This window comes from Lepidochelys kempii, chromosome 8 (assembly GCF_965140265.1).
Source record: "Lepidochelys kempii isolate rLepKem1 chromosome 8, rLepKem1.hap2, whole genome shotgun sequence".
Taxonomy (NCBI): domain Eukaryota; kingdom Metazoa; phylum Chordata; order Testudines; family Cheloniidae; genus Lepidochelys; species Lepidochelys kempii.
The window spans coordinates 84,570,259-84,673,290 of NC_133263.1; the positions used below are offsets into that span (position 1 = coordinate 84,570,259).

The 103,032-nt window shown below is 42.8% G+C and overlaps 2 protein-coding genes and 3 non-coding genes across 9 annotated transcripts; all 5 read right to left on the reverse strand.

Moving 5' to 3' along the window:
• Window positions 1-2,556: 2,556 nt before the first annotated feature.
• On the reverse strand, window positions 2,557-21,188 carry RABGGTB (Rab geranylgeranyltransferase subunit beta). 4 transcript variants are annotated; one of them, XM_073357310.1, is made up of 9 exons: window positions 21,033-21,184; window positions 19,698-19,805; window positions 14,616-14,813; window positions 12,719-12,824; window positions 10,114-10,166; window positions 9,863-9,973; window positions 8,374-8,499; window positions 7,456-7,605; window positions 2,557-4,474 (listed from the first exon to the last, which is right to left on the reverse strand). In XM_073357310.1, the coding sequence occupies exons 1-9, from the start codon at window positions 21,033-21,035 to the stop codon at window positions 4,334-4,336; spliced, it is 996 nt and encodes a 331-aa protein (XP_073213411.1). In that variant the 5' UTR covers window positions 21,036-21,184; the 3' UTR covers window positions 2,557-4,333. The 4 variants fall into 4 exon arrangements, with proteins under 4 accessions (XP_073213411.1, XP_073213413.1, XP_073213414.1 ...); XM_073357312.1 differs by lacking the exon at window positions 21,033-21,184 and adding an exon at window positions 20,718-20,883; XM_073357311.1 differs by lacking the exon at window positions 2,557-4,474 and adding an exon at window positions 4,481-7,046 and having other exon boundaries at window positions 21,033-21,186.
• LOC140916690 (small nucleolar RNA SNORD45) lies at window positions 14,205-14,289 on the reverse strand. Its single transcript, XR_012160604.1, has one exon. It is a non-coding gene; the product is annotated as a small nucleolar RNA SNORD45 (small nucleolar RNA).
• On the reverse strand, window positions 19,423-19,505 carry LOC140916691 (small nucleolar RNA SNORD45). Its single transcript, XR_012160605.1, has one exon. It is a non-coding gene; the product is annotated as a small nucleolar RNA SNORD45 (small nucleolar RNA).
• Window positions 21,189-32,823: 11,635 nt separating the features above from the next.
• On the reverse strand, window positions 32,824-71,159 carry ACADM (acyl-CoA dehydrogenase medium chain). Of its 2 annotated transcripts, none has more exons than XM_073357314.1 (12): window positions 71,045-71,159; window positions 65,247-65,343; window positions 61,272-61,369; window positions 61,096-61,165; window positions 56,445-56,545; window positions 56,275-56,355; window positions 49,891-50,021; window positions 48,537-48,645; window positions 46,594-46,752; window positions 46,412-46,507; window positions 44,806-45,054; window positions 32,824-34,114 (listed from the first exon to the last, which is right to left on the reverse strand). In XM_073357314.1, the coding sequence occupies exons 1-12, from the start codon at window positions 71,066-71,068 to the stop codon at window positions 34,043-34,045; spliced, it is 1,287 nt and encodes a 428-aa protein (XP_073213415.1). In that variant the 5' UTR covers window positions 71,069-71,159; the 3' UTR covers window positions 32,824-34,042. The 2 variants fall into 2 exon arrangements, with proteins under 2 accessions (XP_073213415.1, XP_073213416.1); XM_073357315.1 differs by having other exon boundaries at window positions 46,612-46,752; window positions 71,045-71,158.
• Window positions 44,225-44,317, reverse strand: LOC140916693 (small nucleolar RNA SNORD45). The gene has a single exon (XR_012160606.1). It is a non-coding gene; the product is annotated as a small nucleolar RNA SNORD45 (small nucleolar RNA).
• Window positions 71,160-103,032: the final 31,873 nt, after the last annotated feature.

The following is a 103,032-nucleotide window of genomic DNA, read 5'->3' on the forward strand; positions in this document are numbered from 1 at the left end:
GCCTCTTCTCAGCCATCAATACAGCAGTGTCTCTGCACTCGGGTAAGACACTGTTGATGTCTTTGAAATAAGATGCACTGCCTCCAGACCTGATCGCGACCATGCACGATTATGGTGCTTCTACACCGCCTCCAAAAGTAGGTATGTTTTGCTAGTACCTGAATTTCAAACACAAGGAATTACAGCCTGCCTATATTTCTACTGCAATTCTATATGAGTGGAATATCTGTATTAACATAAGAATGGACATACTGGGTCAGAGCAATGGTCTATCTGACCCAGTATTCTTCTTCTGACAGTGGCCAGTGCCAGGTGCTTCAGAGGGAATGAACAGAACAGGGAGTCATCCATCCCATCATCCACTCCCAGCTTTTGGCAGTCAGAGACTATGGACACCCAGAACATAGGGTTGCATCCCCATCCATCAATAGACCTATCCAACATGAACTTATCTATCCATTTTTTGATCCCCATTATGGTTTCAGCCTTCAGAACATCCCCTGGTAGGGATGTCCAGATAGCACGTATGAAAAATTGGTCCAGAGGGTAATAGGTTACCTATATAAGGCAAAGCCCCTAATATCGGGGCATCTGATCATACTTTCCCTGGATGATGAGTTCCACAGGTTGATTGTGTGAAGTTCTTTCTTCCTTTTGTTTTTAAACCTGCTGCCTATTAATTTCATTTGTGACTCTTAGTTCTTGCGTCATAAGCACTTCCTTATTTACTTTCTCCACACCAGTCATGATTTTATAGACCTCTATCTTATCCCCCCTCAGTAATATTTTCCAAGATGAATAGCCCATCTTTTTAATGCTGTTCCATACCCTTAATCATTTTTGTTGCCCTTCTCTGTACCTTTTCCAATTCTAATGCATCTTTTTTGAGATGAGGCAACCAATACTGCACCATATTCAAGGTGTGGGCATACCATGGATTTATATAGAGCAGAGGTGGGCAAACTACAGCCCGCAGGCCACATCCGGCCCGCAAGACCATCCTGCCTGGCCCGAGCTCCCAACCAGGGAGACTAGCCCTCAACACCCACACCCTCATCATGCCATGCCACCAGTGCTCTGACCTGCCACTCCTGCCAGGCAGCATGGTGGCATGACTGGCTCTGGTGGCTGGTAAGGGGGCAGGGAGGGGTTGGATAAGGGGCAGAGGGTCTGGAGGGGCAGTCAGGGGACAAGTAGCATGGGGTGGTTGGATGGGGTGGAGGTGGTCAGGGGGTTGGACAGGAGTGGGAGTCCCAGGGGAACTGTCAGATGGCAAGGGTGTGGTTAGAGGGTCAGGGCAGTCAGGGGTCAAGGAGCAGGGAGGGTTGGATGGGTCAGCTGTTCTGAAGCGGGCAGTCAGGGGGTAGGAAGTGGGAGGGGGTGGATAGGGGGCAGGGGCCATGCACCATGCACCATGCTGGTTGGGGAGGCACAAACCTTCCCTACCCAGCCCTCTATACAGTTGCACAACCCAGATGTGGCCCTTGGGCCAAAAAGTTTGCCCACCCCCATACAGTGTCATATTTCCCTCTTATTTATCCATTTCCTAAGGGTGCCTAACATTTTTGACTGCTGCTGCAGATGTTTTCAGAGAACTATTCACAATGACTCCAAGATCTCGAGTAGGAACAAGAACAGGAGTACTTGTGGCACCTTAGAGACTCACGAAAGCTTATGCTTAAATAAATTTGTTAGTCTCTAAGGTGCCACAAGTACTCCTTTTCTTTTTGCAAATACAGACTAACATGGCTGCTACTCTGAAATTTATTAGAGCATAAGCTTTCGTGAACTACAGCTCACTACATCAGATGCATAGAAGGGAACACACACACACACACACACACCCAGAGATAACTGGGAAGTTACTAAAAAACTGTAAGAGGCTAATTAGTTAAGATGAACTATTTTCAGTAGGAGAAATAAAACTTTTGCAGTGATAATCAAGATGGCCTATTTAGACAGTTGACAAGAAGGTGTGAGACTACTTAATTTAGGGAAATAGATTCACTATTCTCACACCTTGTCTTACAGTTTGTATAGTTCCCACTTATCTCTGTGTCTGCATGTGTGTTCCCTTCTATGCATCCGATGAAGTGAGCTGTAGCTCACGAAAGCTTATGCTCTAATAAATGTGTTAGTCTCTAAGGTGCCACAAGTACTCCTGTTCTTTTTGCGGATACAGACTAACACAGCTGCTACCCTGAAACCTGAGTAGGAACAAATAATTTAGACACCGTCATTTTGTATGTATAGCACCTATCAACACTGAATTCCATCTGCTTTTTTTTGCTCCATCACCTAGGTTTGTGAGATCTCCTTTTAACTCTTCATTGTCAGCTTTGGACTTCACTATCTTGAGCAATTTTGTATTGTCTGCAAATTTTGCCACCTCACAGTTTACCCTTTCCTATATCATTAATCGAGATGTTGATCACCACTGGTCCCAGTATAGATCCCTGGAGGATACCACTATTTGCCTTTCTAGATTTTGAAAATGACCATTTAGTCCTACCCTTGGTTTCCCATGTTGACTAGTTATTGATCCATGAGAGGATCTTCCTTCTTACCACAATATTGTTACTGCAGTTCCAGGACATTAGTAGCTATGCTGCAATGAATGATTGTTTTTTCAATATATACATTGAAGGATACTTCAGTATGAAGTTGTGTAAAAATATCAATAATTATAGAAACAAGTGTGTGAAAACATTTAATAAAGGATCTCTACATGCAAAGTCAAGCTGTCAAAGACAGTACTAATATCTTACTGTAATTCCACACAGGGAGCTGAAAATCTTAACATTTAAACATGATAAAATGAGGTAGTTAGTAATACCAATGCTGAGACTAAATGCTTTAACTTCCACATGTTATAAAGGACAACTAATTTTCTTCATTGGATGCTTTATTGATGGAAGATTGAACAAGATATAATTTATAGATAAATTCGTATGTGTAGTGACAGCTATTGCTAGATTGACTACAATATACAGTACCAGAATCTTTCAAAAAAAAAAATCTATATAATATAGTAATTAAAGCGGAAGACTAGAATATATTTAAGCAGTGACTAATTAGAACACTAGTTTGCTTTGTACACCTTTTCTTATCAGTGGTCTTCTTTAACAGAACCACCAGTTAATTTAGAAAAACAGTTTGACTGGCAAAAAGGCTTTTAAAGAAAAATAACCTTAAAACAGGCCAATTGAAATAAGGACTAGTGCTCTGCATTGACCATTCTATTAAAAAAATGGAGAACTATTTTGAAAAATCTTTTAGGACATCTGTAACTATAAATAAGCTGGGGACTGTTAAAGGCTATTTTTTCCTTCACAATTACCTTTAATATGGTCCAACTGGAATTTTACTTAGTCTTTCTCAGTCAGAACATGGTGACCAGATGCAAACACACAATGCTATGGGATGTAAAATGGAGGCACTTTAAGCGCTCCAATGAAGACAAAAACGATTTCATCCTTCAGAAAATATTTTTCATAGCTACTTTTATTCTTGATATTTCTTTCGCAACTATTTTCTCAAGTGCTAATGAAGTAGTAGTTCAAACCAATGACAAATTTTCAATTAGCAGCACATTTGGCAAATCATAAGACTGTAGAGTGGCAATCTGTAGAATGCTTATTACCAGCAAGTCTCAATCTACACTCAAACACAAATTATATTGGATTTCCAGTAGTAAAAATATTTTCTTTAATAAAGGACTTTACTGGTAGGTGGTAACTGTATTTGCTGAGAACAAAAACCTTTACTCTTAATTGCTAGGAGAAGAAAACTTGTGTTTCAGTGGATAAAAATGGTAGTATATCCTAAACAGGATGTTTTAAATGCACAAGTGTCCACTAACATCAAAGTGTTCTAACTGTAAGTATCTTTTCTCTGCTTCTCTTAAATACAGTGCTCAGGGCAATTCACTGTCAATACATGCTTATATTATCAAGAAAAATGTTTTATGATTGATGTTGTAGGAAATACAAAAAAATTAAGTCATTCAAGTACTCTACTAGTGGTACTAATACACTGTTGTTCTAAGTTAGTGTACAGAGCTCACAGGTCCACATATATAGATGCAGATAAAAATGTTTCTTTTCATCTGTTACAGACCTGCAATACATGTAACATCCACATAATTTATTTAAACAAGCCATTTTGACACAATCCACAGACAAAGTGACAAGGTTTACTGTATAGTGATAATTTCTTACTGTACTGATGTAAACACATTAAAATGAAAAAATATATGCAAGTATGTTTGAGATGAGTTTCAACCAACAAAATCAAAGCAGCTGAGCATTGCAACCTTTTGCTTCTGTAAGGTCTAGCTCACAAGTTCAGGCTGTACATTTATTCTTTGAAGGATGTCTTCAGGCATACAAAAAACAGGACTGACAGGCTTAATTTGTTCGTCTCCTAACAATGATAGTCCAGCAATTCCAAATAAGGTGTGAAAAGGATCCACCTGGAAAAAAATTAACTAATTTATAACACACTGACAACTAAAACCCTTTGGATGAGTTTACAGTGAGAGAATAAGACAACTGAGTTGCTAGAAAAGACTGAGAAAGCTCAATGGTGGTTGAAGATTTAATTTCAGAGAACAATGCAAATGCACAACTTCCTGGTTTTTAGTATGCAATTACTTTAAAAATAACAGAAATATTCACACACATTAAAAGAAATCAATAGCCAGCTTCAAACTGTATACATTTAGGATACAACTTTGAGATGTTTGAATTGATGATGTTTGTTGCCACCAGAAAATTTTTTAAACCTGAACTCAACAGTATGCATAAAGATAATGGAAAAAGTCTGACAGCTCTTTCCACCAATTCCTCTATTGTATTGTTACAACATGGTAAATCCAGCACCTCATGATTCTACTATATATAATGTAAAAGTTATAGGCTAACCTGGTGATCTAAAACCCAATCTGCCATAAACTCCACATTTTTCACTGAACATTTTATTGGTGTTTGGCAGTCTCTCTGAACATAGAGTTGTGCTGACAGGTCTTATAGTAGGGGTTCTCAAACTGGGGGTTGGGACCCTTCAGGGGGTCATGAGATTATTACATTGGGGGGGGTGTCACGAGTGGTCAACCTCCACCCCAAACCCTGCTTTGCCTTCAGCATTTATAATGGTGTTAAATACATCAAAAGTGATTTTAATTTATATGGCAGGGGGGAGGCGCACTCAGAGGCTTGCTATGTGAAAGGGGTCACCAGTAAAAAAGAGTTTGAGTGTCTCTGTCTTAGAGGGAGCCAGAGGGACCTGCATACACAACTGGAGGGAAAACAGGAAAAGAAAAATGGGGCATAGAAGAAAACAAACAAAAAAAAAAAAGGTAGGAGGTAATTCTCCGAGATTTAGCGATTCCTTCATGAGATTAGAAACAGATTTTCCAGAAGGCTGCTATGCAGTTTGCATATCCCTACACAGACAACATAGAAGGCTACTTACTTAAACCCTTAGGCTGAGGGTATGCCTTCAGTGATTTAGCCTGCATCTTCATTGCAAAGTGGGCATTGCCAGCACTAGTGAAAATAGAAACCAGGGCTATAACCCATACCCCACAACTGTGCTGGCTAGCACCAAACTGAGAGCACCACTTAGCTCAGATGACAGGACTGTGTGTGTGGACAATACCCAAGTAAGAGCCTGAGCTAACTGCACTAAAGAAACCCTTAGGACTTAGTTCACAGCTTACTAAAGTTCCTTACATTGCTCTGCTGTGTAAATAAGCAATAAACTAGGTGGAAACAGCCCCCTGAATATACCATCTGTACAGAAGGCCTCACTGGCCAGTTTACAGCTGGCTTAAGGGCTCTACACTGACCCAGCTACCAGCCTCCCACATCTTAGTATTCTGATATCACCTAAGAGCCTCAGCCTCGTACCAGGGCCCTAACATACTAAGCACTGAACAAAACACAATTAAAAGACTGTCCCTTCCTCAAAGAGTTGGCATAGCAGGCAGATCATGGGCATGTCCAGAATGCATAGCACTGGCTATTCTCTGCTTCCTAAGGCCCATAGATAGGCCATTAAAAGCCAAATGTAAGCTAAAGGAGCTCTGAGGCTGCTCTAAATTTACACAGGAGACTGGGCCCCTGTATGGCCCTAAAGTTAATGTTACTTTCTAATTCTCCTTAGAGACATTAAAAAAAGCTTCCTGCTACAAGTGTTGGGCTAACTTAGCAGACATGGGCAGGCCCAAGTTACGACAAGCCAAGCCTGAACAAGTAACTATTGTGAATATATTTATAGTAAATAAGGGAGGGAGAAACTAACTAAACTCACGATTGTGGGTATTAGAGAGACAAAGTGCATGAGGTAATATCTTTTATTGGACAAACTTCTGGTGAGAGAGAGACACGCTTTCTAACTACAGAGCTCTTCCTCGAGTCTGGGAAAGGTATTCAGTCTCTCAGGTAAATACAAGTTGAACAGAAAATTTAGCTTTAGTAGCAGCAAATATTTCAATTCTCACAATAACTGCCACAACACTGTGTTTTACTGATGACCAGATTGTAATTTGACCTTAAATATACTGCCACAATTTTTAATGGGAAATCTTAAATATTATTTTCACCTTCCATTTTCATGTAGCTCACTTTCATCTTTAGTTTACCCAATGTTTTTTGTTTAAATTAACACATTTGTCTTTGCTAAATTCTAAGCCAGCAGTGGGTCGGGACCCCAAAGTGGGTCAAGACCCCATTTTAATGGGTTTGCCAGGACTGGTGTTAGACTTGCTGGGGCCTGAAGCCCAAGCCCCACCGCCTGGGGCCAAAGCCCAAAGGCTTCAGCCATGGTGACTCAGGCTTCAACTTCATCCCTCATTGGTCGGGCTCAGGTTACAGGCCCCCTACTGGGGTGGCAGGTCTTGGCGGGCTCAGGCTTCAGTTCCCCCTCCTGGGGTCATGTAGTAATCTGTTGTCAGTAGGGGGCTGTGGTGAAGTTTGAGAACCCCTGTTCTAAGCTATAAATATCCAGAGCATATATTCTTAATGTTTTCCAACACCACTTAACTGAAAAGAAAAAAAAATAATAATAATCAAATGTAACTGGACAAGTCTATTTAAACAACTTTAGTTTTTACTTCTCTTTTTACTGTAGCATTTTAAAATGTACACAGTCACAACTGCAACAGAGTCTACAATCTTATTAGCCTGTTGCTTTTTAAAAAAAATGTTTTTTCAGCCGTCTGCTGGGGCTTTAAACAGGAAAAGGCTCCTGAATTCTCAGCATGGGATAATCTGCAGATATCAAAGACTGTCACATGCTCCCTCAAGGAAACAGATATGCTAAGTAGCATTACCCTGTTCATACTCATGTACTACCTGCATTGGTTTAATTTTTATTATATAGAACATAAAGCCTTTTGCAAACCTGTAAACCTTGAATTTCAACCTAAAATGTACATTTAAATGAACTTGCCATATCTCCTGGTCTGTCTGCAAATCCTCCAGTCTCCTCATCCTGGCAAGCCAAGATAAAGCAGCGCAATTTCTCTCTGTCAATCCAATGTAGTCTACCAATTATCTTCAGGGATGCTAACACCCACCATGAATAACATACATCTGGTAACTGGCAAATAAATATACGAGTATTACTTTTTTTAAATACATGCGTTGCAGTAGTAACACTAGGTTTCGTGAAACCACTGGCCACATCATCAAAACGTCACTGAGTGGAGTACAACTCTGGAGCATTGTTTCTTGGGCAGAGAACAGAGTTCCAACACCCAGCTTATTCACAGATGGCCCTTCCTCCTCCCCCTGTCCCCGAGCAGCAGAATCACAAGTGTTCTGCTGCTTTTGAAACCTTGAGAGTCTCTTTGGCAGGATTTTGGCTCTGAAGAAGACAGCCATGAAAATACCATGTAAACGAGGAAGAGGGACAAGAGACTTTGAGGACAGTATCAACTAATAATTTAAACAACAACAAAAAAAAATCTTAAGTTTGAAAGCATTTGTCTGCTGCATCCATTAAGAAAACTAGTGCTAAGAAGTCTCCACTTGCAAGTCAGTCATTCCGGATTACATTATTCAATTGTTGGACACATACAATAGAGTCCCACAAAAATTATAAATCCAACAAAGTATTTTTCTCGTTACTTTACGAATGAACATTTATAAATCCCGTAGTACACAGCATTCCTAAAACATCACAATATATCCAGGCCCTGATTCAGCAAGATATTTTGAGGCTTAATCAAGATTAAGAGTAAAAACATTTGAAAAGTTTTGCAACAGCATTTGAGAGGAAGTCCATGATATTTTCCAGGAATTAGAAAAATATTTCTGCTTCTACACTAAGAGTTTTTTTTTTTTTTAAAAAAAGCAAACCAAATACCTTCTCTGGCCTTCCATTGAGACCTCCAGAGGGTAACTGACGTTCACAAAGCCACCAGCCCAGCAAGTCAGCATTTATTTGGTGCAACTGGCCTGTTATAGCCAGAAATCCTGTGCAACAATAGATCTAAAATTACAGACATAAAGTTCATGTGTATTTAAGAACTAAAAGTAGCATGTAATAAGACTAAATGTAGGAAGATCACAAAGCAGGATTCCATTATTTCACATCATGCTAATAGTTAAAATAAGCAAGTTAGAAAATTAAGTGTTCAGTTTACAAAGTGAACATACTACTCCACTGTTATGATTTTTTACATCTTATCAGAAGATAACATTTTTACTAATGTACTCTAGTTGTCATTAAAAGCAAAATGTAATTTGTAGAGTCCTGAAAGATCAGACTGAACGTTAAGGTATTTTCTTAATGTATGCAGGACCTTACAGGAGACTCAGAATAAAAAAACCTATTTTGAGGCGGACTGTATAACGTTCAGTTGCATGTTTCATAAATAAGTTTCTCTATATTGAGTAGTTTTTATATTTTCATTTAAACAAATAAATCCTTCCAGATTCTGATGCTCAGAACAATTATGGAAAATGAACAGCTGATTATTGTGATTAAATCTATACTGAAATAGTACTAAAATGTGTTAAAGTTAACTTCTATCAACTGGAGGTTCGGAGTAAGTGTTGGTATCAACTTAATCCAAAGTTAAGTTACATGTAAAGTTTCTAGAGGAAGTCATACAGGTCATCTTCCTTGGCATTTATCCATTCTTAATGATATCATAATTCTTAATGAGCTCTAGTTGTACCCCTTCACCTTACCTCCAGCTAGCCTGTCACCTTAAAAGAAATTCCACCAGCACCATCAAGAAGTTAACCAAGTTACCTCTGCAACATATCAGACTTTACCGTAGATTCCACTCTTACCTTTTATTCTAAATTCCACCTGAACTATAATTAGGCCAAACAAGTATTTTTGCTACCAGAAGGTAAGACATTTGAACAATATGCAAGCCAGTAAATTACAAAAGTTCTGATATGCTTATTCTAACAGAGAAAAAGTAGATGATTTTAAAATTGTGCTCTAATCATATTAGAACATTTGAGATATTTCCTCCCTAACAAATCTGAATGTTAACTCCTTTTTGAACCGCTGCATACTGGTCTTTCTTTTGGAACTTTTTTAATTACATTAACAACTCATCCCTGTGAAGTTTGAAACAAAAATTCACACCACTATACAAAATTGTGGTTCTGATATGGATTTTTACAGACAAAATTCAGCTTCTAGGCCTCTTAACAGATGAATTCTGTACTTGTGTCATTTAATGGAATAGTTCTTTACATACATTTAGGAACTGAAAAATGCTTCAGTCTGCATTGCTGACAGGTTTTAAAAACAATGATAAAAAGTAAATATTTGATACTTAAGAATTTCTTGCTAATTTAAAATATTTCAGTGTGAAAGCACCACCACTTACCTGCCCTGCATGTGATTCAGAACCTGGTCTGCAACCAAATCCTCCATCAAAGTTCATACAGGACAAAACAAATTCGACTGCTTTTTCCACATCAACAACATCTAGCTTCCCCTGCAAGTCAGAAAAGTCCTTTTAACATTTTATACTACCACCAAGTAAATTAAGTACACCTACTGTAGCATCATTTGTCTGCCATCCACAGAAAACTGTTACATATTTGTATCTAATAGCCACCCTATTGCAGAACTTACCAAAAGAGCTAGTGTTGCTGCAGCACAGAAAGAGAACCTTGTATCTATTTCTCCTACAAAGGGGGAGAAAAAAATAGTATAACTACAGAGAACTATATATATATATATATTTTTTTACAGGCACACAGAGAATGCATGCTATTAAAAAGGGTACAGTAAGTCACGAAACATGGGTGTTTCCCTGATTAAATAGAAAACACTCCAATACTTTACACCAATATTTTCCTCCACCAGTCAATACATTCACATTATTTCCCAATAGGATAACACTAAACAAATATAAAGTGATCGGTATGTAACCATGAATTAATAATCCTTTGATCACTTTGTGGTTGCCAGATAAATATCCAGGTTTACCCCAGTTAAAAGTAATTTGTAAATATGCTATTTATTTTTCAGTTTCTAAAAAATACCCACTGCACAGTCTGTGCACTGAATGGAAAGAGAACTGGTTAAACCATGTCAACACAGAGACTCATTCACCAGTAAATTACCCACATTACCCACTCTCAGCTCTTCAACATCATAATCTGAACGCCACAAAGACTCAGAACTTTGGACAAAGCAAGTTAAAGAGCAGTGTACCCTCAAGAATACACCAACACCAGGCTCCACAATGCTTAAGGTCCTCAGCTGGTGTGAAGACACAGATCAAGAAAGGTCTCTTAGGCAAGGTCTACACTAGAAGCTTGCAAGTACAGTTTCATCAGTTAGAGGAATGATTTTTATGACATTTCTATAGTGGCAAAAAAGCCCTAGTATAAATAGTTATATCAGCAATGGGCAAACTTTTCGGCCCAAGAGCCACATCTGGGTATGGAAATTGTATGGCAGGCCATGAATACTCATGAAATTGGGGGTTGGGGTCCAGGAGTGGGTGAGGGCTCTGGGGTGGGGCCAGAAATGAGTAGTTCAGAGTGTGGGGGGGTCTTCCGACTGGAGCAGAAGGTTGGGGTGGGGGGGTGAGGGCTTCAGCTGGGGATGCGGGCAATGGGCTGGGGATGAGGGGTTTGGAGTGCAGAAGGGTGCTCTGGGCTGGGACCGAGGGGCTCAGAGGGCAGAAGGGGAATCAGGACTAGGGCAGAGGGTTAGGGTGCAGGCGAGGGTCAAGGTGCAGACTCCGGTTGGCACTTACCTCAAGCAGCTCCCGGAAGCAGCGGCACGTCCCCCCTTCCAGCTCCTACGCAGTGGTGCGGCCAGACAGCGCTGCACTCTGCCCCATCTGCAGGCACCGCCCCTGCAGCACCCACTGGCCACTGTTCCTGGCCAATGGAAGCTGCAGGGGTGGCGCTTGGGGCAGGGGGCAGCATGTAGGGGCAGGCAGAGAGCTCCACAAGAGCTGGAGGGGGGACATGCTGCTGTTTCCAGGAGCCGTGCAGAGTGGGGTAAGCCCCAGACCCCGCTCCCCAGCAGGAGTTCAAGGGCTGGATTAAAACGTCTGAAGGGCCGGATGTGGCCCCCCGGGCCATAGTTTGCTCGCTCCCGAGTTATATTGTTTAAAAAAAAAAAAAGGTGTGTGTTATTTTGCTAAGGGAACCAACCATTATACCAGCAAAAGCTGTGCATACATTAGGAGGGGTTGCTGTATCAGTAATCCTTTTCCCAGCGTAGATTAGACCTCAGTAATTAGAACTCAAATCAACACTTTAAACTGTACCCCAGATACAAATAGAGAATGAGTGCAGTTTTTCAGAAAGGGTATAATATCCTCGTTGTAGCTCCTATCACCAATCAAGCAGGTAACCACATTCTGTATTAGCATTAGCTCCTGAATTTTCCTCAACGGTAACCTCATTTAGAATGCATTTCAGTAATCCAATCTGATAAATACTAACAAGAATGTAAATTGTCATATCCTTGCCTGTGTATTTTATTACTATATTATGACAAACTGGTTCAATGTAAAAGTTGGTCATCCATATTCAGCACCATTTTAATACCAACACATAGCTTGTCAACCACAAACTGATGCTTATGGATTTACATATGTTGAAATACCTTGATCGTTTCATTTTATTAACTGAAAAATGAAACAATGGTTTTGTTGTAACTGATATTCAACAGGATACAACATTGAAATATTAAAATATATTTTATATAAAATAAAGAATATTTTAAAATGTCAACAGAAGAAAAAGTGAAGAAACATACCGTCTAAAAAATCAAAATTAGAGCAGATCAATATTTTTAGAAGCTGTGACTGCAGACGCAGATGTGTGTCATTGCTATGCAGAGATAGTTCCTTTTACAAGCAACAGACATACCACAACTTAGAATCACTAGATAGTAAACTCAAAGATTAATATCTGATACAAATTACACTGAAATGAGAAGGCACCCTCCATCACAAGCTCTAACAAGTTTTGAGCTTTCAGAAACTTCTATGAAGGCTATTCAGTTTTTGTTATTTAATTCCATTTTTCTATAAGTTTAGAGTCATCTAGAAAAGCAATGACATGTGACTGGCTCCTTTTTACACACGGAGGGAAATAAATGCAGTTCATGCACAATACACAGTGAAAAAACATGCAGGGCAACTTAATCTTAACTGCTTCATTATATGAAATATGTAACTCATCAATGAGATTTTGAAGACGTAAGTTACCCCATTTGTCTCCAGCAAACGATCCATCTTCTTTTTGCAGGCTCTTTACGTAGTCAACAATTTTATTTACATCAACAACATGGAGACTATCATATAAGGTAAGAATCTGCAAAACAAAAATAACTCTAATCAATTACTAGAAGGATAAAGTTTCCTAGAATTTACCAGAGAACCAGAGCCCTAGTTTTCTTAAAACAAAACACAGAATTTAATTTTATCGATGAACATAAAATCACTAAAACTTTTCACTACCATGAAAGCTTCAGCTAACTACAACCTACCCAACATTACAAGCTTGATTCCATAAAATTTTAAAATTCCCAAATAAAGATGAAGATTTCCATGCATGGTCTCAACACAATCTCTTTCTCCACTTTAAAGTTTTAAAACAGTCATTTAAGTTAGGCTAGCATCATGGAACATGGTATTGATTTATTACAGTCTGATTATGGTTGAATTTTGTTAGGAGATAAGGATGTTTTGGGCTTGTAGTAGTATGTATACCTAAGTAATGGAAAGGTGCAGAAAGCTTTTGGATAGGTGCATATTTACAAATATAGATTAAAAAAATCACAACTTGAGTTTAAAAGTATAGACTAGTCCTCAATAAGCAGCACATGCCTGGTAATAGTGAGAAGAATTTTAAGTTATGAACAATTTAGTTAAATCATATTATAGGAAGTAATTCAGCTGATGCTGCTCAAAAAAGCTCTTGGAAAAACCTCTATGGAGTGAATTATAAGGGGATGGTGGAGAGGAGAATTTCAACAAAATTTTGAAAAATTTCACCCAGGTCTAAGTTCTCTTTATCTGCTGATTGCAATTTAAGTCCTATGGAGTTGCAGAAAACAAATTGAGCAATTCCCTAATTTCAGCCACAGTGTTTGGAGTAATCTATATTTTGCAGTTTACAGAATACTCCAGTGTTGCAATATGCTTTTTTAAATAGAAAAACATTAACATTGCCATATTGTGTTCTAATAAAGTTGCAGGACAGGAAAAGCAGAAATTAAGATTCTTGTGGCAACTTGCACTTATTATTTTGGATTAGCAGTTTAGAATTCTTAATGTATAATATAAATGAATACAGTATGTGCAAGGTGGGTTAGTTTAGCATTGCTAAAAGAACCTTAGATTCGCATTTCCTGACTTTATTTTAAATTTGTAACTTAAATTTTCAGTTTAGATTTTTATATTTAGGCTGCAATCTATTGTGGTTTTATTACCTTATAGTAACATCAATATTAAGCATAAGGAGTTTAAGAAAATCAGAAGGACCTCAAGACTTATTCCCTCTCTATACTGGGCTGGGAACCCTATGTACATATCTTTTGGCTGGCGAGCATGGATAGACCCAAACTTGGTCCAGAATGTGTGGTAACCAATTAAGACACTGAGAATAATTTATGACGAGCAGAAGTGTGGCTCTATACCCACAATAGCTGGGACTCACTCAACCTAAAAAGAGTGGGCACAGCAATTTCCTCAGGTCTCAGAGTAATTCTAGAGCTAAAGTGTGATAATCATCAACTTTAGATTCAGGTAATACATGCCAAGACTCATCACTGACCTGCGATACTCCTGGGCCCCATCTCTCAGTACCAGACACATCAATTCTATTTCATCCTATTCAAGGATTACAACCCACAACACTTCTTCCCTAGAAAATGATTTATGATACAAGATTTTTTAAAATGCCATTTAGATACATGTGGTCCCAGCTTGTCTATAAATCTATAAGTTGAACAATTTTTCTAATGAACAAATCCGGCTCAGATAAAGCATTTCAATGTGACAGCAGAAAAATGAAATACCTTGGTGGTATCTGAACAGTCAAATTAATTTATTAAATCAAGCAGCTGTTTTCACTTACTTCCAATATTTTCTATATATTTACCTGGACAGCACTTAGGGTATATAAAAGGTGAGGATCGTGACCTATACTGGCACTTATTCCACCGCACTCATGTTGACATGATTTGATGAAGGCTAGAATTTCTTCTTTGGTCATTCGTTGCAGCTGTCCCATGAGATCCATTACTGTCAGTCCCCAGTAGACACCGCTCATCCTCAAATATTCCGACATACAGTACTCCTAAGTAGTACAGAATTTTAGTTCTTAAGCAGACAAAGACATATAAACAATCAGAGCCCTCCTCGGATACAAAAATTTGGATCTGCATCCGATCTGCAAAGATGGTAAACAATACAACTGCATCTGCAGATACATATACCCGCAGATAGAAAGCGGGTATCTGTGGTTTTGCAGGGCACTGTAAACAAGTGGCGATTGTATTTTTTTGTATAATGCTGCAATTTTGTAAGTTAGACTAAGTTCTCTGAACTACAGATCTAGCATTACCAAATCCTCCCCATCCAACCAACAAGCCAAGTTGTACTTTATTCTAAGTTGTTTACTTATGAAAGACAAGCTTTCTAAGCTGGCTAAGATGCTGCAACTGATTCAGTGAATTTCTGCCTTTTACTTAATTTTTCCATCTTAGATGGCTGAGGCATAAGGTCAAGTTACTTGCTCATATTTATGCAGCAGGACAGTAGCTCAGACCAGATCGTAAGTTACAATCTTCTTGGCTCTGGTCCTTTGCTCAAGTCCTTTGCTTAAATGGTCCCCTCAAAATAACAGCCTAACATTCAGTTAATTACCTAATTGCTATTTTCCAAAATTGAAGCAAAGCAATTTAGAGCAGTAACAGGAAGAAAAAAAACCTAATTTATTGTAGCTTAATATACTGTTATAAATCTTTCTTGATCAGCATTACCTATGATTTTTCATACTGTATTGTAATATTCCATAGTAATTTATGTATTTTCTTGCTACAGGTGAGCAGGAGAGCGAGACCATACACATGGCATAAGAGAAGGAAGGTTTCAGTCAGAGGCACCACACTTTAAAACGTAATTGAGGCCATCTTGTTGGCAGACCTGTCGTATTTAAACATCTAATTTTATTTTTCTGTATGTTTTCTCTGTGTAGCCTTATGAATATCAAATATATACAGATATTCATAATTGGTTTAAAAACCCCCAAGCACGACTGCTACAGACTACTCTGGAAAAAGGTACTAAATGACTAGAATGTCCAATTCGCTTAGTTTGTAATTCTATTAAAACGTAGCTGAACAGTACTACTATGAGCAGAATATAAGAGATTAATTTAATAAAGAATTATACATTCTATGTCCAGCTGAAGTCATAAACCAGCCCAATATTGTAATACACATCACATGGCTAAACTAACTATGTGTCATTTTTTATTAAAACGCTGCTCCCAGAACTGACCCTATAACATGTCAAGTTATGCCTCCAGCATATTGAGGATTGTTAAAGGCTATCGGTATTTGAAAGGATTTGTAAGTACTCATTCCCAAGACAGGTTTCAAAGTAGCAGCCGGGTTAGTCTGTATTCCCAAAAAGAAAAGGAGTACTTGTGGCACTTTAGAGACTAACAAAAGCTTATGCTCAAATAAATTTGTTAGTCTCTAAGGTGCCACAAGTACTCCTTTTCTCATTCCCAAGAGAAATTCCTCATGTTTTGGTATTTCTGGCACAAAGGCTAAGGCCAGACCATTGGTGGACTTGAAAGGGGAACACTAAAAATCAAGCCAGACTGAAATGGGGAAACATGAGGTTCAATAATTAGAGCTGATCAGGAATTTTCTACCAAAACAGTTCTGTCAAAGAAGCTGATTAATTGAACCAGATGTGTTTCAAAGCAACAGTCTCCTTTGACAAACTTATATCAGACTTCCAGGTGGACTGCTGTGGAGCCTAGGCTTCCAGGGTCTAAGGATCTGGGATAGGTAAGACATGTGGACTACTTGAGCGTTGGGAAGTAGCGCTGGTTCACAGCTCAAGGGCAGTCTTATTATGCAAGGCTTCCAAGCTCCTTGCCATGGAGTCAGGACCCAGAAAGCTCCGTCTGTCACAAGGGCTCAACTCCTGTATCTGCAGCAGGGAACCAGGGTTCTCAGGCTCCCTGCTGTGGAAACATGGAAAACCCACTGTAGCCTGGCCTCTCAGAGTATATCTACCCTTCAAACAAACAAACAGAAACCAATCTATAGCTATAAGTAAGGCCCTACCAAATTCACAGTCCATTCTCGTCAATTTCCTGGCCAGAGGGTTTTAGAATTGGTCAATTTAATGATTTTAGATGATTATATCTGAAATTTCAGGGTGTTGTAACTGTGGGGGTCCTGACCCAAAATGGGATGGGGGGGGTTGCAAAGTTGTTGTAGTGGGGTCCCAAGATTGCCACCCTCACTTCTGAGCTCTGAAGGCAGCACCCTTCCAACTTCCTGCAGTTAGAGGAAGTTCCCAGAGGTGGAGGTGGGTAGGATCTCCCCCCCAATGTTGCTGGGAGCGCCCCAGCCGGGGGTTCCTAGCTGCTAGTCCACACCATGGACAGATTAAGACAGGGGCCTGGCCAATTTGGGGACCCACCCAGGAAAAACACATGTCCCAGCCCCAGGTCAGAAGCCCCTACAAGGTCACCCTGAGCCCTGGCAGGAGCTGCAGGGGAAGAAGCCCTGATCCTGGGATGCCCCCAGGCCCACTGGAGCAGCAGTAGTGGGGAAGCCCCAAGCCTGAGCTGCCCACAGGCCAAGGTGGCAGGAATGTAAGCCCGTAGCCCCGGGAGAGGAAGTCCCGAGCTCATTGCAGAAGCCACGAGGGGTGTGTGCACGTATGTGTCACGGGATCCCCGACCCCCGGCTGGAGTGGCATGGGGCAGAAGCCCCGAGTCCAGGCAGTCTGTCCCACCCTCCTGCATCCGCCCTGGCTGCAGCCGTCAAGAGCAGAAGCCCCCAGAGGAGGAAGCCCTGGGCTCAGCGCTGGAGCAGGAGCCATGCGCTGGGGCAAGCCCAGAAGCCGAGGCTGCCCTAGCTGCAGCCACCAGGAGCAAAAGCCCCCAGCCCGGCAGGAGACACTGCGGGAGGAAGCCCCGAGCTCAGTGCCTGGACCCAGAGCTGTGGCTGGGGGGGAAGAGAGTCCAGAGCCCAGTTCCTGGACTTCTGCAGCAAAGAAGTGAGGGTATACCACCCTCATTTCTGCACTGCCCCTGGAGGTGGATCTGATCTCCCCACCAAGAGTGGCCCCGCAGCAAAAGGAAAACTCCTGTCCCTCCCCAGCCCGGACGGACTAGCAGCCCCAGGCTCTCAGCAGCAGGGGAGATCAGATTTTACCATGACCCATTTTTCACAGCCGTGAAATTGGTAGAGCACTAGCTATATGTCTCACAGCCCAGACTCAAGCTTGCGTTATGGTGCTAAAAACTTCTGTGTAGACATGCCCACTCAGGCTGTGAAACCCGGAGATGGGGGTGGGTCTCAAAGCCCAAGAGGGAACATGCACTATTTTAGCACTGTAGGCAAGCCTGAGCTTGTAGACCCAAGCTCTGAGATTCGCTGCCACAGATTTGTTCTTCTACAGTGTAGACATATCCTCCGGGTCTAGGCTCCCCAGGTCTACAAAAGGAGGCTTAGAAGCCCCAAGAGCCCTAGCTTGAGCCCAGACTCCTAGGGTTTCCAGACCACCCTGCCATGGAGTCAACTGTCTCAGGAGTCTAGGAAACTGGGGTCCCCAATCCCTGTGAAACTGACAAGAATCACATTAATTTAAGTCAGCAGCTGCTGGGGTCCAGGGAGCATATTTCATTTTGGAAATGAAAGATTTTCCGGCTCACCTGAAATTTCAAAACATTAAAACTTCCAGTCACTGGAAATCCTCAGGTTTGGCCAACTCTATTGGTACTCATGTGGAAGATACTCAAATGGCAGAGTTAGAGATATTATCTGTCCCCATGTGGAAGAATTCTATTTCATTATTGTGTTAATTCAGCACCAGGCTAGTGATGCTTTCCACAATATTTGATAGCTATATTTTTTAACCTGTCTCTTTCTTTGTTTTTTTAAGATAGTTACATGGAATTATATTTGGAAATGTAGAGTGAAAGCTTGGCCCTAATGCTAAAGCTCCCAGTGATTTCACTGGGACCAGAACGTAACTTCTTAACTGGGGATCATGCTGGATGATCCACTCAAATAGAAACAAGTAGTTTGCTGTTTTCTCACTGTCTCATGAGAGGCCAATCTAGGTTCCATGTCAGCGACAGATGTGGTCATCTTCTCCGACAAAATACTATAGGAGGGATGAATGACCAACCAACAATATAAATGTCTCTCTTTCATAAAACCAGATAGGGTTGGTTGGCTAAGGTTCACTGTTAACAAGACAGAGGTATACGTCTGGTTGGCTAGGAAAAATATATGGAAGAGAGAGGTGCACCTGCCTTGTGCTACCTGAATTCCAACATAAGGGTCCTGTGGGAATTTCAGATGCTTTTGAATATACAAACAGCAGCAGCAGACAAGAGTGCTTCCTTTTGTCCATGTTTGGCAAGGCTAGCTGCAGCTTTGCCTCTCAGATGAACACCTCTGCAATTATCTGTATCCCTTTCACCCTCAGACTAGATTACTGTAATACAATGAATTTAGGGCTACACCTAAAATAATATAGAAGTCTCAAAACAACACATTTTCTAGTAGAATCCAGATTAAATCCAGTGATGCTGAGGCTCATATCAGGTAGAAATGCAACTATGGGACATACATGATATTTGTGAAGATGTTGTATCACAATAGCACAAATTCATCCTAATAAGCAAAAAAAAAAATCACATTTCCTAGGTCTCAGAGTAATTCTAGAGCTAAAGCAGTGATCTTCAACTTTAGAGTCAGATAATACATGCCAAGTCTCATCATTGACCAAGGAAAACCACCATCTCCACCTGTCAGAAGAACAGTCTTTTCTTTTAACCCTTCCCTTTGCATTCAGAGACAAAAAAGATATGCAACTTTCTAACTCATCACCTGCCAACCTACTCCTACCAGTGCAGGAAATGGCAAAATATATAACTGTTGTCAGAGTATTATCAATAGTGAAATAAGCAAATACCTACATAATCGTCTTTCTTTGCACCATAAGAAGCTATGTAATCTGCATGTTTCTCCAAAAACAATGTGCTTGGTGCATCAGGTTTTATAACAACATCCTTTTGTGGCGTTCCCTTTAAAAAAAAAAGTTAAGTTGTATTATCAATCTAAAGAGGCCTCAGTATCTGATTTTTAAGAAATGTATTATTGTTATAAATAACACATAAATTGATAGTAACATATCAGACTGAGAAATTAATTCATTTTATGTGTACCAGTCAAAGCTGAATATTTGTCAGCACTTCATTTCTTTTAAACAGACGTCTAAGTCTGCTTTATTCTTTCCCGGTTAAAATTTCCAACTTATTTTACAGAGCAAAGTCTATAAATAAAAACTTCGATAAGTTTACATTTTCACTAACCCAGATACATATTAACCCAACTAGGTTTCAGAGTAGAAGCCGTGTTAGTCTGTATTCGCAAAAGGAAAAGGAGTACTAGTGGCACCTTAGAGACTAACTAATTTATTTGAGCATAAGCTTTCGTCAGCTATAGCTTACACTCAAATAAATTGGATGAAGTGAGCTGTAGCTCATGAAAGCTTATGCTCAAATAAATTAGTTAGTCTCTAAGATGCTACTAGTACTCCTTTTCTTTTTATTAACCAAACTAGACATTTTAACACCCTCCGCCCCCCACCCATTACACTCAAGGTGACGCTCTGCAGCGAATCCGTGCAGGCGGGTAAATAGCGACCCGCCAACGCTTCACGTGGCGGGGACGGGGCCTCGTGCTCATCGCGGCCCCGATTTCAGGTCAAGATTGCTCAGCTCACAGAGTTCAGTTTCCACCTCCCAGCCCTGCCCCCAAATCCCTGCCAGCTCCGCAGCGTCAGCCTGGGATCGCCCGGCCCCTCCTCGTTACACATCCCGAGGCCCTCACAGGCCGGGGCCCCGCCCGCCCCGCTGCCTGAGGACAATTCCCCGCACCCCCGGCTCCATCTCCGGCCCAGGCCCCATCGCACCCCTCCCCCTTAGCCACGTTACCCCAACGGCCGCGGCCCCGCTATCCGGGCGCTTGGGCCCCGCTAGGCTGGCAGCGGGCGCCGGGCTCTACAGCCGTCAGCGCGGGGCGACGCCTCCCGCGCTCTGCAGCGAGCCGACGGGCCCAGCAGCGCCTGGATCGATCCGAGCTCGCCAGGCGCAGGGCGGTGCCCCCCGCCGGACGATGAGACGCGACCTAGCGGGAGCCGGCAGTAAAAGGGCGGGGCAGGGCGGGCCAGCAGCGCGGGGAAGGAGAAGGAGACGGAGACCGCCCGGAGAAGTCCGCGCCACGCGGCAGGAGCGAGCGACGCTACCCACCATGTTAGCAGCCTCCGCCGCACGCGCCACCAACCGTCAGTCCTACGGGCGACTGGTTGAAGGGGAGGAGGCGGTGCCCCCGCCGGCCTTTCAAGACCCCGCCATAGCTGTCCTTGGCGCTGCCTGCTGACTCTGCAACAGAGCCCTACCTAGCTCTCGCTGCTCTAGGGCGGAGCCCGCGCACCAGGCGCGCGCCCTGACTGGCGGTGACCCGCTTCCGCTTAGGTGCACTGCGCGCGGCCTGCCCCAGGAGGATCCCGGCTGACAGGCGCCGCCTGCACAATAGAGAGCGACCGCGTGGGGCTCATAGGGGCTAACGGGGTGGGGGGCAGCGCACGGAGAGGCCCCGAGTAGTCGCGCGTGTGCCGAGGGCGGGACCAGCCAGACCGGGAGGGGGAGGCTGCGCCCAAGTCAGGCGAGGGCCTGAGCCGCGCGCCCGACTTGGGCCGTGGTCACGCGACGCGACGCGGGCTCCATGCGCGGCCGCTTCCGCGCGGGGCCCAACGCAGAGAGGTCAGCGGGCCCGTGGCGGCATCAGCGCACCGCCCCTAGCCGGGCCGCTGCCCCAACGTGCCGCCAGCCCCTTCTGCCCAGGGAGGGACACTGCTTTTCACTCCCGCAGCGTTGTTGTGGTCTCCTAAGGAATACGAACACTTGCTTTAAACTCCCCCCCCCTTTTTTTAAACGTTGGGTCCCTCCTGTGGGGTAACCTACCTGGGCCTCCCCCCAGCCCAAACAGCAGATTGAGATGTAGCTTCACAGGCTGGAGCAGCATAATGCCATGCAGGGGAAAAAACCCCCAAGAGATTAACTGCAAGGGTGAGTTTAAAGCAGATTCAGGCTTGAAAGTTAATTCAGGTTAAGAGGGGGAACGGATGTAAAGCGTAATAGCTCTGCTTGATAATTCTGCAGGTGGACGTGTTCTGGAAGAGTGCTTTGGTCATGGGCAGCTTAATCCACTTTAAGACGGAGCAAAACACTCTTAGGCCTGGTCTACACAAGAAAACTTCTTAACTATTAGCTACTGGAGGAGTGTAAAAAATCCATACCCTTGCACAGAACAGTTAAACCAACATACATAACCCCTGGTGTAGCACTAAGTTAATGGAAGAATTCTTCATGAGGTAGCTAGCTTTGACCCCTACGGGAGGCAGATTACTTACAGTAATGGGAGAATCCCTTGTGTTAGCATAGGTAGTGTCTACACTGAAGCATTACAGTGGAGCAGCTGTGCTGCTGTAGCATTTTAAGTGTAGACATCCTTAGGCCTTGTCATAAATATAAAGGGAAGGGTAAACCCCTTTAAAATCCCTCCTGGCCAGAGGAAAAATCCTATCACCTGTAAAGGGTTAAGAAGCTAAAGGTAACCTCACTGGCACCTGACCAAAATGACCAATGAGGAGACAAGATACTTTCAAAAGCTGGGAGGAGGGAGAGAAACAAAGGGTCTGTGTCTATTGGTATGCTGCTTTTGCCAGGGATAGACCAGGAATGGAGTCTTAGAACTTTTAGTAAGTAATCTAGCTAGGTATGTGATAGATTATGATTTCTTTAAATGGCTGAGAAAAGAATTGTGCTGAATAGAATAACTATTCCTGTCTGTGTGTCTTTTTTGTAACTTAAGGTTTTGCCTAGAGGGATTCTCTATATTTTGAATCTAATTACCCTGTAAGGTATCTACCATCCTGATTTTACAGGGGTGATTCCTTTACTTCTATTTGCTTCTATTTCTATTAAAAGTCTTCTTGTAAGAAAACTGAATGCTTTTTCATTGTTCTCAGATCCAAGGGTTTGGGTCGGTGGTCACCTATGCAAATTGGTGAGGATTTTTACCAAACCTTTCCGAGGAAGTGGGGTGCAAGGATTGGGAGGATTTTGGGGGGAAAGACATGTCCAAACTACGTTTCCCAGTAAACCCAGTTAGAGTTTGGTGATGGCAGTGGATATTCCAAGGACAAAGGATAAAAGTAATTTGTACCTTGGGGAAGTTTTAACCTAAGCTGCTAAAAGTAAGCTTAGGAGGTTTTCATGCAGAGCACCACATCTGTACCCTAGAGTTCAGAGTGGGGGAGGAACCTTGACAGGCCTGGTCTACACTTAAAAATTAGATAAACCTCAGTACATCACTCAGACCTATGAAAAATTTTGCATCCTGAGGACTGTAGTTAGTTCAACCTCACCAGCGGTGTAGAGGCAGCTTGGTCAACAGGCAGTTGCTTCCATCAACCTTAGCGACTTTACTATATGACTTGTAAATTGGATAATATGCATATACTTCATCCTTCCTCAGGATGGGGCTCCTTTTCCAGCCCTATATGTCTATCAATAGGTTATGCAAACTATCTGCATTTTCCAAGACAGCCTTTGTTTGTTAAAGTCAGAATTCTAGGAGTGCAGTTATTGTTCTTTCCAAGGTTGTTGGAGTTGCAGTTTTCTAAAACGTGGCTTGCTTCAAAGACATACTTTAAATGAAAAAATAAAGGGTAGCAACAGAAAATCTAAAATGCATAAAGTACATAAAAGAAAAAAAATCAATTAAACTGTTTCCCAATCTATACTCCTTTCCAATATTACTACTTATAAAAAGATCTGGAGATAACTAAGTGTTCTGCTTTTGCAAGCTTTGATTAAAAATGTGTTCTGGAGCCACACTATTACAGATAATTAAAACAGAACCCAAAGTACTATTCGAAATACTACATCATATCATACCCAACTAGTGGTCTACAACTATGCCAAACTATACTCTAGTCACTGAAGGACTTTGGTATTCAGAGAATAGATTAAAGGATTTCCAAAGGCCCACTGGGTCTTCTGCAACCAAGCCCTAAGAGTAAAGTATCCTTCAAAATGCAAGTTTCAGAGAAGCAGCCATGTTAGTCTGTATCCGCAAAAAGAAAAGGAGTACTTGTGGCACCTTAGAGACAAGTACTCCTTCAAAATACAAACATTCCAGGAATTGGATTCATTGTTTTCTGAGGGAACACCTTTACTAGACTTTTAGAAACTTAGGTACCAACTAAAAGCCAAATACAACCCTGTAATTAGATCAAATAGATCACTTCCAGTCTTTGAAATATCTCTTTTCCATTATTTGTAACATCTATTACCACATGCAATAGATTTCCATTAGGGCCTCCGCAAAGGCAACAGTTTCTTGACAATACAGTTCATTTGGGCTGCTGCACAACAATCAACCACCTGTGCAGAAATATAAGATTACAAATTTAATTTTGGATGCTTGGGGGAAGGGGAGCATAAAACAGCATGCCAGCTCAGATGACCCATGGGAATCACTTTTTATGTGTGTAGGAGGGAGCACCGCAAGTCATTCCATTCCTCAGACAGAAATTCCATATAAGGTGATATGTAGTGTTGGAGCCGTGTTGGTCCCAGGATATTAGGGAGACAAAATGAGTGAACTCATATCTTTTACTGGACCAACTTCTGTTAGTGAGAGAGTCAAGCTTTTGAGCTTACACAGAGCTCCTCTGCAGGTCTGGGAAATGTACTCAGAGCATCACAGCTAAATTACTCCTTGGGGAATTCTGCGCCCCTCTGCGTGCCAGAATTCAGGGCCCCTGCAGAATTTGTTTTCTCCACAGAAAATACATTCTGCTGGACAAGTGCTGCAGTTGTGCATTTTGTCCACCAGGGGCTGCTGTCGCACCAGAACAGAGCAGCCACTCCCAGGTGGGAGCAACCCCAGCGGAGATAGGAAAGAGAAGAAGCTGTGTTCCTCACAGTGCCCTGGCCATGGATCCAGGTCAGGAGGCACAGGAATTGGAGCATAGGGCACAAGCTGGGGAGTCATACATTTGGGTTCAGAAGGGATACTGGGGCAGGGGGAAGAGAGTGGGGCAGGGGCTGAGTGGGAGTGGGGGTGCAGAGACACATGGGGACGGGGGGAGAGTTGGTGGCTGATAAGGGCAGATGTGCCTCACTGAATGTGAAAGGCTTGGGGTCAGTGAGGCTTGACATGGGAGAGACCCCCTAACAATCCTTCCTCACCCCCCCAAAAAACCTGTTCCATACTTCTCCCACCCACACTCAACAACTCACCAAATTCACACCCAGGCTCCTTCCCAGCAATTAATTCCCTCTCCCTCAGCTCCTCAATTCCTCTGACTCCCCCAAGCCTTTGCACTGCTTCTGAGGGGTGTGGGAAATATGTTTCTGTATTGTAGTTTAAATTAATTATTACTCAAAGTTCTATGTTTCAGAGTAACAGCCGTGTTAGTCTGTATTCGCAAAAAGAAAAGGAGTACTTGTGGCACCTTAGAGACTAACCAATTTATTAGAGCATGAGCTTTCGTGAGCTACAGCTCACTTCCTCAGATGCATATCGTGGAAACTGCAGCAGGCTTTATATATACACAGAGAATATGAAACAATACCTCCTCCCACCCCACTGTCCTGCTGGTAATACCATATCGTGGAAACTGCAGCAGGCTTTATATATACACAGAGAATATGAAACAATACCTACTCCCACCCCACTGTCCTGCTGGTAATACCAAGCTATTACCAGCAGGACAGTGGGGTGGGAGTAGGTATTGTTTCATATTCTCTGTGTATATATAAAGCCTGCTGCAGTTTCCACGATATGCATCTGAGGAAGTGAGCTGTAGCTCACGAAAGCTTATGCTCTAATAAATTGGTTAGTCTCTAAGGTGCCACAAGTACTCCTTTTCTTTTTTCAAAGTTCTATATTAACATGCCTACTAAGGAATGTATTTGTCCTGAATCTTTTTTTGTTGTCTGTATTGTTACAGACATACATTCTGACAGGTATTTTGAAATAAATTACCAAAATAATTGAAACTAGTGTGATTATATTGTGTTATTTGTAAAAATAACACATGCAGAATTTTAACATATTGTGCCCATAATTTTTTGACACAGAATTCCTCAAGAAGTACTAAATACAAAGTGGAACAGATTGTTTAGCATAAGTAGTTAACGCATATCTCAAGGGACCAATCAAGGGGAAGTGGCCTGTTAACACCCCTGCAGTCATGGGGAGGGGGAGCAGGAGGGAGGAAGGGAACGCAGCTGGGGGGTGTCTCTATTCAGTCCAGGATTTTTACTGTCTAGCTCAAAATCACCTTCCCCGAACACAGACCCCCCACCAGAGAAGTAGATCACACCATGGAACAGGCCACCCAAATACTCCAAGAGAACCCGCTTCAATAAATAAATAAAACCATCTCTGATTGCATACCCCTAGTTGTCACCTACGACTCCACCCTGGAACCCATATGTGGGACCATCAAACAACTACAACCCATACTTAATGGGAACCCCATTCTGAAAGAAATCTTTCCTGAACCTACTCTTCTGGCCTTTAAATAACCCTCTACCTCTCTCGGCTCATCATCAGAAACAGCTTCCCACTGGCTCATCAACTCAAAATGGCGTAAGACCTTGCCAGAATAGATGCAAAACCTGCAGACGTATCTCCATCCCTACAATAATTTACTCCCCCGCCCACACACACACACTTTTCAATACCCACAGGTCTACACATGCCTATCACAATATCTGGTGTACCTCATCCACTGCACTAAATGTCCCAATAATACCTATGTGAGTGAAACCAGACAAGCACCATACTCTCGAATGAACTCACCCAGGAAAATGATAAAAGACAAAAACACCACATCACCTGCAGGTGAACACTTTTCACAAAGTGATCACTCTACTTTGGACCTATCAGTCCTCATCCGCAAAGGGAACCTGAACAACAGTTTCAAAAGACAATCCTGGAAGCTTAAATTTATAACTTTACTAAGACACTAAAAAACATGGACTGAATGGAGACACTAGATTTATGGCTTATTACAACAATGTATAACCCACTAACAACCTCCCACATCTTTCCTCCCCTATGACTGGGGGGATGTTAATGGGCCACTTCACCTTAAATCATCCCTTGAAATGTGTGTTAACTACTTATGCTAAACCATCTGTTTCACATTGTATTTAGCTATGACTCTAGGTACATTTCCCAGACTAGAGAGCTCTGTGTAAGCTCAAAAGCTTGTTTCTCTGACCAAAAGAAGTTGGTCCAATAAACGATATTACCTCACCCACCTTGTCTCCCTAATATAGGATAATGGCAGATTTTCTTGGGTTCCTGTTCATTAAGGAGCTACAGCCAATGCTGTTTAGCAGGATGTATAACAGCACATTTAGATTGTTTGCAAAACTAATACTTGGATTAATAGCAAGCTCTTAAATTATAGGCATCAAAAGGAGTAAGTCTTTCTCTTGGCTGTAGCTTCTTAAAAGGAACAGGAACTTAAGAAAATCTGCTGTCATATTATGTGGAATTTCTAGCTGAATCAAATGAGAGGTGAACATTTCTATGCAAAGTACTGAAAGCTTGAAGAGGATCTGCAGCTACAGTTTTTTCAAACTTGGTGTAGTCTGCTTGGAGCTGGTTCTTCCCTAACAGAAAACACTCCACAGCAAACTCTACAACTTGACATAATTGTATTAGAATCTAGAACTCTAGATCAGAAAATGCGCATACAGTAGGGACTTGGCTCAAAACAAAACAATATTAACTATGTTCTCCTTGAAGTCTCAAATGGGAATGCTGTTCTGCCCTTCCTAACAGAAACTGTTGTGTAGTCTTTGTGCTACTCAACAGTCATTTTCTATATCTGAGGCAATTGTACTTCAGAACTGGGAGAAGTCAGTGATTCTGTGCATGTGATATTCCCCAGGATGCAACCTGAACTGGTGTGTCTCCTTAGGGATGGCTTTTACACTGCTTTGCTAGTGAACAGCAAGCCCCTGCAGGCTCTGCTCACTCACAGCTACCAGCATGCAAAATCATTTCCAGCTGAGTACACGAATGCTATGCCCAGCCATCCATGAATTCCATACAGAATGACACCCATATATCCCTCAGTCTCAGCCTGAAATGTGCATCTTGTACTGTTCAGTAGCCCCTGGATTGTACAGGCTCATATTTAGTCTGTCATAGAATCATAGAATATCAGGGTTGGAAGGGACCCCAGAAGGTCATCTAGTCCAACCCCCTGCTCAAAGCAGGACCAATTCCCAGTTAAATCATCCCAGCCAGGGCTTTGTCAAGCCTGACCTTAAAAACCTCTAAGGAAGGAGATTCTACCACCTCCCTAGGTAACGCATTCCAGTGTTTCACCACCCTCTTAGTGAAAAAGTTTTTCCTAATATCCAATCTAAACCTCCCCCACTGCAACTTGAGACCATTACTCCTCGTTCTGTCATCTGTTCTTGTCATTCCAACAATGGGTAATTAATATACACTAGTTCTGTTAACCTGAGTAAAGATTTTCCAAACACTTCAATCAAACACACTGGTTTAGATAAAAAGTTTATTAAATAGAAAAAGATAGATTTTAAGTGATTATAAGTGGTAAGGCATGAAGTCAGAATTGGTTACAAAAGAAAAAAAAAGATAAAACTGCAAGCTAATTTCTAAACTTTACCAAGCTAAGTAAGATTTGAAGCAAACATAATTCTCACCACACTAGATACTGCAGGCAATTCTCACTTCACAGTTCTCAGGCTGGATTTCCTTTCAGCCTGGGACCATTCCCCTTAGTTTAGAGTTCTTCAGGTATTCATTGGTGTTATGAGCAGAGCAATAAAAGGTGGAGAGGAGAGATGAGGGTCCTGTGGAAATTCATGTCCTTTATTTTTATACCCACCTCCTCTTTTTTAGGATTATCCCTCACCTCCACTGGGGGGTTGTCATAAATATAAAGGGAAGGGTAAACACCTTTAAATCCCTCCTGGCCAGAAGAAAAACCCTTTCACCTGTAAAGGGTTAAGAAGCTAAGATTTTGGTTGCTGGCACCTGACCAAAATGACCGATGAGACAAGATACTTTCAAAGCTGGAGGGGGGAAACAAAGAGTTCTCTCCATCTGTGTGATGCTTTTGCCAGGACCATAGCAGGAATGCTGGTCAGAATGCCTGTAAAGAGTTAGTAAGCAATCTAGTTAGCTATGCATTAGATTCTGTTTTGTTTAAATGGCTGATAAAATAAGTTGTGCTGAATGGAATGTATATTCCTGTTTTTGTCTTTTTGTAACTTAAAGTTTTGCCTAGACGGATTCTCTATGTTTTGAATCTGATTACCCTTTAAGATATTTACCATCCTGATTTTACAGAGGGGATTCTTTTACTTTTTCTTTAATTAAAATTCTCTTTTAAGAACCTGATTGCTTTTTCATTGTTCTTAAGATCCAAAGGTTTGGGTCTGTGTTCACCTATGCAAATTGGTGAGGATTTTTATCAAGGCTTCCCCAGGAAAGGGGGTGTAGTGCTTGGGGGGGATAATTTGGGGGGGAGATGTTTCCACGTGGGCACTTCCCATTCTTTGTGTAACACTTTGGCGGTGGCAGTGTTTAACCTAAGCTGGTAAGAATAAACTTAGGGGGTCTTTCATGCAGGTCCCCACATCTGTACCCTAGAGTTCAGAGTGGGGAAGGAACTTTGACAGGGGTAGATAAACAGTCCCCTCTATGCGTGAGATTTGCACCATATCTAGGAGGAAATGCAAATTTCTTGTTTACACTTCCCTATTGCTGAAGAATGGCTGTTTAAATGATAGCCCACTTGACTTTATTGATCATGTCTGGGGTTGCTATGTGCCTTTGTCTCTGAACAACTAGTTTGTGGGTGTTACTCAGAACTACAACATATTTCAGTAACAGTCATATAGCAAAATCTCATCATTTTACATCCAGTGATGTTACACACATCTTAATAGGACAGTGATGTTCAGCAGATTACGAGTTTCCAAATGATACCTCACAAGTCATCTTTGCACAAAACATATAATAATCATATACAAGTGGTGAATATGGGTTACAGAGTGTCACAGTGTATAATTTATATTTGTTGTTTTGATTTGTAAAATGTTTTGGGATACTTAAGGATGAAATGCAGTGTATAACAATGTGATGTAATATGTAGAATCCCCCACCCCCACAAAAGAGGATATTTGAATGTGAATTTTTAGTCTTATAGTTCTTTGTATGCATCACCTGAATATGTTGCAGGATGGACTGTCTCAGAGTTAGTAAACGGGCAATTTATGATAACTAAAGATTAAAAAATGACATCAATCAATAAATGGCCTGCATGCCCGACTTTGCCTTCCATCAAATGCTCAGGTCAATAATAGTAGTAGTAAAAAAAATAACCCAAGTCTTCTATAAGCACTAATCATGAGTTTGCATGTTAAATTTCAGATGGTGGCTTGCTACTGTAAGAGACTATAGTTAAACAAAACACCCAAAGAGGAATATGTCCAAGGAACGGTGCATGGATATTGAGTTCTATGAAATCTTTCTTGGTGACAAAATCTCACACAAAATTGCCCTTTTCAGCAGTTCCCGGAGCAAAGTTTTTTCTAAGTATAAAATAGAAATGACAGAATTCACATGCTGAACACACAAGAATAAATGAGATCACATAAGTCACTCCAACAAGACAAGTAAGCACTCCATAATCTCACAGATTTTCCACTACATTGCATGCTGTAAGAATGTATGGTGTAGCCTTGTGGGATGAAGCAATCCTAAAGCTTTTCTTTATTTTTAACATAAATGGATTTCAGACACGTTACAGCTAAATACAGCTATTAACACCATTTTGACTGATGGGGTGGTTTGTCTCGACTTCTGAGAGGTAAATATAGTATGGTTAGGAAAGCTGGGATTGACAAGGAGAGCAAGACCTAAAAGTGTTAAAGTCGGAAGAATGGTCCTCTACAACCACCATCTAATTTTCCTGTTCTTTTGCCTGTTTTGCTATCTAAGTTGAATCAAGTCTCCATAGAAGAGAGTCTCCTAGAAATGACAATGGACATTTTTGTTTTTTGTTGTTTGGTGGGTGGTGGTGTTTTAGCTTGTTTCAGGAACCAAAACTTCCCATTTGCAAAAATTAATGTTATGATTTGATGAAAGCTAGGGGTGGGAAATGAAGAAAAGCACAAACGAATTAAGAAATTGTCTGCTTAATATATTAGTGGAAATCCTCTTTTGAGGCATCTTAAAGACTAACTAAAATGGAGATGATTATTTAAGAGAATACATTTTGACACATTTAGTGCCAGATTCTTGCCTTCCTTTCACCCTACATAAGCCAAACAAACTCAGAGATAGCACAGGATGCAAGTAAGGATAGAGTTTGGCTCTTTGGATTCATTATACCTCCAACGTGACTCAGCCATGGTAGTGGGAGTAACCACAATCTTAGTGAAGTTATCAGGAAGCATTATCCCTTCGAAAGGTCTAATGTCTCCTGCGTGCTGGTGTGGTACTGGGAGTATGGCAAACTGGGTTTTACTACCCCTTCACTGCAGCACAGCCATAGCACCACTCACAAATGCTGGACAGCAGGTGAAATCATTGCTGCAAGCAGTTGGAGCTGGCCCCCTACCTTTGAGCTCCCCAGTGCTGGGAGAAGGATTATGCTTCCTTCTTTTTAAGGGTTCTCTGTGTTCTTTTCCTATCCTACTGGACACACACTGGAGGGAAACTTTTGCTTCTATACATTTAAGTGCACTCCATCCAAATCATAGCTTTTTAAAATGTAAGAGCAAAGCACATAAGTTAGATACTGTCACTGCAATGACTGTAGGCAAAAAGTCAATGCCATAACCATTCAACAATAGCTCAAACAGCACTCTAGAGATGAGAATTTGTTTTTAAATTGAGAGGGGAAAGTGTTGACCCTTATTCTTTTCAAGTAGATCTATGGGATCTTTATCTTCAATTTGGACTAACAGTGATAGATAAAATAAGCATGTGTGAGATTTGTTCACAAGTGACGCCTGAGCAGCTGAGAACCCAGCATACATGTAAAAAGTGAGATTGTGCAAGTGACACTTTAGACCAACACGTTACAAGACAAGCAGCCTAATTCCTGGGGTTTTATCATTTACTTCAATAGGAGCAGAATCACAATATGAAAAATAAAGTTCTTTCAAGGGCATGTTTTTTTTTCCAAGAATAGATGCCAGGTGCAGGCTTCCTTCATGTAGGCTCCATAGTGGTTATGGTTCTGCTTTCATGTGCACAAGCACTTCTGTTTTCCTTCAGCAAGACTTCTACGAGGATTAGCATTTTGCTAGTATTACTCCAAAATAAAATTTATGTCTCGTGGCACCTTAAATACTTATTTCAATAAGTTTAGACAAAAGCCTCCCACTACAAAGTGATTCACCCTCAATTAGGAAACAGAAGAGAGAATAAAACTTGAAATGTGAATTTAGTTCTCATGAAAGATTGACAGTCCTGGAAACTGACATGATACTTGTTCACTTCCAGTGGCTGGATACTGACTGCTGTTTCAAGTAATACTGAGGTTAGTTAGATTCCCCCAAACAGATACATAGCATGCACAGTATCAGTGTAAACTTCCCCTCCTCAACCCCCATTAAGTATCAGTGATAATCTGGAAGAGGTGAGTTATGAGCAAGATTTCCATGGCTAAGCTATTCAACCCCCGGCCTCGACTGAGATGGTCCATTGCAGGAGTGCATGGATAATGGATAATGACCAGATAGGAACTGAAGTATAATTATGAACTCATTCACAAAGATTGACTAAAAATGAATGGTCTAATTCTGAGCTGGACCTGATTTGAACACGTAACTTAAAATGTCACAAGCTCAGTATCCTATTACCAATCATACGCCCCTGTGTTATACAATTTCTACTGTAGTCTGTTAGAAGGAGTTTGGTCCCCATTTGAAAATAAAAATGAGTAGCGCACATCTGTTTCCTGAGAATAAGTAGTTTTTTATTATTGCAATTCAGAACTATGAACAAGAGAAACAACTTTTCAATCATTTACTACTAAACTTGACAAGAAAAACTTTGCATTGTGTGATTTACTACTTCTATCAATCATCATACTTGAGTCTGAGGTAATAGTTACGTTTAATAGGGATACTATAACCAAAAATGTGGCACAGTAACCCTGGTGATTTTGAATGCGTGCAGTTCAAAGAAATTAAAATAAATCCGAATCTGAATGGTCATTGTTCAGTTTTTCTGCTATAAAAATATGTAGTTAATGAAACTACTATTGCGCATAGCATTAGTTACCAAAAGTTGTTCATAATATTTGTCCATAAAAAGAAGTCTTATTTTAGGAAGGAGAGAGAGAAGAGAATGAGGGTTTTTTTTGTTTTGGTTTTTTTAATGTACACTGTAGGATAGCTTTTTTTTAAGGCACAGCAGGAAAAATCCATGCATCCGCATAGGCAAAATAAAAGAAAAATGTCATCAGCACTGGTTTCAGATGAAGAAGATGAAAGGTGGTGCACAATTAAACCAAATTTCATATTATGCTATGCCTTTGTAAACAAAAACAGATTTTGCTCATACATGTGTAGACAATTTACAAGTAAAATAAAATGATAATTCAGCTGCTGTGATATTATTTTCCTAAAACAATAATCCCTGTTTTGATGTCAGAACATAGTATTATAAATTTAGCAGGGTCTAAACATTCACCTATACTTAATTTTAAATATTCTGAAAGTGCAAGTTTCTAGAACTCAAAGCTGTAAGTACACAGAAGAAATTGAAACCTACTGATTTGGAGACCATATGAAGCAGAACATGATCTCTGAGGAAACAGAGTAATAGCTTTTTTATTAAAGATTTAGATATTTTTTCTTTGCTTAGGTCCAAGTCTGCTCCTACTGAATTCAATGATGAAATGACAATGTACTCCAATGTGTGCAAGTTTGGACCCTTATAAGGAGAAAAAAATGTGTAATTGAAAAAAAAACGCAATACCATATTGGAAGCCAAAGATATGCTTTAGAAAATACCAAATTTGTATTGGGACAGAAGGGGAAAAAAGTACATAATACAAAAGTGTGAAGGAAAGGTTCTTATTTTTTTCTTTTTAAACTGCATTCAAGAAAAAGATTAAAGCCCTCGTTTCCTTTATGAAGGCATCGACAGCCAACATCAATGCTTTTCCTTAACTTTTAAACTTGCCAACATGTTCACGTGCTATGATCAGCCTTTGGATCTGAGCTGTTCCTTCGTAGATCTGAAAAGAATTATGATACCATTACATTATTGTGTTACATTGCCTGTTTTAAAAAGCTTTTTAAAAATATAGCAAGATCAGTTTCAATGCAACATACAAAATATTAGAAGCCTCACAAGTATGTAAAGCAGTGTTGTTCTCTTTACCTAAACCTTTCATGGTCAATTCCCCCCTTACTTTCTGAACTTCTTTTGTTGTTTCTCTCTCCATTTTCTCATGTTTGCAATGCCCCACCCCACCCAGTAATCCTGTGTGCTTTCATCTCTGAGCCCACATCTTTGTATCTTCTCTGGCACTGTGTTCTCTCTCTCTCCTTTTCTCCTGTTGCTCAAATCACGCCTCTGTTCTAGTCCATGTACTGACAACAGAACAAAACATTTACTATGAAGTTCTTTGTGCTAGGATAAAATCAGGATTTTGGTCTGTATGCTTTTTGGCAGTACACAAAAACAGAGAGGCATGATGGGAGACAGGAAGTATGATTCAGTGGTTAAAGTACAGGATGAGTTAAGATTTCCGTTCCTAACTTTTCTAAAGACTTGTATAGATTTGGTCAAGGTCTCACAGCCTCAGTTTCTCCAACTGCATAATAGGGATAATTATGTTCACCACCAGGTGTTTCAAGATTCCCAGAAGGAAGGCAGTATATAACTGCAAAGCATTATCTGAGCAACAAAAGACCTACAAGTCTCGTTAAGGACTATCACAAAAAAGAGTTCTGTTAGCACCCCATGTTTGAAAGCTAGAACAAGAAGCTTCAGATTCTTAAGAATTTTGGGCACTTTAAGCTCAAAGGTTATTTTTGAAGTTGTACAGAGGGAGCTTCTAAATAAGATTATGGTCACTGTTACTTAGATTTGTAATTGGGACTAAATTGAGAACAAGAAAGGGGGAAATAACTTTATCAGAACAGTCTATGGAAGAATGTGTGAAATATTGAATGAAATCAAGTACAGAAATGGAACAAAAAAAGAACCAATGGGAAACAAAAAGTTTTTGCAGATGATGCATATGGCCAAGAGCACATGCTGTCTGTCATCAGGCAGTGATACAGTAGGGCAGACAAAGTGCAAAAAGTAATCAAGGGCAAGAGACATGTGAGGTATCATGCATCAGAAATGGGAGGATGGTATAAATCTGGAATAAAACAAACTCTTTCAGAGGTTGGGATACTTATTTAAAGTGACAGTGGGTGAAACACAGTAAGGCATTTAAAGACTCTTTACAGACAGATGAGGCAACACTGTGGATTATCCTTTTCCATAAGCTTCCCAAAAGATGAGTAATAGAAACCAGAACTAGAGAAGTATGGTTAGATGGAATATTGAAGGAAATTAGAATCACCCCAAAACATGCGACCAATGAGCAATGTCTGAAGAATGAAAATTCTTCAGTCCAGACTTCAGAAGAATGTTGCAATCAATTCAGCAAATATATATTTTCTATTTATTATTCTTAAAGGAAGTTTAATAATGAAACACTGCTACAAATGTCAATAACAGGAGACCAATCAAAACCGCAAAAGAAAATATTTTGCGGCTCTCTTCTCTTTAATTCCTTAGATAATTAGCTGATGTATCACAAATATAACTCCTGCAGAGAGATTAATGGGGATAATCGTAACTAGGCTTGGAAGGATTAGATTTTTATCCGTAAATGTCAGTAAACATCGCTTTCACCATGCACAAACTGACAAAAATATATTTCTAACAAAAATAACTGAAATGTACAGACAGACAAGTAGGAAAAACACTGCTTGAGAATTTATCAGTCAAAATCCAGCGATTTAAAATTAGTGTTTTACAAATGGACAAGCAAATAAACAGTAAAACAGATACAATTTCTTGACTTACGGATATTTACTTTTGTTTATTTTGACATGTGATATTAACAATTTATGTATTAACGGTTTATAAAGCTTTAACCTTTTGAATCTCAACGTCTACTGTCATTAAATAATTGTCTGACCTCCCCATAATTTCCCGCAATGGTGAAAATTTAAAATCAATAAGAATTTTAAAAATTCTTAAATATAAACACAGACATTATCCATCATAATTATAAAAAAGATTAATCAAAATCAATAAGGTTCAGAGAAGATGAATGTAGAAAATTTGGAGACCTACTCAGATTTTTTCTTCTAAATAAAAATCATTTACCATTCGTTGAGTCCCAAAGAAAATTGATAACAAAATCAACAATAATAAATCCAAGTTTCTGGGAGAAAGATTTAAATAATAAAAATACTTACAAGGCAATTATAGAACGAAAAGGCTCTGGACACTTAAGACATGAAACTGTTACTTGCGGCAACTGTGGTTCTTTGAGACGTAATGCAGATATGTATTCCACTTAGGTGTGTGCGCACACCCAGTGCAGTGCACCAGAACTGGAAAATTTTGTCTAGCAGTACCTCTAGAGGGGTGGCATTCGCACTTTGTGGCCATAGTCCCATCGCTGGCTATTGAGGTATTGCCACCCTGACTCCCCCCTTAGTTTCTTTGCACCAAATGCCCAGAAACTAGATGCCTATGCAGAGGGGACAGAAGGTGGGTTGTGGAATACACATCTGCATCACGTCTCAAAAGAACTACAGTTACAGTAAGTAACCGTTTATCCTTTGAGTAAATGCAGCTGGTTATTCCACTTAGGTGACTCACAAGCAGTACCTGTAGGGCTGGGGCTCCAAGTTTATTTAAACAAGGACTGCAGTACCACCTTCCCAAAGTTTGCATCTGCTCTGGATGCCAGGGTAATGGCACAATGGTTTTTAATGTATGTATCAACAACCATATGGCAGCCCCGCAAATATCCAATACTGAGATGTCACTTAAGGATGCTATTGATGTAGATTGCGAGCTGAGGATGAGATCACACCCCATAGAGCAGGGGTTCTCAAACTGGGAGTCGGGACCCCTCGGGGTCGCAAGGTTATTACATGCGGGGTCGCAAGCTGTCAGCCTCCACCCCAAACCCCACTTTGCATCCAGCATTTATAATGGAGTTAAATATATAAAAACATTTTTTTTAATTTATAAAGGGGGCAGTTGCACTCAGAGGCTTCTTGTGTGAAAGGGGTCACCAGTACAAAAGTTTGAGAACCACTGCCATAGAGGAAGCATAGCCAAAGCAATTTCATATGTAGTCATGATGCTGGAACTTATCCACTTAGAGATCATCTGTGAGGAAACTGCCTGCCCCTTCATACTGCCTGCAGACCACACAAACAGAGGAGGCAAAGCCTGAAAGGGTGTAGTCCTGTCTAGATAAAAGGTCAGACATAGTCAGTGTGTGAAGATGCTGCTCCTCTGGAGATGAATGCTGTTTAGGAAAAAACACAAGCAAATATACTGCCTAGTTTAAATGAAACAGAGACCACTTGAGACACAAACTTTGGGTGCAGCCGAAATGTCACTTTGTCTTTGGAGAATTGCATGTAAGGAGGCTCTGCCATCACAGGCAGGTTCCGCCTGCAATTCACACATTTTCCTCGAAGATGGTATTGCCACGAGGAAGGCAGTTTTTTGTTTTTTTTTAAATGAGAGGACAGGGGCAGGATGCCAGAGGCTTGAACTGAGGTTCCATAAGAGTCACTAAAACTGTGGTAACATCCCACAAGGGAAACAGTTCCTGCATCAGCAGGTGAAGATGAAGGATTCCCTTGAAGAATCTTTTCACCATGCCTTTGGAAAAACACCAATCTTCCATGAATGAGTGTCTGAAAGGCTGAGATTGCTGCCAGATACACCCTCAACTAGCTAAGTGTAAGCCTGATAACTGAAGACGTAGCGAATAGTCCAAGATGTCTTGGATACTAGCTAGTGTCAGCTGAACTCCACAAGCCAATGACCACATTGAAAAACGCTTCCACTTTGCCGATAGGCCATCCTGGTAGAGGGTTTTATACTACTGAGTAGGTCCTATTGAACAGCTACAGAACATCACTCTTCCTCCTCATTCAACCACAGAGCAGCCACATCATAAGATGCAGGGAGGGAGTGGAGTGCCAGATGCAAAGTGCGACCGTGATTCTGCATGAGCAGGTCAGGATAGAGAGGAAGGAAAACAGGAGACTGAAGTGACAGTGCAAGAAGGTCGGAAAACCAGCACTGCCTCGGCCGTTCCAGGGCAATGAGGATGAGCGTGGCCTGATCTGCTTTCAGCTTGAGGATGACCTGTGGAATGATCAGGATCAGAGGAAAAGCATGCAGGAGAACCAATTGCTGAATGAGATGGAAGGTGTCCTTGAGGCCACCCTGAAAGCAGAGGAGACGGCATTTCCAGTTGTCCCTTGTAGCGAACAGGTCAATCATTGGGATGCCCCACACTGCAAAGATGACTTGCAGAACATAGGACTTTAGAGACCACTTGTGGTTCAGGGGAAAATTCCTGCTGAGATGGTCCACAAGATGATTCTGGACCCAGGGCAAGTGATCGGCTAGCAGAGTCAAAATGGGCGCTTGGGGGACACCAGCAAGAGGTGTGTCAATGGGTCAAACCCTGGACTCGACTGCCTCCTTCTCCGGGATCTATAATCCTTTCTGGGGTAATCCCACTGTCTCAAGGGAGCAAAAGGTTGCCCAAAGGTGCACTGCAGATGATGTTGTTGCTGTGGTTAATCACTGAAGTGGTGCCTCTGCACTGTTGGTGTATACACCCCTCAGGAACGTAGGTAGCCTTAGAATCCTTGAAGGATGGCAAGGTCTCATCCAGCTTGTATGAAAACAACACCCAGCCATCAAAGGGCAAATCTTCTATGGCCTTCTACATGTTGGGAGCAATGCCTGAATTCAGCAGCCAGGACGTTCTTCTCATAGTCACCACAGAGGCCATAAACTCTGGCCGAAGCGTCCATGGCATCCAGCATGGACTGCAATGTCTTGGCCACTAAACAGCCTTCGCTGATAAATGCCCAAAATTCTTCTCTGAAGGTTTCAGGCAGCTGGTCCTCAAACTAAGACATAGCTGTTCAATTTACAAAGTTGTACGTGAACAATGCCTGCTGGGTCGCAATCCGCATTTGCAGGGAGGAGGTGGTTTAAATCCATCCTTTTGGAGTGCCTATCCTTAGGAGTAGACTTCTACCTGCGCTTTTAGGGTCTATTGTTCACAGCTGTTACAACTAGGGAATTTGGGGCTGGATGGGAGTAAAAGCCCTCAAATCACTGCAACTGGGATGAAATACTGTTCCTCCATGTGCTTTGCAGTAGGCAGTACCAAAGCCAGGATGCTCCAGGGAACCTTTACAGGCTCTAGGAGTGCATCATTAGAGGGATGAGTGTTCTCTCAGGAGCAGATGGCAGCAGGAGATCCACTAACTTATGGTTGTTCTCCTACAGGTTCTCCACCTGAATGACCAGGAAAGCAGCCACACACCACAAAAGGTCACAATAAGCCTTGAAATCCTCTGGTATTGGAGATGAAGAACCAGGCACTGCTGAATCATCCAGGGACACAGAGGAGGCAGTTAACTGCACCAAGGCTGGCTCCCGTTTCTACACTGATGGAGCTGGATGAGCAGCTCCATGGGCTCCAGAAGGGGAAGGATCACTGGTGCCTGAACCTGCAAGTGGGTCAACAGTTCATGCCACTGATCTGCCCAGCAACCTCACCTTAGAGCGAGCTGAGGAGTGTGCCCTCGGCAACCGAGGAGTGTCCCACAGATTCCATGGAGGCCCTATCCTTATTCGTGGCATTAATGGCCAGAAGGCACCAGGCCAGGGGCCCCTCTGCCAACTGAAAGACAAGTGCCACTCCTGGTGCCCATAGTACTCCATAAATGGTCCCCAATGTGGGTCAGGTGATGGAGGGCAGGAGGAGGAAGATCCCGACCTCAGTGCCGAGAAGCCTTGGGTTTCAGGTATAAAGGTGGAGCCAATCCTGAGGGAGCAAGTAGCCAGTCTGACTCATTCGTTGCCCAGAATGAGGCAGGGACTGGCACCAATGAATGAAGCAATATCACCAGCACAGAGTTCGCTGGTGCTGGAAGGAGTGTTGACCCTGAAGTCAGTGGCATTACTGAAGCAGGTGACTGTGCTGAAGTGGAGGGTGGTGAGAACTGCCACAGTAATGTTGGCAGTGCCAAATGCAATGGTGCTGAGGAGTTTTCCAGTGCCAAGGAGGTCCCTTGCACTGAACCTGGTGCTGGCCCTGCTTCTATAGATTGTGGAAGAGGAACATCGGGGTGTGATGCCAACAGACCCAAGGGTTCAGCGGCCCATGCAGCCAATGCGGCTATAAATGATGCAGCCCTGGCAATGTCCTAGACCAAGGGAGAGGTCGGGATGGAAAGGCTGAGGTGATCTGTAGCTGTCAACATGGAAACAGTCAATCAGTGTTGGCATCGCCCTTGTCCATACTGGACTCAATGGATGCTCTGGAGCCAGAACCAGAGTTGATGGTACAGGATTTCTACCTCCCTACTCGGCACCAGGGAGAGGTTAGATCAGGGGTTCTCACAACTAACTTTTTGGTGGCCTCAGAGTGCAGCCACCAACTCTTGCTGGTGGCCATGTTGACAATTTTTCCTAAAATAATTAACTTTAGGAAAAACAAATAAATATTCATGAAACAGGTCCAAATCATTGTAATGCATTTATGTAGGTTTTTTTCCCCCCAGACTCAGTAATTAAAAAAAAAAAAAATGTACAGTGGTCTCTGTTCTTCACTGGACCTAAACAGAATAGAAACAAATAAGGTGCTTTGCATGTTCTTGTCTTTTTGTTGTTGTTGTTTCTTTTGCTTTTTTGGTTGCCTTTTAAAAAAATAACTTACTAGATAGTAAGTCTGCTGCTGGGAAAAGTGATATCTGTATGTTTGTTAATATCACTCTTCACAGCAGACTTACTCAGCCCCAGCAAGTCCTGGGACAAATTAAGCCCTGGATGGGGAAGTGGGCAGGGAGGCTGTGGGGCCTAGGGATGATGGTGTGGGTGGTGAGCCTGCCACCACGTGGATGAAGGCTGAAGCCTGTCACCCCACCCTTGGGAAAGTGGGGAATTCACCAGCTGCCTGCACCTCCAACATTTGTGTCTCTGGAGGGGGGCATGGCCCAACCCCCGCTGGTGGCCCTGAGAGAGGGGTCACTGCTTCCCCCCTGAATCACAGCCCAGGAGGCTGTGGCTGAAAGAAAAGCCCCTGGTGGCCGCATTTGAGAAATGCTGGGTTAGAGGCACCTGCGCCATTCTGCGTGCCAGCACTAACCCTGTGCTCTTCCTCGGGGAGGCAGAAGAATCCCCAGGAGACCTGGAATGGTCTTATGCAATCTTTTCCTTGGTGCACCCAACGGGGAACAGCTCCCCCATCTCTTCGGAGAGGCGCCTGCTCTAGAGCCTGGAACACCAGCATTCTCAGAACTAGAGGGTGACTTCCAATCCTACGAGAGCCTCAGTGTCGAAGGATGGCCTGTTCAAGTAGGTGCTTCTTTAGGCGAAGATCCCTAGACATCGGAGTCCACTTTGTGAACGATCTACAGACTGAATACTGCTCCTTGATGTGGGCTTCACCCAAGCACCACATGTGGAGACTGTTGTTGGGAATCGCTCCCCCACATGACTGACAATGTTTAAACCCTGGTGAGGGCATCTCAGGGGAATACTTAACTAAATACAACTAACGTGAATCTAACTAACACTAAGGATACTCCTAACAACTAGGAAAAAAAAATACTCTACAATAGTGAGAGCTTGTGAAGTTAAGACCACACAGAGCTCCAACTCCAGTCAGAGGTGGTAAAAAGGAACTTAGGGGGCCAGGGCAATGCTGCCTCAAATTAGCCAGAGGAGGGGCTATGACCACAAGGTGCAAGCGCTGTCCCTCTATCCACTAACGCTAGGCAAAATGCTCTGGCTCTGATGCATTGGGCACAAGCACACACCTAAGTGGAATACACAGTTGCATCTACTCGAAGAAGAACAGCACCTTAATTCCCTCTGAACCTTTCTATGAAATGAGCGTCTAGAATCGGATCTCTTTAGGAAGCATCAAATCAAACATCTGGATAGATTTCTCATATAAATATTATGATTGATATAAAAAGATATTACTTTGAAACGTAATAGGCCATTTATAAAGATGACAACCTAAAACAGTTTTACAAACCCAAGGCATCCTAGTAACACAGTAAAAATATTTGAAGAGCTTGCGATGGACATGGATCTATTCTATTAATACTGTATGTTTCCCTAGTTATTGGCAATGTTTACTGTATGAATATGTTGGGTAGGAAGGAAAACAATGACTCAAAATAAGTCACTGTTTGGTAGGCACTTTGTGATTGTTAAGAGACAATGCTAGACAGAAAAAGACTTGGGAACACAAGAAGATCAAAAGGTCAATATCAGTTTATAAAAGGACTGGGGAGCTGTTTGGGAAAACCACAACGACATAGGCACCTGCTGGGGTGCTGTTGGCCTGCTTAGGTTATAAACAGAGGATGGTAAGATGTTCTCTCAGGTAAGACAGATATATGGGTAGATTATAATTTGTTTTAAAATCCTTGTTCTTTTATGCTTTGTTCCTACTGTGAGAAATAAACAATACTTGGTTTTTAACAAACTGTCTGGTCACAATATTCACCACTGGTCACAGACTACCAAAGGGAAGAACCGTTAAACCCAGTCAGACCTGCAGGGTAAGCATAGCTTATACACAGGGCATCACAAGGTACAGTAGCCCACGGCCCCGTCTAAGAGTGGGAAAATTGTGGGATTACACCCCAGGACAGGTAAAAGCACAAGGTCTGAACCTGAAGGGGTACACTCAGAGACCAGAGAAGGTACTGGGACAGAGCTTGAGTGGACTGAGCTTTTCTGTAGAGAAGGTAAAGAACTGGAAGGAAGGATGTTTTGTCTGAGACTTGTGTAATTGGGCTGGGGTTTCAGATTTCTTTCCTGTTTCCCTCCAGTAAATGGTCCCATAACACTATTTATAGATTCACTGACAAAGGAAACACACACACACACATATGGAACTGGAACAAGATCTGGGCCCCAATCCTTGGCTGCCTGTGTGCGCCACAGCTAAACTTGGGGAATGCAAAGCCATAGTTGTGCTTATCTTGAGCTGGTTCCCTGATGTGCAGTACTCTGAGTACTTGAAGTGGCTTTTTGTTTAAGTAATCATAAAATGCTGCTATTATGGGTCCCTCCTTTCTGTCTATGTGATTTAGCAAATGGGTGAGGATTACCACCAGTATTGCACCAGGCAAGTATAGTGGATCATCGTGTAAGGAAGAAGAAAATTCAATCCCCACTTCAGAAAGACTTTTAAAATAGTCTGTAGATTTGATTATTTATATTAACTGTTTTGTATAATTTCAGCCATGTTAGTCTGTATTCGCAAAAGAAAAGGAGTACTTGTGGCACTTTAGAGACTAACCAATTTATTTGAGCCTAAGCTTTCGTAAGCTATAGCTCACTTCATCGGATGCATTCAGTGGTCACTGAATGCATCCGATGAAGTGAGCTGTAGCTCACGAAAGCTTAGGCTCAAATAAATTGGTTAGTCTCTAAGGTGCCACAAGTACTCCTTTTCTTTTGTATAATTTCAGTTTCCTTAAAAACTGTTTAAGAACAAACAGACTGAAGTGGGGGATTAAAGTCTATATTCTTCTCTACAGTTTTGGTTTCTTTCCTTTCAGTCTCAGCTTCCTCTTACCGTGCCTAAGCAGGTGCTCCCTGCTGTGAACTTGAGCCTCACTGAACTTCCACAGTAGCATTGCAGAGGAGCTTACTAAGATAACATTGGACACCTGCTATACCAACAAAGTGCTAACAGCGGCAGCCTTCCTTTTACTACACAGCCCTTTATGTTGTGGCTTAGTTTAAGAGTTATCTGAATTGGGCTGAGAATGTTTGATTAAAACTAATTCAGGCTACTTAAGTACTGGCCATGTAGTGTGGGGTCAGGACAAAGCATGTTTAAGCCAAGTTTAAGAATGGTGTTTTAGCCTACATGCAGGCTTGCTATGCCAACATTTCTGTGCTCAGACTTAAAACAGCATTTAGAAAGATGGCTCTTACTTGGAAAGAGACACTCAAGTGCCACAATAAAAATATCCACATAATATGAGAGTGCTCTAAAAACTGAAGGCACAAGTAGCACCTCTCTCAGGTCTCAAGAGTAATTCTAAGAGCTAAAAAGGAGTAGTGACAGTCATCAACTTTAGTTTCAGATAATACATGCCAAGGCTCATCATTGATTTAGGAAGCTACTTTGCCTCTCAAAGCCAAATATCCTCCCCTTCCTCACTCCTTGGGTAGCTCAGAACTGCTTTTTCCAATCCATCATCCCAGCTCCCTCCAAAATGGGGGCAACAGAGTGAATGAAGCGCTACTACGACATGCTGCCTAACCCTGGCTAAAACAAGTTCAGTGATGGAGATAAGGGAGATTCTGTGCCTTTGGATGGTGTGGGAGGACAAAACAGAAGGGTTCCTTGGCACTGCAAGTCCCAAGCTGCCTTCTAGGCCAGTCACAAAGCTATCCTCCTTCCCCAGTCTACTAGAAGATGCATCCTACCTCCAGAGGTGCAAAGCAAAACCTGCACACACAAAAAAGTGAGGTGGGGAGGGAGAAGGCAGCTTTTCAAATTTTATTTAGTAGTCTATTTTAAAAGCAAGCAACCACTAGCTCATTTTGTAGAAATAATACAATCCCTATAGTAATATTTTAGTTATTTGTTTTACTTACCTGATAGATTTTGGCATCTCTCATTAGTTTTTCTACAGGATATTCACTATTAAATCCATTTCCTCCAAAAATCTGGACTGCATCTGAAGCTATTTGGTTTGCAACGTCACCAGCAAATGCCTTTGCAATGGACGCGAAGTAAGTATTTCTGTGACCAGCATCAACCTCCCAAGCAGCCCTTTGGTAAGCCAGTCTAGCTAGTTCCACTTTCATTGCCATTTCAGCCAGCATGAAGGACACTGCTTGGTGCTAGGATTGTTAAAATAAAAGCAGGTTAATATTGCCTAGTTGTGATTCTACAGTGAATACAAAAGAAACAATGTAGCTTCTTTAATATTGTGGGCAAAGCAGCATATGGAATTAATTCTGTTCAGAGATATGCTATGGGATGGGGAATGGCAGAATCTCACACCTATAACTTGGGGCATAGTTCCAAGTACGATATATACTCTTCCAAAAGCTGAATTTTTTTTAGTAAAAAAGGGAAGCATCAGAGAAGGGGGTCGGCTTATGAACGGGTATACAGAGAGGGGAGAAGTGGGACACAGCCTCTCCCCCCAACAGAGGAAGCAAGGAGAGGCAGTACAGCCAGCAGAGCCAGAAGGGAAGAGGCGGGGCCAGAGTCTCTCCGCTTCTAGCCACGCTGCTCTCCCTGCAGCCTCCGAAGCAGGCAGGCTGCAGCCGCGCCGCCCGGCCCAGCCTGCTGGAATAGGCTGCGGCCACACCGCCTGACCTGCCAGAGCAGCTCCAGCCAGGCCAGAGACATCCTCCCCTGGCTCTCCCCAGATAAGGTGGGAAGGGATGGGGAGACTGTGGGGGTCCCGGGCTAGGGGTGGGTCATGTGGGCGGTGGTCACAGGAGTTACTCTCCTGACCCCCAGCTTCTCCCCCCCAAAAAACTTCCCCACCAGTTGCTGTCCCAGCCCATCAGGGTAAGCAGCTGGAGTGCCAGGACACTTTGTTTACTTAGGTTTACCTCCGTGCCTGCGGACGCTCAAGGTAAATAAAGCATCTCGGCCTGCCAGCAGCTTATCCTGATGGCCTGGGAGCCAAAGTTTGCCAACCCCTGAATTATAGGGTCAGCTTATGAATGGGTCATAAACATTTTCCATTTTTACTTATCCATCTTGGGGGGGAGGGGGGGATCAGCTTATAAACAAACTGGCTTATAATTGAGTATATACGGTAATTAAAAATTAAAAACCTATTTAATTACAAAATTTAGCTTTGAACTGCACCGTTTAGCTACATTATTAATGCGGTCTGTATCCTGCTTTACATCAAAAAGAAAAGTTGGTATCACGTCTTCTCTCCCCTGCAGCTGTCTGCCCAGTAAGTAAGGAAACTGAAGTATCTGGCTGATATAATTCAGCCCCAGCACATTGCTTTGAAATAACTTACCATTTACCAATTCATTCTTTAAAAGTTTCTGGAGTTAGTACCTGGTTAGCTTTATTTATGGTTTTATATGGAGTGCTCAACTCTACCTTTCCATTTGAAAAAGCAGAGTGAGAGCAGACAGATACTATAAAGTAGTCCCATGAAAATAGAGTATCTTAACAACACATGCTACGAAACTGTGGCTTGTAACTTTTTGCGTAACTTACCTCTATAATTGGTTTTCCAAAGGTTTTTCTTTCCAAAGCATACCTAGTAGCTTCATCCAATGCTCTCTGTGCTAGCCCAACAGCACCTGCTGCTACCTGTATAGTTCAAATACAGTACATAGTAAAATCTGAATTCTCCACTTTTACCTTAAGTTTTTTTGTTTGCTTTATTAAAAATGCACCTTATTGCTGCTACTTACTGGAGGTCTGGTTTTATCAAAAGCTCCCATAGCAATTTTAAAACCAACTCCCTCAGCACTTAGAACATTTTCTTTGGGCACTCTCACATCTTCAAAGACAATACCTCTTGTATCTGAGCAGCGCTGACCCATATTCATCTCCTGAAAAAGAAGTTTACAAAAGGTACAACTGGAACTGAATACTTCCATGGCATGACATGTTTTCTAAATTTTGATTTACTTGAAAAGAAATTGAAACAGATTTTTTCAACCAAGTTTTCAAAGTTAAACACACCAGATGCAGCCACAGAGCACTCAGACATGCATATTGAGTAACTCCATATGCAAATACCTATTTGCATCGCAATTAACCACTGTGTGCATTCCTGCCCTTTGTTTTATAAACCATATTTTTAAACAAAAGACAGATTAGCTCTCTTGAGAGCAAAAATTTAAACAACTGCCCTGACTGCATTTGGTGGTTTTAACCTTGAAGAGTTACTTCTGGTTGATAAACAAGCAACCAAAAACAATTTCTTTACTTATGCTAAAAACACTCAAGGAGTTCATTAAAACAATGATTTTTTTTTAAAAAAAAAATCAATCATTCTTTTCCTTATGCTTTTTATTCCCTTTATTTTTCTAAGTACAATGAAAAATCGCTAGTTTCACCTTTTGCTTACAGCCATTTTCTAAAGCAGTTTCAAGCACTAGCAATAAAACATTTTAGTGACAAGCTCTTTGAGAGAAACTGTTCTTTCAGAAATAGATTCTACTGAAATGTTATAAAGTCAAAAATATTTCTATTGAAGTTTGTTTTGTACAAGGTTGTTTTAATTTTGGATTTATTTGAGAAAATACAAATATATAAATTTCAGGTTTAAGTTGATATGACAGAGTCCCTTTGATCACCCCCAAGAAATAGACCAATCAGTAAACAGAATTTATGATACCGCTCCACAATGTAAAACAACAAATTTGATCTGCAGCATGGCTCCACCTGTTGCATATACTGGTGCTGTTCAAGTGGCAGAACAGCCATGGCTGGGAGTCAGGAAAGGAAAGGAGAGACATACGTTCTTCTTCTAAATAAATGGACATTTCAAAGTTACCCATCAAGTTGGCAAAATTATTTCAGGCACTACACTGGCCCATGAGTCATTCCCCTTCTCCCCCTTCCCCTTCACAATTTTTGTGGGTGTGTAATCACATTTTTCCCTTTCCATGCTACTTTTAAACACCCACACAAACAGGAAAAAGAGATTGGCTCTCTATGCAGAGGATCCAATGAAATTGACTATACATGTAGTTATGTCAAATACACAACAGTAAAATATAGAGGATAAGTAATTTTTCATTTTCAATAGTTAGGTGTTACTTGAAACAATAGGTAAAATCTTTTCAGACAGAATTCAAGGTGTGCGGTTTTGCAGATAAGCTGCTCCTTCCTTACTCCCATCAGTCATGCTTCCTTGCGCGCGTGCGCACACACACACAGATCAGCAGTCAAAAGAAAGTCAGTCCTCTGATTACAAGAAAAGTTGGTCTTAGGTGCAATTCTGATTTCACATATTTCTTATGTGCAGTGGTGTAACTCCATGGTTATTTATAGAGTTACACCAGTGTAAACAAGATCAAATCAGGCTTTTTTTTTTTTTAAAACCATCCAGGTGACCAAGCCTCATGTTGACTTGAAATAAACCCATAATACTAATATGATAGACCTAGTAAGTCACCACTAATTTATTTCAAACATCTTTAAAAATGAGTCACAATATAGAAATAGCAATGAGTACAAAAATGTTTTCTTGTGCTAGGCACAATTATGTTGTATACCTAATATGTTAAAAAGCATTCATATTAATAGTATCATTACTGTTTTTGAAAAGTGCAATTCCTAGTACCTAACTAGCACTCTTATAAATATCTATGCATATACACCCCACCTTTCTTCCAATTTGGATTCCAGGGCTGTCTGCTTCCACAATAAATCCAGTAAAGGCTTTGCTGGCAGGGGCTTTCAGATCAGGACTGGAACGAGCTAACAAAAAATACCTAGTGCAAACACACAGTAACTTGAGTGACTCAAACCTGTCTTCATGATTAAGAGATAAACAGTTACAAGTTTTTTTTAAGATAGATATTAACTACCATATTACATTAACCCTATCAAGAGATTCTTAAAAGGAGGCATTAAGTTCTTTTCTTCTGGCAGATGACATGAACAACAGACAGCCTGCTTTAAATTGGAAATATTTCTACTGAGGCACTTACATACCACAGTGGTGGGTGTATTGGAAGTGCCAACAAAATTACACAAAACAACTGATACAAAGAACCGTTTCCTCATATTGCAATGTGATTTTTTATTATATTAGTTACTATCTTTAGGAAGGTTATGAAAAAGCTATTGCAGAAATGGGTCATTTCACAGCAGATCAAGGATTAGGGGAGGAGGTGATTGTGTGAAAACCTTTAGTCTCATGGAAGGGACTAATTTTATTCTTCTAGGTCTAAGTTGCAGCTCATTTCTAAAAGAAAAATGAAACAAATTCGATAAGTCACCTCCTGTAGTATTCATTGATGACATAAGATATATGCTAGGTGGTATTAAATGGTTCCTCCTTAAAGATCTTGAACCATTAAGCAAATTTCTTTGAAGCAGGTTGTACAGGATATTAGCTAGGTCAGGATGAGAGAACTGTACTTCTAAAAAAAATGCTCTTTTCAGACTTCAAGGTAACAACATCTAGATTTGGGGATAGCTCGGAAAGTATTCTCTTTAAGACACCACACAAATGTAACTTTTTTTTATAACCATCTGTGTGGGAAGTGACACGTGTCGTATAGCTGTATATGTGGCTAGAAGAAAACTACGCTCAGTGACCATGTATACAATCAAGGCAGAGTAATGAATAATAAGACAAGTTCTTTTGAGTACTGTGCAAGTAAGTCATTCTCTGAACTTTTCCTCCCTTTAAAAATAGGTAGAATTAATTGGCTTTTAAATCATGCTGCTATCAAACAAATTTTCAGTAGTTTTGTTATCTGGTGGCTTCCTTAGTAGATCTTGTGGGGCACTAAAGTGTGCACCGTTAGCTGCAAAATTCTGTAGTGATATATTGATCACAGCTCAAAATAGAATGTAATGAACATGAAGATTTAGAACAGGGATCATAAAAAAGAGAGCCTAATACTTATCTTAGTCAGAGGAAATTTTCTGTTATATATAAAACATGGTGAAGGGCTGAACACAAAGTAATTGAAACCGTAAAGCCAATTAATAAGCAGTTAATGTACCAGTTAGCTTTGCCACCATTGGTGATCCACATCTTTTGACCATTAATGACATATTCATCTCCTTTCCTCTCAGCTCTCGTTTTTATACCAGCCACATCAGAGCCTGCTCCAGGTTCTGTTACACAGTAGGCCTAAAAGGGAAAAAAAAAAAAAAAAAAAAAAAGCAAAGCAAGGCACAGAATAACAAAAGTCACTTCATTTTATGACGAGGACTGAATAGACTATCACACTGTGTAGGTACCAAACTATTGCTTATAATGGTCTTGATTTTTTCATCTCACTCAATGTGTTTCCACAAATGAATTAAAAGAAGCCTTACCAAAAAGAATAGATAAAATGCAAAAATATGTTTAATAGGTTTAAACTTCCAAAGTAAATTACTAGACATTGTGGAAAATTTTGACAAGCTATACTGTGCAGTTTACTTTTTGAAATAATAGGTAAGTAGTAAGTAATGTGGGTAACAACTCAATTTTATTTTTATTTTTTAAGATTCCCCTGTTATCTTTATATCCTTGATGCACCATAGTGTAAAAACTGTTAATAATTCAGTCTGTGTATAGTAACAGTGCTTTACTGGGGGACTGAATGGCTCTTAAAATTATCAGAATACAAACCACCTCACTTTTAAGCTGCTAATTTGAATCCAGCCCAGGCTGATAGTGACTGAAAGTTTGTATTCAATATTCAGAAGCCTATATTAAAAAAAGGTGGTCTCAATCCAGTGATGTAAGCGACTGTGCACTACTAAAAATGGCACCTTGTTGGCAGAAAACACATGGATTAAAAAGGAATGGACTTTCCTCTCACCTCTAGGATATGGTCCCTAAAGGATATGCTTAAGTCACACTACTGATTTAGACTCTAATACCAGTATAATTTTGAATAGCGAAAGTTCCTTATTTGATACAGAAGAGTATACCAGTGTGTCAGAGAGTAGAACTTAGTCCAGTGTTTGTACTACTTCTATTGAGTACAAAAATCCCAATTGTATGAGCGTCGCAGGGTTCAGGATGCAATCCAGAATAGCGAGGGGTTGAGTAACCACCTGCCCTGTAACCCTGGGTGCCTCAAATGCTTTGCTACTGTAACTCCAAGCCATGACATTCACAGTCAGCAACAACATGCAGGTCATGCCCTCAGCGCCTATGTATATCTGCAGCTCTGGTCCTGCAACTCTGACCCTAGCAGCCTGCCTGCAACACGCCTGTCACCCCTATGTGGCTTTCTGCCAGCCTCGGTTAATATTTGCAGGGTGATCCCAATACACTCCCAATCCTAATTGTTCCCCAAACTGTGTGCTCTAATGTCCAGCCCTCTCTTGGACAGTTCAGAAAAATATAAGGTTTATTTGTTCCTCTAATGACACAAAAGCACATGACAGCTTATTAACTTAACTGGAGTAAATACACCTTTCCCTTTAAACACAGTACTGAATTGGCTTATAGTAAAAATAAAACAAATTTATTTACAATAGGACATAGGCTAACTGGTGCCAAGAAAAAGGAATAATGTTATAAAGTGTTACAAACGAATCAAAAAGTCTCAAACTTAAGCTAGCAAAGTACAGGATTTGTTCAAGATGGTTTCTCTCACCAGTCTTCCTTTTTCCCCAGCCATGGCTGACTTCCTCTCAGTCAGGACCTTCCACAGAACCACAAGGGGCTAGCTTCCCCTTGTCTTCCTGGGTGAAAGATCTTTGCCTAATGAGGTTTCTCACCTATATTCAATTCCCAGGGACTTCAAATCTATCTCCCTCCTTCACTGAAGGACCCATCTTTCTTAGCTTACAAGAGCTCTGTTCCCTTGTGTCTGTCTAGTGATGGATGCCAAAGATGGCTTCTTTCTTTGCTTATATCTTTCAAAGTTCAATTACTTTGTTTTAAGAGGCAGGATGACCTCATGCTGTTTTTCCTTTCCTCTGGTCTTCCCATCCCCCTGTACGTAAATAGGGCTTCCACTGTTTTGATTGCGCCATGCTTAATTTACATAGGAGACAAATAGAGGCCTTGTCTCCTATCTGGAAGGAAGCTTGTTTCTCCCTATTTGGCCACAGACTTTAAAGCATAATATCATTATGTATCCCTATCTCCTCAGATAGTATTAATACATACATTTCACAATGAGATTAATCACTAGTGTGTCATTAGTTTTTAGAGAGGACCTCCACTCTATACCATCTTACAATACAGTAGTATTGTATATTACCATTTGATTCAATTGCTTATCATTTGAGGTTCAGCCCCCATCTTTATATACAAGTAAATACATCTGCAATGTATTTTTCAAAAAGTAAAACCAGACCAAGCTTCTCTCCTGTTGGGCATAGACGCCATGCTATCTCCTCCTGCACTTGACTTGATAGTTTTATTTACCGAACATGTACCTTCATTGTCTGCCTGAAGACGAGGCTTTGTCTAAGGCAGTCTGTGCTTATGCATTACATGCCAAACACATTTTAAGAATATAATTCTGGTGCATATTTAGAATTTTGTATACACATCCACTACATACATCATGCAAAAATGTTAATCATCAGTGAGTTATTAGTTTTCTAATGATAACTTACATGCCACCTTTTAAATACAGATATGACATATTAGGTACAGCGATTATGTCAGGCCTATGTTAGGATTATGACAAGGGCTGCTGACAGAGTGAAGCACAAATGAGCCCCTGTGCCAAAATGAGGCATGTCTTAGTTTAGCTGTTAAAGAAATGCTGTCTTTCCACCCTCCATGCATCATAGTATCAGAAACAACACTGACTGAGATGGCATTCATATTTCTTGCCAAAAAAATTACTGTTATGCTCAGTTCTGAAAGGCAATTAGCCTTTCATTACAAATACACACAAACAGCAGGCTGTCAAGTATGTAATACATACACACACATACACAGGTACATACAGTATAAACACGTGCAAACATATTCATCTAACGTTCTACTCTCTACATGCAAACTCGAACTGTTTTTCCTAATAGATCCCATCAAGGAACTGGTGAAGCCCTTTACTAAGACAACTATTGATATAGATCATCAGGAAAGTGGGGCTCACATATAAACTTTAGTTTTATCTTTCGGATACAGTACAAAGCAAATCTTAAGACTAAAGATACCACAACATTAGGGGTGCTCTATTCTGTATAGGCTCTGATAGGGTGGAAGCTCACAATAAGCCACTGTGATGAATAAGAATACTAAACACATTTATTGCAAATTTCTGATAAATGAGACACATTGATAAAGCTAAGTTTCTTGGACTACCAGAACTAAAATTTACACATTTGGGATTAGGGTATTGAAAAGCTACTTACTGATGCAGTCCTCTAAGTATTTAAACAAAAAAACACACAGGGTCAAATGAGTCCAAGCAACTGAGTGATTAATTGGTTTACTATGCTGATAAAACTTCAGTAATAGATAAGAACATAAGAATGGCCATACTGGGTCAGACCAAAGGTCCATCTAGTCCAGTATCCTGTCTTCCGACAGTGGCCAATGCCAGGTGCCCCAGAAGTAATGAACAGAACAGGTAATCATCAAGTGATCCATTTCCAGCTTCTGGCAAACAGAGGCTAGGGACACCATCCCTGCCCATCCTGGCTAATAGCCATTGATGGACCTAGCCTCCAATTTATCTAATTCTTTTTTGACCCATTATAGTCTTATCTGTCACAACAGCCTCTGGCAAAAAATTCCACAGGTTGGCTGTGTGTTATGTGAAGAAATACTTCCTTTTGTTTGTTTTTAAACCTGCCACCTATTCATTTCATTTGGGGACCCCGGTTCTTGTGTTATGAGAAGGTGTAAATAACACTTCCTTATTTACTTTCTCCACACCAGTCATGATTTTATAGACTATCATACGCCTCCTTAGTTCTCTTTTTTTCCCCCAAGCTGAAACGTCCCAATCTTATTAATCTTTCCTCATATCACAGCCGTTCCAGACCCCTAATAATTTTTGTTGCCCTTTTCTGAACCTTTTCCAAGTCCAATGATATCTTTTTTGAGATGGGGTGACCACATCTGCACGCAATATTTAAGATGTGGACATACCATGGATTTACAGAGGCAATACGATATTTTCTGTCTTATTATCTATCCCTTTCTTAATGATGCCCAACATTCTATTTGCTTTTTTGACTGCTGCTGCACATTGAGTGGATTTTTTTCAGAGAACTATCCACAGTGACTCCAAGATCTCTTTCTTGAGTGGTAACAGATAATTTAGACCCCATCATTTTATATGTATAGCTAGGATTATGTTTTCCAATGTGCATTACTTTGCATTTATCAACATCTGCCATTTTGTTGCCCAGTCACCCAGTTTTGAGAGATCCTTTTGTAGCTCTTTGCAGTCTGCGTGGGACTGAACTATCTTGAGTAGTTTTGTATCATCTGCAAATTTTATCACTTCACTGTTTACCCCTTTTGCCAGAGCATTTATGAATATGTTGAATAGGACTGAGACCAGTACAGACCCCTGGGGGACACCCCTATTTACCTCTCTCCATTCTGAAAACTGACCATTTATTCCAACCCTTTGTCTCTTATCTTTTAACCAGTTAGCAATCCATGAGAGAACCTTCCCTCTTATCTCATGACTGCTTACAAGCCTTTGGTGAGGGACCTTGCCAAAGGCTTTCTGAAAATCTAAATACACTTATCAACTGGATCCCCGTTGTCCACATGCTTGTTGACCCCCTCAAAGAATTCTAGTAGATTGGTGAGGCATGATTTCCCTTTACAAAAACTATGTTGATTCTTCCCCAGCAAATTATGTTCATCTATGCGTCTGACAATTTTGTTCTTTACTATAGTTTCAACCATTTTGCCCAGCACTGAAGTCAGGTTTACTGGCCTGTAATTGCCAGGTTCACCTCTGGAGCCATTTTTAAAAACTGGCATCACATTAGCGGTCCTCCAGTCTTTTGGTACAGAAGCTGGTTTAAATGATAGGTTACAGACAACAGTTAGTCGGCCTACAATTTCACATTTGAGTTCCTTCAGAACTCTTGGGTGAGTACCATCTGGTCCTAGTGACTTATTACTGTTTAGTTTAGCAATTTATTCCAAAACCACCTCCTCAATATGGGACAGTTCCTCAGATCTGTCACCTAAAAAGAATGGCTCATGGGGATGGCAATCTCCCGAACATCCTCAGCTGTGAAGACCGATGCAAAGAATTCATTGAGTTTCCCCGCAATGGCCTTATTGTGCTTGAGTGCTCCTTTAGCATCTTGATTGTCCAGTAGCCTCACTGGCTATTTAGCAGGCTTCCTGCTTCTGATGTACTTAAAACATTGCTATAACTTTTTTGTGTCTTTGGCTAGCTGTTCTTCAAATTTTTTTTGGCCTTCCTAATTATATTTTCACACTTCATTTGCCAGAGTTTCTGCTCCTTTCTATTTTCCTCACTAAGATTTAACTTCCACTTTTTAAAGGATACCTTTTTTGCCTCTCACTGCTTCTTTTACTTTGTTGTTTAGCCACGGTGGCTCTTTTTTGGTTGGGGTATTCATTTAAGTTGAGCCTCTATTATGGTGTTCTTAAAAAGTTTCCATGCAGCTTGCAAGGGTTTCATTTTTGGTGCTGTATCTTAATTTCTGTTTAGCTAACCTCCTCATTTTTGTGTAGTTCCCCTTTCTGAAATTAAGTGCTACAGTGTTGGGCCGCTGTGGTGTTTTCCTCGCCACAAGGATATTAAATTTAATTATATTATGGTCACTATTACCAAGCGGTCCAGATATATTTATCAATCTGGTTTCTATACTTCAACTCTAATATGATACATGTTGAAACTTATTCAGGGTCACGCATTCTCGGTGCCTTAATTTCCATATTTGAGAGTGTAAAGTGCTTTGAAATCTGGAGCTAAAAGTGCAAAGGAATATTTTATGTTTATCCTGTTCTTTTGTAATGCTCTATTTTTGGCTGCTTATTTATGCAGCCTTTATTGAAGCAGACATCTGAATCCTCACTATCTTCTAGATACAGCAGCTACTGAGAGTTTATAGTACTTCAGCATGTTTTTATGCCTTTAGGTGTTGGGCCATATTTTTATACATTTTCTGAAATCTGCCTGTGATTACATAAATGTGATTTTTTTCCACCTCCCACCCCAAACTCCTCTTCTTGAAATAGAAGTTAGATTTTGAAACAACTACTTCAGGACTTCTGGTTGACTGTACTCCAGATAACTTCTATTTGCTAACTGAATGTGTTCCACTTACTATCCCGGACCTTACAGTAAATTGTGATGTCTAGTTATATTTAAATACCTATTTGAATTAAGTACATATCCCTTTACATTTTCTTCAAAAGAAAGCAAAAGAAGATATCATGGACCATAAGCATTCGACAAAGTAGCAGCTACACTTACACACATCAATGGCTCCTCAGTCATTCTCCCCAAATATTTCTTCTGCTGTTGCTTATTTCCTGCAATGATGACTGGCATTTGCTACAAGAGAAGATTTATTCTTTTAAAATAGTGTACAGCATTCTATAAACTCTGGTCAAAAATAGTACAAAAAAAATGTTAAGACTTACTCCCAAGGAATTTGCTTCAATAGCAGTTTGGACCCCTGTACATCCATAAGCTAATTCTTCTGTAATAAGGCAAGCTTCGAAACTGCCAAGGCCCAGTCCACCTACAGTTAAATAGTTTATTTTTTTACCAAAAATAGTTTACAGCCAAAGCATGCAACAATTCTTTATACAGACAAATTCAAGGAAATATGAAAAACATATCCCCTTGGATATGTCTGTATTTATCACATTTTATCCAAATAGTCAATTCCCCAAGCATGAGAATTTAGAGTTTTGCCAAACAAGAAAGACTTTAAAAAATAAAATTTCACACTCCAGGGTTTCTGTGAGCGATCTTCTTGCAAGCTACAAAGAACTAAGACAAAAGTGTTTTTGTATGAACTTCTTGTTGTCAATACTCTTGCTCTCTGCCCTCCATACTGGACCCTTGTGCCTCCAGATTCTAGCTGTTATCCATCCAGCCGAGAATTTTCCTGGACCATAAGAGTTCTGAGCTGAAAAGCTGGCAGTGTGGACTCCTACACCATCCCCCTTCTGGCCCAAATGAAAGGAATGTGCTCCAAATAGTCTCCAATTGGTGAATGGTCCCTCTGGGGTCAGCCCTTAGGCTGTTCTAACTGGTGCCAGAGGTGGGAAAACTACGGCCCGCAGGCATGTCCTGCCCGGCCCTTCAGCCTCCAGCCCCTCCCCTGCTGTCCCCCCTCCCCGCAGCTGCATAGGCAGTGCGGCTGGCTCCGGCCAGGCTGTGAACTCCCACTGCTCTGAGCAGCATTGGGGGGCGCGGGGGGTTGGATAGTGGGTGGGGTCCCCAGGGGGGCGGTTTGGAGCAGGGGGTCCCGGGAAGGGGCAGTCAGGAGACAAGGAGCAGGGGGGATTGGATGGACTGGGAGTTCTGAGGGAGACAATCGGGGGTGGGAAGTGGGAGGGGGCCAGGCTGTTTGGGGAGGCACAGCCTCCCCTACCCGGCCATCCATACAGTTTCACACTCCGATGTGGCCCTCAGGCCAAAAGTTTGCCCACCCCTGGCCTAGGCCAAGACAGACAGAGAAATTGGGAAGTAATCAGCTCCCTGACACTTCCCCTACTACACCAAGTAGATGCCAGCCATAGCAGAGAATCTGGCCCTAAATTGATAGGTCTCAATCTAACCTCCAGTTTCCACAGTCAGCCCGAGTAGTCCTTTAAAGCCTACAGAGGATAGTGTCTTTTTTTGTGATTGCATCACATTGTTACCAGACTTGAGGCCTGCAACAAAATGATTTATTCTACAACGATCACTCTTGATTAATTCCATATTATATTTAGATACTGTAGTGAGATTCCTTCAAAAATACCCTGGTTTAAAAAAATAAAAAGAATAATCACTGAAGTTAACTATGTACCTTCTTCTAAATCACACTACAAAAGAAAATCTGCGAGGAAGAGATGGGGTCCTCCTGACATGGAAGGGGAAGAAAATCTCCTAGTGAGGAGAGCTTTAAATTATGTTCAAAAGGTGGCAGGTGACCAAAGCCCATAGATAGGCATAAAGAAGGCAACCTTAAAAGAAGGCTAGGTGTTGGAGGGGCAGTGGGACATGGAAAATTACAGTAAGGTCATAGGAGCAACAAAAGAGAAATCAGTGGGGGAAACTGTTCAACATCTTAGATTTCTATACACAAATGCAAGGAGTCTGGGGAATAAACAGGAAGAAGTGGAAGAGAGTCGTACATAAGCTAAATGATGACTAAACCAGCATCACAGAAACTTGGTGGGATAAGTCTCATGACTGGAATATTGGTATAGAGAGGTATAGCTTATTCGGGAAGGGCAGGAAGGGAAAAAAGGGAGGAGGTGTTCCATTATACATCAAGAATACATGCATTCTGGGGTCCATGAAAAGGTAAGAGGCAGACCAGCTGAAAAAGTCTCTGGGTAAAGATAAAAGAGGGGGAAAAGGGTCATGGTAGGGGTCTACTATAGGCCACCACATCAGGAAGAGGAGGTGGAGAAGGCATTTCTAGAACAAACAGAAATATCCAAAAACACAAGACTTAGTAGTAATAGAGGACTAACTTCCCAGACACCTGTTGGAAAAGTAATACAGCAAAACACAATTTCCAGTAAGGCTTGGAATGTACTGGGGACACGTACATCCAGAAAGTGAAGGAAGTAACCAGGAGGACAGCCATTTTAGACTTGAGAGGGAATTGGTTGTGAATCGGAAGATGGAAGGCAATTTGGATGAAAGTGATCATGAAATAATAGATTTCCTGATTCTAAGGAAAGGAAGGAATGAGAGCACCAGTATAAATGACAATGGACTTCAACAAAGTAGACAAACTCAGGGAACTGATACGTAAGATCTTATAGGAAGAAAATGTAAGAGATAAAGGAGTTCAGGAGAGCTGGCAGTTTCTCAAGAAGACAATATTAAAGGCACAACTGCAAACTATTCTGACGCAGAGGAAAGATAGGAAAAATAGATAAAGAGGCCAGTATGGCTCTATCAGGAGCTGTTCAATTACCTGAAAATCAAAAAGGAATCCTACAAAAAGTGGAAAGGATGAAAAGAGAAGTACAAAAGAACAGCACAAGTATGAAGGGACAAAATCAGAAAGACTAAGGCACAAAATAAGTTACACGTACCAAGAGACATAAAAGGCAATAAGAAGTTCCTTAAATACAATAAAGTAAGAAAAAAAGACAAAGAAAAGCTTAAGTCCTCTAATTAACAGGGAAGGAGAGCTAATAACTGATGACATCAAGAAGGTTAGGTGTTTAATGCCTATTTTGCTTCCTTCTTCATTAAAAAGGGCGTTACTTCAACACAATAAATATTAACAAGAAGGGTGAAGAAAAGCCAAAATACGTAAAGAGCAGGTTAAAGAACGTTTAAATAAATTAGAAGTATTCAAGTCCACAGGGCCTGATGAAATTCATCCTTGGGTACTTAAAGAACTAGCTGAAGCAATCTCGAACCCAGTAGCAATTATCATCAAGAACTCAAGAGGACTGGAAAAGGGAAAACATAGTACCTATCTTTAAAAAGGAGACAAAGATGACTCAGGAAATTATAGACCCATCAGCCTAACTCCAAAACCTGGAAAGATACTGGAACAAATTATTAAATAACAAATTTGTAAGCACCTACAGGACAATAGGGTTATAAGGAATAGCCAGCATGGATTTGTCAATACCAAACCATGTCAAACCAACCTAATTTCGTCTTTCACAGGGTTACTGGCTTAGTGGATGAGGAGAAGCTGTAGACATAGTATCTCTTGATTTTAGTAAAGCTTTTGACACAGTTCCACAAGACATTTTCATAGGCTAACTAGGGAAATGTGGTCTAGATGAAATTACTATAAAGTTGGCACAAAACTGGAAAGAAAGACTACTCAAAGAGTAGTTTATCAAGGGTTCGCTGACAAACTGGGAGGACATATTTAATGAAGTTCCACAGGGATCAGTCCTGTGTCTGATACTAGTCAATAATTTCTTTAATGACTTGAATAATGGAGTGAAAGGAATGCTTACAAAATTTGCCAATGACACAAAGCTGAGAGAGGTTGGAAGCACTTTGGAGGACAGAATTAGAATTCAAAAAGACATTGAGAAATTAGAAAAATTGGTCTGAATCAACAGGATAAAATTCAATAAAGACAAGCACAAAGTAATTAGGAAGGAAAATCAAATGCACAACTACAAAATGGGGAATACTTGGTTAGTTGATAGAACTGATAGGACCTAGGGGGCACTAGCGGATTACAAATTGAATTGAGTCAACAATGTGATCCAGCTGCGAAAAAGGCTATCATTATATTAACAGGAGTGTCGAATATAAGACATGGAAAGTAACTGCCCAACTCAGACTACACTGGTGAGACCCATGTTTGAGTACTGTGCAAATCCTGGGTACCACACTAGGAAAGACACAGACAAACTGGAGAGAGTCCAGAGTAGTGCAACAAAAATGATAAAGTTTAGAAAACCTGATTTATGATGAAATGTTAAGAAAACTGAACACATTTAGTCTGGAGAAAAAACTTGATAGTCTTCAAATTGTTACGGACTGCTATAAAGAAGACTGACCAATTGCTCTCCACGTCCACTGAAAGTAGGACAGGAAATAATGGGCTTAAATCGGCAGTGAGGGAGAATTAAGTTAGATATTAGGAAAATCTTTCTAGCTAGTAGGGCATTTAAGCTCTCGAATAGGCTTCCAAAGGAGGTTGTGGAATCCTGATCACTGAAGGTTTTTAAGAACAGATTGGACAAACACCTGTCAGGAATGGCCAAGTTTACTTGGTCCTGCCGCAGCACAGGGGGCTGGAGTTGATGACTTTTCAATGCTCTTCCAGCTCTACATTCTGAGATTCTATGATAATGCTGTATGTTTTTTCCAGTAGAAGCCCCCAGGCTCTACTATGTTAGTGAATGCTGTTGTATTCGTGCATTTTGTCTTTTAATATCTAGGAATTTTTAAAAATGCACTGAACAAGTCAGCTTGCCTATTGAATATACCTGTTATTCATTTACATCTTCAAATTCGGAGTAGTTTATTTTGTACCAACCACACAACATTACCTTTAAAAAAAAAAAAAAAGTCCTCTGTATCATTCTTCTTCATTTCTCTTATTTTATAAGCTTAAAAAAGCTGCTTACTCACCACAACTTTCTGGTATGTGTGAATTCATCAGACCAAGTTCCCATGCCCGTTTTATAAGGGGAACAGGATACTGAAAAGAAAGTATTTACACCCTCAGTCATTCAATTAATTTCTGCAGAACTCGAAAATGTTGAATATCCACACCTATTTTCCCCACAAAAATATGGCAAGCCTACCTCTCCAGTTTTGTCATATTGTGCAGCAACAGGGATGATTTCCTCTCTAGCAAATTTACGAGCAGTAGCCTGAAACTCTCTCTGTTCATCACTGAGCTCTAGAAAACAAAACATTTTAGTCACAAATTCTAGTTAGTCTTACTGCTTGTTAGAACTACTGATCTACTCCAGTGTTCTCTCTAATTTTTCCCACCCATGTGCGGAATGAATGTTATGTGTACCAATATGGAGGTGAGGTGTGACGCACATAACAAAATTCATGTGATGGGGGTGGGGCCGAGGGGTTCAGAGTTGGGGTGGGGAGTGCTCAGGGAGAAGGCTGAGGGTTGGGGTGCAGGAGTGTGAGGGCTCCAGCTAGGGGTGCGGGCTCTGGGGTGGGGCCAGGGATGAGGGGTTTAGGGCTGGAGCAGAGGATTGGGTGCAGGGGTGTGAGGGCTCTGGGGTGGGGCCGGGGATGAGGGGTTTGAAGTGCAAGCTGACCCGGGGCTATGGCAGGGAAAGAGAACTCCCCACCAGCTCTCTCCCCCCACAGCAGCAGCTGGGCTGGGGGGCAGAGGGGCCTCTCCCCGCAGCGGCAGCTCCAGGGCTGAGGCTGCAGGATAGGCGCCCCTTCCCCGGCCATGCCTGGGGCCATGCCGCAGCAGAGTTGGGGCTGGCAGGTCCCCAGGCCGGTTCCCTGAGTGCCTGCACAGCGTTAAATAGGCTGCTGCCCAGCTTACACAAAACTTAGATCTGCTCCCACCTGAAGGGCAGGAAAAAGAAAAAACATCCTCAGTTGCCTCCTGGGGGCCAAAAAGGCTCAGCCTTCCCCTACCTAAGGGCATAAACCTCCACTTTTCACCTAACTACATGTACAATGCACTTATTTATTGATGATGCAGTGATCCGAAGAACATTAAAAATGTCAATGTGGGCGTGATACTTCCCAGGGGTACGCAGGGTTGTGAAGCACCTCGTCACCACCTGCCCTTAGTGTGGTTGTGGGCTGGGGCGGCATGTAGGAGGGGGCATGGGGTGCAGGCTCCGGGTGGGGACTCAGGGCTGGGGGTTGGTGCGGGCTCCCGCCGGGCGGCACTTACCTCAGGCAGCTCCTGGTCAGTGGCGCAGCAGGGCTAAGGCAGGCTCCCTGCCTGCCCTGGCCCCACGCCTCTCCCAGAAGGGCTGATGCACCCCGGCCTGGCCCCTTGAGGGGGGGGGAGAAGGGGGACACACTTGTCTCCACACGTTGCCCCTCTCTGTAGGCACCACTCCTGCAGCTTCCATTGGCCGCGGTTCCCCATTCCCAGCCAATGGGAGCTCTGGGGGTGGTGCTTGTAGGCAGGAGCAGTGCACGGAGACTCCTGCCGTCTCCCCGCCACCCAAATGCGGCCGCTTCTGGGAGTGGCGTGGGGCAGGCAGGGAGCCTGCCTTAGCGGCAGCCCTCCTGAACCACACAGCCAGACTTTTAGTGACTGGAGATCGCGATCCACTGGGAGAGTCTCCAGGATCGACCAGTCGATCGCAATCAACCGGTTGGTGACCATTGGCTTAGACCCTCCTTTCATAAGATCAGCTTGTCTTCCCAGACTGAAGGATGAAATCTAATCTCCTCTCTACTTCTTTTATGCAGTTACAGAATATGGTCCCTTAGCCCAGAAGGTCCCGAGAGGCTTATCTTGGGGTTCCTTTGTCTTTGTAAATCCTTGGGCCTGCATCTGGCCCAGACTGCAAACATAGCCTGTCTCCAAGTATATCCATTGTTTTTTATGCTGATTGAATTGGCCTGGAGGCATACAATACACAGTGGACAGCCAGAAAGATAAGTGTTTACTACCTACTTTCTGCCTAGAATCTGTTTATTGCCTTCTAGTGATCTGTCTTAACTTTTGGAGAACCCAGGGGATACCTATAATCCGATATACTGTTGTGACCTCTGTCAGTTGGCACCAAGAGGTTTCTAGGTCACAGTGGGGGAAGATATTTTAAAAAATTAATTTATTATCAAAATGAATAATGCAAGGAACACTGTACTGATTAGAACAGAGAAAGGGGGATGAAGAAAGTGAGGGCTTGGTGGATCCCTGCCCCCTAATTCCAAGGTTCCTGACATATTACACAGTATATAGGGCCTTGTCTTTAAGCAACAGTCTTCTACACAGAAGATTCAGACGTTCCAGATGTATTTTCTTTGTAGGTTGCTCAACCAACTACTAAATATTTATTGCAATTGCATCTACACAATCAAAGCAAGTGTGTTAGTCCAAGTATCTTAAACATTTAATACCTGACAGAAAAGCAGTGTGCAAGTCCACAAGGGGCAGGCTTGCCAATGGATAAAGCCTGCAAGTATGTCATATCTTCTAACTGACAATAGCAGCCAAGTGGGGAGTCACAAAGGCGCTAGTTATAGTCATTAGCAGCACATGTGATCACTCCCCATCTGAAGCAATTGAACTTTACCCAAAGATGACCTGGAAGGTCAAAACTTGGGGGCTGGAGTGCTGGATCTCTCACGAGATAGGCACTGGCTATGTTTGAAGCTTGTCCTTGCCACCTAGTATGTGCCCCGAGGGTGATATTGAGTTTCCTTAGGAGAACTGTCCAAATGGGATGCCGTGGGCTAAGACATTGTTTCAATGGATTAGACACATCTTTAAACAAGGGTAGATGGGGCACGTCTTGCACTTTAAGGAGCAAATTCTGCAAGGTGCCTTGTCGCCTGATGTCAGGAAGGGCGATGTTAGACGGAATCGGCAGCAAGGCCAGGATGGGCAGTCTCATGGTACCTGTTATTACACCTATGGTTTCATTCTGCTGAGTGCCTATTAGTCCTGTGTGAAAAGAGCTGAGCCATACTGGGAGAAATACCCTGCTATAGAATAGCCCAAGCAAACCCGGAATTTTTTAGTGGGGTATAATGCAGTTATGTTCTCATCATATACTCCTTGTATACCCTGCTTTGGCAGGGGAAACCAAAGCTGAAACTAGCAGGCCAAGTCTTTCAGACCCCGGCCAGCATGGACCCTCAAGCGATCTCAGCGAACCAAATACTGAGCAGTCCCAGTTCAGCTTAATGTTAACAATGCAGCAGAAATCAGGTATTTTCAAAGCAGTATATCTCATACTCTTCCAAATATCTAGCTACTGTCTCTCCAATAACGACACTTCAATTATAATTATGTGCTCATATCAGGATGAACTCATACACCTGCTAAATTATTTGAATTTATTACGCCATTAGACTACAGTGCAACATAACCACTGAATAGGTAGTAAGTTGAAAAGTTAAGATGGTTATACTATTACAGGAAGTCCTTGTTCAGCCATTTTCATCTCAAGTTAAAAGGATGCCTCTATTTAAAGAGTTCATATAAACTTGATGTACAACACTTCAAAGAGACAAACTACAGGTCCAAAACATTGTCAGGACCAAACCACTACTATATCTTTCTTATTACTAATGAAAACTACACTAACAGATGCAGAGAATCACACTTCAGTATGTGGTTACAGTTACAGAAAGTGACCTGAGCAGACTTTTGAAAATCTAAACTGCTATAACTTAAATTACATCTAAACTACACTCTTTCAAATACAAAGTCTTAAAGGAGCATGAAAACTGTTATATTTCAAAAGAAAGCCATTTGAGTTAGTTATTCAAGGGCAGAAAGATTCCACCACAGAAGAACTCCAAAAGAAGTTGAGTTTTCTTTTTTAAAATCCAACTCCACATACATACACACACGGGTTTTCTGACCTGACCAAGAGAGGAATTTTGGCTCTTAAAAAATATTTTTTAAAAGAAAGATAACAATAAATGAAAATAGGGCTTTCATATGAAAGTGTTTTCTCAACCTGAACTACAGCATCACCCTGCATTGCAACAATACGGAACACATTCCTGAGCTACTGAAGGATAGTTACTTTCTCTAGACTGTAACAAATTTTACATATAAACTGCTTAGCAACATTTCTTCAGACCCACAGACCACTTACCAAAACTAAAGCCAGCTCCAGGTTTAATTTGATGTGACACTTCAGCAGCTTGACTAGATTGTGATCTCCAGCCACATTGAGCAATGCCTCGAAGCACCTGTTTAAAATAAAGGAATAGGAGATTTAACATGCTCACAATGCAAAGCTTCTTGGAGCCTTAAGAACTACAGGAGTGGTTTAGAACACATTAAAATTTAAATACAGACATACATTCATCTTTCTAAACACATACTGCATCAAGTGTTGCAAAATAATTATAAGTGTTTTTAAAAGTTTTAGCTATTTTAGGTCCTGATCCTGCAATGTGTGTAGCACATGAACACAAGACTTCAGTGGGGCTGTGTGTGGGTCCAGCAATGCACTACATGTTGTAGCACTGGGGCCTTGAAAAAAGAAAAGAAAAAAAGTGTAATATAAGCATTGATTTTTTTTTCCTCCTGTTTTAAATTAACCTTTTACATGTATTTACAACCTTAATGACAATAATAACAACATTCTGCCTAGAAATCAGCATCTGCCAGAATATATTGTTTGGAAAAATCTCAGTCTGAGGAATTCATGGAGCATGCGTTGTTTTCTGTTTGCTTTTTTTGTAACGAACTACTGCCCCAGATGGCTAGTGATCTATGGTCACTTTGCTCCAGAAGTTTGTGACTCAACAGTAAATACGGAGTTTATTTTCCTCTCTAATGCTGATCATTGACTTTTTCCCTTCCATTTTTCTTCTGTGCTTCTTACATTCTTTGCTTCTTAGGTGATGGGAGGTATATTGTTTATTATATCTTAAGGCATGCTGTGAAGAGAAGTACAGTGCTTAACCACCACAAGATTCTACTATGCAATTTCTGCTTAAGACTGATGACATAGCTCCAACATTTCCCCAAAGAAGAAACACACACAGATTTTTCAGGGGTTTTCTTTTCTTTTCTTTTCTTTTTTTTTGGGGGGGGGGAAGAGCTGGGGGTGAAGAGGGGAGAGCAGCAGTGAACTGGATCAAATGAAGCATGCACAGTGTAAATCAATTTGATAAGTCCAGCAAAGTAAGTGTGAGCTGGTCCTCAGTTTGGTAGTTTAGTGTTCAGACTTTGTGTAAAAGTCAATTCCATGAGACTTTTAAGAGCATACTTTGCAAACAATATTAAACCCACTGAACATTTCTTTGAAAATACAGTTACATATGGAACAATGAATTTGACCAAATGTAAGTTACTTTCAGCACTGTATTTCACCTTCCAAAGAAGTCCCTCCCTTTACTGATATCAAAGATAAGCTGAATGTAAGACAGCATAGTGTTTCAATAAATGACATAGTAATGACAAGTCATCTTTAAAGACTATATAAGGACATAATTAGACACTTTCTTAGTAGCAAGGATTTTATTTTGGCTAAAAGGTCCATCATTCTCTTGATAAATATAGAAGAAAACACACGATCTGTCAGATATGCCTGGACACAGCATAACAGTCACATTAAAATGTTTGATTCATGAAACTAATGCAGAAAACACTACAATAACTTCAATGGAGACTATGGCAAACAATTGTCAAATCCCAGAAAGCAGACTGCTCGTTTGATGGTAGAAGAAACACGTTGGGGCACAAAATTAGACTAGCAACCAGATTGAAGATACAAAATGAAGTTCCACTGGATCAAATTTTCTATAAAAACTGCCTCCCAAAAGTTACAAGTTAAAATAGCAATGGTAGTCATAGAGCAACTAAGAGGTATACACAAGGAAAAAATCTTTTCTGAGGTTTTCTTGAAAATAGATGGAAAGTTTTGAAGGTAAGGAGATACAGGAAGACAACTTCAGATGGCAAGAGAAGAGAAGCAAGCTATAGTATACTTGAATGTTGCATAACCATCTTGAATTGGTAAGTAAGCAAGTTATTAATCATTCCCTAATTAATTCCTCTGTAAGAAATTATTTGATTACATATGTTATAAGTCCTCACTCTTTGAGTAGGAAGTTATGAATTCTTGGAGGCTTTATCTTTTGGATAGTGTGTTCAGTTAAAATGTGACAGTTTGTTACTTCTCAAACAAGCATAGAAAATTTTATAGAAAAACAATGCTGCCCTTATCCCTACCTTGAAAAAAGGGGAATGGGGGGAGGGAAGTTATGTCTACTATGAAATAAATGGTGTACTTCACTTTCTTATATTTCTGTCTATGTGCCAAACGACTGCTATGATTATTGATACAGCATACAAAATCATGCAAAATTGTCTAAAAATGTCTAAGTGACAGATGTGAAACACCTTAGGGACTTGGATCCTTCAAAATTTCTTGAATTCAGTGTCACTGACTAGGACAGTATACTGTATTATATCAGGACAGCTGTTTTTGGAAAGGCTTTTTCTAATTTTCATCTTGCCAAGAATCTGTAACAATTTCTTTCGGCTGCAGTCCTTGTGGCAGTCACTCATGCCTTTTGGGATCTAACGGCTTTGTTTTGGCTAGGAAAAGGGATTGACTTTGGGTTGGGCTTAGCTTTTACTTAGGCTATAACTCAACCTGCTAAAATCATGCTAAACACACTAACATGCATCTAGACAAGGAAAAGCAGTCAACTATAGTTTAGACTTACCAAAACTATCTTAGCTAAGCCCACCCTGTACTCACCCTTTTTCCTAATTAAGACAAAACTGAGTAGTGGAGTACTACTATGCGTTTTACATAGAGGTATACCTTAAATCAACCCAGGGTATGTCTACACTACAATGTAAGCCCAGGCTCAGACTGAAGATTGAGTCCAATCCCCTATTCCGTCTACACACAAATCTCTCAGATTTACACTCGGACCAAGGCTTCTGGGACCCGGGGGGAGAAGAAGAGCAAACTATGGGCATGAGTCCCATCAGTGGCCTCGGTGCAGTCCGGAAACCTCATTCTCTACAAGTTCATGAATATTTTTATGCCCACCACCTTACAGTACACCATGTGCCTCATTGCCTCAGAAACCTCCACCTTTACTCATAGTCGACTTTCCAACATCAAACTGGTTGGCAACAGATCTGAGGCAATATGGGGTAGCCAGGTTCCAGACAGTTATAGCAACCTGCTTCTGGATGGCAAGAGCTCCCTCATGCAGGTGTCTTTATGCCTGAGGGTCAGGGCAAGCTGCTCAAAAAGCTCCAGAAATGTAGCTGTCTTCATCTGAAAGTTCTGAACCCACTGTTGGTCATCCCAGATCTGCATGATGATGTGATCCCACCAATCTGTGCTTGTGGCCCTACACCAGAAGCACTGGTCTATGTAGGGAGCATAAGCAGCTATGTTGAGTGTATTGAGCAGTAACAGTCAATATGAGTCTGCCATCCCAGCATACTCTTCCTCCTCTGCTCCATCATAAAATCTGTCACGTGTCTTTTATGGGTCAGAAAATGCCACTAAAATGTCCACCAGCACCTCTCAGGTGCTCCACCCTCTTCCTGACAAAGGAGTGAAAGTGCACGCAAGCAAAGTTCTTGAAAAGGGGTCTCCTCCATGTTGCTAGGCAGGATGTGTTGATGGGCTGTTCAAACTTCCTGTAATGTGCAGGGTGGGCAGTGAAGTTTTCCCATAATGCACCACACACAAAGGGTTAGAGTGGCCACATTTCGGGAGGGCACTAGAGAGTCTGAGATATCGTTGGTTTGACTCAGGTCTGTGTGCTGCAGAGTGGACATCAGAGCCCGAGGTTTGAGCCCCAGCTAGAAAATTGTTAATGTAGGGTTAAGAATTATTATAGATGCTCAAGCCCCAGGTTCTCTAACACAGGTCAGCTAACTCAAGGCCCACTAACCCTGGGCTTATACTGCACTTACACTCCACTGCAGTATAGACATACCCCCAGAGGCTGAAGCTGGTGCAGAATTGGCAGGCAGCTTATTATGTGGCACAGCTTGCTGCCAGTACAGGACATCAGCTTTCCATGTTCTGCACTTGTTGCCTATTAGCTTTGAGGTGAACTTTAAGGTGTTAGGGTTGATTTCTTAAATACTCAATGGCATGGGACTTTTCTCCCTGTGTGACATTGCTGACTGTGGCTGTGGCAGACGTGGTCAAGTTGGTATAAAAGAGTTGCTGCCAGGAGCGGAACTCATATACAGAACTTGTTTACCTTGGAATACCTAAATTTGTTGATCATCACAGTCAGCTGCAAGAACCATCTATTTACCTAGGATTTCAGAGTGGCGGGGCTATAATAAAGGCTGATAATTGTGGATAAGTAGCTGCTAGTTCAAGTACAATTTATTTTCTTGAATAGAACTGTATTTTTAATTTCTAGAAAAAGTGATTAGAACCTAGCATAAATTCTTTTTTACAGCACTATAAATCAAATTAAAATATAGAATTAGAGATGTATATTTAAGGAGATCCCTCCCCATCAAATATTTTTCAAAAATTCAAAGCTTTGTTCTCTTATTAGGCATCACTTCTGTTTAGTCTGAAGCAGAAGTTATGTTTATTCATTATTTTTTCCTCCAGTGATTAGTCTCTTGGACTCCTCTAGCATTTCCCACACCAGCAGAAGAGCCTCAAGTTGTGTAACACATGCTGGTAAACACTGAGCAAAAGTCAGAGAAACAGCATTTTGGAAGTTTAACACCTGAACTGTTCAAACATTAATCTGTCTCAAATGCTGAGGCACAAACACAGAACAGGGAAAGAACTCCAGGGGTCTGCATTTCTTTACTCTCCAGTGCCCCTGCTCCACAGGGCTTGGCTTTAGAAAGCACTGTCATTTCTAAAAGCCACACTCCGGAGAAAAGCAAGAGGCCAGTTGAGTGAAGGCTTCTTGCACGATTTGTTAGAGCCAGGTGTAGAGGGGGAGAAGAATAACATGGTCAAACAGCAGTGTACATTCTATCCGGATGGTGCACACATACACACACCCAGCCTAACCCTGGGCTCTGTCCTCTTTCTCCCCACACTCAGGGACTAATGATGATTCAAAGGACTCCAGCATCTTCCACATTCCCCTCCACAGTTTTTCCCCTATACCTGGGACCCCAGTGCCTCCCTTGCCTTGCCTTCTGCCCCCCAGCATGAGCCCTCCCTTGCCTGAACCTGACCATTCCCTCTGCCCTGGTGGCTCTCCTACTTCAAGGAGCGGCCTCCCACCCCTCCCTGCCCCTGGTGTCACTCCAGCCCCTCTGTCTGGGCCCCAGAATCTCTCCCCGCCACCATTTCCTTCTAGCCTAGGCTCTCATCACCGCCATCTGTCACCCCTTGTGAGCCACAACACACATTTGCAGGGGCCCCCACTGCAGGCTCTGACCTTTGCACCTTCCCTCAGAACCGACCACCGTGTGCGCAAGCCTGAGCCCCAGGTGCTCCCCAGTAAACCCCATTTCCCGAGCCGCGATATGTCTCCCGTCCCGCGGCCGGGGTGACCCATGCGCCCCCCGGGGCCGCCCCCCGCTCCTCCCGCGGCCGGGGTGACCCATGCGCCCCCCGGGGCCGCCCACCGCTCCTCCCGCGGCCGGGGTGACCCATGCGCCCCCCGGGGCCGCCCCCCGCTCCTCCCGCGGCCGGGGTGACCCATGCGCCCCCCGGGGCCGCCCCCCGCTCCTCCCGCGGCCGGGGTGACCCATGCGCCCCCCGGGGCCGCTCCTCCCGCGGCCGGGGTGACCCATGCGCCCCCCGGGGCCGCCCCCCGCTCCTCCCGCGGCCGGGGTGACCCATGCGCCCCCCGGGGCCGCCCCCCGCTCCTCCCGCGGCCGGGGTGACCCATGCGCCCCCGCCGGGGCCGCCACTGCTAGGGCCCGCATAGCCCCAGCCCCACCTCCGGGCCAATTCCTCCTCCTCACCCGGGTGACCCTCAGCGCAGACATCTTGACGGGCGCTGCCACCGAGCATAAACTGCCCCCGCAGGCGAGTGCTGGTGGCCGCCGGGCCCCACTTCCCGCGGGCGGGGGCGCAGAGCGAGGGGCGGTGCCAGCCAGCCACTGGGCGGGGCTAAAACCTGGGCCCGTTGAACAGCGCGGGGGCGGGTCCAGAGTTCCGCGTTCAGCCTGCAGCGGAGAGGCAGCGGGCCTGGGGGCCAGCCAGGGCTCGCCCCGGGCCTGGAGAAAGGCAGCGCCCCGAGAGCGACGCTGGGCAGCGGGGGGAAGAGGAGACTGTGGGTGAGAGGGCCAGGCGTGGGTGGGGGTCAGGTTCCGGAGGGGCTTACCTTTTCAGGGGGGTCTGAGTCGTCCTCCCCCCATGTTAGCCCTGCCTGTTTTGGGTGGGGAGCTTAGAACAGGAGTGCATTCGGGGCATGCACCCACCCACTGCATGACTGCTGGGGGTGCGCAGCTGAGAACGGGTATGCTTAACACACACGGCTCAGACCCTCCTGAACTGGATGGAGAGTGGAGAAGGGAACACCTGACTGGCGCAGTTCACACCTCTCACAGCTGTTGTTTCAGGCTATATTCATCTCCATGGGGTATTCTCTGTCAGAGATGAAGCTCAGCCCTATTGTTGAACCGCTCCTTGCTGCTGTCAAGTTGCCGTGTTTATGGGTTCAGAAGCCACGGCATTAAGGGGTCTCCCAGGATCACAAAGGGCATTTTGACTTCCCCTACGTAATCTTCTGGTCTGGGAAGAAAGTCCCTGCTTGTAGCTTCCTGAATAGGCCAGTGTTCTGAGAGATGCGTGTGTCATGCACCTTTCTGGACCTGCCTGTGTTAATGTCCGTGAAACGCCCATGGTGATCCACAAGAGCCTGGAGAACCATAGAGAAATACCCCTTGTGATTAATATACTTGGTGGCCAGGTGGTCTGGTGCTAGCATTAGAATATGAATGCCATCTATTGCCCCTCCACAGTTAGGGAAGCCCATTTGTGCAAAGCCGTCTACAATGTCACGTTGCCCAGAGTCACAGTCTTTCAGAGCAGGATGCGATTAATGGCCCTGCAGACCTCCGTCAACATAAATCTAACGGTAGACTGCCCCACTCTGAACTGGTGAGTGACCTATATATAGCAGTCTGGAATAGCCATCTTCCACAGTGCAATCACCACGGACTTCTCCAACGGCAGGGCAGCTCTCATCTTTGTGTCCTTGCGCTGCAGGGCTGGGGCAAGCTCATCACACAGTCCCGTAAATGTGACTTTCCTTATCCCAAAGTTCTGCAGCCACTGCTTGTCATCCCAGACGTGCATGACGATGTGGTCCCACCACTCAGTGCTTGTTTCCCGAGCCCAAAAGCACTGTTGTCAGCATCTCCGTGAATGCCACAAGCAGTCTCGTTTCGTAGCTACTACACGTGATGAGATCAGTGTCGCACTCCTCTTGCCTTTATAGTTTAAGGAATAACTCCACTGCCACTCGTGACATGTTGGTCAGAGCGAGCAGCATACTGGTCAACAGGTCGGGATCCATTTCTGCAGCCCAATGAGGCAGTGCGCACAGTACACAAAACGTTGAAAGATGGCGCCAAATGCGGACGGAAGCACAGGGATTGCTGGGATGTGAAGCAATGCATCACGGGGCATTGGGCCAGGACCCAGGATGCCCCGTGACCCCCTCTGCCTTCCCAGAACTCTTAACAGCAGAAGAGGTACTCTGTGGGATAGCTGCCCAGAGTGCACCACTCCGAATACCACTGCAAGTAACTCCCGGCACTGTAACTCTGCCAGTGTAGACATGCCCTAAGTAACATAAATTACACCAACAGATGTGTCAGTGTGGACAGTGCTAAGTTGGCAAGAGATGCTCTCCTGCCAACATAGCTACCGCCGCTGGTTGGGGGTGGTTTAATGATGTAGCCAGCATAGAGCGACTATAAGGGAGATCTTACGGTGCAGCTGCATCCGTACAGCTGTGCTGCTTTAAGATCTCTAGTCTAGACTGAGCAAATGCAGAATGACTGTTGAGTCTGCTTTTGGCTATTTAAAAGCCCGCTGGCACTGCCTCTACAGGAAGCTGGATCTGGCCGATTACAATATTCCTATGCTTATAGCCATGTGCAGTACACTCCATAATATTTGTGAAGGGAAGGGTTAAAGCTTCGCTCAGGGCTGGCCCGCAGAGGTTCAGCACCTGGAGGCTGAATTTGAACAGCCAGAGACCAGGGCTGTTAGAGGGGCGTAGCACGGAGCCATAAAGATCAGCGATGCCTTGAGGCAGCAATTTGAAGCTGAATGCCACTAATATTTGTGGCGATGCTCGGGAGTGCAGTGCTTGTAATGCTCGGAGGTGATTGGTGCACATGATGCAATATGTGGGTTTAATATAATTGTATGTTGCTCGGCAGGGCTCTTTTTGCTTTCAATTAATAGAATAAAGATGGCTTTCAGACCAACACAATTCTTTTATTAAAAAACAACAACCGGAGGAGAGTCAAACAAGAAAAACCCACATCAACAGTGAGTGGGTTGGGGAAAGGGAAGGTCCCAGGAGGAGGTGGGGTCCCGGGATGGCTAAAGATTTGTGTATGTCCAGGGATCATATCCAACCTTCTCCTTTGGAATGCAACAGGTACTGTACTTCAGCAGGGCCAAACTGCGGATGGATGGGTGTTGAGTGCAGTGAGTAGTGGGAGTCCGCAACCGAGAGCCAGCGGGCGTGGGAGCGTGTGAGGGGGAGGAGTGGAATGCTGCAGGTATAGACTGGAACCAGGAGGTTGATAAGAGTGTGTTGGCAGTGTCTGGGGGGAGCATGGGAAAGAGTTTTGTGATAACGGCTGCAGGGGAAGGTGGGTACGGAGCTGCTCTGTTTGCAGAGCTAGTATCGTCTGCTTGGCGCTCCATAACATTTAAGAGCCACTCCGCGGTTTCATTCTGCTGTGCTGCATTCTCCTTTTGGTCCGTCTTCTCGCAGTCCCGCCACTCCTTCAATTCCTGTTTCTCGGCGGCGGAGTGTATCATAACATCATGCAAAAAGACCTCCTTAGTTCTTCTTGGCCGCTTTCTAATTCTGCGCAGCTGTTCAGCCGTAGATAATAAAGAGGGAGGCTGTGCTCCCAAGGTCATCTCTGTGAAGTCTAAATGCAACATTTTACAGAAGCAATATTGTTTGCAACACTGTAGCCAGACAGACAGCCCCCCCCCCCCCCTCAGACCAGCATTGCTGGAAACACAGGAGGAAGCAGGAACAGGGCACTTAACATATATTCCAGCACAGCCTTTGAAGCTGTGAAAGCACAGGTGTGCTGCTACAATGTGCCTCTGGGAACAGATACAACGATTAAGCTCACAGCAGGCAGAGGCCCTGTGACAGACATGGCTCTTAGTCCCTACTAAATAGCGTGATACACACACACCAACATCCTAGGTGGGAAAATATTTATCCTGATAAAAGAAATGTCCAGTAGTCGAAACTTATTGTTTCTCTCCCTTGCAAGTGTAAACTACTCTTGCGAAAGCTGGTGTCACCCAGACAGACCAGCCTCAATTTGGCATAAGAAAGGAGAAAGAGAATAAAGGAGTACAGAGGTATAAGTAGGGGACCTACAGCACCATGATTTTTGAGTGCTTTTCACTATCTATCTGCTGGTCAGATAAGTGACAGCCTCCCAAGGCTTCTGCAGCTAAGAGGGTCCCTACGCCTTGTCCCTTATTCGTCTTTCCGCGGAATTGAGTGACCGATCCTGGCTTGGCACCGCTGGAATCGAGAGATGCAAGGAGGGTAAGAAGCACCCACACCTGATCTCCTATCTTTAGTGTACACATATTTTGAAATAGAGCTCTATACTTTGTTTTCTTTCTTTGGGATTGTGGCTTCAGTTTTGTAACTTGTTTGTGTGTGTAACATCTCTACATTTAAATAAGTAGGCACTAGCAATTTTGTAACCACATGATTAGAATCTAGCTTAATAAATTTTGGTAACCATTTATGCATAAGCCTGACTTGTTTTCTCTGGTTTACTGTAAAGCAGCCAACACAATTAAAGAACCTCAGCCGTTTTGGCTCTAAAGCCTGGCCATTAGGTGAGAGTACTAAGAGCCTAGCGTTGAGTTGTGCCGCCTCCACGGGGCAAACTCTTGGGGCACCTATCAGTCAATCCTGGCTGCCCGCTGCGAAGGAGCTCTGAGCTCTAGCAGTTAAAGTCACGGGTGTGGAGAGGCTCTTAGTGCTGCCATTGGGGCACCTGTCAGTCAGTATTGACTGCCCGCTGCGAAGGAGCTCTGAGCTCTAGCAGTTAAAGTCACGGGTGGTTAGGACCTTGGGGCATCCATCAGCCTAGCCCGGGCTGCCCGCCGCGAAGGGACAGTGCGTCCTAGCGGTTAAAGTCACGGATGGTATAAACGGGCATAGCTGGCACCTCACCAAACATCCTTGGCCGTCGGCTAACAGAAATTGGCGTCACGAACAGGATTGTGATATAGGCTGCACTACAGTAACACAATGAAACCAGTCATGATAAACACCACAGAATTCCCAGAGCTAGAGAAAAGTTTGACCCAAGAGGGATGGGGAAATCCTCTGTGGAGCAAAGAACTGCTGGAGAAATATTGGGGAAAACCAGCAGAGATCTGGCAGCATTTCTGTAACTGGAGAACTGCCTGCAAGATGAAGAAAGGGAAAGGAAAAGGTGCTTGTATATGGCTGCTTACTAACATTTGGCAAGCTGCCTGTAAGGATTATCATAGTCTGGCAATAGAATTTAATAGGCTGCAACAGGAAAGGGACACACTGCGCCAGGAATGCCAGAATTTAGATACCAGAGTAAGAACACTGAATAGGTATATGGAACATCTTCAGAAAAGATTACTTCCCTTAATTGAGAAAGAAGGGATAGAACGAAGGGAAAAGCTGGAGACTAAAACACGCAGAATCAACCGGGCTAAAGTTGAGACTGCTCTCTGGCTAGACCCTGAGGAATGGGATGGAGACATTTGGGATTCAGCAGATGAGTCCCCCTCCTGTGAGGAGGAAGGTCCCTCTGTAAAATTAAGACCAGCTATCACACATCACAAATCAGAAGAACATGAGGAAAATTTGAGTGGGGCAGAGCTGGATGAAGAAGGGGATGACAATTATCCATCCACCTCTTCAAAAACAAAGAAGGGAGGTAAAAAGGGAAAAGGGAGTAAAGCTCCAACACACTTTACCAAAATTACCACCCGCCAATATACTCCCATGGAGTTAAAAACAATCCTGGGAGATTTTGCTAAAAAGCCTGAGGAAGGTATAATAGAGTGGCTGGTCCGCCTCTGGGACACTGGGGGTGGATATATACGCCTGACAGCCCAAGAAACTGAGCACCTTAACTTAGGTGCAGGAATATTCCTGGAACACTCAGAGGGGAACACCCCTAAAACACTTTGGTCTCTGGCTTGTCAATGGGCAAGAGGAATTTACCCAGCAGACCGAGATGAACCCACAGTAATGCACTGGACCAACATAGATGAGGTAAAAACAGCTCTATTAACTGTGGCTGTCATTAGCATGCTTGGCCAAAACCCTCAAGAGTTAGTCTATGAAAGCCCATGGGAGGGTCAGGTAGATGTAGATGATCTCAGACCCCTGCTTAAGGGAGTTCCGAGTAACCACAGGGCTATGGCACTGTCCCTTAGATCAGAAGCTGCAGCACATAACAGTACCTTTCGGGCACTGCTAAACCTTCTGGTGTCATACTTTAGAGAATTCGGAGACATCAGAGCACTGACAGGCAAAGCTAAGATGCGTTCCCTTCAGGGAAACAAGGGGGCACCATCTAAAGGACATAAAAACAAGCGAGAGCCAACCCAGGAGGAAAAGGAGCTTAGAGCCAAGTTGTGGAGACAATGTCTGGCTTTAGGTTATCCCAGAGATGTGATAAATGGACTGCCCACAGAGCGGCTAAAATTATTAACCACCTTTAAAAGAGCTGACTGGGAGACAACTAATGCTTCTCCCAGTGCACCTCTGCAGCTCTCTCCTCTTTCCCCACCTGCAGACACCCGGTATACTCCATTGCTGCAGCAACTACAAGAGTTACCAGAGCAGGGAAACTAGCTTGCGGGGGTCAATCTCCTCTCCTAATAAACCAGCTTAAATCCAAAGAGGAGAAAACAACAGCAAAAGACCCCCGGATACATGTTACTGTAAATGACAAACACATTATTCCTTTCTTAATGGACACAGGGGCTCAAATGTCCATGATTAAGCGAGAAAGTTTTCAGGGCTCGCCACCTACTGGCGGAAAGCAGGTACTTGTTACAGGGGTAAATGGCAGTACCATAACTTACCCATTAGTTAAGATAAAACTGGATATCCCCTTGCAACCCCACCATCAGCCCCGAAAATATGAGGTGATTTTGGGCAATGCCAACATACTGGGCATGGACGTTTTAAGAGGAAAGAAGGGAAGGATTAATGGGGAAAGATGGGCTTTTGGAGTCAGTTCTATTCCTCATGCCACCCACCTGGAAGAGGAAAGCCCGCCCCACTATTCTGTAAACTTACTTAGCAGCGCACCTGCTCTCCCGCCCTCAACAGTAACAAACACAAAGCAGTATAATGTCCCAACTGAGGCCATAAGCCCTGTTACTGACCTGATCAAAGATTTGGAACAGCGAGGAATTTTAATTCGTACCCACTCTCGCTTTAATTCTCCTGTGTGGCCCATCAAGAAACCAAATGGCAAATGGAGACTCACTATAGACTATAGGAAGCTAAACAGTAACACTGGACCATTAACTGCAGCAGTCCCTAGCATAACAGATATTGTAAACACCATACAAACCTGGGATAAACCCTGGCTAGCAGCATTAGATATAAAGGACATGTTCTTCATGGTCCCTTTGCAACCAGCTGACCAGGAAAGATTTGCTTTTACTTGGAAAGGTGTACAATACACTTTTACCCGAATGCCACAAGGGTTTAAACACTCACCCACTATTTGCCATGGGGCACTGGCAAAGGTCCTAGATGACCTTATACTGCCACCCAATGTACAAACTGTGCAATACATTGATGACATCTTAATAGGTGGGAAAACCTCAGAAGAGGTACAGGAGGCTATGAATCAAATCAAAGGAGCACTAGAAGCCCTTAATTTAGAGTTACCAGCTGAGAAATGCCAAGGTCCCTCCCAAGAGATAAAATTCTTAGGTACTGTATGGATGGGAGGTAGGAGGTCTGTGCCTAATGACACTGTGCAAGAGCTAAATCAGGCACCCTCCCCTGAAAGTAAAGATCAATTGAGACAGATTTTGGGAACCCTGGGGTTTTGGAGAAAACATGTACCTGGCTTTGCCATTATCGCCAGACCATTGTACAATTTGTTAAAGAAAAGTGCTGCCTGGGAATGGGCTTCTGCCCATGAGGAAGCCCTCAGGCAACTGATAGGGGAGATACACACCTATCAGGCTCTGGGTCCCATACATCCTGAAGCCCCATTCCATTTGTACCTAACTGTGGGAGCCACTGGAATGTCTTATGCTCTCTGGCAAGAAAGTGACACTGCTCCCAGATGACCAATTCAGTTTGGTTCCAAGTCATGGCAAGGGTCACAGGCTAACTACACGCCTTATGAGAAGGTGCTTCTGGCAGCTTACACAGCCTTGAGAGAAACTGAGGAATTAACTCAGGATAAGGACATCACAATTCACACTCCTCTTCCAATCATTAAACCTATATTGGAAGGGAAAGAGTTACCACCTGGTGTAGCACAAAAGATGACTATCCAAAGATGGGCACTTTACATACACCACAGGGTAGGTAGTGCAGACACTGCACAAAACCCCACTATGATTCAGGAATCCCTATGGAAAGTAGGAATGCCTGATGAATACCGCCTGCCTCCACAGCAGTCTCCCATTAAGGATGCTGCCCCATTTGATCCTTCTAAGCCTGAGGGAGTATGGTTCACTGATGGCAGTGCCAGGCTGGTCAAAGGAAAATGGAAGGGAAAAGCTGCAGCAGTGCCTGCAGACACCTCTGCAGCACCCCTAACTGCTGAAATTGATGGGTCAGCACAACGTGCAGAATTGGCTGCAATTAAACTGGCCTGTGAAGCAGGAGCCACCGCAGTATATACGGACTCCTATGCGGTATGGGCAGGTGCCACTCAGTGGATCACTAACTGGAAAAATAACCACTGGGAAATAGGAGGTAAACCAGTCTGGGGACTGGAATACTGGAAGTGGTTATATCAGCATGCCCTGCAACAACCCCTGTCTATAGGACATGTCTCAGCTCATCAGAGGAATAATACCCCAGCTGCACAATTAAACAATTTAGCCGATGCAGCTGCCCAGCTCTTTACCACACAAGTAGAATGGGAACGCTTATATTCATGGTTACATGATAATTTAGGACACACAGGAAGTGATGAGTTAGTGCGGCAAGCACATATCAGGGAGTGGCCTATCACCCACAGACAGGCTAGAGACCTGGTGCAAGCCTGCACTATTTGTGCTGAGACTAGAAAACATATAGCAGAAGGACAAAGGTTTGCCAGGCTAAGAGATGGAAAAACACTATGGGCAACCTGGCAGGTCGACTATGTCGGACCACTGCCCACTACAAGGCAGAGGTGGAAATACATCTTGACTGGGGTAGAAATTGTTTCAGGGATTGGTTTTGCATATCCAACCCGATTGGCAACAGGGTTGTCCACAGTTATGGGACTAAACCGCTTAACAGCAATTGTCCCAATGCCTCAAGAAATCCAATCAGATAATGGTTCGCATTTTAAGAATAAACTTGTAAGGGAATGGACCCTTAACCATGGAGTCCAATGGACCTTCCACCTTCCATATCGACCTCAATCTAATGGCATGGTCGAGCGCTAGAATGGGTTGCTAAAGAATCACTTGAAGCCTACTGATGGCACATGGGGAGACAGACTGGACGAAGTGGTGCAGAGATTAAACAACAGACAGACTCCTACAGGAAGTCCAATCAGCAGGGGATTCTTCCCTACAGGGAAAGCTATCTCCCCTGCCAGAACACCACTGCACAGTTCCAAGTATGCTCCCGGAGACACTGTTGTGATTAAACACCCAGCCCTGGGAACCTTTACCTGCGTTTTGCACGCCTATAAAGAGAAAGGTGTATGGAGTGCCTTAAATGCTGATAAAAGGCTAATAACCATTACAGAGGCTTGGATCGCATCCAAGACCGGCTGACCATGTGATTTATTGCAGGAATGGTCCCATGGTTCCGAGCAACCTGCCAGCTAACCTGTCAGCAAAATGGACCATGCAGCAGACCTGTTTGATCACTAGAGACTACTATGGACTGTTGATATATTTGCCATTACTTATAATAGCAGGTGTAATTTTTGCTTTTGGTTTTAAAATAAGTTTTTTAGCTAGAACACAACCCACCAGAGATATGTTCCTGCAAGCCCTCATGATCCTTCTGTTGGCTCCAGTCACCTTGGCAATACCAGAACATCCTCTTCGGGGAGCAATCCAAACCATCGCCTCAGCTGCTGGTGCTACAAATTGCTGGATGTGCACCTTGCTAGATTCAACCAATGGACTGGGACTTGAATTGGTACCACTACATGCAGTGGCTGAGAATGGACAAACCTCATGGATGCAATGGTTAGCTCAACACTTGGGATTCTCCCTCTCCCCGTTTTTACATTCGGTTGTGAATACTGTTTTAACCATTTTAATTATTGTAATTGTTTTTTGTGTAACTTTATGTATTATGAAGCGTTTGATTCAAACTGCTCTTTCCTCCACGCAAATCAGATACCTAGAGCTAAAAAGAAAAGGAGTACTTGTGGCACCTTAGAGACTAACCAATTTATTTGAGCATGAGCTTTCGTGAGCTACAGCTCACTTCATCAGATGTTTACCGTGGAAACTGCAGCAGACTTTATATACACACAGAAATCATGAAACAATACCTCCTCCCACCCCACTGTCCTGCTGGTAATAGCTTATCTAAAGTGATCAACAGGTGGGCCATTTCCAGCACAAATCCAGGTTTTCTCACCCTCCACCCCCCCACACAAATTCACTCTCCTGCTGGTGCTAGCCCATCCAAAGTGACAACTCTTTACATAATCAAGTCGGGCTATTTCCTGCATAGATCAAGGTTTTCTCACATCCCCCCCACCCCCATACACACACAAACTCACTCTCCTGCTGGTAATAGCTCATCTAAACTGACCATTCTCCAGGTTTAAATCCAAGTTAAACCAGAACATCTGGGGGGGGGGGGTAGGAAAAAACAAGAGGAAACAGGCTACCTTGCATAATGACTTAGCCACTCCCAGTCTCTATTTAAGCCTAAATTAATAGTATCCAATTTGCAAATGAATTCCAATTCAGCAGTTTCTCGCTGGAGTCTGGATTTGAAGTTTTTTTGTTTTAAGATAGCGACCTTCATGTCTGTGATCGCGTGACCAGAGAGATTGAAGTGTTCTCCGACTGGTTTATGAATGTTATAATTCTTGACATCTGATTTGTGTCCATTTATTCTTTTACGTAGAGACTGTCCAGTTTGACCAATGTACATGGCAGAGGGGCATTGCTGGCACATGATGGCATAGATCACATTGGTGGATGTGCAGGTGAACGAGCCTCTGATAGTGTGGCTGATGTTATTAGGCCCTGTGATGGTGTCCCCTGAATAGATATGTGGGCACAATTGGCAACGGGCTTTGTTGCAAGGATAAGTTCCTGGGTTAGTGGTTCTGTTGTGTGGTATGTGGTTGTTGGTGAGTATTTGCTTCAGGTTGCGGGGCTGTCTGTAGGCAAGGACTGGCCTGTCTCCCAAGACTTGTGAGAGTGTTGGGTCATCCTTTAGGATAGGTTGTAGATCCTTAATAATGCGTTGGAGGGGTTTTAGTTGGGGGCTGAAGGTGACGGCTAGTGGCGTTCTGTTATTTTCTTTGTTAGGCCTGTCCTGTAGTAGGTAACTTCTGGGAACTCTTCTGGCTCTATCAATCTGTTTCTTTACTTCTGCAGGTGGGTATTGTAGTTGTAAGAAAGCTTGACAGAGATCTTGTAGGTGTTTGTCTCTGTCTGAGGGGTTGGAGCAAATGCGGTTGTAAATACCTCTGAACAACATACTAATCCACAGAGGTCTCCCTGCCAACACTACAGAAAGAGGGATTCTAGATGGACTCCTCCTGAAGGTCGAAACAGCAGACTGGACTTCTACATAGAGTGCTTCCGCCGACGTGCACGGGCTGAAATTGTGGAAAAGCAGCATCACTTGCCCCATAACCTCAGCCATGCGGAACGCAATGCCATCCACAGCCTCAGAAACAACTCTGACATCATAATCAAAAAGGCTGACAAAGGAGGTGCTGTTGTCATCATGAATAGGTCGGAATATGAACAAGAGGCTGCTCGGCAGCTCTCCAACACGAGTTTCTACAAGCCATTACCCTATGATCCCACTGAGAGTTACCAAAAGCAACTACAGCATTTGCTCAAGAAACTTCCTGAAAAAGCACAAGATCAAATCCGCACAGACACACCCCTGGAACCCCGACCTGGGATATTCTATCTACTACCCAAGATCCATAAACCTGGAAATCCTGGGCGCCCCATCATCTCAGGCATTGGCACCCTGACAGCAGGATTGTCTGGCTATGTAGACTCCCTCCTCAGGCCCTACGCTACCAGCACTCCCAGCTACCTTCGAGACACCACTGACTTCCTGAGGAAACTTCAATCCATCGGTGATCTTCCTGATAACACCATCCTGGCTACTATGGATGTAGAAGCCCTCTACACCAACATTCCACACAAAGATGGACTACAAGCCGTCAAGAACACTATCCCCGATAATGTCACGGCTAACCTGGTGGCTGAACTTTGTGACTTTGTCCTTACCCATAACTATTTCACATTTGGGGACAATGTATACCTTCAGATCAGCGGCACTGCTATGGGTACCCGCATGGCCCCACAGTATGCCAACATTTTTATGGCTGATTTAGAACAACGCTTCCTCAGCTCTCGTCCCCTAAAGCCCCTACTCTACTTGCGCTATATTGATGACATCTTCATCATCTGGACCCATGGAAAAGAAGCCCTTGAGGAATTCCACCATGATTTCAACAATTTCCATCCCACCACCAACCTCAGCCTGGTCCAGTCCACACAAGAGATCCACTTCCTGGACACTACAGTGCTAATAAACAATGGCCACATAAACACCACCCTATACCGTAAACCTACTGACCGCTATTCCTACCTGCATGCCTCCAGCTTTCACCCTGACCACACCACACGATCCATCGTCTACAGCCAAGCTCTGCGATACAACCGCATTTGCTCCAACCCCTCAGACAGAGACAAACACCTACAAGATCTCTGTCAAGCTTTCTTACAACTACAATACCCACCTGCAGAAGTAAAGAAACAGATTGATAGAGCCAGAAGAGTTCCCAGAAGTTACCTACTACAGGACAGGCCTAACAAAGAAAATAACAGAACGCCACTAGCCGTCACCTTCAGCCCCCAACTAAAACCCCTCCAACGCATTATTAAGGATCTACAACCTATCCTAAAGGATGACCCAACACTCTCACAAGTCTTGGGAGACAGGCCAGTCCTTGCCTACAGACAGCCCCGCAACCTGAAGCAAATACTCACCAACAACCACATACCACACAACAGAACCACTAACCCAGGAACTTATCCTTGCAACAAAGCCCGTTGCCAATTGTGCCCACATATCTATTCAGGGGACACCATCACAGGGCCTAATAACATCAGCCACACTATCAGAGGCTCGTTCACCTGCACATCCACCAATGTGATCTATGCCATCATGTGCCAGCAATGCCCCTCTGCCATGTACATTGGTCAAACTGGACAGTCTCTACGTAAAAGAATAAATGGACACAAATCAGATGTCAAGAATTATAACATTCATAAACCAGTCGGAGAACACTTCAATCTCTCTGGTCACGCGATCACAGACATGAAGGTCGCTATCTTAAAACAAAAAAACTTCAAATCCAGACTCCAGCGAGAAACTGCTGAATTGGAATTCATTTGCAAATTGGATACTATTAATTTAGGCTTAAATAGAGACTGGGAGTGGCTAAGTCATTATGCAAGGTAGCCTGTTTCCTCTTGTTTTTTCCTACCCCCCCCCCCCCAGATGTTCTGGTTTAACTTGGATTTAAACCTGGAGAATGGTCAGTTTAGATGAGCTATTACCAGCAGGAGAGTGAGTTTGTGTGTGTATGGGGGTGGGGGGGATGTGAGAAAACCTTGATCTATGCAGGAAATAGCCCGACTTGATTATGTAAAGAGTTGTCACTTTGGATGGGCTAGCACCAGCAGGAGAGTGAATTTGTGTGGGGGGGTGGAGGGTGAGAAAACCTGGATTTGTGCTGGAAATGGCCCACCTGTTGATCACTTTAGATAAGCTATTACCAGCAGGACAGTGGGGTGGGAGGAGGTATTGTTTCATGATTTCTGTGTGTATATAAAGTCTGCTGCAGTTTCCACGGTAAACATCTGATGAAGTGAGCTGTAGCTCACGAAAGCTCATGCTCAAATAAATTGGTTAGTCTCTAAGGTGCCACAAGTACTCCTTTTCTTTTTGCGAATACAGACTAACACGGCTGTTCCTCTGAAACCTGTCATTATCCTAGAGCTAAAAAGGGATCCTAACCAATTCCGCGAACCCTCATCCTCTAATTTGGTTGTTGGGTATTTCTAGATTTCCCCAAGGAGGGCAAGAGGTGCTGGCATCACCGCCACCTTGCAATCTGGGATGTAGTGTGGTGCATCAGGGGGTGGAATGTAGCTAGCCCCCCCCCCCCTCAGACCAGCATTGCTGGAAACACAGGAGGAAGCAGGAACAGGGCACTTAACATATATTCCAGCACAGCCTTTGAAGCTGTGAAAGCACAGGTGTGCTGCTACAATGTGCCTCTGGGAACAGATACAACGATTAAGCTCACAGCAGGCAGAGGCCCTGTGACAGACATGGCTCTTAGTCCCTACTAAATAGCGTGATACACACACACCAACATCCTAGGTGGGAAAATATTTACCCTGATAAAAGAAATGTCCAGTAGTCGAAACTTATTGTTTCTCTCCCTTGCAAGTGTAAACTACTCTTGCGAAAGCTGGTGTCACCCAGACAGACCAGCCTCAATTTGGCATAAGAAAGGAGAAAGAGAATAAAAGAGTACAGAGGTATAAGTAGGGACCTACAGCACCATGATTTTTGAGTGCTTTTCACTATCTATCTGCTGGTCAGATAAGTGACAGCCTCCCAAGGCTTCTGCAGCTAAGAGGGTCCCTACGCCTTGTCCCTTATTCGTCTTTCCGCGGAATTGAGTGACCGATCCTGGCTTGGCACCGCTGGAATCGAGAGATGCAAGGAGGGTAAGAAGCACCCACACCTGATCTCCTATCTTTAGTGTACACATATTTTGAAATAGAGCTCTATACTTTGTTTTCTTTCTTTGGGATTGTGGCTTCAGTTTTGTAACTTGTTTGTGTGTGTAACATCTCTACATTTAAATAAGTAGGCACTAGCAATTTTGTAACCACATGATTAGAATCTAGCTTAATAAATTTTGGTAACCATTTATGCATAAGCCTGACTTGTTTTCTCTGGTTTACTGTAAAGCAGCCAACACAATTAAAGAACCTCAGCCGTTTTGGCTCTAAAGCCTGGCCATTAGGTGAGAGTACTAAGAGCCTAGCGTTGAGTTGTGCCGCCTCCACGGGGCAAACTCTTGGGGCACCTGTCAGTCAATCCTGGCTGCCCGCTGCGAAGGAGCTCTGAGCTCTAGCAGTTAAAGTCACGGGTGTGGAGAGGCTCTTAGTGCTGCCATTGGGGCACCTGTCAGTCAGTATTGACTGCCCGCTGCGAAGGAGCTCTGAGCTCTAGCAGTTAAAGTCACGGGTGGTTAGGACCTTGGGACATCCATCAGCCTAGCCCGGGCTGCCCGCCGCGAAGGGACAGTGCGTCCTAGCGGTTAAAGTCACGGATGGTATAAACGGGCATAGCTGGCACCTCACCAAACATCCTTGGCCGTCAGCTAACAAACACACACAACACAGATTTAGTGATTTAAAACACAGCCAGTACTCAGACACCTGTCACTAACTGGCTGACCCCAGGCAAGCACATGAGCCACAGGACCCCCAAAATGGTGAGTAGCCGCAGGGGAAGGGTAAATCACTTTTCTCAGACACTTCTGTACACTGGGCACATGGCTCTTGGGGAGAGCCAGTACTCTAGGGCGGGGGTCTGATAATCATTCCTGTCCCCACACTTTCCATGGGATGTGATCATTATGGAAGATATCTCACTGCTGAGGGTGATCAGGGAATCAAGGGAGGGTCTTCTCCAAGACTGCGACTTCCACCCTGGCCCCTATGCAACTCAACTGTGTGCAGCAATGGTTCCCACCCCACCCCTCATGACGGCACAATGGCATCGGAAAGTTACCATTAATGGGGCAAGAAACAAAGCAGCTCTGCCAAAGAACCTGTGGCAACGGATTGCCCAGTATCTTCATGAGAGTTTCCTGGAGATCTCTGAGGAAGATTCCCGTGAAGTGGGGGAATCAATCAACAGCCTGTTCTGCCACTCAGACTAGGCATGCGGAGGGAGACAAGCCTGCTTTCTGCAACCCTCCTGCCCGCAACAACTTGCTTCAGTGATTCCCAAAATCAAATCCACTTGCTAGGGGCCTCCTCTCCTGTTTGCGCTTTGCCAAGATCCGACAGCTGTGACTGGCTAGGCTCCTCCAGGGTAGAAAAGAGCTCCTGGCTGCATGCATCTCTGACCTCTGAGTCATCCTCTGCCTCTGGGTCCCCCTCCACATCCTCATCCAAGTTTTCCTTCTCCTGGCTTGGTCCACTTTCCACTGGCACGCGAGCCACCAAAGTATCCACAGTAGTCTTCGCAGTGGAGGTGGGGACGCTGTCGAATATTGTGTCCAGCTTTTTGTAGAACTGGCAGCTCATGGGCGCAGCACTGGAGCAGCGGTTTGCCTCCCGTGCCTTGTGGTAGGAGTTCTGCATCTCCTTCACTTTGACCCTGCACTGCAATGTGTCCTGGTCATGGTCCCTTTCTGTCATGCATCGTGAAATCTGCCTGTAGGTATCATAATTCCTACAGCTGGAGTGCAGCTGGGACTGGACAGCTTTCTCTCCCCAAATGCTGACGAGATCCAGCAGCTCAGCATTGCTCCAAGTGGGGGATCGCCTGGTGCGTGGAGCAGGCATGGTCCCCTGGAAAGATGTGCTGAGACCACTGCATGTGTCACTGAGCAAACAGGACGGGGACTTTCAAAATTCCAAAGGAATTTACGGGGTGGGAATGACAGTTGGTCACCTGAGGGCAGGGCAGCAGACTTCAAACTGATGACCAGAGAGGCGAGAACAGGCATTGTGGGACACCTCCTGGAGGCCAATCGCAGCACTGTAATTGACCACGGTGTCTACACTGGCATTGCAGTGCTGTAGCCCCGGCGCAGAAAGCTGTATGCTTCTTGTTGTGGTGGTTTTTTTAAAGCGCTGCAACTGCGCAGTTTCTGCGCATGAAGTGGCTTGGCAGTGTGTATACCTCGGGAGTTAAAGCGCAGAAAGCTGCTTTACTGTGCAGAAACTTGCCAGTGTAGACAGGGCCTAAGGAGGGTGTTTTTTCACACCCCTGAGTGACGTAGTTATACTGACAAAAGTGTCAGTAGTCTACGCTAGAAGTGCTATAGTGTGTCTGCTGAAGACGCCCTCTGCTGATGGGAGAGAGCTCTCCTGTCAGCCTAATAAAATCACCTCCCTGAGAGGTGGGAGTCATGTCTGTGGGAGGAGCTCTGTAGTGCTGTCTATACCGGTGCTTAGGTCATACCCCTGAGGGACATAAATTATAATGACATAACCTGTAGTGTAGACAAGCACCTAGTTAGTTGTGGGAGATGTAATCTACAGTACAGCAGAATATTCAGAAAGCACTGAAACTGTTTTTGATAAGAAAATAAATTACACGTGTGAATGCTCACTGGGAAGGGAGGATGAGTAGGGGGTGCAAGAGTAGGTGGTAATAGGGGTTGGGGTCTGCAGCAAGGGATAAGATGAGGAGGCGGATAAATGGGAATGAGTGGTAGGTGAGGGAAGAGGAATTGGGCTCAATTAAGGGGAAGTGGGGGAGAAGAGGAGGGGTTGGAGAATATGAGGGGTAGCAGAGAAAGTTGAGGGTGGGCTGGGCCTGTCAGACTTGGATTCTCCCCTTCTGTGTGTTTGCTAGGATCTAGAGGAGCCCTAGCCCTCTTCAGTGGTCTGAGACCCTCTCCCTGCCCACTGTGTCTTCTAGGATCTGAGGGACCTTGCTTCCTGAGCTTCTGAGCTCCTCTCCCTGTGCCTCCCTGCGGGATAGGATCTGGGGTGGGGGCACTGAAGGTAATGCAGACTTACACATCTGAAATCCAGAAAATGAATAGTTAATATTCATACATTTTCCTGATGGGGGGTGAGGGATGGGGCTAGTCAGAGTGTGTGGGGAAGGGACCTGGGTTGGTTTGGAAGAGGGGGCCAGAGTGGACGGACCTGGGGCATGGCTTCCCAGCCTGACTGAAGCAGGGCCTGGGCCTGGGAATCCAAGCTGGAGGTGAGTAGTGGGAATGTGGGGCCTAGCTCAGAATGCAGCTCAGGCTACAAAACCAAGGTAACAGGCAACTCTCACCCTAATAAGACACTGCCCATAATATGTGTACACTGCAGCATAGGGCAGAAAATAGCAAGGAGCAATTTCTTACATGTTAATAGCTTCTACTATGCCAACTAATGGCTTAATGGGAAGGGGAGAGGGAGCTGGAAATGTTGGTGAGGGGAGGGGTACATATTGCAGGGAATGGTTGGGCAGGGGATGAAGAAGGTTTCTCTCATATACTTACAGTTATTATAAGTGCCATGTAATAAAACTGTCACGGTTTTGGGACATAGATTGATGAGATTCTCTCATTGGCCCTGTGAGTAACTATGCATTGCAGGTTTCAGAGTAACAGCCGTGTTAGTCTGTATTTGCAAAAAGAAAAGGAGTACTTGTGGCACCTTAGAGACTAACCAATTTATTTGAGCATAAGCTCAAATAAATTGATTAGTCTCTAAGGTGCCACAAGTACTCCTTTTCTTTTTATGCATTGCAAACATTTCAAAGCAGCACCATTATCCTCATTCCGCTATAACAAAACGTAGAGGAGCAGCAAGGAGCACAGAGGACATATATAGCAACTAGGTGGCCACGTGGAAAAAACACTGGACTAGAACTATTCCTAGTCTTGCCACTGGCCTGGTGGGTGACCGTGGGCAGATCACGTCACTTCTCTGTGCCTCAGTTTCCTATCTGTAAAATGGGGATAATGACGTAAAGGTCTTTGAGATCTATTGCTGAAAAGCACTATATAAAAACTAGGTCTTTTGACTGCTATCTGGCCACAGTTGTGTATCAGCTGCAGGCCTACGTGAGGACTACAACTGTCTAAATGAGCACTCCTACCAACATTTCTCTTTCTGTTTAAAAAAAAATAGAAAATTGAAGGGCAAAAATTCAAACATCTGAAAACTAGGAAATTAAGGTAAATTAAAAATACAGTTATGTACATCCTTAACTCTGCTCTGGATGAGCAATGTCACACACGTTCCCACTCTGCCTTTTCACTGTAATGGACAGGCACTTCCTGTACTTGTCCTGTGCTCCACCACTGAACCTGCCCCCCAACAGAATACCAAACTTGTAAAATTTAAGAACCATTTTATACCCTTCTATCACCACTTCACATTTGCTCACATGATATCACCTAAATCTGTTCTTTCCCTATCCGTAATTAAATCTACAGACTGCTCTCATATCTCACCAGTGGTAATCCCTGTGGGAAGAAGACCCTAGTGTCCTGATACTGACACATCCTACACAATTCTATATTGAAATGATGCAGACTGGAACCTCTTTCCTTTGATAACACTCATGGGAGGACTCAGACCCAGATCTCCTCATATCACAGTCACAGCTCTCCCAAGCTTCTCTAGTTTATTCCTCTGCCATTTAAGACAATTACATGTAACAGTGAATGCAGCTGCAGTGCATGAAGATAATTCCCAGTGGCTATTGCCAGCTCCTAGGAAGCAGACTTAAGGTTGCAGGGGCATTCTGTATTATTTGGTTTTCAGAAGGCTGAATTTTGTGAACTCCACATGCTGAAAGGGAACAAGCTATCAGCAGGCAACCTTAACACTGTGTTAATGTTTTTTGCCATTTAATTATATGCTAGTTAGAAATGAAGACGTCGATAGGAACTTTGGTTTGGTAGATGAATTAAGAACAGGAAGAATGGCTAAATTTGCTGAATTGTGTTACAGGTATAAAGGACAGTTATTATTAGTGTTGTGTCTTTTTTGCTCATTATACAACAAAAATAATGTGAAGATACTACTTGGGTGCAGTTGTCCAGGGGTGCTGGAACAATTTTTATTGTGGGGGTGCTGAGAGCCACTGAACCAAACTGTAAACCCTACATATAATGGAATCCACTTCAAGCCAGGTGATGCAGCAGCAGCACCCCCAACACCCCTAGTTCCAGCACCTATGCAGTTGACTTCCAGATAATTATGTTTATTAATTGTATGCAAACATAAAAGGCCGGGCTTAATGCATATTGCTGCTCTGAGTGGTTTCTGATAGCGTATTTTAAATTGATGTTAATTTCACATAAATTTCCCGGTAAATATGGGGCATTCAATACGAAAGTGGTGGATGCTCTATAGATAAAAAGATTTTGTAAGGATACCTACCTACCTTTGAGCTATATATTAGGACAAACGGCCCACGGACATCATATCATCCTGTAATTACCTACAATACATACATAATTTCTGGATTCCCAAGAAAGGTTTTTGGGGATTTGAATAAAAATGCTCACTAACCACTTTCAAAAGAAATATGCATGGTGAATTCAATTGCTGTATAAATGGCCAAATCTAAAAATAATGTACCAAATAACCTGTTTCCCCCATGTTTTTGTATAAATGTTTGATAGAATCCTCATTTTAAAGCAGCTTGCTGAACTGAAGACATATATGCTATAGAGCAGTTTACATACAGTGTCATTTTAATGGACAGATATTTTAAAACTCCGTGATTGCTTTGATGAGTTTGATAAGCCATGACTGTCAGTAATTTAAAAAAGGGCAATTTTATGTAATAGCTTTGTATGGCCCCACATATCAGATTACTCTTTTGGTGTTTCCTTCATACTGGAATCTTTTTTGTGTTATTTCTTGGAATACGTACATAATGACTGACAAACAGAGGCTGATTCTGATCTCACAAAGGCTTTACATGAGTGTAACTCCTTTGACTTCATTGAGGTCACCCCTGACTTGCACCAATATAATTGGAATCAGAATCAGGTCCATAATCTCATTAACTAGTATCCTATAACTACTTTTGATAGATGCAGTATAGTTGTTGCCATGTTGGTCCCAGGATATTAGAGAGACAAGGTGGGTGAGGTAATTTCTTTTATTGGACCAACTTCTGTTGGTGAGAGAAACAAGGTTTCAAGCCACACAGAGCTCTTTTTCAGGAAACTTGTCTCTCACTAACAGAAGTTAGTCCAATAAAAGATATACCTCACCCACCTTGTCTCTTTACTTTTGATAGAGGCATTTTTCCAGGTGGAGACACTTGATTAAATAGACAGACAGCTGGTTTTAACTCGTTTATCACGACATGTTTCTGTTCTTACAAGAAACATAGTTCAATAAAAGGTCTGGCCACAAGATAGGACTATGTCTTGTTTAAGTAAATCCTCCAGATTTTGGTGTCTGCTGACTATATATTTCTAATGTGCTAATCACCATACTATCTAGGTCGCAAATAAAAGGATTCCAAGTTTCAGTGTTCTCTTGGAAGGGCTAAATCCTAAATAGAATGGTATCCCATAGGCCATCTTCAGGGGAGATATCTAGGTGAAGAAACTCATCAGTCAGTATATTACTGTATCTACTGAGACAATTTAACTATTGGTACTTAGTTTATTGAGCAGTCCACCTTTCTATCCATCTATCACCTATTTATCTAGATATTTATCATTGTAATACATGAACACCTCTGAGTGCATTTATCCTCACAACACCACTGTGATATAGGGAATTATTAGTATCCGCATTTTACAGTTTTGGTACTGAGTCACAGAAAAATTAATGGCTGATTTTGATAGCCTTATTCCTACTGAATAGCATCTTACTCCATGTATAGTCCAGCTGTGACTATTCATGGAGTAAGGTGCTAATCAACAGTAGTAAAGGTATCAGAATCTGGCTATAAAGATGGGATTCACAAAGACATTTAGGCACCTAATTTCAATTGAAACCAATAGGAAGTTAGGTGCCTAAATACTTTTGTGAATCCCACCCTAAGTAACTTTCTCAAGATGACACAGAAGTCTGTGGCAAAACTGTGAATTGTACTCATGCTGTGCATGTCTTACATTGGGACATTTTCTATATCAGTGAAGTCCCTTTGATGTAGCACTCTTCCTTGACTGAACATGGCTCAAATGAAACTGTAGAAAGCTGTTGTAGAAGTAGAAAGAAAAGTTTTTCAAAAAGTGGTAGGACAGTCCCAGTTTTCATAATCTAGCCCTGCATCTTGCACGCTTTTAAAAAATCTTATATTTACTTCTGGTTTGACACAACAATAGTTTGTCCACATCTTTGAGTTTCAATATGGGGACAGGCTGATAAAAATATTTTGTCATGCCGATTAAAAATAAGCAGATGTTCTTACTGACAGTCACAATCTTAACATTACATAAAGCAGAAATGAGAGAGCTGTAAAGAAATAACTCTAAAGAAAAGATATCTACAGCCTGTTACGGGTTCTACACCACTGTGTAATATCCACATTGAGTTGGTTTAAGCACTCAGGCCTAGTCTACACTACATGGTTAGGTCGAAGTAAGCTGTCTTGTGTCAACATAGCTGTGGAAGAGTCTTCCATTAAATTTAGCTCCCACTAACGTAAGTGCCTCTCTCCTCCAATTTAGCAACACCACCTCTCAGAGCGGCATAGAGACATGGTTGATATAATTAGGTCAACACAGTGTCAGTGTAGACACAGTGTTGCTTACATCGACTCTTACTGGCTTTCAGGTGCCATCTCAGAATACCCCACACTGACAATCCAATTGGTACAAGTGTTACTAGTGAGGATGTGCACCGCCGACACACAGAGCCAAGTGTTCGCGCACACAAACGATTTAATAACTGTGGTGGCTGTATGGTGATGTAAATTAGGTTGACATAATTTTGTAGTGTAGACATGGCCTCAGGGTCTCCTATGGACCTATCCAGCAAGGGTCCTCTCCTGTTATCATTCACCATGTCCTCCATACTTATAATTATTAAAGTAAAATGGTATGTTTGTGTTTTCCCTTATAGACAAATCCCGTAGAATTTAATGGGGATTAAACCAGCTGAATTCTATAGAAATATAATTGGGTTCAATAGACATTACTTTAAAATATCTGTAGATTTGAATAGAAAAGGCTATCCTTCCATTAGGTTTTAAGTCATTCTATAAAATTCTACAGCAGAGATTTAATATTTCAATAAATTTGGAAAGCATGGTCCAAAACCCCTGTAGACCAATGACTGTTTTCTATGACATTCAACATCCACAACATCCGGTTTATGAACTAAACTGAACTAAAACAAATGTTTTAAAATCCTGTGCAAACAGTAACCGCTAACTAAGGTGTTATATATGCTACAAAGATAAAAATGTTTTAAACATGGTTGTTACCCTACCATGTTACAGCATTGTTGGTTTGTTTTTTGTTTTTTGATCTTATCTGTGTGAAATAGAAAAAAAATTAACCCTGTTAGGCAGGGATCTTGTTTCACTCCTTCACTTCAATCCTTCATTTCTCTTCCTCAGCCTCAGTATCTTGGCTTCACCTTTGCTAGTGAGCCTACAGTACTTTTTACTTCTCAGTCCTCCTGTGCAAGGGTACGTTTGTTGAGGAGGATGCAAGTGGAGGCAAGGACAGACTGGCCAGTGGAGAGAGGAAGTACAGAGACAAGATCTGGCTTGGGCAGGGACAGTCCTGCTGGAGAAGAAAGACAAGCTGGCTGAGTGTGAGTAGAGTGGGAATAGGGACAGACTGGCTGGAGGGATAGAAGTGGAGACAGGGACACCAGGATGCTGGCCAGGTGATAGTGCTGCTGAAAAGGATCTGGGAGTTCTAGTGGATCACAAATTGAGTACGAGTCAATGATGTGATGAAGCTCTGAAAAAGACTTTTCTCATTCTGGGGTATATTAACAGGAATGTTGAATGTAAGACATGGGAAGTAATTATCCAGCACAGTCTGCACTCTGTTAGAGTACTGTGAAAATCCTGGGTACCACGCTTAGGAAAGACATGGGCAAACTGGAGAGAGTACAGAGGAGAGCAACAAAAATGATAAAAAGTTTAGAAAACTTTATCTATGAGGAAATGTTAAAAAAACACAGGCATATTTAGTCTTGAGAAAAGAAGTTTGAGGGGGGAACCTGTTAGTCTTCAAATATATTAAGGGCTGTTATAAAGAGGACAGTGACCTATTGTTCTCCATGTTCACTGAAGGTAACAAGAAGTAGTAGGCTTAATCTGCAGCAATGGAGATTTAGGTTACATATTAGGAAAACCTTTCTAACTATAAGGGGAGTTAAGCTCTGGAACAGGCTTCCAAGGGAGGTGATAGAAACCCCATCACTGGAGATTTTTAAGAGCAGATTGAACAAACACCTGTCAGGATGGTCTAGGTCGGGACTGATCAGGGGGTCGCGAGGTCATTACATGAGGGGTCGTGAGCTGTTGACCTCCACCCCAAACCCCGCTTGCCTCCAGCATTTATAATGGTGTTAGATATATTAAAAAGTGTGTTTAATTTATTAGGGAGGGGTCACACTCAGAGGCTTGTGATGTGAAAGGTGTCGCCAGTAAAAAAGTTTGAGACCCACAGGTCTACGTTTACTTGATCCTGCCTCAGGATGGAGGTAAACTTCATTACTTCTGGAGGTCCTTTCCAGTCCTACATTTCTATGACTCTGTGAATAGGAGGCATCAGCAATAGCTGGGAGGGAGATTAGAAGAAGTCCCCAGTCAGGAGCAGCAGCAGCAGGCAAAGGCAACTCAAAGCTGGGACACTAACCCTCCACACCCCCAAATAATTGCTTCCCCACTGCTATTTTTCATGTCTCCTAGTCAGTGGCAGTGTGGGGTGTTCCACGTCAGACTTCTCCAATGCCTTATCAAGACCCTGAGGCACTCAAACGTTGAGGCCCCCAGGAACAGGCTCAATTTGTTCGTGTGGTGTATTGACTGTGTTGGAATTGCAAGCTATCACTTTAAAAGCAGTGGTGTTTCCTGATTCTGCAATCAGAGTCAACCTGGAATGAGCTAGTCTCTAGAACAAGCTAGGGTGAGTTACACCTCACTGCCTTAGGGAGCAGCCTGCTTTGTTTCTCTCTGTTTTTGGTTACTCGGTATTATTGTTCTGGGTTATAGGCGTCAAAGTAGTGTTACATTGCAACCTTGCAGTGAGATTATTTTATATTTTTATCCAACTTCTTAGTATGCATACCATGAACATAAGAGTTCACATGAGAAGTGAACATGCAAAGAATTTTCTACATCTCTGTAAGGCAGGGTTGAGGCACTTCCAATTGGGATCCTACCAGAATCATCACAGGAGAGAGAAAGACAATCTCTCTCTCTCTTTCCTCTGCCTGAGCATCCAGGCTACCCCTTTGCTAATAAGCCTGCAGTAATTTTACTTATTCCTCCTGTGAGATTTTTTTTTCTGCAGTATAGATTATATATTGCTTAGCCCAGTTCTTTAATACAATAGAACATCCTATTTCAAACTAATGATCAGGAGACCCATGGATTATTGCTGAATTGTGTAAATTAGCAAGTAAACACAATAAAAAATAAGGATAATGCATTGCAAAATATACTCAGTTCATTTATTTTGACAGTTGCAGTATAGGTCTAATTATGTATTTTAATATTTCATAAGATGTTATAGAGGTGCTAAGTATTTTTATTATTCTTATTATTGCTAGTAAATGTACTGCAGTATATTTTTTATTTAATTAAGTCTTAGCAATATCAGACCTCACTACAGCATAAGCTATGAAATTTTTATTATAAGGAGGAGAGTCATCTGGTTTTCCTGTGTGATCATGTAGTGCAGATGAGTGAGGCTCTAATGCAAAATAAATAAATAAAATTTTTAGCATTGGTATCCTGAAGTCAAAACCGACAGACCAGGATAACTTCAGAATAGGGCAACCTAACAAGCATGGCAGTTTCCCTTTAATAAAATTACTGATTTTTTAAAATATATTAATCATTGAATGTACTATCACAGTAGTGACTATAGATAAGGCTGAGACAGAATCTTTATTCTAAGTGGCTGTTTTCAAACTCTTGCAACTTTATCAAAAACAGTATTTTCTTTAACTGGATAACAGTTCAAAAGTGATATATGTATTTTGGAAAGTTTAGGAAAAAAGCCTACATGGCTTTTTTCTTCATGTGAAAAGTATACACTGTTTAGTTATAAACATTTTCAGATCTTTGTTTTGTTTTGTGCTTGGATAACTCAAACATTGCTGTGTTTCAAAACTTCAGTGAGGACCGATGTTTGTGCCTCATTGTTATTACAAAGCCACATTTGTTCAGTCTTGGAGTTTTTTAGATAGGACACTGCGTTTGCCTACACACATTGTTTAATTTCTTTCCTTAACTTCAGAAAAAAACACTGAGGTATGTTTATTTGAATATCTAACACACACATTTGAGAATAATGGATAGTAATGGAGACCAATTTAAAACATTCATATTGGATTTATGGAAAAATCTGTACAATTAAAGAGACTCATCCTGCATTCCTGGCACACTCAAAACTTCCATTGTCTCTTCACTGGGAATTTTGGACATACAAAAATGCAGGTTCAAGCCACAAATCTCAGACTTTTAATGGCACACATAATGGTACCTTGCACTCCTTTAGCATCTGCCTACTGAGGATCTCAAAACACTTTACACAATTTAAGGAATTTAACCTCAAGTAAGTAGTGATTTTGGCTTAAGTGATTTGCCCAAGCTAATACAGGATGTCAATGTCAGATGTCAATCCAGGAAGAGTACTTATGCCTCATGCTTCAGTGATAAGACTATCCCCTCCTAATTTGTTTTAAAATATTATGTATTCTCCTCTATGTTATGTGAATGGTAGATTCAAACCCATCTTCTGAAGAATTTTTTTAGAAACAGTTTAGTTGGACAACCATGACTTTAATTTGCTCTGTGAGTGAAATATAGGCAGGTTAAAGACGTAAGACCCCCAAACAAAACAAAATAGCCATTGGGGGCAGGGACACAGCTTCCCACTGGGTTTGGAAAGCACCAGTGATACTAATCCAACCTAGATAATATTTACTGCATTGAGTATTTTAGCATCTGAAAAAAACTTTCAGACATGCTGCTCTTTTTCCCTTTCTGCCTGGGAGAGCCATATTTTAAATATTTAACAGAGCTTCCTAGTTGCAATGAAAGCATCTACTTGTCAAAAATATTTAACATTTAGAGTAGCTCAGAAGCTGGAACAGTAACTTAATAAAAAGTATTTTATGGTTAGAGCTGCTGTGTGGGTAGGGTAAAACTACTTATAACTTCAATATTCATAACCACTAAGTACCTTTGAAAGGAACTCTTTGTTGAAAACATCCTGGGTTTTACCACTTAAATGTTTTGAGTAATGTGAAAAATATTGTGTACAGTGAAAGAGAGAGCATATTTATGTACATGTATATGTTTTCAGTGGTCAGTCTTTTTGTACTGCAGAACTGAGACATTTCTTAATTTTGCATCAAGCTGAATAAACATTAAATTTATTTCTAAACTGTTGTTAAAACTTTTTTTAATGACCTGATTTAAGAATGAGACAACAAAATCATGCTGAAACAAAGAGTTGCTTTGGGGGGGAGTTACATCTGAGGAAAGGGAGGCACTGTGTGGGATTATTTGAAGTGGAAGATGGTTTTCTTAAATTATACAGTTAAAAATACTGTGTGAACTAGTGTTCATAAAAGTGTGAAGTTGTAGTTTTGGAGTCTGAAGTCATCTCTGCCATAGAATAGTAGCAGAGCAAGCTTCTCTAAACTGTCTCACCAATGTACCTCAACCCTGCTCTAAAGTGTCACTGGGGTGAGAGGGGAGTTCAATATGCACTATCAATATGGGGGAAGATTATTGCCATTGTAGTGTTGATTGTTCAGCATGGATCCTTGTTCACAGAGAACTGAACTCAGTCCACTAAACTCATTTCACATGGACTACAGAATAGTGATCAGATAGTAATGATTTTTGGTCATTAGTATCCAAGATTGTATTTGAAGTGGTCGTTTTCTAGATCAGTTTTGGAATCTCTGGAAGGCTGAATGATCTGCATTGAATTATAGAAAAACCAAGGCAGCTTCCATTTTTACTGTACATCAATAAGACTAACTTGCGGTTTGTCCTATCCTGCCACAGAAGTTATTATTTAAATACTTGTAATATGTAAATTCAAATTAATATAAAATTTAAATCGCAAATCAACAGTAAAGGATGCTGTGGTAAGAGACTGCTGTCTGGATTTTTAATAAATGTTTGTACTGACATTGTCAGTAATTTTAAATAGTTAAAGCAACAGAAATATTGTCATCTGATGATAAATAAAAGCTACATACTGAACAGCAAAGTATAAATGGATGTAGGCTTAAAATGCAGTTTTAAGAATAATTATATAGTGAACCTCATGTCACATAAGGTTATTTTTAGCAGCTGCAGCAAAGGACTGTATGCAATTTACACTTTGAAGCACATTCTCCCCTCAGATACCTGGGTGCAATTCCCTTAGTAGTAGAGAGGAGTTGTGCCCATCTTTTCGGGGAAGAATGAGATGCTGATTATGCTGATACTGGCGCTGATGATTATTGTTTTTAATTGTCTGACAGTAGTACCTAGAGACCTCTGCAGAGATTAAAGCCCCATAGAGCTAGGTGCTGTAAAAACACATAGAAACAAGCATTGTCCTAAAAAGAGTGTGTGTATATATATATATATATATATATATATATATATATATATATATATATATATATATGACAGACAATGAGTGCAAAGGAAGACAGAGACAAAAAGGTGAAGGCTGTGATTTTCAATGACTTGATATGGTAGTTGAGTGCCAGAATCCCTTAGGTTCCTTTGACAATCCCAGCTGAAGTGATTGGGCCAAGTTTACACAACACAGATGTAAGCAGTGTCAGGATGAGCTCCACCCTGACATCTGGTGGTGAGGTGTGGCAAGTTGTGGAAAAGAACTTCAGGGGCCGATCTCATTTGCATAGGCACACCCACTCCACCTAGAATGAGGCCATAGCTGCCCAAATGGTCACTTTGGCTGCTGTGGGATCCCCAGTGTCTCTGTTATTGGGGCAGCAAGAATAAATTGTTATTACCCTGATTATGGGAACTGTGCTTGGAACTGTACTTGGCCTTTTGTTATGATGGAGGGACTCACCATCAACTAAGTAGCACTCGCTAGGCAAGGGTCATGGGTTCCAAAACTCTGTGAATTGAGAGAGGCTGGGGACAAGTATTAATACTTGGTGGCATGGGCCCCTTGGTGAGGGCCTTACATGCTAATTGCACTTCCTCCTCTCTCCACTGTGGAATATCAGAGCTAATTTTGATTCCATTAGGAGTCTAGTCACAGGCTGCTGAGCTCACTTTGGGCTAATGGTGCACCAACACTGAGGCTCCCCTACTACAAGCTGAGTTCACCAAAGAGCTGAACTGACTAAGAGCTGAAATCACTGAGCATTGTATTAAGTAGTGGAGAAGCCTGAAGATATATTGTGGAGCAGTTAGCAGGAGGGCTGGAGTGCCTTGTGGACAGGCTGGTGGAGCAGTTCGTAGGACTGCAGGAGCTACTGGTGGGATGCGGAACAGTTTGTGGACCGGCTGGTGGAGGAGTTTGTGGCGGCTGGCGAAGGGAAGGCCTATGGAGCTGTGGGGCAGTCAGCTTCAGATCATGTAAGGTGCCTCTTACCCCATCCCATCTCCACCCAGGTTGGGAGGTAAAGCTCTGCAGATAAACTTTCAAACTCTGGGGCTGCCCTGACCAGGGACAGAGACTTTTGGGTCATTGGACTTTTGGTACTTCGGGTGATTTGGGGTTGCTGGACTCAAGAACCAAAGGGAAAGGGGCATGCCCCAATTTGCTTGGGGTGCGTTTTTTTGCTCATGGGTTGTGTTATGAATCCTGTTGGTGGTGTTTCCCCAACATAATGCTACATTGTTTCTCTCTGTTATTAAAAGGCTTTTGCTACACTCAGACTATGTGCTTGCGAGAGGGGATGGTATATATTTGTCCCAGGTCACTGGGTGGGGGCTCGAGCCGGTTTGCATTGTGTTATTGGAATGGATCCTCTAGATATTGAACCCGGCCCTTGTTGCTGCCAACTCTGACGGGCAGAAGGGTTACACATAAGTTAAACTTGTTTTAATACTACAAATGATGCTCCTGGTTTACTCTTTTGAGAAAATCATAGGAACCCAATCATAATAGTTAAAAATTGGCAGTTTATTAAATAAACAACCAAACAACCCTAACCAAAAGAATGCCTAGTGTGCATGGCTGTGTTTTGTCAGGACGGACTTGAGAGATTAAACTACAGAGAGATGCCTGGTTCTGGTAATTATGCTGACTGACATCCATAGGTGTCAGATTTCGGTTTCATTTTTTTCCTCCAGCTAGACATTGCTTTGGGTCACGCTGATGCCCCAGAGGTAGTGCTGTTCTGCAGAACCGATTCTGTAAATTCCATTACTTCTGGCTCTCCCTGAGAGTCAAATCCCATGACCAGTCTGAGTAAGGAGTATCCACGAGCGGAACAGGGAAAGGAATCTTCCCCCCATATTCTGTGAAGTAGGGTGGAGCTGCTTCATGGAGACTACTTAGCTCACTGGTTAATTTACCTCTTCATAGACCCAATGCTCCCACACTGCAGTGTGGAGAGAGCCAGAGGATCATTTTGCCATATCCTGGGTTATATAGAACCTTCCCCCACATATACACCTTCCCTTCCACCTTCTCCCATATACAGCCCATCCCTTTGCACTGTGGATAGTTTTGCTCTCAGGGGGACCTCTGGTAGTGAGGTGCGTCAGAATTTGCCCTTTAATCATCAAACTCTTCCAGGAGCAAGACTCTTGGATGAAATGGAGCCTTCTGTTTAGCTGGTAAATATCTCTATCCCTGTATTTAAACCTCATATGCAATAAGGCTGAGAGCCTATATACCCCTACACTCAATCTTACAACTGCAGGAACTATTCTCCATCCCTTTACACTGTCTATTAATTTAGAAAAAAAGAGAAGGAGAAACCTGGAAAGAAATCAAAACAAGAAACAGATATGAAGAAAGAGAGAGTTATGGTAGCTGGCCGGGCTCTCAACAAATGTAAGTTGTAGTCACTAGTTCAGCAGGTACTGTCAGGGCAGTCATGTCATTGAGAGTTACTTACTAGGTGCCTGCTATATGTGATCTGCCTGCATCCCTACTAAAGAATGATTGTGTTTGCCGTGTGAGTGTTAGCGGCACCGGGGTTTTATGTCAACATTGCCACTGGGAGCGAGCCTCCTAGCCTACGCAGACAGACTCAAGCCAATTTGGCTCCAGCTTCTATAAACAGAAGTGTAGAGGTTGCAGCTAGGATTGCAGTTCCTGCTTTCAAGGCCCCCTGATCTCCTGGGCTGAATTCAGGCTAGCCTGAGCGCTGTCTGAGTCTCAACTTCTACATGGCTATTTTTAGTGTCTTTGCTTCAGCAGAGCTAGTGCCAATCTGTCTACCCAACTGGGAGGCTGCTCCCAGCTGCAGTGTACACATACACTTACACATACCCACCCAGCTCAGGTGTAAACCACTACTATACTGGAGCGAGAGTTTTCTGAGTGTGGTTGGGACTTAGGTTAGGGGCAACACTCAAGTAAGAACTTGAGTTAACTTTGCACTGAAGACAAGCACTCTCTGATTCAGCAAAGCACTGGTGCATGTACCCAAAACTAAGTACATGTTTACATACTTTGATGAAATGGGGTCACTTTGAGGCAGTGGTTCTTAACTTATTTACCATTGTGGGCTGTGTATGCAGCTCTTTATGTGTTATATTGGCTGCATCCACACAATATATATACTATGTCTATGGCCCTGAGGATGTCACATGGGCTGCAGCTGTATGCTAATTGGGCTGCAAACAGCCCATGAGCCACTGGTTGAGAACCACTGCTCTGAGCGAACATCTTATCCCAACACATAGGGGTATCAATCCTTACTAACTGAGGCAGGAGGAAGGCATACCTCCCCTCTCACCCCCAACCCCATGTTCAGGGCCGGATTAACTCTCCTGTGGGCCTGGGGCTATTAGATTTTGTGGGGCCCCTGTATACAAGTATTTTTCCTAATTTAAAACAAAATGATCACAATTATGGCATCGAAGCTATTAACGCTATACTCAACTTGCCTCTTGATTAACATAAAGCCATTGTGTGGTTACATTTCAGTCTTAAACCATGTAGAATATAGTAAAGTTAATTCAAAATAGCCGACTTCTTATCTTAGAACAACTGTTATATGAGCTTCTGGGAAGGAGTTTGGGTGCAGGAGGGGGCTCCAGGCTGGGGTAGAGGGTTGGGGTGCAGGAGAGGGTGAGGGGTGCGGGCTCTGGGATGGAGTTTGGTGCAGAAGGGGATTCTGACCTGGGGCAGGGTGTTGGGGTGCAGGAGGGGCTGTGAGGTGCAGGCTCCATCCAGAAGGCGCTTACCAC

Bases quoted from the DNA above. Each gene is read 5' to 3' on its own strand.
- RABGGTB (XM_073357310.1), bottom strand. The intron at 9,974-10,113 runs GTAAGTTCTGCA...TCTGACTTGCAG, and splicing joins CAGCAACACTAGCTCTTTTG to GGGAAGCTAGATGTTGTTGA. The intron at 7,606-8,373 runs GTATTTGGTTTG...TTTATTTGCCAG, and splicing joins TCAATGGAAGGCCAGAGAAG to TTACCAGATGTATGTTATTC.
- ACADM (XM_073357314.1), bottom strand. From the start codon at position 71,068: ATGTCTGCGCTGAGGGTCACCCGG. The intron at 46,753-48,536 runs GTGGGGTGTATA...CTTCTTTTTCAG, and splicing joins GAATCCAAATTGGAAGAAAG to GAGATGAATATGGGTCAGCG. The intron at 45,055-46,411 runs GTAAGTTACGCA...TAACAATCCTAG, and splicing joins TTGGAAAACCAATTATAGAG to CACCAAGCAGTGTCCTTCAT.